Here is a 144,179-nt window from a genome sequence, read left to right on the forward strand (position 1 = left end):
TCAACCAAGTTTTATAATAGCCGTTATAACAGGTTTTAATATTTGTACATCAATAAATAAACTGTGTCTGAATTTTAGAAAATTTCTGACCAACATTCTGCATTACACTTCCCTCTACTCGTGCAATTTTGACCGGTCTGTTAGGGGTTGAAGGAAGTTTTTCTATATTGGTTGTCCATAGATGAAATTTTGTACAACATTATGGGTATGTTTTCAAGTGAGTTTATTCACGAGAAATGTGAATTTTCAAATTCTGAACAAATATGGGGCTTAAATTAAAACCTTGAAAAGTGGGGCTGACGGGTATTGTGGGCCGCGACGTAGAATCACCTACAAAAGCAAAGACCCACAGGAGATACGATCAGGTCGAACATGATGTGTGCCGGGTTGACAATCTTCAAAAAGGTTATGGATGGAAAAAAAAACTATTAGGAAATACTTGGTTCTCAGGCAAAAAGTGTACATCTTGTTGGTCATTTCAAGCCCGAGAAGTGCCGTTTCCGGTGATCTGGGGGGTTTCAAAACAAGAAATTTTCTTGTACGCTGCGCGCCAACCGATGGTGGCGCTCCACTTAGATGGTAATTCGCGCCCCCCGGGTTAGAAAATCCTGGATACGCGCCTGGTAAGAAGATGCTGAAACATGATTTTGTTTTATATTACCTTGCCCAGAGCAGTTAACAGTAACCGGTGCTGTGGCCGAGTGGATAATGGCAGTGGCATTAGAATCAATGAGACTTAGCAATCGGGAGATTCCGGGTTCGATACCCGGCCGGGTCATAGTAAGGTTGGTTTTTCATCCAAGAGCAATCTACGGTTTTCCCATCTGAAATGACTGTCTAAAAATTGAAACGATTCCAAATTTGAGTTAAAATGTTCAATTGGAAGCCACCAAACGTGTAATTTGTAATCCATAGGCCCTTGCGGGTTTCTCCCAGCAGATCAGAGAACTGACAAATTGGAGTAGTTTCCAGATTTTATGTGCCTTAAGCAACATAAAATTTTCAGGGTATTAGAGATTTTCTTAGCTATCCACTTTGGCATAATTATTGGTTATCACATTCTAATCCAACCCATAATTCTCAACGTTGACAATCAATGAGTCCTCTACAGGGCAGTTAAACAAGTTTTAAACGAGTGGAAAGTTGACACTTTATTCTTACAAGCCATAGCATTGGCTGGCAAAGGTTGTCTCTGGCTGATCTGATTGGATACTAATAGAGTGCTACTGTTGTACTCAAGTTACCCAAGGGAGACAAAAATTCTACCTCTAGAATGCCCCCCCTGACTGTATGGACGCTCCGCCATTGCCTCTCCTTCCATTGTCAATAGGATGTTTGCACTCTTAACTCAAGTTGCCTGTGTCTCTTTTTGGGGTATAATATTTAGCAGGAAGCAGACAAACAATACTACAAACACAAAAACATTACAAAGACAATTAAAGTGTATTTAAACCGGTCTGTATTTTTATGCACAAGATATGTATGCAAGACACATATACACAATTACTGCTACTGTCAATAATAGCACTGACTGTTATTTACAAATCTTCATTTTTATATTTCAATCACAGAGGGTAATCAGAGAATAGATTTAGATCATGTACCCTAACAACCACGACAAATTCAAATGGTGCATTACGTGCACATCTTTAATTTCATTTTGCCATAAGAGTCTTGTGTTCAAATGTGAAATGGGTTACAGATACTATCTTCCAGCCACACTGTCATCTAATAGAAAACAAACTAACAAAATGGGGATGATCCTGCAACTAAGCAGTGCAATAACGAAAAGAAAAAGAAGGAACAAAGTATTCAATGTCATGCATATATTAGGCATTACTTAAAACTTTCTTTTCTTAGAATCAAAAGTATGCAGTCCCAAAAACAAAACAAAAAACAAAAAAAAATGGTCATATAATGGAAAAGTTATAAATTTCTTCCTGACTTGTTAACTTAAACCTCAGAAAAAATAGAAATAAAAGAACTTAACTTTTTTTTTGGTCCACAGGTAAATTGTTTGATAACAGACCACAATTAATATAAAGAGTAGGATTCCTGCTTAGCAATGCCTAGCTTGGTATGCCTGCCCACATCCATTTATGCAGGCCAAAACTTTTGGGCTATTTACTGGCTCAATGCCAGTGGAATTTGCAGAGGGACAAAAAAGAAAGAAAGAAAGGAACAAAAAAAGGGCACTTGTCTTTTTCTGCCAGAAGACATTAAGAACCTAAACATATTAATTTATGGGTTAAAAATCAGCGTAACTTCCGCACCCATCACACGCACTGTAATACTATTGATGATCAGCAAATATTATTGGGCTGTTCCCACAAGCCTTGACAGTAACTGATGTATGCTGTCATTCAGGAAAATGCAGGTGGCAACTACAGTTTTTTTTAGCCAGTGGTGAAAATTGTGGAATTCCAGTAATGTAAACCTTTCAAAACACGAGTGAACATAACCTATATAAAGGTTGAGGTGAGGGAAGGACTGAGAGAGTGATAGCGGGTAGCACTCTGAATACAAAATACCAGGAAACAAAACAGGCCCAACATCGTAAGTTACATCAACAGATGTTCCGTAAGTTGGATCATCTGATATTTCCACTCACGAGCCTCAGACAGTTTCCTCGCAGGTAGCCACTGTCATCAAAGTCTCCATGGGGGTCACGATGCAATCTGCGACAACCATGTCATTGTCCTGGGTTTCTTCCTTGATCTTTTGTGGTTGATGATATAACCGCATGTGACGGTTGTAATATGATGTCCTGCCAAACCCTCTCTTGCAATACGTACAGAAATGAGGCTTCTCGCCCGTGTGGATCCGCTCATGTACCTTCAAGTCTCCCTTCAATTTGAAACCCCTCCCGCAGTGCGAACAGAGAAACCTATATGCGTCCTTCCCGTGGTTGTGAGAACACAGCTCGTGTCTAGAAAGGTCCGATTTGCGGAAGAAAGTCTTTTCGCAAAATTTGCAAGAGAACGGCTTGTAGCCCTCGTGATTGAGTTCGTGCATTCTGTACGTGTACTTCTTGACGAAACCTTTCTTGCAGTACTTGCAGAAGAACCTGAAATCGTTCTTGTGCTTTCGTTCGTGTATCGTCAGACTCTCCTTCATGACGTACTCCTTCCCGCAGACCTTGCACGAGAATGGCTTCTCGCCGGTGTGGGAACGTTCGTGAATCTTACACTTATTGATGGCGAGGAAACCTTTACCGCAGTACCTACACTTGTACGGCTTGTCCTCTTCGTGACTGCGTTTGTGCGCGCGGTAGCTTTGCTTCGCTTGATACTCCCTCCCACAGGTGCACTTATAGTGGGCCTGGTCCTTGAACTGGATTTCGTGCGCCGATAGCTTCCTCTTCGTCGGAAACTGTTCGTCGCAACCGTCGCACTTATACACAGTCACGCCGCAGACGTCTTTCACATGTTTATGGAAGTACCGGTAATGTTTGAACTCCTTGCCACATTGGCCACATATCCATAGCTGTTCACCTTGTTCAGTGGTTATCATATTCGATAGGTCCATGCCTTCCACTATATCACTGCTGGAGTTAATTATCGTTTCACCCAAGGCCTGCTTTGTGGAATCAACAATGCCCTGGTTGTTGCCTGCAGACTGAAGCTCTGGAGTGTCTATTGCTTTCAGGTCTTTCCCTCTGTGTCTCTTCTTACATTTGGCAGTGTGTTTAATCCACCTTTTCTTTGTCGCAAACTTCTTAAAACAGAGCTTGCATCTAAAGACTGATCCGTTGGCATGCGTGCAAGCTTCGTGCATGTCCCGCTCGTGTTTTAACTTGAACACTCCGCTGCAATAACTGCAGTTAAAGGCACCAATGTCCGCGTGGGCCTGGCCCTCATGAGTCCTCAAGTCATCCTGCATATCAAATTCTCTGTGGCAGATGTTGCATTGATATTTCTCTGGAACTGTCCTGACCCTTTCCGTTTCCCTAACCGTTCTCTGACCGCAAACGTGGCACTGGTAAACATTATCCTGCACGTTGAAGCCTGTTGCATCAGGCACGGGGACCCCGTCGATGATGGACTTACCGCAGGCAGAACATTGAGAAGGACTGGCAATAACGGTAACTTCATGAACAACAAATTCTGTGTTGTCATTTATAACCAAGCTCTTCCCAGCATCTTCCAGATTTACGGGAGTTGGATAGATTCCTCCGGGCACAATGGCATCAGTCTTTGCAATGTCACTCGCCATGGGCTCAGAAATTGTTTGCTGGGGCGAAGCGTTACGGAAGACCGATGAAGCTTCGCTGAGAATGTCGGATGAAAAAGTTGATGGTCCATGTGGGTAAGATTGAGTGTTTGTAGGTACTACTACCTTACTGTTGTTGGAAGAGGCTACATGTTCTACTTTCACATTTTGGTCGAGAGGATTCTGTATCTGGGGTATGTTGCCAGCGACGGGCTGTGATATTTGTACAGAGCCGACCTGTAGAGGTTGAGATGTGGCTTGTACTCCATCACCTGCGAGTCCAGTGGCGGCCAGAGTGTCATGAATGAGATTCAGCTGTTGGAGGTGGACGTCTGAATGCGGTCCAACTATTCTACCAGAGAGTGGGTTCACTCGTTCAGTTGCAGCCGGTTGGTCCACGTGTAGTATTTGTGGCGGTTTGTCTTTTACTACTCCAACCATCGCTGAAAAATGACAAGAATAGAATGAAAAAAAAATTGTTACTTCCTGTGAGCAATGCTGAAATTAAACAACAGAGCATAATGTACTACTGTAGTACAGTCAAACCTGGATTTTCCTGATTTCTTTTATGCAGATTCTGTGTCATCCTGATCTGAGTCTTTCATAAATGTTGAATTACTACACATGAATTGTGGCTTTGGTCCACTTCTTCATATTCCATTTATAAATAACTGCCGGATTATGATTATTATTAAATACATTGTTTTTCATCCGAAATAGCCACAGACACTTTTGTGCAGTGTTTTCTATACGAAGCTGTGATGGTTTGCAACTTAATGTACATATGGTATTTCACACCATAAAACACATTATGTTATAAATGGACCAATACAGAGCAAGCTATACCAAGGTAATGGAAACTTTATCATCTACATTTTTCCATATCTGGACAACTTCTGTAACGTCCAAAGTTCCAAACATGTCCTCATGAGACAGATATCATTACTGAGGTATTTAATACTGTAATAACTTACAAAGGTGTAACTGTAAGTACTAGTATGTACTACTATGTAGTAAAACACTTACAGTTGGTATTAATGTAAGCTGAGATGTGGGTTCACAAATTGGAAGTTGGGACTTTCAACAGGATTTAAGTCACACAATAATGACAAAGTGATATGGAAAGAGCATGCTTGCCCCTAGAAAGGAATAAAGCAAGGAAAACTTGCTGGAGAATATTCCTGAAGTTGGAGTTGGATAATCATCTTTAACCAAATGTTCCAAAGGGTCATGGATATATGTCCTGATAAGCAAATTCTTGAGGATATGAAAATTTGGGTCTTCTTATACTGTGAAGACGGTTGTTCCTTCATATGAGAGATTGGAAACCTGAGTAAGTCCAGCAATATCATGTCAGAGTTGCCAAGCATTGAACTCTTCAAATTTTCTTGTATTTTGTACTTCTTTTGCTACTAATAATGTTTAACTGACATATTGCATTATCAGCAATCTTTAGTTTAACTGTAAAAAATATGAACAGCTAAAATAACATAATATGACTTCAACAAAATAAGGAATAGTTTCACCTCCTGGTTTAATATTTTCTAGATACCAAATAATCTACGAGATCATGAGATTACTTCTTGCCTCCAAAAGTGCATGGCCTTCATTAATTCTTCAAAGAATGAAAATAAGTGACTCCAATAACCTCAATTTATTGTTATTTTTGAGACAGAAAGGACTTCAGTTAACCCCCCAAAGCAGTGTTAAAGACCAACTATGGAGACTTTTCGATGAACATAAAATCCCACCATTTTGCATGTATGTAATCCTTTACTCACTCCAATTACATTGCTGTAATTAACTTTACCAATTTCGGACGTTAAATACGTGAAAAATGGGAAGAAAAGTCAGCTTTTTAGGAAACCTATTTCATACATTCCTGAAACATTCCTAAGACATCAGGTGACCATGTGACGTCACCATTGGTATACCTCACTCACAACAATACTTTTAGTGTGTAAAGTTGTATACTTGAGCTGCCAAATACATCAACGATATTACTCCTTTTTTCCCGAAATGCCATAATTCTGTGTTGTTGGAGGTTGCAGTTATACCTCAGCCAACAAAAGCATCAGCTTTTGTAGTTTTCCGAGTTGAAGAACTGACGTAAAACGCCGTAGACTTTGGACCAATTTTGTGAGATCCACACGTAAAGATTTTTCAGCACCCGGAGTATCTCATGCCCATGAGTCCACATTCATGACTCTGCCTCTGTGTACAGTAAGTGTGTATGCTGCAAATTTCTCATTCTGCGAAACTTATATACTTTCGACAGCTGTGGCGGACATAGCTAATGTGAAATTGACCCTTTCAAGTCTCCTCGTAAACACGCCCTGGACGTCCTTACATGTAACATGATATCACGCAATTGACTGTAGGCCCAAGAGATGACCGTGTATATAGACCGTGCCTAGGGTAGCATTGTAAGTACATGTAGTGAGTTACAACTCCGCCGGGTTTGGCTCACAGCATGTGTAAATAGTCATGTTAGGATTTCATCGCATTAATCTATTTCATTTGTTGTATTCCAGTATCGTGAGTTTGTGATACATGTGTTATATTGTCCGTTATGTTTATTCCGGCATCTGCATGGTCCAAGGAGTTGAATAAAAACGGTACTATGTAGCTTTCGGACGTTTTATTTCGTTAGTGACTGTCTTGTGATTGTGGGATGTTTACTTACTGTTTGGGCCTGTTTCAGCTAGACCTAACTCTATGGAATTACAAGGAGTCACGGTAGTATTTCGCCCAGGATTGAACGAGAAACCTGGATTTTGATATTCACTGCTAAATTTGGTTTATTGAAAGGATACTTTTTCTGTGTTTGTACTTTTGGATATTAAAACGAGTAAGTACGATTTTCAGCTGAAGCTTAGTCATGTATATGCTACCCTGGTCGATTGGGTCAGCGTCTTCTCGTAGTTGATCGATTATGTTTAGTGTCATTTTGGTAATTCGTTGACAGTAACGTAAGCCATTTTCCCATCCCATATCACGCATGAGGCATCTTTTAGGTCTATTCTTTTGTCCAGTTTGAGGTATCTTGCGATCAAATTGTATTACGGAATTGGCAAGCTGCTTGCATGTTCTACAGTATATTGTACCGTACGTACCTATTGACGCTCCGCTATGTAAACGATGCCTCCATTTATGTGTTCTTGTTTTAAGCTAACAGCTTTTCAAACGCTCGAAATTGGAAGTCAAATACAGTACAATTGTTCGCTATTTGTGTATAAACAGTGCCTATTTCAGCGTTTGATTTTCGCGGTATACCAATACTGACGTCACACGGTGACCAGAGGCTCCTTTGGGTCAATCTCTGTTTTCAGACATTCCAGAGGTACATGTCACGTGACTACCCAAAATGTCCATTTTCGTGGTCGTTTTTTGATGGGTTATAGTAGGTTTTGGAAGATAATTGTTTACACATGTAGATTATGGGTATGTAAACTCCCAAATTAATGGAAAATCCAAAAAAAAAATTTGTCTCCATATTTGGTCTTTAAACCAATGGTAAAAGTGATTAATACTTACACACATTACTCAGAGCAGGGATAGGTACAGTTGATGCGCCAGGACCAACTGGGCCAGCGGTCAAGTTTGTAAGGTCTTCTCTGGTCCAGTTGATCTGAATTATCGAATCCTGGGGGTGCTGAGGATCCATTTTGTCATAGCTATAACAACTGATAGAAAACAAGAAATGAAAATAAGAAAGTGACACATCATAATAAGTTGTATTATTATTGTGTAATTACTACATATGGTATTATTAGAACACCTACTTTCAATGCCTTGTGAATGGGTCAAAGACAACAGGATTTTTTTTGGTGAGATTATGGACTCACATTATCACATTTTTCATGCTCCTCAAACAAAAATTTGGAACATACAGTAGGCTAGTTGCTCAAAATATTTTCTACGTTGTGTTCCATAAGTGCTTGAGAGGCAACAAACTTTCACTAAAACGGATCATGACATTGCAAAACCTTTTCGATAAGAGCAAGTTTATGAAAGATTTGTTTAATGGGTTGATTCACCCAAGGTACAACTATAGAATAAACTGTCGATTTTAGACCTCCTCGCACCCGGAGGAATACCTGCAGTCATAAAAAAAAATTGTACCACTACCACAACTATGACTGCACATCTACACAAGGAAAGAGGCTCAGTGGACTTGCACATTTTCATGTAATATACTCCATATATGAAGCCAATATTACATTATCAATATCGGTTTGATCGCCCACTGGGACTGAACCTCCACCCCCAATGGAGGCTTAGTTGATGATGTCACTTAAACTTCCACATAACGTCATTCTAAAAAATAATCTTTCCTCCCCCACTGCGACTGAGCTGCCATAAAACAAGGCAGGCTCAGTGGATGTAAATATATTCAAGAAATAATATCCATTTTATAAGCTCTATCTTTATGAACAGAATTCTGGAGTGGGGGCATTTGAAGTTCAATTTTCATTTTTATGAAAGTTCCCACATAATGCTGAGTTGTTCTCAAAATGAAAGCAAGAACTAATCGTTTCACTTTGACTGCACCACTGGCATTAAACTTCCGCCATCCATACAAAATTGGTAGTTTCCGCTGTAGAAAAAAGTGCTTTCTGGCAAGGCAAACCCCTTGTTTAGCTCCTCCCAAGGAGCCTTCAGTCATTACTATAACTTAAGTGTATGATAGTGTAGGTACATTCGCGATATTAATTAAGGGCATTTATCTACCTTTTTTTAAGAACAGTCGTTATCAGTAACAACAGTGTACGCGTGATATGTCAGTCTTAACGCTAGGACTAGACTAGGTCCCTTGTTCTACACACTTAAATCGTTAGGCTTTGGCCGTTCAACACAGTTAATCCCAATCTATCAGACCTAACGTTAGACAATGATAACTGACAGAGGTTGAAAAGAAACTAAAACGTACAAAGGTTAACTAGGCTCCTTAAATTTACCTCTAGTAACAGGCTCTGTTGACCAAATGTTTCTCCGTGACTGCATCAGCAAGTTCTAGTGAATAATAGCCTCGTGAACGAAGCGGTACTGAGCTTGAAATAGACATTTCATGATGCCAGATTGTAAATAAGCTTTTCGGTCAACAAACCTTGGGCTAGAAGCACTTCCGAAAACGCCAACAATTATCTGACTCAAGTACGCAGAGATATTTCGCCTTGCTTCTCATATAGGTCAGGTGGATCATAATCAGTCACAAAAATTCCCAACTTTTGAGTATAATAGGCCTATATTTATTTAGCGATTTACGTTCGAGAAAATTTCAAAGCACATTATATATACACAAACGAAAACCAGTCAATGAAAGTGAAAATATAAACCAAATACATAGGCCGAAATGAGAGAGAGAAAGCAAAGAGAAAAGAAAAGTTATAAGGCAGTCTGCTGTATAGACCCCAACTACAGCACGCTATCATTGAAAACTTTCTTGAGAATACATAATCGACTTGCCTTCCTTTGCCGTAAAATTACTCTTCTTACCAACTAGTCCGCAACGCCTGCCACATATTTTTCTTGTATGAGAGTCTTTGTGTGAACGCTGTATGAATAACTACACTGTAGACCTGAACTTATTTCCATACAGTGTTTATACAAAGAGCCTAATGGCATATAAATGGTAGCTATGCAGGCTAATTGTAAAGCATGAGGTCGATTTACGACCGTGGCAGATCGATTACGTAATCACAAAATTTTCCTAGCTATAGCGTGCTGTAATTGGAGCCAATAAAGCAGATCTTTAAAGTAACTTTCAAGCCATTTCTGCTTCTGTCGATTTATGTTCGTTCGATTTTCTTTTCAGTTTCTAAATGTACTTGTTGAATTCTGTTGAATTCTTGATTTCTGTTGTATAATAATATTTTATGATTCCTTATTTGAAAGAAAGTGTCTTTTCTAGAATTGTGAAAGTCATGTACTCTGAAAATGAGAACGGACAATCAAACTATCAGAAACAGTGAAAAATGTTTCACCTTCAGTTGGTTGGTACATTAATTAATAGTCTGCTCTCAAATGTCTAACTCTGTCGCCATGAGATTTCTCTGAAGCACATCCTTCAAGTTTTCTTTTACATTATCTTCGCATCCTCAATTATCAAAGCTTGAGTGAGGACGCAAGATTTTAAGATTTTTTCCTACTATTTCCTAGACACGTTCGAAAACCGTGAAGATACACTGACTTAGTATATACTTGGGCAATTGTAGTAAGTGCTCGCAAGATGAATGGTAAAATTAACACATCTATGCAACTCGCTTTACTGTTTCGTGTGTGTTTCTTACATGGTAAGGCCTAGGCATTTATACACTAAAACGGTATTCATTTAAAAACGGTTACTAACTCAGCAATTTGTTGAAGAGAGGCATATCATGGTATCAGCCGGGTATATTTTCCTCTTTTTTTTATCACGCCGAATGCCGAATATTCACCAGAAGTAGTCTGAACGTGCATCGATTATTGGAATTAATAGTATAATAATAGTTAGGCTCCATTGTAAATATCTACAACACTAACACAGTAACACTAGGCCTAGTAACAGTACCTAACGTAGATTTTGAAGTAAAAATTTCGGTACTAATTTAGAATCCGTACCATTCGACTATTTCTGTTAATCCATATCCCGCTTACTATCTCTCTCCCACATTCATGTAATCACTCCCTATCTCCACCTCCCGTTCTTCTATCTCCTAATCCTAACCGGATTATACAATTGTTATTCTGCCGATTCGAAGTAAGCGTTCCCATTCATATGGTACGGATTCTAAAGTTAGGCCGAATTTTGGTCTAGGCCACTAAGTCAGTCCTATGTTTTTATCTCAACTTTCAAGTGACATATAATTGTAATCATCATAAGTCAACTATCTTAAGGTAACTGTCATGAGTGTTAATGTGCATTATTGATACTATCGAAAAGGAATGGAAGTACAATTCAATTTATTTCTCACATGTACACACCAGTCAATACAGTCTGGTAGGCTATACAAAAATAAATGTGATTAACACTAGAAGAATCAAAGTTGTTTGTCAAGCTAGTAACCACAAGGGAAACATTAAACCCGAAGAAAAACAAGAAAACCAATTTTTCAATAGAAACATCAAACAGTACTGAAGGAGACTGAAGTGTCTATAACCATTGACAAACCCCATGACATGGAATAAAGCAATTGGAAAAGTAGAAAACTTTCCTTTTGTCAGATGAAATGGCAAACCTGATCTTCAATGTAATCACTGTAACAGCAAAATTGTGGAATGAAATTTTTTGTGATAAAGTGAACATAAAGATTACAATCATGTATTTTTAATGTTTCTTTTGCACCTCAAAAAACGTAATATATCAGCAAGAACTCTGTAATTTTCACAGACAGGTGTATGAGGATTAAAAATGGCAGAAGCCTACCCATCTTCCTCCTCTGAACCCACGGCAGAGGAATCTGCCAAGAATCGCATCGTGAAAGCAGAAGAGTACAAACAGGCAGGAAACATCCTATACAAAGAGAAAAGTTACAAAATGGCTATTGGTAAATACCACAGAGCTCTTCTCCAGGTCAGAGATATCGACAATCAACGCCCGAAGCCTCTTCTGAAAGGCCTGATGGGATTGGCTGGTGAAGGAAATAATGTGTTCAAACAAGACAAAAACCTGACCAATGAGATGACCCAACAGGTCAAACAGTTGGAACTATCTTGTTACAATAACCTGGCTGGTAGAGTATATATATTATCTTTCCAAAATTTCTTGTTATTAACCTGTCAAAGAGATAATCTGGTTGCTAAAGTTCATTGGTTAGCAAAGGTTTTTTTAAAAATAATTTTCCTGCATCTATAGATCAATAACCACATCCTTATAGCATTTCTGTATCATTAAGATGCAAACATAGAAAAAGTTTTGTAATTTTATATAGGGATCTAGCAACAGAAAAGTTAACAATATCATCATCATGACAATAAAGCTGAAAACAAAATATTAAGGAAAGGCTTTTGAAGAACCTCTGCCATATGTTGACATTGCCACATACCTACTGTACCATGGTAACCATAGTTTAGATTTAAACAAACCATATCTAGAGTTAGGACCATGATATGGAAATGATTGAGACATTTAGCTGTAACTAACACTGTGTAATATCCGTTGCAGTGTATGACTTACACTGTTACCCGGACATGGTAATTCATAGTGCAGACAGGGCATCCATCATACATTGTATTGAAAGTCCACCTTGTCTGACACCAACACAGCAAACTTACCTAAACATTAGCCCTGAACATTGTATCATGTGGCCCCACCCGAAATCGCAAAAATACTGCAAAAAAAAACAACTGACCACACACTTTTGTAGAAATAGTAGAAATGACAAAACACATTTTCTGTATACATGAAATCATCTCCTATGAGGTATTGCTACATCAACTGTCAAACGTTTTTCTTGTAGTTAACCAATTTTAAAGTTGTACATATATCCTTAACTTCTCATCAATCGAGAAATATGCTACTACTGGGTTATGGATTTTATCAAATTTGTATTGAAATTTTAAATCAATCCATTTACTAGATAATAGATTAGTCAAAACCTGAAAAGTGCGTTTTACTAACGTTAGTCTCTCTTTCTTCACATCTGTTCTGATTCTTTTCTCTTTTTTGCTCAGCTTGCTTACTCCATGACATCGACCCAAATTATGAAAAGATTATACAGTATTGCGATGAAGTACTTAAGCGGGACAGCAAGAATCCCAAGGCTTGGTATCGTCAGGGGGTGGCACTCTACCATACACAAGAGTACAAGGAAGCACAAAACTGCCTAAATAAAGCCAAGAGATCAATGCCGAGGGGTAATTTGAATTTTCTTTGTTTCTGTTTGGGTTTTCGTCTAGTTCTTCTGTGTTTGGTTTAACGTTCATGCAAGGCATGTAAGTTTCTTCATTAGCAGATATCTCGCTGTTACAAGCACGACATTGGAAACTCGTGACTTGTGCAAGGTAAAGTAAGAAAATAATTCTTGGTTTGAAAGTTGAGTTGCGATGACTTTCATAACTTCATTTCAGAATTTGTTCAGGTATGTAAGAATATCTAGTGGAAAAACAATAAAAGCATTCCACTTGAGAAGAATTCTTTATTTCTGTTTTCATTTTATGATAAGCACAGGAATGGAGGGGGAAGTAGGGATGAAGGGGGAGGGGGAAATGGGGGAAGGGCTCCTGCCCTTCCCCAATTTTCGGGAAGGGAGGGAAACTTTATCTTTTAAGTTTAGTTAAAATGCAATGTTTTATTACTAGCTAATTAACTTTCATTCAGTGGGGGAAAATTTTTAAGGATTTCTTACTTTGATCTAGTGTAATTTTGAGTTTAGTTCCAAACTTTTTGCAGTTAATTGTCACAAATTGGGGGATAAATGCCAAAAATTGGGTAACAAATGCCAGAAATTGGTTACCAAATGCATCGCAGCACCTTTAAAAGTTGTGGCACACCATTACATAGCATTCATAATTAGGCATGTTTAAGAAGAGCGCCACCACTTTTCTTCTGGCATCTGAACCAAACTAGAATGCAGAACTTGTTGTCTGGATGTGTCAATGTTCGACCAAACACAGTAAAAATTTGAGTGGAGATTACGATATTTCTTTCAGTGCACGGGAATATATATATATATATATATATATCTTATATATATATATATATATATCTTATATATATATATATATATATATATATATATATAATATATATATATATATAATATATATATATATGTGTATATATATATATATATATAATAAATGAATGTGTATAGTGGTATGACAGATATATAGTAATTCAATAAAGAATAACACACCAGAAAAATTCCACTTCACGACCGGTTTCGTCCTTTTGGGACTCATCAGGCGAAGGTAGGAATCGAACCCCGGATCTTCGTGTCACGAACCTAAGCCCGTACCACTCGACCACAGTGATTCTACTGGTGTGTTACGCTATAACGCTATATATATATATATATATATAATATATATATATACATATATATATATATATATATATATATATATATATATATATATATATATATATATATAATATATATATATGATGTTTCAAATACTCCTTTAGGGACTGTCTGATAAGGAAATCAAGTCCCATTTCTAACCTGACTTTCGTCATGATGTCATGGTTTTTGTTAGAGTCCCATGAATTCCACTGATGAAGTTTGATATCAAAATTTTGATCTTGCCATTTTTCAAATGCATTTCAAACATATTTCATTCCCCCCTTCCCCCCCCCCCCAAACAAAATGCAATGAATATTTTCCAAAATTGTTGATTTCTGTTTTTATATCTGAGGTGCTCCAGCAATGGTCTGTGGCTAATAAAACCAAGTCAGCAAATCACTTTGATTAGTGATTTCTTGTATGTTTACAAATTATATTCTCAAAACTGATAGTGGTATTGAAGTTATTACTTTGACTAAACTGAAGTTATGGAAAATATTCTAGATGTTTCCATCAAATGAATGTTACTCTTTTACTTGAACAACTAAATACAATTCAATCCCTTAGTGGTATGTGCCTTTTATCAGACAAAAGTGGTTTCGTTATGCCAAAGAGTAAGAGTGATTTATATTTTGCACATTGAGCTGAACGAGAAACATCTTCAAGAAAAGTGCCGTCTTGATGACATCATAGGCAGAAATCAGAGCATATTGCTGTGCAAAAGATATGCAACTGTGACAAGTATATTCTTAAACTGTTGAAGGTTCGACCAATTTTTTAGTACAGTTTGACTAATTTTTACCTTTGTAGCTCTGAGCAGCATTTTAAGCAAGAATGTGCTACGTTGTTTTTAATTTAAAAAAAATAAAAAAAGTTTTGTTGCCCCTTTCCCAAAAAAGTCACATGGCCACACAGAATAATTTAGGGACTAGGGTGTTATTGGTGACTGTTAGACAATTTTTGTGTACATAGTTGCAATGCATTTACATACCCAAGAAAAAAATGAGTACTTGTAATGTCATGGCATTCATTCATCTCAGACTCTGAAAATGGATGGTAAAAGGGGTTCAATCTGTCATGCTATTTTGTCAAGCTGTGGAAGTTAGGCGGGAAAAAAGGGGAGGGTAGTAGGAGTAAGGACAGTTGCAAGGTGTCCCTCAATTCTTCGTCGCCCTGAAGCAGTTACATGCGTGATGGAAGTTGGAAGAGGCAGTTTGCTGCATATTTCAGCCCTGATGATGGAGGACAAAAAGAGACCATTTAAGAGAATTGACTGTTGGTGAAGATTATTGCAGGATTTAGTTACTACCTGTTCAACAATCCTTGCCGAATTGTAATTTTCTGTAAACAGTTGCTTCTTACTTTCAAAACTACAAATGCTGAGCTGGTGATAGCTTGCTTGGAATGTATTAAATTAGTGTCTTGAACTATGTACCAATGCACACTGGCCGTTGTGTAGTTGAGTTTCCTAAGCCAATGCCATCATACTAGCAGGTAGTCAAAAACAATTTCTATAACCTTTCCGGTGTCGTCAAGTTTTGCAAAACTGTTGAAACGTTGAGCCAAACTTGCCATATGTTGAAATACTTACAAGCCTTAAATAGGAACAAGTATAAGCATGTCACTCTAAGATAAAAAAAAAAAGTTTATAGCTCAAGTGGCTATCGAAAATGAAATATGAACAGTGTATTTCTTCCTGAAAAGGAAAACCTGCACAATTTTTTTTGCTGGCTGGAACCAGTTTTTCAGTGGCTTCCAGGAATAACATTTATAAGAATGGGTTCATGGTACTAAATTCTGAGCATGTTGACACAGGTCTTCTGAGGGTCTTCTCAAGGAATTGGCATGTACTAATGATAGAACTTCAAATCCAGTATCAGAAATCTTCCTTTGTTCTCTTAAAATTGACATAAAATTGTTTAAATTTTGCCAAAAATGAGAGTATTTGGTGTTAGCCACATAGGGTTATTACACCATTGTATTTCCTGTACCCTCCATGGGTCTATTTCAGATTCCTGTGTATACTTCATGTAAAAAAGCCAGTACAAGTTAAACATATTTTTATTTAGTGAGAAATGATTGGTTTCATTAGACCACAACATAGAAGGTTTTGAGGACACTCCCATGGTACAGTAACATGGGGGGAGGGGTGTGGTGGGAGTGGTAGGGGGGGTGTTCAGATGCTTTCAAAGGATAATCCCTCAAAGAGTGAGTAGTTCTAATGTCAGACCATTCTAATTAAGAATATTGTTAGTACATTTGCTCGCTTGTGATAGAGCCCCCAGTTTTCATTGAAACTTCAAGAGTGATTTCAACGGAAACATCTTTTGATTTCGGTAACTTTAGATTGACTTATAGGTTACGTTGGTTTTGGAAGGTTTACAGATGTGAATCAAATTTTGAGATTTGACAAACATAATTTATATCAGTACTGATTGCTTATCAATGAGATTGTTTTACTTCAGTCATACATTTCTTTTGTCTTTGAGAAATTTTCTTTGAAAAGGAAGACTTCAGACAGAAACTTAAAATTTGATATATATTGTAGACCAATGAAAACACACTGCTATCAGAACAGGTTGGATTTCTATTAACACTATTAATTTTTCAGAAATGTGAACATTTAAACAGATGAAGGTCGTCAACTAAAGTGACTGGACTATTAAGTCTAATACACAGTCCGTAAGATCAGTTTCCAGGGCGCGGCGGTCTCGCATCTGTAAATCTTCAAGTTTGCTTCTGTTTGGTCCCTGAATGGAGATGTCAGTCATAAACATATTTTAATAATATAGTTACATCTGACAAGTGATTAAATCAAAAAAACTTATCTAGTTAACATCACAGGAAACATTCTTAAACTTTTCACACAAGAATAAAATCATCTTGTTATACAGATGTCTACAACCAGCGCACATATGGTATCCCTAAGTACATTTTAAAAGCACTGTTAGGTATCTTGGCAAGTTCACTTTATCACGTAGTTAAGCCAGAAAAGTTTTGCTGAAAATACCTCCCAGATTGCCAGAAATGGCACTTCCCAGGCCGTGTCAGTTGCATCTAAACTTTCTCTATTTTGAGATCTCATGATTTTAGAAATTTACACTTTTTAAAAAAAGTTTGTTTGGTAAAATCACTTTATAGAAAAATTGGACATTATGTTTCTTTTTGAGCTCTGCTTTAATCATTGTTTTACACAGGTAATTGAAGATATAAAGCACGCCAGGGCATGGTGAGGATAGCCGTAGCTTATGTAAGCTGAGGGGATTACAATTGGGGAATTTAGGTGTAAATTAATTATTAGGTTTCTCTAATCTTTATTTGTTGTACATGCCAACGAGGGATCTACTGTGGGGTGGGGGGGGGGGGTGGAGGGAGGTGAGCTGAAGTGGGTAGGCCATGTAGGGGACTGCCTCAATATTCTTGTTACTGATGTAGGGCTAAATATGAAACATAGGGACGGAATGAACATAAGTATGAACCGTAGTTTTTCACATTAGACTGCTACACTGTTCATGCAGGTTAAATCTCAGGAGCTCTTTACATTTACAAACGCAAGGTCATCCCATCTGCAGTTGTGCATATACCTGATGAGCAGCCTTTTGGCTAAGATCATGTGTTCTTTTTAAATGCCATTCCTGCAATACGTGCCTACAATCTTCAGATTGCACTCTTCTACCCAATGAAATCAAATGAAATAATAATATAATGGACACTTTGTATAGCGCCGGTATCCTTCCAAGGGGGTCATGGCGCTTAATGATATGAACATCTATAGCTAACTGAAATAGCGCATACTGTCCAGGGGTTCACATTTTCATAGGCCTACTTCATTTAGGAAGTGGAATAATCAGGGAGCAGCTGCCCCCAGCCCCTGCCCCACAGGCTACGGCCATGTAGTTGGCATCAGTTAACTTAATCACAAATAAGAAAAAATTGTGAACATATTTACATAACTACCCAAATAGAACTTGATGTATAAAGAGTAACATGCCTATAAAAACAACATGACTAGCAGATAGCCTCCGTGGTGTATGGGTGCGGTTCCTTGTTAACTTTTGGTATAAATGAAGTCCGTTATTCTTATTTCAACCCAGTTGGAAAGTTCTAATTTCGTCGAGGGGCTGAGCAGATGAGAATAAGATATTAATAACTACTTATCTATTGTAGCACAATGTTTGAGCACCCTTTATGAGATATACAAGTCATTATGAGCCTGATAGGCCTAGCGCCTACACGAATCAGTCAATAAACCTGGGGGGGGGACATTTGATATTGTGTCCCCATCCTTCAGAAAGTGGGGGACATGTCCCCCCCCCCCCCATGATTGGCATCCCTGAGTAATATTAACATTTATAGAAGTATTAACATAACATTATTATCCAAAAAGTAATGCCAGAGTGCCAGACCTATGTCAAGTTCATTGCAAAAGGCTGTTGTGGAAAATCTCAACCCAACGAATATCACATTCATTACATAAACAGCCCTCCCTCTTTGGCAGCTGTGTTTTTCTGATGCAGGCCGCCAAAAAAAATAAATAAAGCACATTCAGTATTTAATTATTATTATGATAGAAAATGATAGAATTATGAAAGATAGAATAAAAAAAACCCAAAAATATAAAATTGAATTCCGAGAATTTTGGGTTGGATGTCTAGTAGAAACTGACATTGTATTTTTGATATGAAACATTCAAATATATTTATCTCCACCTAGATGCTGCATGAGATCTAGGACTATACTATCACAGATGTCCAAGTTTAAGAGACACTAAATTTGCTTGTGATTATCCCAGGAGTAAATAAATTAGGGAAAAATAAGAATCAATTCTAAAGAGGAATTAGCTTGTAGAAATATCAGACTCTGTGACGGAATTTGCGCAATGGTGTGCAAACAGAGAAGGTATAATTTCATATACTTTTTTTTATAGTGGTTTCCATCGTTATGCAAATAATAAACTTTGGAATAAATTCCAATATATCGATGGCTTGTAACATTCCTACACATACACATATGTGCATGTTTTTTCTTTTAAATTTTTTTGTTTTTGGGGGGGATGTTCACCTGCCAGAGAACGAATTCAAAAGGTTGCACTGTAAGCAAACAAATGCACATGTTTACCTAGAGTTATGGCTTCCACAGGAAGATCATAATGATATAGGAATACGGTAGTTGGCAATCGGCCTAATTGTTTACGTAAAGACGGGGAAATTGAGCTGAGTCATAACGAAAGTGTAATTTCCTCTAGGCATTTGTGGTCGGCTAAATAGAATCGGGTCCAACGGCAGGTTCAGTGGAAACAACAGAGTTTGTCATAACAGGAGGACATGTAATTACGTAATTAACATCTATCAAATTTAATAATAGTCAAAAACCTCATCGCAAGGGTGGGACGATAAGGACATATTTTTTCCTTCTTCTATCCTGCAGAATTTTTTTTTTCTTCCACTTCTTTGCTTCGTTGCTTCACAATAAATATTTTGTGCCTGTCATTTCAAATCTACTACTGTCGTACAATTGTTTTTGTGAGCTGACCTTAGAGAAAGACATGAAATCCAGGTGCGTAGCCAAGGGGGGGGAGGGGGTATGTTTTTATGATATTGCTAGCAATTTCAAAATAGAAAATGCTTAGATGCAACTTACAAGGCCTGGGAAGTGCCATTTCCAGCGATCAGGGAAGCATTTTGGGACAAAATTTTCTTGTACGCTTCGCGCCAACCCATGGTGGCAAGCTTAGATAGTTTGCAGAGCCCCTCCCTTGGCATATTCCTGGCTACGCGCCTGATGAAATCCCAAAACATATGTGAGAAATTGCAAAGCCCAAACGTTAGCCAAATAGTCGGACATGTTTACAAAAAAATTAAAAAAATGAAATTCTGCCCAAACGTTTGTCACTGTTTAACTGATCTCAAAATTTCACCAATGTGTACTTGCATATTCTGGGTGGTGTGTATTTAAATCCATGGAAAACATAAAAGCTGGGAAGCCATCCCATATTTTGGGGCGTATTCACAGAAAATAAACAACCCTGAAATCTGCCCGAAAGTTTGAAATCTTTAATTGGTCCTTGCTAAGTGAATGAAACATAATTACCTTTAAACCAAGACAAAAAGGCTTTGCATACTTAGTGACAGAGAATATCCTGTTAGATCCACCATACCAGTAACCGGCAAGTATTCTGATTGGTTGCTTCAGACTCCTGTAAACAGTTTTAAACTTTTTTGTTCTTTACACTGGAATAGGAATCTCAACACTGGCATTGTTATTCTTGCAGCCCTCCAAACAACAACCTCCAACAAGTTTATAGCAAAAAGGTTAATTTTTATAAAGATGTTTAGTTGGATTGGAAATGGTGTGACTTGTTCACCAATTGTCAAACTTCTACCTCTATTACTGCCACTCAAAGTGCAGCTTTGATTCCCTGGAACATTTATTTGTTTCATCTGAAACCCCTATATTACCTTACAACCTTTTGGAGAGTTTAATACATGTGTTTTATGTATGTTTGTTGTATTTTCTATTGTATGTCAAACATGAGCACTTTAGGGCTATGTTTAACATGCTAACAATTTTTGGCGGTATTACGGATGACCTTAACTGAACTTTAAATTTAACCCAGAAGTAGACTTTGACGGTTTTATCTGTGATAAACAGTTTCTCTTTCAGTTTGATCGTCTGTACTCGATGAGAAAAATTAAAGATTACATGAGATTGATTTCTAACAAACAATGATCTGACAAAGATATAATATTCCAGTTGAGAAGGAAAAATACAAATATTAAAGAATTACCGTATTATGTAGAGATGTTTATAATATGTTTTGCTTCAGTGTCAGCAGTAGGTTCAACAGGATGAGATCATCCTTGGTTGTGTATTTATGTAGATTTGCAGTGAATTATTTATGACCTCATTCACTGCCACAGAATATGCATGACTTTGCTGTCACCACTGTTGACAGAGTTTCTCGGGGGGGAGGGGGGATTGGGGGGATAATCAGTATACAAGGAGGCTTTACACCTGGATAGAGAGCAGCGCATGGTATAGGTATCTTCAGATGGCATTCTGAGTTTGAAAATGATGGTGGCATTGTTTTTCATTATATATCTATGGTAGAATACATTGATGGTAATATTGAATGTATCTTTAATGGGATTTCTTAGTCATTGTGTACATATACTCTCTTTGGTCTGTTTGCTATGAAAAATGTGTGATGTTATCAACTGAACTGAAATTGCTTTTTGTATGTTGGAAATTAAATGGTACATGTCTAGTGACCCAAACTAGTCACTGTATTTATGTGTACCAATTTTTGGGCAACCTCAAATTTGTGCTGTTACTATAGCCTAGCTGTCTGGCATAGTGAACTGTTAGTTTATAGGCATGCATCTTGTGCTGTTACTACAGCCTAGCTAATTAGCTGTCTGGCATAGTGAACTGTTAGTTTATAGGCATGCATCTTGTGCTGTTACTATAGCCTAGCTTAGTAGATGTCTGTGATGGTGCACTGTTAGTATATACCTATTCATATACCACCCTCTTATATTGCCCTGTGTTAAGTTAGGCTGTGTTAAGTTAGGGACTTACAGCACCAGAGGATTACCGAATTTACTTGTTGACGTTTATAAGTCGTTCGTAATTAGCTTCTTCACACTGTTGAAGTTAACACCCATCTAGCTCAATCAGTGCAATACAGTACATGGAAGAATAACAGGAATTTGAATTTTTGTTGTTGTTGAAAATTTTAAGTACTTATATTTCACTTCTGTACTCCTGTAGTCAACTATGTCTTTATTTCTTCACTCAGTGTTGTGTTTTAAATTTTCTGTGGAGTACATGTGGCGTGTTCCATGCACACAATACAGTCTATTGCACATTGACTTTGACTGTCTGTAAAAGTTGACACATAATTTATAGTACCTCCCCCATCCACTTTTTTGCTGGTACATTTTGAAAAGCATGTCAGTCAATTTATCTACTACTTAATCATTTACCCTCCCCCTCACACCCCCATTCCTGGCTACACCCATGAATGTAGGGTAGAATCCCTCATGTATAGATATCACATGAGGGCGATTTGGGGTTTTAGTGGGTGTCAATCAAATTCAGTCTGTAAACTTGGTTGAAGTTCATCTCTGGTATGACTAGCCATGGTGGTTAGGTTTGGTAAATGGATGGGTCCACTTGACTTTTTCTGTCAATGGATTGTATTTGTGCTCAAGTGCAGTCGGCAAATAGATTTAGACTTTATACAGGAAGCAGCTTGTTTATTTTAATCTCTCCTATTATATCAAATTTTATGGACTAAACGAATGCTTGGCATGAAGCCATGCTGCGGTCAGCCAGCTAGTGTTGCGATGGTGTGATTGCTTCACACTGATAAAAAATTTCATCAGGGCTTTGATGAGACCAAAGGTTGTATTCCTTCAAGCAAGAAGAAACCGCCAAATAAAACCATAAAACAGCAAGCTTAGTCCCTCTTGTATAAATGAAAATCTGTTTCATAATCACTCGAAGCATATTTTTTTTTGTGTTGCGATTTTCACGCAGTTTGAAATGATTAATATTCATGATGATTTATAACGATGTAGATCAAGTTTGATTTCAAATGGTGTAAAAGTAGCGCATTAAAGTAAAATTAGAAGTGTTATTACAGTTAAAAAGTCTTAAAACAGAAAGTAGCTCAGGAATTTTTGAAAGTCGCTAATTAGGAGTTCCAATCAAATAAATGTAAACCATGTAGCTGATAGATCAAGCTAGGATCAATTATTTGAAAAGTGAATTTGGCTAGGTCAAAGTAAGAAAACAAGTTCTTACTTAGTGCAAATTTTACATTTAATGTGAAGAACATACTGTAGATAAAAAGATAGTAAGTTCTTAACTGGAAGCAATGGCCTTCCATGTATTTCTGCTCCAAGGCATTATCTGTAAGCTTGGAACAAGAAGGTATGGAAATGATACCTGAAACAATAATAATAATATCATCTGACTGTGTTGGTACTTGTGTTGCTCAACATCATCACATAGTGCTTTAAAGGCATTGAAGACTCGCCCCAAACCGCGTGCCGCTCTCTGCAAAAGGTTAACTTTCCGTTGTTTGCAAGTGAAGTTTTTCCTTGTCGCTACAAAATGCAGACAGTAATGAAACATGATACCTTGTTATCTTTCATCTGGACCTGAGATGTCCATCGCTGCTATGTACACTGTGTTGTGGGTATTGACCGTAACTGCATGTATTGACTGTACACTAGTGTCTAATTACCGACGGTAGCAAGCTGTGTTTGTATTTTCTGGGTTCGATAGTGGTGTCTAACACTTCTGTTACACCTCATTTGAAACTAGGTCAGATTACCGCCATCAGATGTTTCTTTGTGCACGAGTGTTCACTCCCTTTAATATAGAAAGGAGACAAACCATGCAAAGGTAGAATTTGCAATCATTTGACACACATAAAGATGTTTGGACTACAGTAGTTAATACTGTTCTACAGTCTGACAGATATTTGCTGCCTCATTGTCACAAATTACATGTGGATTCATTTGTTATATTTCCTATCCTGCAATCTTTCGAACCTGACAAAAATTGGAATTTAGTCAGGGTTGACCCTGTCATACCAAGTTTTCACATTTCATCAGTGCATAATGTGTCAATGATTAAACATGTGGACTCATTGCATTGTCTACTGGGCAATCTTCTGAACCTGTCACTATTGGGAATTAGCTAGGGTTGACCCTGACATGCCAAGTTATCAGATTTCATCTTTGATTGTCAATGATTATACATGTACACTCTTTTGGTATATTGATTATTGTGCAATCTTTGGAAGCAATCTTTATTGGGAATTAGTCAGGGTTGATCCTGCCCTGTTTTCACAATTCACGTTTGATCAGTGTCACATTGTCACTGCACTTTTATGTACATTCACTTCAATGGTGGTTTGTATATTGTGCAATCTTCTGAACCTGTCACTAATAGAAGTCAGTCAGGGTCTGTCTTGCCCTCAGTGTTTCCACGTACATTTGATCAGTGCACATTGGCAATGATTATGTGGGCTTGTTTGGTATGTACAGTATATTGCGCAATCTTTTGAACTATTAGGAATTAGCCGGGTTCACCCTGCCTAGCCATGTTTACACATTGCGTTATATTGTAGATTATCAATGATTACACACATGGACTCTTTGGTGTATTGTCTATTGACTTCATTGTGCAATCTTTTGATTCTGCCACCTCGTGGTTCAAAGTTAGTCAGACTTGACCCTGCCTTGCTGTGTTTTCACATTTCATGTACCCTCTCAATTTCAGGGGGCTTAAAGGGTGTGAAGACTCGGGCAAAAAGAAACGTCTAATGCCGGTAATCTGACCTAGTTTCCAATGAGGTGTAACAGAAGTGTTAGACACCACCATCGATCCCATAAAATACACACACAGCTTGCTACCATTGGTAATTAGACACTAGTGTAGAGTCAGTACATACAGCTGCGGTCAATACCCACAGCACAGTGTACAAACAATACAGCGATGGACATCTCAGGTCAAGCTAAAGAAAACAAGATATCACGTTTCATTACTGTACTGTCTGCATTTTGTAGCGACACGAACAAAACGTCACTTGCGAGCAACGGAAAGTCATTTTTTTCAGATGGCCGCACGCGGTTTGGGGCGAGTCTTCGATGCCTTTAAAGTTAACATTTGGGATTAAAGAACACTTCAGAGGTTTGTCATGAACAAAACGTCACTTGCAAGCAACGGAAAGTCAATTTTTTCAGATGGCCGCACACGGTTTGGGGCGAGTCTTCGATGCCTTTAAAGTTAACATTTGGGATTAAAGAACACTTCAGAGGTTTGTCATGCTAATCATAGATATTGACCCAGAAAATACAAAACATCACTTTGCCAAAGCATATACTCATATGAACTAACGAAAGAGAAAAAGACATTTGAAAATAACCTCTACCCCCCAACACATATAAATGGTACAAACATGGTTGAGACTTCACAGATTCACTTGGCATGGATCATGGACCACATACCCCATAGGACACTCTATAGATCCCTATTTGCCAAATTTATGTATAGGTAGGTGTTGAAGTCAGGCTTCAAGATATTTGCCATTTTAAATTTATTACACTAATTGAAAACTTGCTGTTTAGTTCAATGTTATATTTTTATACATCAATTTCTGTTAAAATTTATAACACTGATTGAAAACTTGCTGTTCAGTTCACAGTTACATTTTTATGCATCAGTTTCCAGTATAAGGCCCTAGTTAAAAACCTTTTTATATTTTAAGTTCATCAGCAAAAAGCATCTCTATCAGCAAGAAATTTGAAAAGAATTTTTTTTAAAAGATCTGATGATTCTGTGACGTCATGTTTAGACTTGTTCTTTTAAGCTGTTGGTCTTGTATCATTCTGCATATGAATGAGGAGAATCGGTCGTACCAACCATGTCGTCACAAGGAGAAATTGTGTCTATCTTTGGGAACCCATTCCTATAAATAGCATCCCTATCAAAACTTGTAGCCATAATTATTGTCTTTTGTTTAGCTACTTTTTTATAACCTTACAGTGCTGTTTTTAGACTTTTACGCCCCCCACCTGATGATGTTGATGATGCAAATGATTTGCCACGTCCGATCTCAAGTTTTCTATTTGAGATAGCATCCTCATCACATCCGATTCGGGCGTGATGAGTAACATTTAACGTCTCCATCATAAACTTTTCTCCCCTCTCTTGTATTCCATTTGTAGAGAATTGTGTAGGCGGCGTTTAAACGTGTCACACATTGTAGGATTGCGTGGCTTTTCATTAAGACTAACATATTCACTCACGGTGGCTTGAAAGGAAAAAATCCAGAGTTAATCAGTAAAATTTTAGACTGATAGGGGAACAGGTAATCTAATTCTGGAGAAATTTGCATTCAGGTCCTACCCACGGTTTCCATGATGGCGATAGTCGCTTAGATTACCTTCTTCCGTAAACAGTCGAAAATAACTTTCAGTTTCAGGATTAGTCTTTTTTTTGGTATCCAGGTAAAATATCACTTCCTTCCGAACTAAATATGAATTGAGTTGAATAAGCTCTGCTGTAATCTTCCTCTTTTTATTACGTGGGTGGAAAGGGGGAGGCTGGCGTGGTAATGGAGATGAAGATGGTAGTGGGGGGGGGGGTAGGGTAGGGATAAGGGAAAACTCTAAAAAGTTCACTCTGGTGTGTCACATAGCTTATTGTTGTAGGTCTTTCAACTGTCTCCTGTTAACATTGCAACAGGAGAAAGGAATAGCTATATAATTTTAGTCACAAGTAATTCCATACACTATGAAACTCATCTTGTAACATTTAAGGTTACACAATGAACTTGCAAGATATTTTCTATGTAAATTCATAATTTTCTTTTTTAACTTAAAAAAAATACTGGTAGCAGGGGAAGCGTAACACCAGATGCTAGGTACATATCGAGCAGTTACCATTTATTAAAAAATTGCTGACTTTCTTTTCAAATTTATAATACAAAGATCAAATTGGTTGGTTCTTTTTGACACAGGAACACCAGTAACTCATCCAGCCCGGTAACTCATGGAACTACTACCTAATACCTATAGACACATATTATCAGCCTTAAGTTTAAATATTGTACAGCCCTTTTGGAGGATTCTTGTCTGTCACTGCTGAGGCATGGATAGATAGACTCTTAAGTTGCTGGTCGGTAGTTTCAGTGTGTCTTGTATGATCAAATTAAAATAAGATTAGTTTCATTGGGTGGGCAGATTTAATATTTTTCCCATTTTTTATTTGTGCCCATCCAGTGGCTTTGTGCTAATCTACTGGTTGGGCAACAGTTGGATTTTCTGATTTTCCATGGGCCGTACCATTATAAACAAGTGATATTTCAACATCATTCAACAATTCACCGCTTATGCTAAACTAATCCTTTCCATTAATCTGTGATACTATCCCTTAGACCAAAATCAATTGGATTATTGTTGAGGATCAAAGTGTGATAGGTTTCTGAATGAGCTTGTTATTGGGGATAAGTCGGGACCTTTTCTTTTCTTAAAAAAAAGCCCGGTGGGGTGACGGGGGGGGGGCAAATAATTCTCTCATACTTCTACTTGAGGTAGGCCTACAATGGTTTGGTCGTTGGTTTTATGCATTTCTCTAAAATGAAGATGAAGATTTGGATGCAAAATAAACTACTCGTTTATAATACGAATAGTTTCCCGAGTGGGCAATGGACAAGCTTAATATACATGGTGGGCAAAAATAATTTTACCGGGTGGGCAAATGAGTGATTTTTTTCTGTCACGGAGTGTGATTCAAACCCACCACATACAGTAGTAAACCCTCCGACTCGTAGGCGGTTACAAGAGTCCGAATGTGAAAGAGCTTCTGAAATACTCTTGAGAGAGATTTTGGGTTTGAGAATAGACCCCATCAATCCATGCCACGGTGAGGTTTGTTTTTGAACATTCCACTAACCAGACAACGGAAATGAGCGGATTTTCATTTGCAAATGGAAGGAAGGTAAACGTCTCATCGGCATGTAGGTACTTCAATCGGGCAGTGAAAAGGTCTGAGAAAATCTTGGCAATTATCGCAGACTCCTTTCTATGCTTCAGTTTCTTGGGGGGTTTTTTTCTTTCCTTTTTTTCTTTTCTTTTTTGGGTGGTAGAGTGTAGGAGTTTAGAAAAGAGCCCTTTTGTAGTTTGTATTCCTTGAGCTAAATTTGGAAAGAGACTGAGGGTTCGAAGAAAGGACACTGTTTGCCAAAGTACTCCTTAAGCAATTCTAATACCCAACTCATGCATCAACGATTGTGTTGGCCATGGCTATTTTTAGCATACACCGTGGGAGTACAGAAAAGCCTGACAGTCAACATATATTTGTACAGACACATATGTGTATATATCAAATCTGAGGGTTGACTCCTTGCGTGGTAACCTGAAATTGCAATAGCCTACCATATAATTGCATTACTTCACTTCATCACGATTGTAGATATGTCTGATTTCGAGCGCCCTTTCCAAAAATACATCCGAAGGATAAAAATAGACTGAAAAGGTGTGGTTAGTCTTGAAAAGGATAGAGGGTGGAAGGTTGTAAAGATCGTCATCAGTTAAATGCCCCCTCACTCTTTTCAACAAGTCAAAATAGTGCCTCTCATATAAGGTTCAAAGGTACAAATGGCAAAAGTTAAAAAATTGTAGAATAGAGAAAATCTGTAAAAAAACAGACTAGTCAGTCCAGTTACTTTGGACATTAAACTTTTTTACAGTTTAGAAAATATCTGTAACTGCAATGAAAGAAACAACCTTTAAATCTGTAAAGTTGTTGAGGAATAACCTATCAAATTTCTTTAACTTACTTTCTTTTCTTTTTTCCTTTTATGCACTTTGGGCCTTGTTGACAAAACTGGTAGTCAATATTTAATACCTATTAGTGGATTTAATCATAAGAGACTATCAGTACAGAACATGGCATACAGCAGTTAATTTTTTCTCATATAAATTTTAACTTTAATATGGAATTTTTGAATTTGATCAGGGACATTTGCTTCGGCATAAAAAAAAGTCTATAAATATTCGACCACAATTAGATACCAGCATGTATGGCATGAGATCTGTATCCTGATCCTCATTATGTTTTGCATGTAACTTGTGACTCTGTTAAAGGAGAGAGTTTAGACGTATACAGGCTTGTGTGTTTCTGTAAATATTAATCTGAACAATCCCGTAAAGTCAGGGCATATGACTTCATTAATGTTCATGTGTTGGTGGGTCAATAACACCAAAGCTCTAACATTCCATACTTAAACATTCCCCACTCCAAGATTAATGTATTTTGTCCAGTTATGGAGTTGTTGACCATTGACAATTCATAATCATGGACGTTAAAGATGAATCTAAGAGACTGACTTTGGTCAGCTTATGGCTTTGATAAGCCAATGAGGCTTCTTCGCGAGTTCCTGCTTGCAGGAGGATTTAAAATACATACATACATTATACACACATACATACTTTTAGATAATTCCAAAAATGAAGGAAATAAAAAATGAAACCCCCCCCCACAAATTTCACCACTAAGGACTCAAAACTTTTTAAGTGACCTAAGAAAGTTTGTGGGGAAAGGAAAAGAACATGGGGAAAATGGGGGTGATTCCACCCAGCAATTGAAGCTGAAAACTAGTGAAGGACAAGCAAAAGCGGGAAAAACAAGGGAAGAAAATACAAACTGCAACTATAAGATCATATCAAGGTTTACATTTAATATACTTTCGTAACCCTGGTGAGATCATTAAATCTGTCTTTATTTTTTATTTTTTTCCCCTTGATAATAGAATTAATTTGGAAAATCCATAATCAGTTATTGGATCAAAGTGTTCCTGCCATACACATTCTGTCCCAAGCATAAAATTATGCAAGTAAAAAAAAGGGGAATTTCTCTCGAAATCCCTTCCTGACTTTCTGAGTTGCATGGAATGAAACTGTGGGTGTAATCTCTGGTTACAGGGTATGAAAGGTTCTGTGGCTTCTGACCGGCATCTTCAGCAAAGAAATGGCTATAGAGAGATCACCAGCAACTAAGGGCTGGATAGCTCAGTAAGTAGAGCACTGGGCTTGTAATCCAGAGGTTGCTGGTTTTGAATCCTATTCTAGCCATATATTCTTTGCTCTTCCATTAAACCTAAAATTATAACTTCTGCATTTTTAGATTTTTATCATTATGTGTTTGAACATGCAGGCTGCAAGTATTTGGGAACATGAACTGTTACAGAGTGCAAGTTTTGTTAGATCTTAAAATATGCTGTTACTATGGAAACTTTCAGGTGCGGTAAAAAAAAAAAAACGTTTAGATCTTTTTCTTCAGTTTTGCTGCAATTATTCATTTTGCTGCAAAATGTTGAACTGACAAGATTTTTAGGAAATGATGACTTTGTGGGCATACTTCATCATTTTGTTTCAAACTGTTGAACTTTGGAAATATATTGAAGCAATCAATTTATCTTTCCAGTGCAAATTGTTTTTTAATGACATTTGCCAGGTATTCACTTTGTCATTTTGTAGCAAAATGGTGAATTTTATGATGATCACTTATATGATATTAAGGGAGTTTTTACATTTTGTTGCTTAACATCTATTAACTCAACAATAAATCATTTTGTTGAAAATTGCTACCAAATTTAGCAAATAGACCTTAACGTTTTGACGGCACCTTTAATAACGTTGCCATACTTTACAGACTGCATGTTACTGTTAGTAGCAAAACAACCAAACAGGAAATTGTGTGTGCTAGTAATATGGTGCAATATCTATTTTTGGTTTTCATGGGAATTTCCCCATGTAAAGTAGTATGTTTAATATGTATGGGGGATTGGCAGGCTTTTCCTTTCTGCTAAATCGATGATGACACTGGCTTTTCCTGTTCTGGCTTAATGTAATTGTTGTTGGATTGTTCTATAGTTAGTAAAACTGCTTTCAAAAATGTATTTCTGCTGTCATAGCAAGAACTAGGCAATAGTTGGAAAACCTGCCAGGTCATTTGCCTTGGCATATTTGCAGTTTGGAGAACTGAGTTTAGAAGTAACAAGAACTGGGGAAATGAAAAAACAAAGACACATGAATCATTAGAATAAATTGTACTCTCAAATCAAACTTTTACAACCCAAGTAAAGGAAATTTGCATTAGAAATTACCTTGCCTCCCCCCGCCCCCATAGACACCCTTAATTGTTATTTAAGGGTGTGAAGACTCGCGCAAAAAGAAATGTCTAATGCCGGTAATCTGACCTAGTTTCCAATGAGGTGTAACAGAAGTGTTAGACACCACCATCGATCCCAGAAAATGCACACACAGCTTGCTACCGTCGGTAATTAGACACTAGTGTACAGTCAGTACATATAGCTACGGTCAATATCCACAGCACAGTTTACAAACGATACAGCGATGGACATCTCGGGTCCAGCTAAAGATAACAAGGTATCACTTTTCATTACTGTCTGCATTTTGTATCGACAAGAGAAAAGCTTCACTTGCAAGCAATGGAAAGTTAACTTTTTAAAGATGGCGGCACGCTGATTGGGGCGAGTCTTCAATGCCTTTAACATTTTATATGACAGTGTCAGATTTCTGTTGCGGTCACTAGTCTGCACCCAAATGCCCTTTGCCTATTTGGTGCATTTTCCTATGATGTTCTCCTGTATGGCATTCTACTGTAGGTGTATTTCCAAATTACTTTACAAATCCTGGTATGTATTTCTGCATCTACAACTGGTGGCCAAATTGTAAACCAGTCAAATTGCCATTAGTTTGTAGGTTAGAGAATTCACTATTCTATGTCTGATTGGAATCGAAGTCTCAATTTCAATGTGACAAATTTGACAACACAGGAAAAGAGTATTTTGTGTCATTGTTAAAGGATGACTTAAATACAAAATTAATTTGTATGTTAAAGACCAATCATAAAACAATGCTATCAGTCAAGGTTTTATTTCTACATCGTTTTCAACTGTTGATAAATGGAATTATGACCCATTAAATGTCTGAGGGTCACAGTTATTAAAAGTGGCTCAGTTGCTGAGTCTGACAAACAGAGACCATTAGGTTAGATACAACGCATAAATCCAATGGGGAAAACATAAGCCATTTATCACCTCAAATGACACAAGTTTACAATGCATTAGAATTTTTTCAGGGACGTATAGTGTTGAATGTCAGCCATAGGTGCTTTGTTGTTAATATGAAGATAATAGAACAAAGATTTGGTTGAGTTATTACAACTTATAGAACGATGACGGATTAACATCAGCATTTATTCCTGCACGGGGGGGGGGGGGGGGAGCAGACGCCATCATCATTTTATCCTTAAAGGAGCATTCATGAGATTTGTAATGTGTTTGATGTGTCCTATTGTTTGCGGTTCCCATCTCATGAATATTAATGAGTGGGCTGGACTTAACATAAAATTCTTAAAATGTCAATATCTCATCAACAGTATTTAGTTCATACTTGGCATGTTGATGTAACAACATAGTAAGCATATGCTCTTAACAACCACAACTTTGACCTCATTAATGTTCATGTGTTGGTGGGACTTACTGGGAAAATAGTCAAAAATAGCTTGTAGACACGATATCTCAATAAACAAAGATTGAATCAATGTCATAGGTGGTAGTTAGATCTAGTCTGGTGAGTGCAAGAACCTATTGAAAATTGGTTGAGGTCAAAGGTCACATGAGGTTGACAGGTGTCAAAGTCTGAAAACCTTTTAAACATGATAACTCCAAAATCAAAGCAATTGCATAATTTTCTTTTGGTGAACATAGTTTTGTGAAAGGGTTCTATAAGTCTTTAAGTGAACATACAGTCATCCAGGAAAGTTCAAGAAAAGTTGAGATGGAGTATTGCTTTAATCTTACTCAAGTGGCCCTTATCCAGTTTCACTCTCTGAGCATCAAGGGGTCAAAAGGTTATCCCAATTGGCCTGCAATTGGCCATTTGTTTTGTGATTTATACCAGATGACTTGAAGCTTGTCAAAATATTTCACAATCTCATATAATCGATCTCAGGTAGAGGCTCTGTCTATGACATATCTTAAAGGGTCTTTATTTGAAATTGGAATAATAATTTAATACTTGTAAAATCCTTACCAGTGAATTAAATGGTTGTTTCTTGGTCAACATGATAACTGATTCCTGATAACTTTCTTTATTTGTTGCCACATTAGTCAATAGATAATCCTCTCCATGTTGGCGTGCACAGGTTCAGAATATTAACATGTATGGCTGACAGTGGCTGAGCGTCCATACAGTCAGGGAGGCGGATGCCCCCCCTGACGGACTCAAATGGATTGCTGGCGCCCTTTTCAGCTCTTTTCCACTTTACTTATTCTAGATTATTGACTTTTATATTGTGCTCTCATCTACCTATTGACATTTGTCACATTTTGTTGGTGTAATTTGGCGATGACACCTATTTATTCTTCGTTTATTTGCAAATTAGCCAGGCCCGGAAAGGGTCATTTCCGGCGGTCTTGGGAGTATCTTTACTCATTTCTGTACACTCCGCGCCAACCTGTGGTGGCGCTCCGCTTAGATAGTGTTGAAAGCGCCCCTACAGACCATTCTCGCCCCTCCTGAGTCCTGACCAATTAAGATCTTGTTATTATGATGTCATGGATCAAGCAACACTGAAAACCATTTGTTGACGAAGCAACAGCCTGTATCATTTTGGTTTTTCTATGCACAGACGGAGAGATACTGCGTTACCTGAGGTTATGTGAGGAGGGTAACGCTAAGCAACTGCGAACAGAGAAACAACGCTGTCAGGGGCTGTTTAAGAAGATGGCTGAGGAAGATTCAGATGGTTAAGTGAACTGGTTGCTTAATATCTACACGACAAAGAGCAGGTACAGTCTTCAAAGATCATTGACTGTTTGTTCAGAAATTTGCTATAAAGTCAACAAAATGGTTCTCCAAATCCAAGATATGGTATCATTTCATAATTAAGACAATATAACACTCATAGCTCAGATTTTGTTACCACTCATTCAGTGACATTGTATTTGCTGCCTCACAGGAGATTACCAAGATTAACCTGCTGTTAACACTGTCCCCTCCCCCCCCCCCCCCCTCTACCATCCTTCCATCCCATTCAGAACCAAGTTTCTTTCTACTTTTTGCATACAATGTAACTTCCTTGAGTCCTGCATGTATACATTATACAGTCTTAATTGATGCTAGAGGTAAAATTACCTTAAAATATTTATGACTTTTTTGTCCCACCCCCCCCCACAAAAATACAATGAATGCATTATGTTAGTTGCCAACAGTGTACTTGGTTTCATTGTTAGTTTGATTTGTTCTCAACAGTGCCGAACTGCTTTTGTGTGATGTATTTCTCTGGATAGAGTTCTCTGGATAGAGGCATTTCTCTGGATAGAGTTTTCTGGATAGAGGTATGAGATAGATGACCAGCTTGGGGCATTTCTTGGAGGATGTGTCAACCTTTCCACTCTTCTTAAAGCAACTTCATGTTTGAGATCGCAGCCTCTCCTCATCATAGCTCCAGGGCATGCCAGTTGCCCGCATCACCAAGATGGAGCCGGTCTGCTTTGTAAACTACAATTGCGATTATTCTTTACTTATCGTTCCATTCCCCGATATTCCGTTACAGTGCAGCGCGTATCAGCTTATACTGCACACAGTAATTTTCAAAGTAATCGTGAAATTTGTTTGGTCTTTTATTTGACTTTGCATAGAATTAACATTAATGTAACAATCTGTCGGGTTGACAGAATTGCAAAATGTGATTTGAATTGTTAATATATTTGTTAATAATCTACTAGGGAAAAAAAAAAGTAGCTAGGAGGGAGGCCTTGTATCATTCACAACCATAGTAAAATCAGTGTTAAGTAACAATTGTCTGAAGAACCGCCTTAAACATTATATTTTCAGAGCATAAATTCATCGAAACAAATTACTGTAATTTGGAATGAGTTTGTACAGCTCAGAATGAGAGTAATAGTATGCATTCACCATTTGAACAATATTAGCTTGCTAGATCATAAGCGAAGGCTGGGTGGGTCACAATTGCTTACCTCTGCTTACCCATAGGGAGGGATAGGGGCACTGCTTACCCATAGGGAGGGATAGGGGCACTGCTTACCCATAGGGAGGGATAGGGGCACTGCTTACCCATAGGGAGGGGTAGGGGCACTGGTGACCCTTAGGGAGTGGTAGGGGCACCAGTGACCTAAGCAAGAGAAACAGCGTGGGTGTTGATTTAGTGTTACAGTAAAAAAATGGAAGCCATTCAAGGAGTAAAATGTCGGAAGTAATGAACTGTTTGAGGGAGGGGATGGGGGTGGTGGGGGGGGGTGGGAGAGAAGGGCGGCCTCATCTCAGAGAAATGGATGTATCAGACACTGCTTATTCACTAATTCATTTATATTCAGTCACCTTGTCAGTGCCTAGTTGGCATTTTTCATCCATTTCTACCTTGCCCCCTCTTCTAACCCCCTCTCGCTCCCCTGTACTAGTGCTGATAAAGTTACTAGTACTAGTAGTTCGCATAGTGCATGGAACGGGCCATACATCGCAGCCGTCGCTACTCAACTGGCGGCGCTGGAGCCTTGAAACAAGCAGCTCATTCGGCTTTGCGGATGGCAAAAAAATAGGACCTTTTGCAACGAAGAGGAAATTAGCACCATTGGGAACCCGAACCTTGGCAAGTGCCTTTATAGGCACCTCTGCAAGTTTATCGTCATCAAGTGATTCACACTGTTATTTTTGGAGCAAGAAAAGTTATTTGTCGACAAGCAGAGCACTGATCAACGAGCCTTTACAATGTGACATGAACAGCAAACATCACAAAGTGAAATGAACTTCACACTCCTGTAGGAGCAGTCGAAGGAGTCGTCCTGGCGGGGGGGATGGTGGGGGATGGGTGGAGATTATACCTTTTTTTTGAGAAAGACTTAAGAATGTTTTGGGTTTTTTTTTCTCACCATTTTCTAGTGCTTGACATACATTTTGCTACAGCAGGTGGGATTTGAAGTACAAGTACAAGCAAACAGACATTCCTTTGTTTACCCATGGCTTTTAGCTGAGTCATAATCAACTGACAGTCAGCAATAACTGGGTAACTCAAAGCTAAATGGCAAAGTCACCATTGTGTCTGTTTGTCTGCTTAGAAATTATTTTGGGAAATAGTACTTCAGTGATTCACTAAAGGAAAGGAATGTAAAATTAAGAGGGAATAAATTGGTAATCTGATATCTTTGACTTTGTAAGCTTTTTTTCTCAATGTAAATGTATTCAGGGGGTGTGTTGTACTTTTCTTATGTATACTTTGCATTGCATGTTCAACCTACTACTCATGACTGGTACTAGGGAGGTTCCTTTTTTCCTTTTCCAGATGTAGTCGGCAGAATCACAACGAGAATAATTGCATAATACAGCTCAAGCCCCATATGACCTCTTTCATTAGCTTAGACATGATGTTCATTAAGTGCAACCATTCCTCCCTTTAACTTTGGAATATGGGAGGTGGGGGGGGGGGGGGAGAATGACCATTGTTGTTTGAACAGCATAATAACTGAGTTAATAAATTGTAGGAGGGCATTAAAAACCTCTAAATCAAACTCTAAATAGCAAAAGAATGATGTAGGGACCCCCCCCCCCCAAAAAAAAGCAAAAGCATTGGCAACTACAACATGACAGCACTGACACCAAAACCCTTGACAAGGATGTGAAATATAATGGGGGAGAAGCAAGGGCGTAGGAACCGGGGGGGCTGGGGGGCGCAAGCCCCCCAGTGATAAAATATGGTGGGGCGAAGTGTCATTCTGCCCCCCCCCCCCCGCTTCGCAAGTCAGAAAACCCCTTTTTAATTTCCAAATGAGAAAAAAATCTCATTTGGAGCACCAAATTGCATCTAAGGCCAGGTGAAATTACAAAATTAAGTTTACAAAATGGAGTGGGTGTTGAAGTGTGCTATATTGCACCAAATTGCATCTGAGGCCACCTGGAAATGCAAAAAAATTCCAAAGGGGAGGGGGCACCCCCTCCCCTTAGACCCCTCCCCCAGGCCGGCCATCAGTCTTCAGCCCCCTCACTCAAAAGTACCTTCCTACACCACTGGGGAGAAGAGAGTATACAGTTGTTTTTTCTTTCTTGAAACTGTGTAGAAGATCAATGACACTTTCTTTATCAAAACATGTCTCAAACCTAGCATTGGATTATTTGTAACAATTGGTGTGTCCTCACTTGCTAGAGAGAGAGATGAAGGGGGGGGGGGGAGTGATTTCATGAGAAATTCACTAAACCCCTACCCTCACCCAACCCCCCTCACCCCCCTTCTTGAACAGTCTCATGAGAGGGTTATCTGCTTTAACAAGAAAAATTAATAATGTACTGGGCTGATTGTTTAGGTAATCTAAAACTGCTTTGTTGTATGGTTGTTTGAAGAAAGAAAAATCTCTTATTCAATAAGACAGAGTTATAAGGGAAGGTGTTTCACTGTATTCATTCATTTTTATTCATTTATTCACTCCAGTATAAATATAAAAATGATAAAGAGGAGTCATAAAATACGTGAACTGATTTTTCCTAGGAACACCTCAAGGGTGGATTTGGTCTTTGATGAGAATTTTATTCATTTCAGATCACCAAACAACCTAGCAAGTTTGCACAGTCATAAAAATAATATCTTTGTTATTGTCATCTTCTCTTTCCCCATCCATTCTTTTATCCCTCCAGACAGACTTTTTCAGTTTTAAATTGATACAGAGGTAAGACCCCTTGTCATGGAGATAATCTGTAAAAGGGAACAAGCAGTAATCCTACCCTTTTCCTCAAAATATCCCCCCCCCCCCCGCCCATCTCTCCTCTAGAAGAAACACATATCCGTCCTCCTGTCTTATGCACTTACGCACAACCACTTACATATATCTGATGATGCTTACAACTCCGTTATCACATTTATTACTTATTTTTAGTTCTAATTCGATTTTGCGCAATTCATTCACGGAAGCAAAATGTACAGACATCGCCCACCTAAATCCTAAGTGACTTAATCTTTTGTAAGTAGGAAACACCCATGTCCGTCCTTCTACCTTCTACACTTACCCCACTTACATATATCTGATGATGCTTTCACTCAGTTATCACATTATTACTTATTTTTAGTTCTAATTCAATTTCGCGTAATTCATTCACGGAAGTAAAATGTACACAGACATCGCCCACCTAAATCTCAAGTGACATGATCTTATGTAAGCAATTTGCAATTGTTTTCTTGCCACAGTCCATCTGAACTCCAGTGTCTCCATTTTGTTTTCCATTTCTATCTTTTATGAAACCATGGAGCTATAAACAGATATAGCTCCATGATGAAACTAAATAATCAAACAGAGACTAAATTTTCGTTTACTAATCTCTTCAAGCTGGTCGCTTGATTTGAAGAAAGATAACGATGTTTACAAAATGAAAAAAGTATATGTGACTACGGGTGATGGAATTATTTTCAGGGGGGATTCCCCCATAATGTCATTACCATACAACGTTCAAATTATTAACAACTTGGGGGCAAGTCGCGACTTTTGATGTTGCGATCAAAATACATTAAGAAATTACTGAACATCAGGATTCTTTTGAGCAGACGTCAAGGCCTCCTCAACGAAATACGATCAACTCTGCGTTCGTAATCTGGCCAAATCACTGACGTATCTGTTTTTCGAACCCCCCAAAAATGGGATCGCGTTCTATTACTCGGACGTTTTTCAATAAGTAAGTAACGTATTGTGACAACATAGTAAGCATCACCATAAACATTTTAACTCTTGCATAAACCAATAAAACCATGACATAAGAATCCACTTCCTCTGTGCCTGTCATACACCAGACAAACTGTGTTTACATGTCAGTGAGAGAAAAATACAAAATCATATAAGTGGAATGGAAAAAATAATAAAAAACTCCCGAAGGTAGAAGTTATCCAAGTGTGTCCCATAAACATGTATTTGATATAAAATCAACGAGATGTTTGAAGACAGGTATGTTCTTCTTGCTATTTGTTGATTTAATGGTTGATTATATGTTCAGGGGGTCGGGAGCCAGGTCGGGAACCGCGGACGGTTATGACACCTTTTGAATTCTTCATGGATTAATGGCACAGTCGTTGGTGTATGCAAATACATTCTTTATCCCATATCTCCCAGCCGGGCCCCTTGTTGGAACGCGAGTGTAGCCTCACCCGACCCCCGGTCCCGGCCTTCTCGTCGGGCCTGTCGTGGGTGGTGTGGCACCTCTGTTATAAGCTTGATAGTGATATTGCTTGTCTTTGAGCATTCTGGATTATGATACTTAATTTAGACAAATATAACAGAGCCGTTTCTGTTTCCCGCATATCTCTCATGCATTTATACTATAAGTGTAGTGTTCTCGATAAGCGTATCCCGAGCCAAAACCGGCCCGCGATTGATTTCAATTCGGCCCGCGAAATAAAGCGGTCCACAATCTTGCACTAATCGGTGATAATGCAGGGCCTTAAGGCCATCGACTTGAGCACCATTACGCCCCATACACCCTGCATACCACCTAGGTTGGCTTATAGTGAGATTTTTGGACTTTGCTCCATTTTCCCATCCTGGCCAGGCTCGTAGAAAATTCATTGAAAACCCCTTCTGTAGTGATTCCTCTGAAGTGTTGCATGTGCGAACATTACAAAATAGAGCTATCAATGTGTTACTTTAACTTAATCACATGGTGACGATCGCCGATTCCTTTATGCAAATGAAGTTCATTCTCTTTAAATGCTGTAAATTTCGATTTCCCGAAAACCATGGCCCATTCAGACAAGTATATCGTAGTTTATATATATATTTTCTTGAGCCTAAAGACAATTATTTTTGTGCCTCTTATACTATAAACAAAACTATAATATTTCGTTTGTGAGCGAGGCTAAGCGTTTCAAGGGAGAAAATTGTTTAATTGCAAATACATCCCCAAACAATGTTTGTTCTGATCTTTTAACTCGTTAGAGACGATGGTGCAAACGAGTACTATATAATACGCCTATGCAGTGAACGTCATTTGAAAATGGGTGTAACTTTAACAGTCGATCAGAGAATTATTGAGTTTGACCTGTTTATTTCGGAGACCGACGACAATATTCTTCTTAACGGATAATTAACGTGCCCTTCTGCATAAGCACATCTTCAACTGAAATCATATTAAGAAAAGGTCTATAAGACTGGTAATAACACATCTAAATTTCAGGATGTCTTTCCTATCTGATATCATTCCCTCGTTCACGAATGTATTTTTTTTTCCAATATTATCTAGCCTTTAAATGCCATACAAATATGACCACTCATACAACACAGTTTTGTTAGTCTAATAAGTAGATAGCAACATTCTGAGCTTCTGATGAATCGTGCAATTACCAAAATGAATAACATCCGACCGAATTTGACAGAATGCCAAGAAGTTGCGAACGATCATTTGCACGGAGCCCTTCGATCACATAAAATCAAAATTAGCTTAATTCTGACGGATAAGCAGCCTTCCTTCGCGACGGAAGTGAACTTCCTGCGCTGCTGTGGAAAAGCTGGATGTGACAAGAGAAGACGCCGCCGTGTGTGCACGATTACCATAGACACCTTGACTATAGTCCACTGTGCATTATTCACTGCAGATATCTTCTCAAGATGAATACTTCCGACTGAATATATGCATATATCTACGGATACCGGTACAGGGCGTATTAGAATATAGAGCTCACTGGGCTGTTGAGAGAAAGACAGAGCGAAAAACAGTAACGTAATGTTCATAGTCGAAGCAGATGACGAATAGCTTTAATTACCAATACTATTATTTTGAAAAAACTAAGGATGTGACATAATTCTTTTTTGTGAATTTTGAATCGATGCCTATAAAAATATTACTATATTAAGAGATAAATACGTCACTCGGAAAATTATATTTTGACTTTTCATTGGAACTGACATAGGGTCAAAGTAAAAGCTAAGCTATACCTGCTACAGCAATATCCACCTTACAGTAGTCACTGTTTTTTTTTTTAATTCCTGTTTTTAGGCGAAAAAGAATGGGATATTAGGAACGTTTATATCTAAACCCTTTCATATCTGAACCTGTCTATATATGCGAGGTGTTTCATAAACATGAGACATGCATAAGAGTCAATAATGTCTTCATTATCATATGATAGGCCTATTTCAAGGAAACAATCATTTAACAATAAACGTGATGAATATATGATATTGCAAGTTTGTGAACGCCGCAATCACAAACACCTGTTTTAATGTTAACGGCTAACCTGCGTGTTGAATGATGTAACGTGATTGCTTGCCAACACAAATTACTAACATCTTCATTACTGTAAGTGCAAGCTAGGTTCGTTGCTATGTTAAATGTCGTTTCTAATACATGCATAGCACATAATGGAACTGTTGTGATGAATTAGTGTGGGCTGAAGTATAGCCAACCCAAAATCATAAGGGTCAGCTGCCAATTGCATGTTTCAACTTAAAATAATTACTTTCCCATAGAACATAATTATATGTTTTGATTATTATCACCATTCATACAATGGAATTATCTTGTCGGATTTTGACAGTTTTATATCATTGGTATAAATAATATTAAAGAATTGTAAGGGATCTCCATTGATTTGTTTATGTCTTGTTTCGTAAAACGTGTTAGCATCGTCTACTTTAGATGATGCATTGAATTGTGGCCTCTGAATGGCGAACTTAATACACACGACAAGTTTATGCTGACATATAACTCACGGCTATAATTTTGCCTGACCAGCAAAAGCCATCTCACAACGGGCAAACATTTTATATCCTCCTCCAGGATGAACAGAATTAAGGAGGAAAAAACCCAGTCAGTCAGGAAACAAGAATATGAGTCTCCGCCTTATCCGGTTTCGTCACTGACTAGTCAGTTGCTGGGCAACGGTTGTGACGTCAAGATCGGAGAATCATTCATAAAATTGTGCGGCTCTATGGCCATGAAACAAGTTTGCGGTTGAGAGACGGTTACGGGTTGTACTTCTAAGAGAACGTCTGCATACTCTTATATATGTATAGCTATGGGTTAAGTTTAGTTTTTAATAACCGGCACCTCACGGAGGCGAATGACAAGTCGTGAGGACACATTCGATTGCTATAGACCTTTGTGTAAAGGGTAAGACCGAGAAGAATGACTGATTTGACATCATAGACAAGTCGTTTCACTGTTTGTCATGTGAACACAATTTTGCGGTCTCTTTTATTGAAAGTTAGCTGGTTTTCTTCGTAACCATACGGTAGTGATTCACTCTAATTGTAAGGATTTCAGCACAAATACATTTACATGCATGGTTGTGCCAGTAACGGTACAGCTAATGATATAGCCTCGAGAAAAGTTGGTTTCTTTCTCTTTACAGGATAGATTAACGTTAGCATGGGTTACATGATATTTTTAGCCTAACGATAAGCCTTCAACACGTTCCCAGCCGATATTACGTTACTGGACCTATGTTAATTACATATTAAGGTACAGAAACGGAGAAATACGGACGGCTACACGTGCATGGAAGTGTCGGAACTTATTCTTTTCACTTTAAACTGGTAAAGATGAGTTATAAATGATCGCCTAACCATGTATATTCATTGATCATCATTAGCTGCGTATAGGATATCATTCCAGCTACGGAGCATTCTGATGGCAACATGGACACTTGGCAGAATGTATAATCTAATCCCGCTAGCCTTTCCGGTATGAGTGTGAGAATGAGTACAAATCCACGAGTACTACAGGCAACCTTACGAGAATACGAGTATATACAACTTTACGGACCCACTTCAAGTTTGGATAATAGTATATGTAGGCCTATGTATACGTTGATGAAACCGACGAGACACAGATCGGATGACAATAAGCCACCGGTACACCCAACACCCCCCCCTCCCACGCCACCCACTCCCCAAAAAATAACGACAATATCCAAGAGTTTATACAGCAATATATATATATATATATATATATATATATATATATATATGCAATATATCTAATTGCAATTAGAGGCACAATTTGGTCAACGATTTAGAGTCAACTCTAAACCTCGGATATGCTGGGCATAAAGTCTAGCTTATGTTGTAAACCCCCCCCCCCCCCCTTCTTCTACCCCTTTTGCTGTAAAGAGACTTTCAATGATTGCGACTTTGAAATGGCAAATTAAAACTCAATAAAAACATCCTACATGCAGTTTTACATGTAGTTATATACATGGCAGGACCTAACAGTGTTAGTATCGTCATTTACAATTTGTTACCAGAATGTGTGTACATATTTGTACAAGTAGGCTATATGAGGGTGTAAATGGGTAACAATGTATTGTTCCACACTGCTTGTAAAAGGTGTTTTATTTCAAATGTCAACGGAAGCGACTCTATAAAAAGACGGCGGAAAGATTCTTCACCTCAAATAATGACTGGTAAACTGAATACATTATAAATAACTTCCCCGTATAAAGCAATACACGGTCCCCTAACAATCCAAGACGTTATTTGCGAAAGCATGTCATGCGTGGAAGGATTGTAATCATACTTCCTTTTCTTTTGAAAGAGTTCATGGAATATACTGTAAAGTGCACACCTTTTGCGGTTACATGCTTTTCTAGCTTTTGAAATTGCAATTATCGCCTCAGGTAAAACCCTTTTTATGCAGAGTCGGACGTCCGCTGGGTGGGAAGTGAGGATGAGGTGGGGGTTGATTGGGAGTGGGAGAAACTGTGCTTTACAATTTACTGCAACCGAACTGATGGGTTAAGTTTACTCTTCTTCACTGAGTCCTCTCCCCTTGTTCCCCTACCGGTAAAGGGATGGTAGTGGAAATCTGGGACAGGGGATGTTGGACTACGTGCACGGTAATGGAAATATATATCTAAGATTGGAAAATGGTAATTTGATGGATACCCTGCATGGACACACGAATGCTTCCCGTATCCTTCAGCAGATATTCTCCATAGGCTACTGCTAAGTTTGAACTTAAATTCATCCAAGAAAGAAACTGGAGCATACATAAACACAATACTCCAAACTGCACTATACCGTGTAACATTGATTGCCAGATACTTCTTACATTGTTATATGATTGGGACAGTGACCATGAAATTAGGATTATGGTATTTACAGTTCAGTATCAGGAACCTTTTGTTATATAAAGAAAAGACACCCCAAGATATATCCTGAGTTCTAAAACGAAACAATTCAATCTACCTCTCTACACCAGTCCCTTTAGCCTGTCAGTGGTTCCCAACTTTTCTTGAACAGATAGCCCAAACGATCTCTCCTCTTTGGACCATTACCCGCATATGTATAGAAAAACGGGCGTTAGAAAACCATTCCTTTCCTTGTGCATGTAGAAGTGCATTCGATGCTAGTTATACAAAGTCGCACAGTATTCATTATATCACAAACAAATTGACTACCAATTAACCATTACTACGTAACCCCCTTCCCTGGGTTAATTTACCCGCAGGTTGGGCACCAGTGCATTAGATAGTGACTGTAACTATGATCTTAACGGTGTTACGTCAAGTGAAAGTGCCCCCGTATCCCCTTCGTTGGAGAGGTGATTGTACACATATGGCTACAAGGCCGAGGGTGAGCAATGCTTACGTCGATCGCTGTGCTGTCAGCCTAGAGGTGTAGGGCTGTACACTAAAGAGTCTCAATACGCTAATTATTGGCTTTCGGTAGACAGTTTCATTCATGATACTTGAATAGATGACCTAGTTTAATACCTTTATAAGAGGTTATTGATCTACAATTATGTTACCACAAAGAACATGTATCGATTTTATACTGGACGATTTCCGTCAGTCCGTACAGCTTTTCCAATCCGCTTTTACGTTGTTAAACCAGAAAGCTCCTTCACGCTTTCTTTTTTGTGTTTATAACCTACCAACCGTCTCTGGCACAAAATAAAATGTTGACACCAATCCTATAGAATCGAAGCCTATAACAGTTCACCGTTACATTAAAGAAATATAAACTAACCATTGAACTTTAGGCATATAACATTAGTGTACGTATTACTGCACCTTGGCAATCTAAACTTTTTGCTTTGGTTTTACCATTGTATGCGCGTTTCATATTTTCATATCAATGTAATGATGCATTAAAGCAATGATGGATTGCGCTTACTTTCTAGAGTGACAGTAGTTTTCATTAATAGGTGAGGGGTCGGGTTGTGGTGGTGGTTGAAAGCGTTTTACGAAATTTAGAATGAAATATAACGTATAGCAGTCATTGGCATCAGGCAGTTGAAAAAACTTGAGAGCATTTTGAACAAATACATGCTTCTTACCTAACCCTTATGAGACATATGTGCGTATATGTGGAATCGTAGTATACCGACAGATCTGATCAAAACTGTACTGTACAGGGATATGGTCAGTATATGAACTAGGGACTCCCCTACCCTCGTCCGCGTCAACTGAATTATTCGGAAACCTTTATCATTATTCGACGTGATATATGCCAGCTGTTAAGCTAGACCATTAATGTAGGGGTGTGGAAAATTGCGAGCACTTCCCCCATATACACAGTAGCTCATTCAAACTGCATATTGTCGAACAAAACCGTATAAACCTAGGGAAGTATGGGAGAGTGCTAGCAGTTACGTATTCAATGTCAGGAACGTGTAGTGTCTTGTCGGTTCATCGATGGGAGTCAATCCATTTGCCCCCACCCCCTTCGACCCCTTTTCTACCCTTAGTGACCCATATGTTTGTTTCCCGGTGAGTTCAAACGATTCACGGATTAGTTCCACGCAATTTTGTAAAACTCTGAAAGTGTAGCTGGCGGTTAGAACTAAAAGGCATACTATATCACACGACGTAGCTATACAATCAAGTTGCAAAGGAAACAGGATTTTCCAGTTTCCCCCTCAACAGAAATTTCAAGTGTTCACAGTTACTTTTAAGTCATCAGCTCAATTGTGTTAGTACATCAAAATGTTATCACCGTGAGTTACATATCTCCGTCTGCCCATTTGAGCCTGTTATGTATTAGTATACGCCTTGTGGCCAAATATTTGTGAATAAAGGATTCGTTTTCCGATGACTAAGTCAAACTAACTGTACACCATCAAAAACAGATATACAAGGAGCATATTAACCACACCCATTGACGTGAATTATTGCCACACAACCTTTAACTTATGTTGACCTTTATAGTGAAGAATTTCAAAGTCTTCAGCTTACGTAAGCATTTCCTCCTACAGCGTCAGGAAACCCATGTATTTTTGTTTTAAGAAGTTCAATTTTTCTCGTAAAATTTGCGGAGCACTTGCGAACGTTATTTGAATGAAAACTTATATTATGCCGTGCCTATTGGTAATTAGTATTATGCAAATATGAATGCGTTTATTGAACATGTGGGCGCATGGCACAGCTGGGAGTGTAGACGAAGAAACAGCAACAGAGAAACTTTTAGATAAGAAAGCGATGCTTAAGTTGAGCAATGATTAGCAATAATTATTGTCCCCTCACCCCTGTTTATTTCTAAACTCTGATCATAAACATGGTGAATACCCTAAATTGACGATGCTCACTACTGATTATTGCGTAATAATTATTGATATTTACAAAAATGAATACGCAATAACTAAACGCATTGTCATTGTGTAGTTCCGGTTAAACGGCTTCGATCTATTCCATTCCACACAGTACTGAACTACTTTCTGTTTTGAAATTGTCTTGTGTTTAAGCCAGTTTGTATGCCCTTCCCTTGGCCATCATGATCATTTTGTCATTTGAAATATGATAAGCAGATACGGTGTAAATACTCAGCGGAATCTTGCAAGTTTGGACATTTTGATTTGCAGAAATGTAATTCGATGAAATGTGCATTATATTCATAAAATGTCATCAGCACGTCTCAATATGCAAGTTCTTTAGCTCATCGGTGTGTAGTATCTGATTATCCTTCTTCGTTTTCAAATTAATCACGTTGAGTTATCACAATAACATTGTTGCATGTTCTTGGTTGATTCTGGAGTCATTGTAGGATTGAACTGTAGCACTTTCACATTGGCATAACTGAATCAGCGGTATACATGGGGAAACTTCCCTCTGACCGGATGAAAACGACTTGAAGCAAGTCTTTCAGTAAGCCGATACCTTGACAAGGCCACAGAGAGGAAGTAAATTTGCATATCAAATGGATTTGGCGACAAACAAGAAACGTACTGTGGAAGAAATTCTTCCGCACTCGTCTAAATGTGGCTATAATATCGTGTTTTACTTTTGTAAACATACTGAATTGCGCCCACATAACATATAAATGATATTTTGTACAATTTCTCGTTTCTAGTTTGCGATATATATGGAAACTGAAAAGGTCTCAATGTTTGTTATTGTCACAGCTTAGAACTACTTTTCTTATGTGAACCTATTTGAGTGCTAAGGTAAATCATTTCCTCTCTGTGATTCATGGGGCTAGCTTGCTCTCAACATGTGTATTCTCGTACAGGTACATACTTAGCAAAGCTTCAGGATATCTCGTCGGAAAAAAGGCAAAAAGGATAATAATGGATTACATATGTTTTCAAAGGAGGTAGCATAAAGAGGAAATCCTCACTGACATGGAGAAAAAAGAGACACCGTTGGATGAGTGAGTATTTTTCAACCAAACACCGGCGATTTTCCTGATTAACTCTAACGTTATGCACTGACTTACCAAACGTTACGGTGCATAATATGTAGTTAGACACTGCTCCTCACGCTGTACTGTACTGTGCGGTGCAACAGTGTACATAACCAATGCATAGATCATTACCTTAGTACATGTGTGTATTAGTATGTAGGTCCCATGCAGACATATACTAATCGTAATGTATGTCAAATTGTAGGTCAGGATTTAATCAGGGGAGCATATTCAGACACAGTAAATAATTATTTTATCAGCTAGAAAAGTTAACGTCAGAGTCATGTAATTATGAGGGATACTAGGCTTAGCCCATTTGAGAAGAGCATACTTTTATTCAATTTTTGAACTGTAGGCCTAAGTTAAGCATGTCAGTTTGTTGTAGTACGGTTATACTATTACTATTATTATGCTTGGGCTTAAACGTTAGTACCTAAGTCTTCTAAGGCTTTTTGGCAGTCTAGATTTTGCATTCCAGTGCTCTTGCTGTTGTCATGTTATGAAAATATGTACTGGTGTTGTACTAGTCTAAATTAATGTATGCCTATCATGCAGGTTGGCCTACATATGTTGGATAGCAAGTTAGAATTAATATTGTGTCTTCATTTTGTAATTTGAATAAAATTGGACAGGAACCTTAGCATGGAATTATTCATAAATCTATTTACCACTTGCTGAGAAACCAATGTTCCTTGGCTCATCTAAGAACAGTGTCAGATATATTAGTAAGGGTAAGAGCCTTAAGTCCATTGTACGTACCAACAAACTTTCACTCATTCTGCCTGCCTACATCATTTCTTTTGGTGAATAGGTAAGGTGCACTGGGGTATTTTATTAGGAACTTTTTCATAGCAAAGTTAACCTCAATCTAAGTCCATAGTATGTAAGGCTTTGATTGCAACTTGGAAGGTATTGAGAACTTCATCTATTTGTAGCAGTGATTCTTAAAGTAAATGGAGTATTATAATCTAAGCTAAAACTTTTCTTGCAATGTTATCAAGAGGTCTTAAAGATTTTATGTATTTTATTATGTCATGTAGAACTTTGTATCATACTGATCTAGCCATGCCATAATCACACATACTTGAGTTTTTCAGAGTACCCCCTCAAATCTATTTGCTCACCTTCCATTATTCCAAGTTATGGCAAATTAATTGCAAACTGATGCTTTTAAATGTCATTTTCCCAATTTTCTGATTGTCAGACAGGTACTAAACATTGCTGGAACATTCTGGTAATTGCTATAGTACAGGTACCTGATCATACTGCGTAAGATTTTGGCTGTTATTGCAAATGTTTGAAATGATTTTGTATTGGTATTCTTGAGCAAAAATGAAGATACACATAATCATTGTGTAGCCTTCTATGAAGTACAGTAGGAACTTCTAACAATGTGGAGGGTGTGCACTGTGACATACTTTACGACTTATGCTTAAATTGTTCAGAAATACATCACTGGTGTAATATTATTATTGTGAAAGTGCTATTTCAAGCAAGGTAGAGATTTTTGTACACTGTGTAATAACATAGTGTTTTAACGATGCTAGGTATGGTACTAGAACGATACTACGTTACAAGTTACAACACCATGTCATATATCTAATTTTGTGACTGCCACTAATAAAAGTGGGCACTTCTGCTAGACTATGTTTTTGATATGCTTTTCTAATCAACTGTGGCATATAATCTGGTTCATTCACGTTGGCCAGGTTTAGGGAATGCTGTCAGTACCTGGACAATTCTGACCAGTAACAACCATTTGTGATGTAAAGAGACAATTTGGTGAAAAATGATTATCTTCATCTTTTGATTCTGTGCTTTTTACATCAAACGAACATCAAAAGATCCTACTGTAGGTCACATCTATCTTAAGGTCGAAATTTTGAAATATGAAAGACACTATAAACCAATTGTTATCCTTGGTTGTAAACCTTTGACTTGCTGCCTGTCAATTAGTGTGCACCCACTATTGGATCAACTTGCCAAACTCCCAGTGTATATGAATATTAATTTTACTTTGACCATTCTCACTATTGCATATCTGACATTGTGTCAGCAGTCGCTATTTATCAACGGTACTGTAGTGTTGTAAAGTATTGTTTGGCTGGATTATGAAGGCTGTTGCTAAATGTTCTACTGTACATTATAGGTATGAAGCTATCCAGTGGTTTTGAGATTAAGTTTAAATTACAAATGTAACATCACAGAGAAAATATTGTGCAGCATATATCCATCTCAAAGGGTTTTAATGTGGAATGTAGACATTCTGACTTGCACATGTTTCAAGATAAGTCCATTTCAATTAACACTAACGGAGGTACAACTTTCTACATGGTTGTAAGTAGATACATACATGTAAATATAATTAATATGACACAAGAGTGACAAGTCCTTGTTGATCTCACAAGTCTGTCATAATTAAAGGTATCCTTTTTTTATCAGTTATGGGAAGTTTTTAATAGAGTGGTTTCGAGTGCATATTAATTTGAAAGAATGCTAGCAGCTTAGTTCTTGTAATATCAGCTTTTGAGCTGGTGTTAGAAATAGCGATGAAGTTCATTAATGTGGTTTTCAAAGTTTTGTTTCAAATATTGAAGAAAACATTAAGTAAAAAAAAAATGATGATTTCTGACTTGCTTTATGCAAGTAATTTTTATGTGAATTTATGTATAAAAGTCTCTGGCTGACAAAATGTTTAAACTTGAATGAATTTGATTAATTTCTCGATATTTAAGTTCAGTTTGATGAAAAGTCGATGCGGGTGTCTGGGCTGGATCAATTGCATTTAGTAATTGTAGAATCTACAGGTTTGGGGAAACTGACAAACAAGACACCGTTTTAAGTTCGAAATTGTGTCTGTGTTTGAACTATTGTGAGAAATCGTGTTGAGGGTCCTCAGTTTGTCTTGAAACCGTTCCCATTGTGATGCAGTGATGGAAGTTATTGATCAAAGATTATCACTGTTGCCTGTTGAGTTTCCTGCTGTTTACCTCTTAGAATACTCTTCTTGTGCACAAAGGTATACGCATTGTCCAGTGTTTGCTCTACACTGGACACTTTTATTGTGTGAGGCCATAGTCAAGTCAACAGTGAATGGAAGCAATAATCACCTCATGATCAAGATAATACAGGTCTGACTATTCAAGTATTCATTCTCCTTTAGCTGCTCAGCTACCAGAGGAGTTTGGATGTCTATTTATAAAAGCCATATCCATTGATAACTGTGGTTACAAAAGACTGAAGGAATGGAGGGATAAGCTGGTAACAGATATCTGTATCAGATATATGTATAGTATAGTATGCTATTGAAGAAAGCTTTGATTATGATTAAAGTGGCTAGCTTATACATTGAATTTGCTGCAGTATGGTTTGTACATGTCAACATTGTATGGGCAGTGTTTTATTTAGAGCTAGAGAATAATCACTTTAAAGAATCTACTGCTTCCACCTGCTCTCTTTCCTGTCACCTATACTCACACTCTGATCTACCGAGACTACAAAATGGTAGCATTCTTACACTGGGCCTCCAATGACCCCCCTCTAAGGTCACATCACTCTTCCTTCTGAATCTATGTCAGAGGATGTCACAACAATAGGAATTTTGACTTTGGATAGTTCAGTTTTACCAACTATCAATTTTTCAGTGATGCCTTGTTTGGGCATTTTTTTACCTTATCACCAAATATTGACTTGCTTTTCTCAGCTTGTGACACTTTTCTCACAGATATTTCTGGTTCTTAAGTATCACAAATAAAACAGACACCACAGAAGGTTTGAATACCCCTACTAACAATGCAGTACATAAAGATGCCTTGCCAAGCATGTGACTCAAAGCCTTTTACTACAGACTTTCTGCTGAAGTCATTTGAATCAATAAAGCAGTTGCAGGTACTGTCACATTGACCAAAGCCCATCTTCCTTCTAGAGATTTCTTCAACAATGATATTCAAAGATGTGGTACTTGGAAGGGAATTTTGTTCCTTTCTGATCATTTTCTTCATGTATATTGAACTCTGGGGATTTGAATAAGACCCCCTTTAATATTGCTAAAATTCCAAATTCTTCCCTGTATTAGAGCCACAAAACAGGAATAACATTGCCCTTGGCACAGTTTAGAGTACCATAACTCTCACTTGCCCTTTGAGGACAATGTTAGCCTTTTGTTAGATCCTTGCTATTACCTCTGTGGTCTTGAGCTGCTCAAGATTTTATTGTGCATTTCATGACAAACATCAAAAGCAGGATTTAGAGAGAGGGATAAATGGAGGTCTACTTCCTATGTGGATAAACAAAATTCTTTTGTGTTTCCAAACTATTTTAAAGAGCATAAATTTCCCAAGAAGCTGAACTTTTAGGTACTCCTGTTTGAAGAGGAAATTTCACAGTTTGGGGTTAGCAAAGTCAATATAAATGTGCCCAAAGATGTTGTGGCTTTCAGCAAAATGACTCAGTTCTAATATGTGGACCAGCTTTTGATGTCTTACAAGGTAATGAACATTTGAAAAGGTTGTCTCACATGCTGGTACTGTACAACTTTAAAGGTCAAACAGATCTACTAAGTGAATGTGACATGTGAAAAACATCTTATTGAAACAAGCTTCTCAGCAAACAATGCCCCCTCATAGGTAATTAACCTACTCTTACCTGTCTCCAATTAACATTTGCACTATCACTATCTACCTTACCTACAAAACTTGGTGAGATTTTTAGTTCTGCATCTTCTCTGACACACTTTTGGTTCAGCAGCACCCACTTCACTTTCTTCTCTAGATCTACCATTCAGAAGTGAACCAACTATAGTTTGGGCTTAGTTTTGCATTCATAAATATCTCTTGGTATTTTTCATTTTGGTGCATTCTTTTGGACCATAGTTAAGGTATGGCAGAGTATTCTTGACCTATATCAAGCACTGAATAAGTCTCCACTATTCTGCAGGTTTTGTTTTGTTATTAATGGAAGTTGGTATGATAGACAATGTAGTTGGCATTGTCTTTCAAGTGTAGTTTATTATATGTAAATGGCCATTGAAGTCCAAATTTTCCCCTTTTAGCCCACTTACAACAATTGGTAAGTATCGCATGTACAAACTGTGCATAAGTCAATGAAAAATATTTTAAATAATGACTCACAAAGATACGGGCTGCCAAGATATTTAGTACATTGAATGATTTTTGAGGTACGTTTGGCTGTACCCTATATGTGCATTGCCAAGCACAGGAGATCAAAAAGTTGTTGGACACAGCTTGTGGTCTTATGGGACAGTCTACAGTGCATTTGTGAACTAGAAGACTGGAGTAAGGTGTTGTACTGTGTGTGAATTAGTCGGCACTTCAAGGCATTATTTATACATTATATTGCTCTAAAGACCTTTGGAACCCTGTATTCTCTTTATAAATTTAACTGTCCTATTCTTGTTGACACAAGTGCTATGTCTTCCTTTATTTAAGTTAAGTGTTATCTGTATGCTTTTGTTTTACTACTTCCTGTGCTAATGATCAAGTGTTTCTCTTAAAGGGACTGTCTAGAATCTGACAAGAATAAAATAAGATATGATCATGCCTATAATATAATATAAGATATGTTGTCCTTAACATGTTCTGTGTTTTGTTTATGCTTTTGTATTTGCAATTCTCATATTTCACCTTCCTTTTCTCAACATGGTTAGTGCTATAACATTATATTAAAGTAGTTAGATACTTAATCTGAATTTCACAGAAAAGCTAATGTGTGTAACTGCTGTAAAAAAGTTAGTGACACAAACTGTGGAAGATTTTAAACACACTGTGAAGATCTCTGGTCACGGCTACTGTGTGCAACTCGTGCAACTCTCCATTTTTATGTATTGAGAGACCATTTTGAGAGGGAAAAAAAAGGTGAAGGCCAATAGGTCGAATGCACTTCTAGTTTAAACTCCTTCATGTGCAGTTGTATTTCCAAATATAGCTAACCATCAATTTTGGGGGTTATGTGTGATATGAAGCTTTTAAAAGCACATTACGATTTGTGGAACAAGACAGAAGGCTTGAGCATTTGGGTGTTATCGTCAAGTTCATTGTCTGACTTTGTTTGGTATTGTACTCTGTTGATGAACCATGTCTTGTACAGAACCACTAAGTGTGCCAGTGTACTCATACAAAAATAAAATAAAGAAACTGGAAAAATATTTGCCTGGTGTGCACTAAGCCAAATGTTATGCTTTGGCACCTCTGAGGAAGTCGTGTGGGTTTATTTAACCCTGGAATCTCCTGATGTTGCAGAGAGACAGAGAAAGGTCCTTTACCCTGCAAATTGTGAAGACAAAGGTGTCTTCGTTTACACTCTCGCAACTCAAATTATTTGCTATGAGGGAGTGTAACCATCATCCCTATATATTGACCGTAACTTTGTTGTTGACGACGACGACATTGCCATACTATGAGAAGGTTTTGCCACTTGAAAGAAATCCTAACGTGGCTTGGTTATTGTAGTTGACATTGGGTGCTTTTCGCACCTTTCTGGTATCTTTTGTCTCCTCTTTTATATGATAGCAAGCACATTGACTTAATGCTTTGTTAAGGGAAGGTGTTGATCAAGGGCTTTCACCTCATTAAGGAATGAAAGCATCCTCTTTAAGGAGTACAACAGTAGTTGCTTGACATTAGCTATAATTAAGTTACTTACAGTTACATGTGATAAAACCTGGTGAAAGTATCCAGACAAGTTTTGTACATACATTATATAGCCACTCTAAACCAATAGGCCTTTATGGCAGTAGATTAAATCTCTGTTACAACAAAGAATGGAAGGATCAGAAGTCTTCCGTCTTTCTCGTACCTTATTTTCTTTGTAATTGAAACCTATGCCATCTTTGGGTCATGTTAGTTTTTTTTCTCAAAATTTTAGATTCAGCATTTGCAAAATCCATCTCCAAAAGAAAAATTGTAGTAAGTAAAGAAAACATTCACTAACACATACACTAAAGGCACATGTGGGCAATAATTTCTTATGTTTGTGTGTGAACTTGTGAAGAAACATTAAATCTGGGATATCTAGTTAATGGAATAAGATTTTCATAAAGCTGTTTGGGGAAGTTTTGACATTGATCTGGATATCACTTGTACCAATTGTGGGTGGCTGGGTAACATGCCTCCTTTGAGATTCAAGGCATTTTGATATTGTCTTAATTGTTGAGTATTTCATCCCAATGTGCAGTGATAAGTTTTTAACATCTTTACAAGTGCATGCCTTTATCTTACAGTACCATGTCAGAGTGCTATGGGATAACCTTTGGCACTGTCGTCCAAGTTCCTCTTAGTTTGGTCAGCTGCCTTGGTTATTCTACTATCCATACATGTCATGTATTGTTGTTGGAAGACTTTAGAGGTTAATTGTCCAGATACAAAAAATCTGGATCAAATTTGTGATACTTTATGCAATCTTTTATACTGTGGAATGTACAATATTTTGGCGCACAAATGGCAGTAAGACGCACAGTACAAGCTAATATCTAATGTCCATCACTAGTAGGTTGTCAAAGGTGTGCAATACAAGCAGTAACCATGGATCCCTATTGATGTATGTTGACTTGTATTCTATTGGCCAGATTACAGTATGTTGTGGAACTAGTACTTCAGTACAGTATATACCTCATAGTATGTCAGATCCAGCTTTCACTGAACTGGCTAGTTTCAAGCGACCAAGAGGGGTTACATTGAGCCTCTGTTGGTTGTCCAATAACTTTATTAGAAATATGATTAACAGTGTGTTGATGATGAGTAACATTTACAATAATCATATGCCACGTTATTTATGACGTCTTTATATTTCCGTTCTAGGGATACATGCCTTATCAGAGTGAAAGCTCAGGTGATGACCAGGGAAGATGGAGGCTGGGTGCCTGTGGAAGAAGGTGGCTACAGTGTGGTAGGCATCTACAAAATGGATGGGGCAAATCTGGGCAACAGGATAGCCTACAAAATTGTTGGTATTTTTGTAGCTACCCAAAAGGTGAGTTATGACCTACTGTAGTAAAAGTAGTCAATGAAATCTACTCTGATTCAGTCTTATTACCATCAACAGCTGTACAAAAAAAAGGGTGAAGTTTTGTACATAAAACTGCTGCATGAATCTGTGCATTTATTTCGGTCCTCTCTTACGTGTCTCCCAGTCAACATATGCACATTCCTAACTACCTAAACTACATGAATGTAACTTTTGATCATTAGGCATCACAATTTGTTGCAAAATACTTGCAAAATTGAGAAAAGCCTTGGCAGAGATGTTCAAAGAGTATGCTGTTTCTTTTTGCTTGGCCGCCAGAAATTGATAGAATTGGCTGACTAGGGTTATTTTGTCAATTTTCACGCAAAGCAAGAAATCAGCATCCTTATGAACACAGGATTCTGCGTCCTTGTTATGAAAGCAGGATTCTGCATTCGGGACTCAATGTTTTATCCAAGAACTCAAAATCTTCAAATTGCTTGTGTCCATCCTGCAGATGCAAACTTTTTTGAAGACAAAATTCCCAAGTAAACACACTCACAACTAGGCCTATGCAAACCATAAAAGAACATGTTGAATGGATATCTTTCTTTCTTTTTAAAATAAAGCATATATCTTTCTTTTTGCCTTTCGAAAAAAAAGAACAAAAGAAACACACAATCTCAAAAGAACAAATTTCTTCCATTCCTACTACAGATGATTGAATTTGTTTGAAAACAAATATCATAACAATCAACTGCAAGGTACAGATCTAACAACATTTCTTTAACACAGATATTCATGCTAAAATTACCGAAGGATGTTTTTCCAAGTTTCCTGTGATTTGATTGGCTCATAGTCCCTTACCCATTTTCTGCAAACATTCTTGGATCTCCATTGCTCGATGAACACAAAGTATGTTGTTAAACTGCAACCATTGTAGTGAAGTATATGCTATACAGTATCATATGTGTGCACTCAATTATCATATCGTTAGGCCTTATTGACACACATTTTAGGTTAAATTCTGCTTATATTTTTGTGCAAGTGCATATATCGTCAAAAGTAGCCATTGAAGCTTGAGTTTTTTTAAATTGAAATTGGGTAAAAAGTTGTGATACTCTAATGGGAAAGGAGTCATAACTGGCGCACTGGCATCTGCCCTATATATTGTGTAGAGCATTCACAAAGTATAGGCAGTGATACGATCACATCTGTAAATATAGGTAGTAAACATAGGTAGTAAACATAGGTCATACAATAAACACAATTGGTGTTCGATCTGTACGGAAGCTTTTTTCAAGGGACCCAAACATTTTTCTCTAGTAACATTACTGGGAATAAAATGGCAGACACCACTGTTGTCTTTTGTTCAATCGATCTTAAAAATATTTGAATTGAATTGATATGGAAAACAATGAAGAAAATCTGCCATGTTATGGGAAATTAGGAATCCAATATTGCATGCAGCTATAATAGATGACCACCTGTAAAGCAGCAACTTTGAAAGTTTTAAGAAATCCATTCTTTTCAATTCGAGAAAAATTCCAGAATTTGAGTGCTCAAATATGACTCAAACAAAGTAGGATTTTGTTGGAACATCCCTTACATGTGGCACATTATTAGTCATGTTTTGCAAGCTCTGAGCCATTTTGTAGATAATTTATGAATTGATAAAAAATTAACTTATTCCAATGGAAATTTGCATGTCAGAGCAATGATAAAAAATCCTTGTTTTTATGTGTTTGGTCAATTCTAAACTTTCACATCAATGGTTTAGTCTTGTTTCAATAAAAGTTATTCAGTAAGTCAATTTTTTTATTTATAAACTTGCAAACCGCCCATTTCTGTGCAGTAGATATGAAATATTTTAATACATGAATCACCGTCAATCAAGAATAAAGAGTTTTGACAACTTAACCCTTACATAACCATGCTACAGTAGTCATTAAAGTATTAGGTTCAGGAGATTTTTTTAATTTTTTTTTTTAGGTAATCTATTTACCTTGTAAAAGTTTCAGTTAATCTAAATATGTACTTTTATAATGGGTTACTGCCAAAAATTGTCCCTTTCCTCCCACTGGCTCCTGCAGCGAGTCTGACGGTGTTTCGCTTGCACCTCCGAAATAGATCTCTACTACTGGATCAACACCAAACAGTTAGGCATTAACTTGTTAGATATTAGCGACAGCCTACCACACCGCAAAAGATGTCAGAATTTGGTGATTTTGCGTGTGTCTGTTCACAAGTTAGGTCAGTGCTAAGATTCTCAGAAACCACCACAAGTAACTAAAGCTTCTATCATAAAACATTCATGAAAACGGGCGTTATTGATCGAGAGGAGCGGAAACGGTAATTTTAATGAGTTGAGTTCGAATGCAGTGTCAAGGAACCGCGTTGTTTGGCTAGTGGCAGTGAAGAGCTACAGTACTGTATTGCTGATTATGAGAGCTCAACAGACTGTTTGCTTTTCAATCCATCACTGTACAGTGTGTTGCCGTGGCGGATGCTCTCGCTGCTGCATCTTCAATTAAAAGCAACAGCGGCTACAGGAAGGCCTGCAATGCTGCTTGCAGTACTACACCGGTGTAGGACTTTTGTACTCAAATTATCGTAGCATTGCTGCCGGTGGTTGTTTGTGTGTCATCTGGAGAGTCCAGAGTCTGCAATAGTCCCACTTGTATAGTTGTTTTATATATGTCCCTTCAGAGCTTCCTGTCTGGGAAAGATGAATGGGGGGGGGAAGATATCCCTTCAGAGTTTCCTGTCTGGGAAAGCTGAATGGCGAGGGGGGGGGGGGAGATATTTTAGTAAACACCTAATATCTAGACTAGATTCAGAATCAAAGGATAGACATTAATACACTTTTTATGCTGTAGTCTGTGTGAAAGCTGGCTATTGTATATCAGAAAGCAGATAATATGTAGATACAATAGGGTAGACACTAAAAGGACTTAGCAGTGCATGTAAATGTGGAAGGAAGAAATAAACGAGGCAATCACCAGAGCAAAGCAACAGACAAAGGAAACTAGGAAAATAGGAAGCAATGATGGTAGAGGACTGTATAAAGCAGAAAGGAGACTTGCTGTTTGTCTTCCTATAATACTTTATGCTGCATGGTCTACTACAGTGTAATACTTTATGCTGCATGGTGTGTTACAGTGTAATACTTCATGCTGCATGGTCTGCTACAGTGTAATACTTCATGCTGCATGGTCTGCTACAGTGTAATACTTCATGCTGCATGGTCTGATACAGTGTAATACTTCATGCTGCATGGTCTGCTACAGTGTAATACTTCATGCTGCATGGTCTGATACAGTGTAGTACTTCATGCTGCATGGTCTGCTACAGTGTAATACTTCATGCTGCATGGTCTGCTACAGTGTAATACTTCATGCTGCATGGTCTGCTACAGTGTAATACTTCATGCTGCATGGTCTCCTACAGTGTAATACTTCATGCTGCATGGTCTGCTACAGTGTAATACTTCATGCTGCATGGTCTGCTACAGTGTAATACTTCATGCTGCATGGTCTCCTACAGTGTAATACTTCATGCTGCATGGTCTGCTACAGTGTAATACTTTATGCTGCATGGTCTGCTACAGTGTAATACTTCATGCTGCATGGTCTGCTACAGTGTAATACTTTATGCTGCATGGTCTGCTACAGTGTAATACTTCATGCTGCATGGTCTGCTACAGTGTAATACTTTATGCTGCATGGTCTGCTACAGTGTAATACTTCATGTTGCATGGTCTGCTACAGTGTAATACTTCATGCTGCATGGTCTGCTACAGTGTAATACTTCATGCTGCATGGTCTGCTACAGTGTAATACTTTATGCTGCATGGTCTGCTACAGTGTAATACTTCATGCTGCATGGTCTGCTACAGTGTAATACTTCATGCTGCATGGCCTGCTACAGTGTAATACTTCATGCTGCATGGCCTGCTACAGTGTAATACTTTATGCTGCATGGTCTGCTACAGTGTGATACTTTATGCTGCATGGTCTGCTACAGTGTAATACTTCATGCTGCATGGTCTGCTACAGTGTAATACTTCATGCTGCATGGTCTGCTACAGTGTATATTATTCAAGCTCAAATTATGGTACTTAGTTTTGAGAGCAGTTGGGACCAAAGGTCTCGTCTATAGAAAACTGCCATACATTTGTACATGTTCAGATATGCAACTTTTCTGTTACATTGTCTAATGATATACTGTACAGGCTCAAGAGCGGTTATTTTAAAATCAGACTGGAACTCATGCGTGCTTACTGCTAGCAAAAAGCAATGACCCAAAATAGGTACTGTTACATGACAACTTACAGTAGCTTTCTCATTGGAAAATTATACTTAATGGTGATCTCAATCTTACATTACTAGTTTTTTCTTGCTTTATCTCTTATGGTCAAACATGAATAAAGTACTTTGGAAACTGTGAGCTTCATGTCTGAATTTGATGTCTAAGGATTTCTAGTTCCCTTTGTTCCTTGCAGAACTATATTCTAATTTAATGCTGCAATGTTGACTGCAACTTCTGAGTCATCACTAACATGTGTACTCCTAACAAATCTGGAATAGCTATTATTCGAAAATTCAAGTCCTATTTATGAATTCCACATCTTATATTTTACAGTGTATACTGTAGTACAATTTTGTCTTTAAATTTGTCTTTAAATAAAGTTTTGTGGTATGCATTACAATAAACAGAGCTTGCTTCAATTTTACATCAGAGGAACTCATTTCTTTGTTCTTATTTTTGTTTAACACAGACCATAGATGTTATTTGTTGTAGAACCTGTTGGTAACCGAAGAACAAAAAGTCTTTTCTGGTTATTGGAATTTTAACTATGCATTATTAATACTATTGTGGTTTCTTATTCAATGGTGCTACACAAATGTTTGCCTTGTTCAAGATCAGAGGTCACTATCTTTCTCATTGGGGTGTTCCTGAGTCAAACTAACCACCATAACTCTATGTGGTACTTGATTTGCGCACTCTTGGTCGGTAACATAGTGCTGCAGTTCAACAGTAATAGATTTGTGTACACTGTAATACACTCATGACACTATTTCACCTGTGAAGCAATGTAGGAGTAGGAACTGCACAGCTGGTCATTTTCACAGAGCTAAAAACATCTTGAAATGTAAGAGGGATTGTTGTGTTTTGTCCTAAACTTTATAGAATTCTTTCTATTTTCAATGGGGTAGAATAGTGTTATAAATCCATTGTGTGCTGGCAGCACTTGAAAGATCTCAGAAAGATACATGATTACTATTTTACTGACAATCAAAGCTAACAGTTTGGTAGGGAATTCCATTGGAAGGAAATGGCCTGACTTTTTGTAAATCACTTTGTCTTAAGTTCATAACTATGTCATTTAACAAACTATTAGCACTATATAAAACAGGCTCTCAATCATTATGAAATCATTTGATAGGCTCACTGACATTAAAATAATCTTATTTCTCAATGCACATTTCACTTAACCTGTCTCCATTTTACCTTTATACACACTTCCAGCTACTTAAACATGTGTAATCGGAAAGTCTTTGAGGCTGTACTTCAAAGACGCTCTTTCGAAAAACTTTGATGGGTTGATAGATTTTAACTTTTTGTGTGAAGAAAAATATATTGATAGACATTTAGCCAAGCAATTTTGAAGGTTCTTGGAAAATCCATTTTTTGTAGAATGTTGATATTATGATACAATAGTAGAAAAGAATTTCTGATTATAGGTGATTTATGTATGTCCCCCAGTAAATCTCCCCCCCCCCCCCCCCTTAGAACTGCATCACTTTCATAATGACTCAATTCATTAAGTGTTGAATAATGGCCTGTCTGATCAGTGAGCAAAAATCCTTTTCCAGGAATTTATTCAAGAGGCAGTGGAAGTAATTCATCTGTTTTGAAGTATGGGTTTTGAACATTCTACTCAGATGATTGAGAAATTGTAGGCTGGGTGGTTATTTTGTATGGATTGGATTTGTCATATTCTAGATTGCATTTTGTTTTGAAAGTTTGGACTTCATATTTTAGACAAGTATCTGCGACTTCTGAGCAAGATGATTATACCGCAGTTTCTTAAGGGTGCATAAAACTATGGATAAAATAACATTTAGACTTATAAGAGTTTAGACTGCTGAATAGATAACTTAAATTCACACTTTTGACTTCATAAATCTGAATAAAACAGCTTATTTTGTAAATGATTTGGGTTACTCATTTTACCCATCTCGATACAAACATTGGATTTCACTACAGTCCATTAATTAGTTGCTCTACTACTGTAGTTACATTTTATGGTTCATGGGTTTTCTGCTTGTACCAGAACCACTTGCTTTCAGTGTAACTACAGTAGGCATCATTTTATAATCATTTCTGATTTACATTCCTTTTCGTAGAGGTCATATCTGTTAACATTGTTGCCTTGTATGTGATTCATGAGGATCAATTGAAGGGAAAATGCAAGTGTTAACCGAGCCATAAGTCGTTTAAATTTGGGAGATGGGTTTTGAGTGTCCCCAGATAATCCCCTCCATCTCTTATTCTCTTTTGTCTAATGTGCTTCCTGATGTTGTTCTAGCATAAAGCTGTTCAAATAGATAATTGGGAATAGATTTCTAGGAACTGTAAAAATTTAGATTTCATGTGAAAGTCTCTGAAACAGACTTATGGGTACTGTCATTATTTCAGTAATCCTATTAAACACTGAAAACGCTATATATACCTTCTGAAAATATACATGGTAGGCTACGGTACAAATGAAGCATACCTGTACAGAGAAACATAAAAACTATAAACAGGGACCAAGTTTGATCGTGAACTTTGTAAGCCACGGCCCAGGAGACCTGTAGACTGTACATTTATACAAAAGGGTGCAAGAATGTTGCAGACAACTGGTAGCAGACATTAATCAAAGAAAACAATTTGACTAATCAGGGAGAAAACCTCTAGTAGAAATGCAGTTGCCTTGTGTAATGTCTGTACTGCAGGCTACTGATGAATATGTGTTCACGGACACCTATCTGTATGATATTTTCTTCTGTATTTTGAAGAAGCTTTTAAAATGCATGTTTCGACAAGCTTTGTAAAATATTGCTTCCTAGAATTGTGGATTGGTCAGGGAAGTTGTGAGAGTTGTTCAGTTCCTGGCAGGCTAGCACCTGCATGGTTCCCCCTCCTTTACTAGTCACAAATTGATTTCATTCTTTCTTACCTTTCTTGACCCTATTATATTGCACCCAAACAGAGTGTTGAGAAATCCCTTTTTTGGTTTCGATGATAATCGTAACCTTTGCATTCATGATGGCCATGTGTGCCTTTGTGACGCCCAGCTTGTACACACAATATCTCATGAAGGGAAGCATGAGCAGAACTCATATTTGGTGTGTAGAAGTACCACATTTTGTGTAAGAAGCATATCGTTTTTGGTGGAGGTCAAAGGTCATTTGAAGTCACCGGGGTCAAATCGTGAAAACTTTGTAAACATGATATCTCATAAAGGGATGCATAGGCAGACCTCATATTTAGTGTGTAGAAGTACCACATTGAGTACAAGAAGCCTATTGTTTTTGGTGGAGGTCAACTCAAAGGTCATTTGGTGTCACCAGGGGTCAGATTGTGAGAACCTTGTAAACACGATATCTCAAGAAGGGAAGCATGGGCAGACCCCATATTTGGTGTGTAGAATTCTTCAGTGTTTGAATATATGCCTCTGACCTATGCTGCTACAGTACACATGGATGTACCTGTAGTTCAGGGAAGTGAACATTTTGAGATGATAATGTGTAAAAGAAAATTTGAAGAGTTTCTGTAAAGTGTATATCTGATTAAAATACTTTGCATACTGTAGGAGTGTATTAAGGGCTTCAGATTAAATTGCCATTTACTTTTATTTACTTAGATCTTGTGCAGTGATGTACTAAGCACTTTCTTTTTCCTTTTTTTCTTCCTCGCAGAGAGTTTTAGAGTGCCCTCTTCGGACACATGATCAATACACAGCTACACCAAACTTCCACCATTGGAGGACACAAGACGAAAAGAAATATGGGCTAACTTTTTCCAATCCAGCGGATGCCAGGGCATTTTCTAGGGGTTTTAGGAGAGCTATAGAGGATATGAAAGAAGGTAAATTATATTTTAAAGTTGACAGTGTTTCCTCTAGTTGTAGTCAGTTAAGACAGCTAACGTGTTCTTGAAATGAAGTGGTGCAAACTTCAGAAAAACAGCCTGCATGATACAGTAGGAGGGAGGGTGAGGGCATGGAGGAGGGATAGTTGAAGGGGGAGGGGGGGAGGCGGGAGGGTGGAGGGGAGGCGGTGGCCCCTGATTTACTTCTAACCCAGGATGAAGAAGATCAAGACCAAGCTGAGGTTACCAGGTTGGTATTTCTACAGTGAAATTGCCCTTCGGTGAAGTATTAACCATCTGTGTACACAGAAATGCATCAGAAGCTGAACCAGCAAACAATAACCTATTGTGTACTATAGTTTGCTAGGATGGTGTTACATTTGCATTCACAACCAATTAACTGCTTTAATGTAAGCTTTCAGGGTTCGTAGGTTCATAAATAAAATGTCTACCTCACCTGCTTGATCACCCAACAATGATACTTCCAGTACCGAACAGAACGAACACATTTCAAAATGATATTCAGTTACCTGAATCTGATCTCTTTCTCTTTGGTATGATCAGTTTCTATTCTAGCAGTAATGGGTCTGGTTTTCCTGTGGGAGGAAACATTAAGTTTGATAAGAACAACCCTTGAAACATAAAAAAAATAGAGTTTAAATCAATGAAGAGGAATCCCAGGAATTGCTTAAAAAGACCTTAATCTATTTACAGGTCATTCTAGGCCTTTCTCTGCCAACTTTCTTTCTACAGTAATCAACTTGGGTTTCAATTTGGCAAATTTGTGTATAAAGGTCGAGGTTCCACAATTGGTTGCAGGCTTCATACTGTAGTAGTTGAGATAGATTTCATTGTTCCTTATAATATCAATAAAGTTAGTTATGGTTTTGAATAATGGCAGTCTTTATTACCTAGTGAGTGATGGAATGATACATTATCATCTCTGAGCTGGTCGACAGTGGAGTATTAAACAGAATTCCAATGAAATATCATTGTTGTAAGTTCTCTCTTGTTCTGAGGAGTTCTATTGTTAAGTCTGTATATGTGAACTCCTCAGTGGGATACTTGTTGTCTGTGTATAATATTTACTTTTTCCTTGCTTACCTGTCTCACCACAACCTTAGCACTCTTCTTCTACTGTGCCTAGAATGAACTGGTAACCTTTTAACACTTGTGCGCCCTCTATGACCGGCTCCTCCGGTCAATGCCCTTCCTTCTCATTCTACCATCCAAAGGGCCAACATCATGCGTTTTGTTGTCCTGATTTCCTACAGCGATTTCGTACGGTATTGGAACCTAGGCTCTTGGTCTTTCCCATAATTTGGATACTTGTTGGCTGAGTATAATACATAGTATTTATTCTAAATTCATACTTTGTAAGATTCACCATATTCCAGAGATGATGGTATTGTTTTCATTTGTTAATTAATCGGTGACTGGCTACTGCCTTCATGCCAGATGTTAGTTGTGATTAGGATGTTGTCAATTACTCACATGCAGGGATCTCTGTTTGAGAGGAGGCCAAAAGTGGTCAAGCTCAGGTATCTAATTTGGCTTTGTGTTGATACAGTAGAGATATTCCTGCTTTGGTATGTTGTTTCTGTAAATGTGCCACAGGGTGTAGGCTACATCATGGACAACCTGTTAGGCAGTGACCTAAGCCTTTTTCTATGTATAATAAAATGGACACCTGTGGAGGAAGATGATTTACTGCTGGTTTGTACCTGGAGCGTTTGACCTTTGGAATGTTTCGTATATTCCTTCAAGCATGCCGCAATAATACTTACAGTAAATTCAACAGTGGTGGCCACAGAAATCATAATGTAGTAACAAGTTGCCAACCACAGCAAATTTTTAGACTCTTTTTCCCCATGGCAAGACCTACTGTATATTGAATTGGTCGTCAGAAATTAGTCTAAAAAAAGTATAAAAGAAAAAACGAACATTTTTGTGTGTGGTTATTACTTCCTTCAATGTAATGCTTCTTTGACATTGGCCAAAGCTTCACACACTATGAATGCATTTTACACATACATGTATACTGAAACAAATGCACTGCAATTCAGTGGTTGCTAATGCTGTGATTATTTCAGGAACCATCACCCTTTCAAAACTGTCTATTGCAACTTTCTTAATCTGAATTAGTTTGACATCGATAAAGAATAGGAGGGACAATGGTCAAACCTTTATGAGACACAAAATAAATTCAGGGGGGGGGGGGGCTACAATGGAAATACAGCTGTGGTTGTCAATCCATGTGTATGTCACGAGTCACATGACAGAAATGATTTGAATATGCATTTACTTAAACGTATGAAACTGCCTGTGGTATTTCTCTCGTTTTTCTTATCTCTTCTAACTAAACGGTCAACATCAAACCTGGGAGATTTGTTTCCGGTTTGCAATCTTTTTTGTCAGTTTAATTTGTAGCGTACACTGCAGTACTTTCAGGTCTCTTTGTAGGCTGAAGCTAATAGCAGGTGGTTGTTTTGCAATTCCACCGAGGCTGTGAGCAACAAGCCGCTCTTTTTATTAACTTTTAGCCAGTTAGATAAGAAACGGATAATGTCTGCTTGCAACTTTTCCAGGAATTTGTTTCAAGCTAATGGACAATTTGAGATTTATCTCCACATTCTTTGAAAGTCGACACCTCAGTACTAAGACTTAAAGTGATGTTGACCAGTGGCAGAAATGAATTGTTCCAATAGATTGAACTCCTGCGAAATTTCTGCATTAATAGGTAAACACCCAGCATTCGATTACTGTACAGTATTATCTTTTATTGTAAAATTCTTATAAGTTTGACCAATTAATGTATTGGCAATATCAGAATGAGAAATCATAAGCTGAACAAGAAAATCCTCACTGTATGTTGAATATATTTATCTATATCATTAACCAGAACAATTGATAGATAACTTTTGGCATTATTTATGGTGCCTTCAAACAATACATTGAGCATCATACAATATGGATTAAGTAATTTAAAAGGGGAAAAAAAATGGAGCCTTTTTGCATATTTGTGACAGTGTGTGTGGATGGTTCATTAATCTCCTGTGAGTAAAAACTGGTAGGACAGTTTGTGATACTTCCCAATTGTACTCAAAATATTGTTATGCTGGTCAAATGTGCTTTATATCTGTTTTTGCTAACATTTAAAATCACTTGACATCCTTATATTTCTTAACCAAGGAAAAGATGTTTGCACTTAAATTGATTACAATTTTCACTATAGGGAAACCCTTAAACCTTTATTTAGATATATATCTCTACACTGTGGAATGTCCCTGAGTTAATTACAGTATATGCAATGTGTAATGACGAGAGGTTAAGGGAAATGTTGTGTGATGCAATATGCCCCACAGAAACTGATTTCATATCCTATTTTGGGTAGGTAATACTGTTAAAGGGGAAGTCCATTGTTTGTTGATATAATTGTTAGTATTGTTGGTATTATTCTCACTATCTGCAATTAGTAGTACCAGTAGTCTTTACATAGTGCGTGATGTAGGTTATAATGAGGGAGGGATGTAGAATTTCCTTCGTTCCTCGCTTACCTGTCTCCTCACAACCTTAGCACCACGTTCTACCGTGCCTAGAATGTCCTGGTAACCTTTTACACTGTGCGCCCTCTATGACCGGCCAATGAGGGAGGGTCGTAGATTCACCATACATATATTACAGTATATATCTTTAAGGCTCTACATGGTAGGTTCACATAAATACTAATAGTGAATCCTTCACAGCTAAGCTGGACCTATAGACAGAAGAACATCAATTGTACCTTACATGGCATGACAAATTTGATCTTGGGAGGCATTGGTTGAATGTCGTATTTGAATAGGTCTTGACTTTATTGCTGGTATTATAAAGTTATACAGTCTACATTGACTTCCATGTTTGAAGGCAGAGAATCATACTTCTCTGTGTTGATAAATGCTGTTCATCTCTATATTATCACATTGTTTCCTCTTCGTATTACTGTTTTTTCTGTTGATTTTACAAGGATACTATTTTCATGGGTTCAGATAAAGACAGTACTCCTGGCAATGTTAAATATACAGGATCAGTACTGTCAGAGAGGCTGGAAATCTGAAATGTTTGGATTATCAAATTCAGCAAGCACTTTCTTATTGGGATTTATCACACTGTGAAAACAAGTTCAAACATGTCCTTGCTGCCATTGGCATTGTAAAGTACGGCTTGGAACTCTCCTATCTCTTAACGGTAAAAAAATTGGACTTTGTGTGGGTGGCAGTGTGATTTACCGAACACTGCTAACAGAACTTCACAGAGCTGCAGCTTGAGAAATCGCTAAGTAATTCACCTAGTTCAATTGAAAAGGTTTTTGTGTTAGCTTTTTGTAATGGGAAGTGTGTGCAACGAGTCTTCCACGTGTAAACCCTAAACTATATATATATAGTAGAGGTATATGTACTGTAGGTGGTGAACACAATCACTGGTCAGTATGATCAGTATGAATAACATGCATTTGTCTATATGCAGCAAATAAAAAGAGCAGTGTTAGTTCTAACTCTCTAATATTTGATTTTTAAGTTAACCACTTTCTGTTTGACTGAATGTGCTTGCTTTGAAAATTGGCTCCTAAGGCCTCACCACAATACACAGTAAGCCGCCATTGATTACGCAATACGCTTGAAATTCCATATTGATGACGTCAGATCCCTGCCATGGTTATTCCTTCAAGCCGTATTATCGAAATAGAACATAACAATTTTGGTGTATGATATATGAAACAATATTTTCACTGTTCAGGAGGTTTATGTGTGATCTAAAGAAATGCTTTTTGAGAATCTCTGTGATATGTTTACAATGATTAACTTTGCTCCTCGCTTACCTGTCTCCCCACAACCTTAGCACTCTCTTTCTACCGTGCCTAGAATGAACTGGTAACCTTTTAACACTGTGCGCCCTCTATGACAGACCTTCTATTCAATACCCTTCTCATTCTACCACCCAAAGTGCCTACACTGTTCATTTCTTATGTGGATCCTTATTGGAATTTTTGTTTGCCCCTTCCTCCTCCCTGTCCAGTGTGTCACCATTCAGGACTAAACCTGTGTGTACATGTATGGTTTGCAACAGTATAACACAGTCCTGCAATTGATGCCCCACTACATCTTTGGTTGTGTATTACAATGGGCACACTACATTTGCAATGAACATTTTCCAAAATGCATGGTACAGTAAAGCACCTAAATGGACTTTGCTGTATAACGATCCTAGATTGGTAATATTGCTCGAATATTACATGCTAAGAAGGAAATGTCAGCTCACTTATGGAAGCATGTGGTCAGAAAAATAATGACGATATGAAGGAATATTCTTGGACAAAGGTGCAATTAATGAATTTTCCTGATGGTGAGAGGAATAGATCGGATGGTTTCATTCGTTTTTGTTCTCACGGGTCCGGTTCCAAAAACTTGCCAGGTTTCAATGCAGAGTTGTTCAGTTGACTATAGTTTATGAAAGTAGTGCTTGAACAAATTTTCAAATCTAAACAGTGTTAGTAAATATAAACTTGCTAACTCTGAAATTCTATCTTTTGTGTTGTCTTTAGCAATGGTGGAACCAGTGATTTAGAGCACAATTGTCAAATACCATAAGCCCTGCAGGATTGTGGACTAATGATATAATTAGACAATGCACAGGCATATATAGCAGTCACTCTTTTCAACAACAACTACTCTTTTGTTATGAATTAAACCTCAAAGAGTTCCAGCAATTGCTTATGTTTTTTAACTTTTAACCAGTTTCCAAGTTCTTTTTTTACCCTTTTTGCTACAAGCCCAACAAAACAGTAAAGACCTTTATTAAAAACTTTACCTTCCGTTCACATTTTCATGTTTAATTTGGTCCCTTTGGTTTCCTCACCCATGGTTGGTTTTGTGGAATGTACTTCATCAATGAAGGATCAAAGCCCTTGTTTGATCTGTGGGTTTGGTGGGTTTCCTGTGGTTAGAGTTAAGGACCATACTCCATCAATGACTGACCCTTAAGTAAACACTTCCTCCTAGTCTTATTTTCCAACAATTGGGGCAATAAATGGCTCCTGTGTTGTTGGACTTTGTTCCAGCAGTTTCTTTTTCAAGTTAGTTTAACGGTGACTGTTCATTAATGGTCAATGTTAATGCCTTGCATTCTTTAACTATTTGGTGCGTTTACTCTGGGTGAGTCACTTCCCACCCCACCCCCAAAATTTGTATTCTTCTTTTTTTTGGTGCTTGTTCTAATGATGCATATATGACAGTAGTACTATGGCTACAAAGTGTAGATATAGAGGTGAGTTATGTGTGGAAGCATTTAGAGCGTTTTGAAATGACTGGTTTGCATTTCATATTCTCCTTCCCATATTCGTACTCACTTAAATTCAGAAGCCTACACCTCATATCTTAAGGATTTAATCATTTAAAGGTTAAAAACTATTCTGAATTAAGTCCATCGGTAACTAAATCGCAGATTAACATTGTCGCAGCAGACAATGAAAAATTCAGAATTACACAATAGTGTCCCATTACTACATTAGAGTGTTGTTTTAAACTATGGTCTTTTACCTGATAATCTTTTGTTCCGGTCAGTACATAGCCTGACTAAAGCCAAAGCAGAACAGTATCGCTCAACGATGCTTATTCAATGCCTATTCCGTTTATATCCATGCTTAAATATCTGCAATTTAGTTATACCTCTGTTTCATCCTTCATAAATTGGTGTCAACATATGTAAAGGTTTGTTACCTAACTGGGAAGGTCAGTGGGTCAATTCCCTCCAATAATGGCCCTCTGTTGGATGAAACAGATCCCGGCTAAATTAAGTTACCTTTCTTGAGGAGTTTGTGGCCCAGTAAGGGTTCAGTGCTACCATCCTTTATGGGTCAGTTTTCCTTATTAGATTGAAAACTCAGCAGAAGTGGAGCGTTGAGTTTTATTAAGCAATTGAAGTTTTGGGTAACAGAGCTAATCTGGTCATGGAATCCGTTGTTCCAAACAATGTTGTAGTTAATAATCGTGGGTTTATTTGCAATTAATGCTGAGCGTTCCATTCCACCTAAAAGCAGGAGCGTTGACATGAAGTCCTTTGTGTTTGCAACCAGCTAAATGTTATTGTGTGCTGTAGGCTCTTTGCTGACACTGGTGAAATTTCCGGTTACTGCATATTATGCATGACAAACAAGGAAAAATGTAGTAATTTCAGCACATTTCTTTAAGGAAGGTACACGTGTACACATTCCCCATATTTAAAAATCAGAAATTCAATCATGATCCGTTTACTATGAACACAGTTTTCAATAGTCAATAAAATTTAGAAACGAAAGGTGGTTGAAATTTTCTTAAATTTCATACATCTAAAAATAACAGAAAAGCAACACCAACATTTTTGTTGCATATATTGGCAATAAATGGAATTGTAATTGTCTCAGACCAGGATGTTGGCTAATAACTTTGCCATTATATAGGGAAAACAATGTTGGCAAAGTTCTCAGGACCTGAGGTAACCCAATGTAATAACACAAGTGGCAAATTGCTACACAATAACACTAAAGTGCACTTTTATTAGCAGTAGTGCCACAATGCATTTCCTCTTTAATACTCACTATCTATGTACAGAGAGACAGAGCTATAAAGGTTACTAAATTGAGTGGGGGTTCCTATCAGGGGAAAGACTCTGGTATTAACCTTGTCGTTCATGTCAAATTTGATTTGTAATTATAATATCTTCATTCTGCCCACTGTTGTTGTTTAACTACTGGCTCTAGTTCATTACAAAGGTTGCAAAACCCTCTTCCATTTGCAGGGAATAAATTAATGTTTAAATTTTGTAAAACAGTTTTGAAGTTTCTAAACTTGTGTCTCATATAAAGTATATACTGCGTTCCTGGTGTACAAAACTGCTATGTATGCATCTTTGCATTGATATAGCAGTTTGCCCATATTGTATCTATAGGATTTAGCGGTGTGATACTTGATAAATTATTCCCCCCTGATTCGCTAGGTGGTATATATATATATATATATATATATAATGCAATGGAGGTAAAGCGACAAAGGCAAATGAATATATATAAATGAAAATCGTAATGAGTTGGAAAATCAAGAACAGTGAAAAAACTTTCAGCCTCCACAGGGATTCGAACCACGGGCCTTCTGCTCTGTACGCGGACATTATATATATATGTATATATATATATATATATATATATATATATATATACTGTACTGTATTCTACTATATACATTGGTGTGTATATTCTATATGTTGCTGCAAAAACACTCTCTTGTCAATTCATCACTTGATATTCAGGCCAAATCCTTGTTACGTTTGATGCTATTTTTATAGTCACTGCATATTCACTGCCTAGAATAGAGCTTAGGAACCAATTCAATATATCAGTCTTGGATTTTCTCTCCATCTGTACTTTGTTGTTGTTCTCTGATGTATGATAGCCTGGTTAGCATGTTACCTTTTGATTTGATGGATAAGTGGTAAATCTTTAATCCATCTCTTCCCTGGATTTGATCTGGGATTCCTATACAACCATAGATAGGAACTTCCTATTTCCAGCAGGACATCCACACGGAAATACTTAATGTAGGAACAGGAAGTGATGTCATACTTGGCTGTCCGCTCGTTCCACGGAATGCTTCCACTGTTTTTCGCACTACCTTGTCACTGCGGATATCCTTTCTATTTAAGCAGACAGTTGTTTTACATTGCCAGGAAGGTTTAGTGATTCTGGGTAATGGAAAGTAGGAAGATCTTGGCAAAAGTCAAGTGGTCTTTGAATTTCATGGCATATCATTCTTTTAAAGATGTGGGTTTGAAAAACTTTCAAACGAGAGGTTAGGACGAAACGGATTTAGATAGCAAATTCTGCTTGTTGTGATGACGCGGAATGCTGTGGAGGTCTGGTGTTGGTGTACGTTTACATAATTCTGAAAAATAGGAAATATTAGTATGGATGATCAGTAAATTGCAATGACCTTGTTGATGTCAACTGTAGCTGCTTTGAGACTATGGTAGATTTACAAGCTTTGTTCTCATGTGTAGGAATACATTGTACATGATTGATATAAAGGATCCAAGTAGCCTTATTGATTGTTGCGCAGAATAATTTGCTGAATTTTACTTCCAAGTCTAAGAATTGAGGGGGTGATAAAGTTAATTTATAACTGTTCATGCATATTGCTCATTGCTGTAGGAAAGAGACAAGCTGAGAAAAGAGGCAAAGTTTCAATTTTTAAAATACCCCGTTTTTTAAATTTTTTTTAAATGCGACTGTGTGTTAACCTGATATGCGTCACTATTTTCATGACCATTTCCACATGTCAATAAATATTCCTTTTTTATTTGTTCTGGAACTTCAATATTCTTTCTGTTTTAATTCAGATAATTATGTTGGACCACTAGTTCCCCCCTCCCCCCCTTCAATGTTTTGTCTGCAAAATTCTAAACTGCACCCGATATGTCTTCACTCATCTAGTCACTGGATGGTTGAACACAGCAAAGTTTGCTACCGATACTTTGAGAAATCCTTTGTCAAGTACATTTGTCAAGTACAGACCTAATCACAAGTAATCAGTAAACACACTCTGCAGAAATGTATTGAAATGTCTCAGCATTTCTCTTGTTTGCCGGGATGGGACGACAAGAAAATTTGAACAGACAGAAAATGCCTTAAGATAAAATCCCGACAGAATTGAGGGAAAACACCAGATTTCCACTGAATAGTACCCTGTTGCAATACTCACTGTAGCCTCTCCATAGGTTGATGTTCTACTATCAGCCCTATAAATCTGTCATGATTTCAACTATTAGTAATGAGGCATAATCCCATGTAAATTGTTCCTAACTAGGAAAGTCACTGGCTAGATTCATTAGCCTCTTTTTACTTCTCCAAGCTTTACAAACTCGATGACAGAAATACTAGCAAAGTGCATTACAGGTTACAGAGCAGTAAATGGTACAGTCAGAGAATGGCAGGATGTACACAAGAGAGAAAGAACAGAAACAGTTATTATTTGAGGTGGTCTTGGGGCATTGAAAGATAATAAAAATAAAATAAAATCTATATTTTCATCTTGTTAAAGTCACCTGCACAATTAGTTATAGGCTACTACTGTTCTACAACTTATAATCTGTATATATTTTGGATAAATTCATATTGTTTGTAAAAAAGTGTTCAATTTCTGGTCAGGGGATGCTTTGGTTTAAAAGTTTTAATATTTATACAGTGAAATTGTAAGGGATACATACCTTCTTGCCAGTGTGACGCAATCCATGGATGTTTCTTCATCAATGTTTTCTTACTTACAGTGACTTAATTAATAGAGTGATTGATTGATTAATTAATTAATTGATATTATTTTGTTGCATTTTCAGGTTGTTCTTCCAGTGATTCTTCAGTAAACCCTGATGACGATGTAGAGGAAACTGAAGTATACCCAGTACGTTTTTACTTTCTCCATTTTGCAAACTCAAACATATTATCAGAGAGAAATTCATGCTTTAAAAGAATTTGCTGTGGATGGATTTAGACAGGCTAGCATTTATTGATGTTTCCATAAAGAACCACAATGACCATACATCATTTTGTTAAATACCAAGGCTGATGAAGTTAAGCAAAGCATAGTGTAATGTAGGGATCTCTTTAAATACAGTATTAAATTTATTTTGTGGTATTGTATATAGACAATGCCAAACACAAGTGAGCTCACATGCCATACTAACCGCATAATGTGTAACAGTTACATACTGGATTGTGTTATCATACAAAACTAGTAGTGGTCACCACAAAATCTACTTTATTCACTGAGTATTTTTCCTATTAAAAGGTGAAAACATGTGAGTTTGTGTAGCATTTTGTGTAGCAGTTGTAGCAGTGTAGCAGTTGTTAAATTTTAGTTGCTATAAATGGCTGAAATGTGGGACGTGCAACTTCCGTAATCTTGTAGATCCGGACGGATGAGTAAGTTGGTAGAGAGTGTGTTTTTGTGGGTGCAGTACCAAAACTTTACCAACTGTGATATTATAGGTAGATAGGGAAAGTGCCAGATGACCGAAGATTGGGTAAGAATTGTTGTTGGTAAATACACAAATCAGTTGGTTTGGGGGACTTCTATGTACAAACAACTATTTCACATCTAGTATGTCATTCCCAGACTCTTATATCTATCATGGTTAAGTGTATTAAATCAGGTCACATTCTTCATACATGTGTAACTCACAGAAATTCTCTTTCCTTATGTTTTTCAGCATGATCCACTCCTGCCTGCCATTCATGACTACAAGAATACTCACCCATGTGTACTCGTTCCATCACCTAAGGATGATACTAAAGTACGGGACTTAATTATTTCAAACACTTTTGGCACACAGAGATACAGTCATCCAAACAACCATCAACATTTACATAAAGTTATCTATCTGCCCGACTTGAAACAGCCGAGAAGTGTAGATAAGAAATCGAAAGATAGGCCCGCTGATGAAAACGTGTGGATCAAAATCCATCAGGACTGGCAGCCGAGGAGAGTCAGCCATCCGGAGCCGACGAATCAAGCCTATGTGAAACTTGTAAAAAAGCCGCAAAGTATTCATGAGTACATTTATCCATTCACGCCGCAGTCGGATATGTACAAAGGGGAAGACGACCTGAAGAAGACCACGCGAGGAGTTCCCAAAGTCATATCCACTCAGCCGCCATCGTCGCCACCGCTAAAGTTGCCATTTAAGCCGGAACCCGTGCGGTGTATACACTGTGGACAAAAGTTTGATCCGGATAACAATATGAGGGGAAGGTGCCAAGATGCCCCCGACGAGTTGCTAGAATTCATTGGCAAAATGACTTGTATTTCGTGTGCGCAAGGCTTGATCTACCATTGTGTAAATGATGTGGATGGGGACTATGTAGATCCATGCAGTTGTAGTTGCACTGGCAATCACTTTTGTAAAAGATGGACATGCTTAGCGATGTTTTCCTTGCTGGTGCCATGTCTTTGGTGCTATATCCCTCTAAGAGGTTGCCATTGGTGTGGGAAGCAGTGTGGTTGTTGTGGAGGCAGACACAAAGCAACCTGAAAAAAATGGTCCTTTTGTCATTGTTTTTGCTCAATATGTGCATCGATGAAATCTTCACTATTTTTTTGCCAACATCTGAGCTTTCTGAAGTTAACGAAATCGCTCCTCTTCATCATCACCAATCACCATGATGATTGTGAACATCATCATCGTGTTCGTCGTCGTCAGTGGTACATGACACACCTGTTCTTGCTTTCATCCTAAGGATAAGGGTGTGCTAAGTTTACTGTCATTGTTACCATTGTAGTTATCTCTAACGATGCACCTGCTGTAGGCTGTTGTAGTCATTCCATTTTTGTCACAGGTTTTACTGTCCAGTCATCCACCGTTTTACAAACTTAGCGATGTGTAAAAGCCGATCTGTGTTTGGATGTTTCGGAGATGAAACCAAATCTGTTATGCATGTTAAGCTATCGCTGATGTTTTGTGTCACTGCTGTTGTAGTAGGTCATCAATGCCATTTTGTGGTATCCAAGGGTAAGGGGTGCGACGGGAGATATTACAGGAACACAACATGTCGAGTACACAAAATGTAGAGACTGTATTTCACTGTTAGTACCAACTTGAAGGATAGCATACAATACAACAACAGATTCAACTTGGTCATATGGGAATTCAACACTGTGACACCATTGACAAAAAGTTCATAACTGCCTATATTCTGTATTAAATTATTATCAAAACCTATAGTAAGCCCTGTTAAAACAGTTACAGTTGTAAAAATATAAATAGTGTTTCTTCCTTGCTCAAATGGTCTTAACAACAATCCACACTTGACCACTTTCCATAGTACTATGTTAGCTAATATGCGATTACGCCACTCTGCTATTATATATATATATCTATATATATATGTATTTAAACATTCTAACACTGTATGCCCTCACCAGCCCACAATTTGACCTATGAATGCCATTTCTATATTTGCTGAAAATTTGTGGTCTTTACATTATTCCTGAACTTATAAGCAAAGACCCCAGGGGCACAGCTTATTAGGATGGTACCATTATGGAGAAATTGTGGGCTTGTGGAGAAGTACAAATGTCCTATCCAGACATTATGGTTTGTTGTGTTGAACAAGCAGATGCAGTTGATACAGTTCCAAGCAGATAAAATGATTGGTTGTTGCTGTCCATGATCTGTAAATTACCAAATTCCAATTGCTAGGCATCTTACAGAGCTGTGTAGTTTGTGTAAGTTTTGCTGGTACAATACATGGAAATTTAGAGGTTACCTGCAAAAAGCATAATTTTTCAGTTTTAGTCCACTTGATATTACTTGAACTGCAAATATGAAGGCAGAAACTTTAAAGTTTCCATACGTTGATGACACAGACATGCTAATGAGTGTATAACCACCACCACGTAGATCCCTCTGTTAAATTGAGGGTATCCTAGTACTGTGTGTGAGTACCACATACAGCTTGGTTAGAATGACAGAAAGTTTACAAGCCTGCATAATAAAAATCAGCATGAACTGCCCTATTGTCACATGGATCAGTTGCTTGTATTGTCAGCTGGTGTTTATAGTTGTATTCTTACTACTTACACTATTACGAGATGTGATCTCCCACTTTGTTTTTGTTTAGGCACCCATCAGCATACAACAATAGTACAGTGTTTGCATTAAGTCCAAAACAGACTGGCTATAATTAGATCAGATGTTATTTGGTTGTAATCCATAAAATCGAAAATGTTTGGATGTGTCGGGAAATGTAATCAATGTTAAGCAACACTGCCTGGTTATGTTTTCATCAGAAATGATTTATCCATTTACAAGTGATGATATTTTGTTTTTATCATTGGTTGTTTAATCAATAACTAAGAAATTAATATTCATGATTGATGATGTATCATGGAATATTGAAGTTTTACAAAGAAAGTTATTGTGAGCTGTTGAGATGTCCAAAACACTACAAAATATTTTTTAACATTCGTCTCTAATTCCCTTCTGAAGTCAGTGTGTGACGTCTGAGGTTGGTGGAAGAAACCATGTTGAATTAGTCATAAAAGTGACATATAGCAAGTCAATGCAAAAACTAGTTGAGTTTAGATACAATCATAAAATTCATCGAAAGGGCTTTTTCACTAAAATAGCCGATATATATATATTCCTATGTTCCTCAAGCCAGTATCTGGCTTTAAAGGACATAAAACTTCATCTGCTAACTCATGTAAGTGACCTCCTCTGCTACAAGCTGGATCAAGATTCTTTCTAATTTTGAGTTTAATATTGGTACTGTAACACACAGCAACGTTTCTTCTTTGTAGTAGAACCAGGATTCCTCAGATTGTGAAGCATAAACCATCTTATAAGCTGCATCTCGTTTTTGACATTCTTTTTCCTTTTTTTTTTTCTTCTCTGTTTATTTCTCGTTCTAAAAGACAATGAAAATCCAAACACAAAGTACTGTTTATACAAAAAAAAAAAAAATTAAAAAAATAATACTTGGAACTTTTTGGTGCGACATTCTCTCATGTTTGTGTGTAACATACATCAGATCTGCATCTTGTGTGTTTTTAAGGATTTGTTGTAGCTAACTTCTCATGATATTATACATTATTATATATACTCTTTGTAAGTGTTTTTTTGACTTTCACAAAGCGTGACGTTAATATTATTATTATTATTTGTCTTTCCTTTCGTTAGGAAGGACAGCTCTCATGAACCAATTTCTTGTTTCTTTTAACATTCCACCACAGTTGTTTTAGGTGCTTGTGGCATGCATGCTATATAGTCAAGAATTAAAAAAACGTTTAAAAGATCAGTGTTCTTATCTCAGGCACATACTTAGTACACAAGGCAGTAGCAGTAAACTGTACAGTCTTAACATTTCCTCAACAACATAGTAGAAACTATATAATTCGTCCTGTCTCTGTGTAGTGGAAACTATGCTTCAAGTTGCTAAGATCGTTAGTGTTCAAGTTCTTACCATCCTTAATGAACAGAAGAACGCTGCCCTCTATCGTAATGCATTGTTCGTTACGGTACTTCATTAATACGTTACGTGTACTTTGGGGCATTTGGGTGAGGTGGGAAGGGATAGTACTTAGTTCATTAAAGAGAAAAGGAAGTTTGTTTTGTTTGTCCCTTAGCCAACTGTTCAGTCCATGCAGATTATCTGAATGCCTGTATTTAGTCATCACTTGGTTTCTACCAGATGAAATGTTCCGATTGGTTAAATATCCTCTTGGTTATATATGGGGGTACTAGGACCACCACCCCACCCCTCCAAATTTTTTGCTCCTAATTTAAGAATCTTAAACCAGTGGGTGACCCTGGTGTGAATTCTTTGACCAATAATTTTTGACCAAACTGGTACATCAGTGGAGGAGTATCTATGTTTCAAACAAATGTTCTTAATGTATTCACTTTTATCAGATACCTCCATCTTACTACTCCATGGCACTCATTGTTACACTTTTTACTTGATCTTTGTGCAATGCCCTATTATTCTAAAAAAGTACCGAGTTTATGGACAGACTTTTATCTACTTGGGTTTGTACACAAATACTGGAGAGAAAACTATGAGTGACATGGGAAGGGGTGTTTGTTATTCAAGGAGTAGAAGTCACTGCCTATGAGCTTTTAAACAAATTTTGAACAAAGAGGAAGAATGTTTGATTGTGATTTTTGAACTTTCAAATGTCATTCTGCCAATGGCTCAAACAGTAAAATAGATTAAAAATAAAATTAATGTTCACATCAGGTTTTTTTTAAATCAAGTTTTAATATTTTTTATTTTAAAATGTATTTGGGCATTGAGAGGATGTCTTGCAAGAGTAAATCAAATCTAAATCATTAAAAGGGAAATTAAAAAAATTGGAATTTGGTTTCCTTTGGCTAGAATTTCACCTTGTTTTTTTCACAACCACTGCCCTTATTCTAGTGAAAAAATGTATTTCTGGATTTGAGTTTGACAATTTAGTATTTGCCTATCTAAGGAAATTTTGATTTTGAAATTTGATCAAGAAACTGGAAGTTACTGTTTACTTTTATGAAAGATGAGAGAATTTTCAGCCAAGCTTAGCTTTTTATGTATTTTTTTGTTGTAAGAGCTGTGCCGTCTCTCTGTGACAGTTTAATCATTTTAATAGAGGGCAGTAGATAATTATATTGCTCCTGTCAAAAGTAACATCCCTATCTTTCTTAAAAGTCAATTTGTTTTTTTTTTAAATTATGTTACTCTGTTATTAAGAATATTGTAAAGAGAAGAGAGACAAACATTGTATGGTTTTATGTTTGGTGTTCCATGGAAACAGTTATGGAACTGCTATTTAATGTTTATCCATTGTACAGTGTAAAGCTACCGAAAGGGGTGACAAGAGTTATTAGAGGAACATGTACAGAGATTTTAAGAAGAAAAAATAATTAAAAAAGACTTGTAATCACCTTAATCAGCCATGAGAAAAAAGTTTCAAAAAAATAAATAAATAAAAAGTGTACAAATATTTGTACCAATGGCAGTATTTAAGAAATATGCATGAAACATGCCAAATATACAATCCTTTGTCTTGCTTGCTTTTTTGTGTTTGACTGCAAAATATATGCACATGATATTTTGACATATATTACAGTAACAATATGCCATTTTCAAGGGTATTGATAGCTATCATCTTTGGAGGTATCTCTAATATGCCTGTGAATGGTCATCTCAGTTGCCCTCAAATAAATATCAAAATGTAGCTTCCCCGACCCCCCCCCCCCTTCCCAGAGCATTCTGCCTTTGCACCAAGACATTTCATCATCTTCATTTCAATGTAGGAATTTGCAGGGTAAGTAGTCTTGAAATTTCAAACTATATATATTATTACCCTTAACATATGTTGGGTAGGCGTTGCTAATGACCTTCAAATGATATCAAACAGTAAACAAACACCCTGACAGGTTTCACTCTGTAAAGAGGGGATTTTGTTTTGGTAATTGTTTTTTTTGTGCGTCAGTCTTCGTCCAAGAAGTCGATCCTCTGTGACGTTCACCGTATACCTCAAATGACGTCAAAAATGGTTAAGGATTCTTTTGAACCTCTTATTTAACGACCACAACTTTTACTAGAAGATTCTACCTCTCAACCAAATGAAAAGCTTACCAGAATAATTAGTATACCCATCTTTGTGACATTTAAAGACATCACAACTGAACAAACTTTATAACCACAAAGACATCAACAAGCTTTGGGATATTTTCTTACTGATGTGTGTGGGTTGATGTTTGCTGAGACTTTAATTGATTTTAAGTAAACATTTCTCATCGACAATCACCTTCTTATTTGAGTAACAAATACCACCGGGGGGGGGGGGGGGGGGATGGTTATTACTTCTTATGAGATAATCATGTTTTAATGGAGGGAAGGGAACTGCTGTTACGATAAACAGAGAGACGAAGGCTTGACATCACACTGATTGAATGCATTGACGTAATAGTAGAGAAGCCGCGGCTAGAGTGAAATGATTCAGTTTCGGAAACTTGCAACTCTGTATTACCGACTTTGTGCTGTTAAAAACTAAAAAAGGTATTTATTGCTTCTGGGAAGGGAAGAGGGTGGGAGATGCATAAATCTGGTAAGGTAATATAACAAACAGGAATTGCTAAAGATTCACAATGTAAATTAAGGACACAAATATGGCGAGCTCACTCTATGCTATCCTTTCTTAAACTGTTCTAATCAAGTGTTGCACACAAAACATATTTTTCATACAATATGGAAAGTTACTGCAGCAGGAGAGGAACTCAAACCACTACACACAATGGAGACATAAATATTACACGATTTATATGAGAGCTGATACAGAAGATAAATGATACAAGACTGGAACAGAAGATGCATAGTCACCACAGAGATACAATATTACCAGATCTGATAATGATGATATAATCAAACAAACTCTAGTTACTACATATGGAATGACATTACTGCTAGCTGGAATATTAGTAATATTGATGATATAATCAAACAACAACGAGGGGAAACACAAACAAATCCACGGTTCACTTCCGTTGTAACTTCTACCCTCCAACCGACAACCTCGGATAAAACAAGTTACACAAACACCAACTGTATAATAATTAAGTACATCCTCCTAACTGGCGTACTTAGTCGGTGGTCAGGTCTGGATCAAGCTCACGCCTCCTCAATCAGCCAATCACTGTGGAGGAGCTGCTCTTCAAATAAGTCGTCATCCTCCAGAAGGGATTTGACTAACTGTGAAGACAAGAAAATGAAATGATACATTAGTTATGAAATTGTTATCGTTGCATCCACTGAATGTGTAAGTTACTAAAACCTTCCAAGTAGAACAACATGATATAACTTAATAATGAACCGCTCCTAAGGGAATACCTTATGATTATGCCACAATCAAGTTTCAGTTTTCCTTCATTAATAACCTCTTTACAAATAATCTTTGCCTCTTTATCCTGTCACAGAGACACTAAAGGAAAGTTGAAATTTCAGAAAGAATGCCTTTCTGAAGAGAATTGTGTAAAGGGGAGACAATAAAAAGTGGGTAAAAAAATCATCTATCCCAAACGACCATGTTGGACAGTCATTAAACTGCTGCTCATAACTGTATTGGAACTAGCCTCAAATTATTCTTCGTCGTAAAGTGGGGGCAGCATACTAGAACAACACTGGGTTTCAATCTGAAGAATCCAGCAGTAAGAAGGTGTCCATGCAACAACACAAACATACATTCTCATTAAGTGACATGGATGCTAGTAACTCCATCAATCATTTCACAGACTAAATGTTTGTCAACCTTTGGTTTTCACCTCAAATCCAAACATAACCATTCAAGCAAGCTTATTGATATTTTTATTTGATATTTTGCAGTTTTTTCAACATAACTGCAAAATTGTTTTTAAAAATCTTTCTTCATACATGATTGACCAATTTCACCTTTTCCAGATTAAGTTTTTGTTGTTGCCACCAGTGAATATCACTCGGGCACTGACTGCAATGAGCTTGCCCAGATTTGTGAATGACAGTTTCTTCAGCATTACGATCACATCTGTACCAAACAATGCTAAACTCATGGATACTTGCTTGCCATGGGTAGACATGTAACCTCTGCACTAAGGTTTGTATTTTTCTGAGGTGGAATGTTCATGTGCGACACCCACAACTAGAAAACATATTACCTCAAAGGTGGCAGATGTTGGCAAACTGGCATACTTGGTATGTGGCTAGCCCAGTTCAAGATCCTTATTATTTAGGTGCAGTTCAAAGGTCAGCAGAGTCAGATTGTCAAAATGTTAATAGCACTGTATCTTAACTGGGATGAAGTTTGTACATACATGAGAGGTTTTCCTTGTGATGTGTTTACAAGCCTACAGTTTTTGGTGGAAGTTAAAGGTCATTTGAGGTCAAAACCTGAAAATCTTTTTTAAACCCAACATTTCAGGAAAAGGAATGTTTATAATTGTCATACCCAGGATGTACTTGCCCATTATAAGTACATGGCCTCTATTATGTTTGGTAGAGGTCAAAAGGTGAACATTGCAACAGCTCTATATGGCAAGAATAGTGACATTGCGGAAGTTTGAACTTGAATAACAGACTGGCAATTACTTTGTGCCAAATATTTACTTTCTGTAGGGAAGTCAAAGATCATTTGAGTTCAAAAGAAGTGAAGACCTGGAAATCTTGATATCTGGTCGGGTTGTTAGTTCATTATTTATAGTCTTTCGGCTTAACTATTTTTTCGAGTGGACAATTGGTAACAGAAAATGCAGTGAAGGAGACAAAAAAAATATTCCAGCTGCAGACGAAGTCAAAGTTCCATAGTGTGACGCAGACATTTTACAGTAAATTTTAAGAGTTGTTCAACTTTTGGTACCAGAAATCAATTAGGTGAAAAGATGAAACTGATTTGATGCTACTGCCAATTTATAACTCCTTTGCAAGTGAACATCAATACACCATACATTCAACCAGCTTGTTTGAGGGAAGTATGTGGCCAAGGAAGGGTGGGGGGAGGGGGGAAAGGGGCATGATAAAAGTGGGAGGGCGGGTGGGTAGCCCATATACATACATCTTCTGTGACTTGCTCTAAACCAGTAGCTTCTTTACGGCCGTCGAGTGGCTGTGCATTTTCGTCAGTTCCTTCGCAATCGAATGGGGGTGATTCTTGGCTATAGGTTTGTTGGAAAGCCTCCAGCAAGTCCACATCGCCTACTTCCTCCAGATACTGTTGAAATTAGTCAAAATTAAGATCACCATGTTGATAAGCTGACTTGGTTCTCATATCGGCATTTACACTAAATCTTGATCTAATCTGATCCTTGTTTAATCTGATTTGATCCCTATGCCCAGATCATACCCTTGAGTTCATGAATAAGATCAAAATCCAACTTCAGAGCCCACCAAAATCATCCCTCCCATGGTGATTTTTGAAACGTAAAATACAGTCATGTCACTTGTGTATTTAAGATGCAAAGCACACAGCGGCGGAGATAATCTGTTGCAGGTTATGGTGTAACCATGACAACAAACACTAATCTCTCCATTGATCTCAGCTTGCATGTGAGACACCTGCAGCCAGCAGTAGTTGTATCAACTTCCGTTTAGAGACATGAGAGGATATGAGTGTGATGTTTGAGTGTAAAGGACCCGGTACCTGAATCAGCCATTTATCATATAATGGACAGAACACAACACACAGCCATTGTCTTGAACCAGTGTAGAAACACTCATACATGATGTAAAACTTGATGCTAAAGGCTCTTAGAAACGGAAATTAATAGTTGCCCAAATTCATATAGATATATATATATATATATATATTGGAAACACTTTTGATTTTTTTTTAACTTTTAGTACAGAGGCGCTCTTTATTGTCATAGCATATACTTCCAATCCAAAGCTGCCTTTTTTCACCTTCTGATCTCTTTTTAGATTTCTTTAGATTCCTTTTTGAGTTTAAACTTAAATGCCCCCCCCCTCTCTCCCCTCACATAACACCCTGCTGTGATTTCTGCTATAGAGGGCCTGCCTCCATAGCACTCCTCTTCTCTTCACACAAATTTCTTTTCCCATCTCAAATCCTGTAGTAGCTGGGCAGTGTTTAATTAGGGAGCTATTCCCGCATAATAATAGCTCCCTGGGTTTCATTCATATGCACAATTTGAAAAGCAGCTGAGAATCTTCATCCATTTCTTGGAATTATAACAAAGCTTATTGCTTCATCCCTAATTTACATACCAACAAATACAACTGTCCATTCGGTTAAACCTATCGCACATGAGTCCAAAACAGTTTTGAACCTTAATTTTGCATCTTTTCACAATAACTGATATTGCCAATAATGACTTCAGCATTTGGCCCCTGTTTGTTTGTTTTGTGCATTTAGATCTCAGAGAGTTTATAATAATACAAGGTTGATTAGACTTACACATTATAAGGATAACCTTCCCTTTGTGTTACATTAACGTCTGTGGGGCGCACTGAAAACATACAGGAGTCAATGACTGGATGATTTTACAATTCCCTAAAGTATAGTACACAACAGTTACACATTAGAGTTCCGTATCCAGAAATTAAGCAAACCAAACAAATGTGATGCCTATAGCAAACATTCCCCCCCACCATATCTTATCCCCCCTCCTCCCCCTACTGTCATAGAATAGAGTTGAGCATAATAGCACACTTATATCCTATTTATGTTTTACCTCGTTGTTACTTCTTGTTGTTCCTTCTTAGCTTTGTATAAGGGCAATATGCCAAGATTTAATATATCCTACATCTTAAATTTAACCAGGGGCTCAATCCAGATGGCATCTCCTTGGTTTACCAAACCCTACAATGAACAAACACATTTGGAATGCCCTTAATACAAAAAAATAATGTAGCCATGTTTAGTGTTTGTGGACTCGGTGTGTTCTTTCACTCTAGTACTACAGTCTGGGAAATGCCCCCCCCCCCCGGGGATCCTGCGGCTAAATAGGAAGGAAAACAGAGAGGGAACAGCCAGATAGCCGACAGTTTCCAAGAAATCGTGGCCAATTAGGGCAGAGAGTCTGTGGAACTGATTACCAGTGTTTATGTAATAACTTCGGGGACAGATGTTAAATGTGTCGAAAGATGAGAAAATGAAAATAGAATCATAGGCAGAATTCTCGCTTCCATCCTCCAGGGAATGACATGATTGATGTATAGAGGGTGGTGGGGGGGGGTGGTGGGGGGCGGGAAAGGAAATGGAATATTCAATAATTTATATTCTACTATAAACAACATGAAAGTAAATCAGAATATTGTCAATTTCTTGGAAACATGTGCTTCACAGAGCTCATTTACATTTCATCAGAAATGTAAAAAAAAAGAGAGCAAAATCAAAAGATTTTCTTATTTCGTTTTTATTTTGGTGTGAATATAATTGTGGGAACATGCAATCAGAGATGTGCTTTTTAGTTTGGGTAAAACCAAAAAAAAAAAGGGTTTTAAACAACAAATGTGAAAATAAGGTCTTTGTTGACAACTTAAGGCAGATTGTTCAATTAAGTTTTGATCAAGACAAAATATACATTGGTACTTGGGATTTCAGTATTTAATATGACAGACTTATAAAGATCAAAATGAAGCCTAGTGAATGGAGAATTCCCCGGCCACTAAATCTGAAAGGTGTTATATAAAGTTGACATTACCTCTTCATCCATACTGGTGGAAGCCAGCTGACTCTCCACTTGGTCCGACGGTGAAATAATATGTGAAATGGAATCATCGCCAGGATCCTAATTGTAGATTGAAAAAAAAAAACATAACAAAAATCAGGTTTTAAGTATGAAATCATGACAAGCCAGGAGGATTCACTTTCAGTTTTAAAAACTTGCAGAATGGAATTAACCTCTGTTGGCAAAGGTAGGGGGGGGGGTGGGGGAGAATTTCATTAACAATTTGGTCTAATGGAAAGCAATTGTTAATCTCAATGATTTTCTCAATGAGTTTGACCAAAAAGCTTCCAGAAATCTTACCTTATAAACAAACGAGGGAATGACGAATGCTGTGAAATATTACAAACCATATCCATTTCGTTTTGGACTTCATGACTTGACAAAATTCCCAACAGTTAACTAATATTAAAAATATTAATCCTATTACAGCCAAAAACTGTTGATGCTCTTATCAATTGTTTATAAATTCTGTTTCTTTTGTCGTTGATTTACGATACCAAATATATCATCAGTCTTGTTTTGAGTCTCCTTCCACCCCCCTGCCCCCTGTCAGTGTTCCCCACCCCCTGTCAGGCTTTCCTTGGTTCCCTTCCAATAATTCCACCTTTCAGACATTCCTCATTTATTTGGCCACATGCTCTCATTTCTTAGGATATGTCTCGATTCTTACATCTGCCACCATTCCATATCGTATTAAAACCTCTTTCCGTTAACATGGTTTAACTATATATATATATATATACCGGTTCAACCTGTCCTTTGCAATATCATTAATATCCATCCTGTGCTGGTTAATATCAAGAAGTTGTAATAAGTGTTGTACAAGAGTAATGGATCCCTGTGGACTCTCCGTCGGTAAAAAATATGACCGGTAAAATTAGGTGAACCGCAGTATGGCTCCCTCTATGGGACAACCACCTGAAATTTGTTTCATCAGACCCAAAGCTAACTGTGCGATCAAAGTGCTAAGTTCAGTAGGCTGCGCGTATACCCATGTGACTAGTAAATTCAGTTTGGGGTGACACAAATTTGCAGGGCAAAGAATTTTCATTCTTTTTTGGATGTTTTGTTGATACCCAAAAGTGATTATGCAGGTCAGATCATGGGTATCTTCACTGACCTAAATATAAACATAGGAATTTAAACTTGATATTTTGAAATGCAATTAAAAATGGCCTTGCTAAGCTTGAATGGATATTGACTTATTGATAACCTTCCTGGTACTTGTGGCAAACTCTTATAGTGTCATTGATTGGTCAATAATATTGACTGGAAGATATATAGCAAGGCTTGATAATCATTTGGTTCTATTTCCTGTCTTTGTTTACGAATCAGCTTTGTTTACATGACGAAATGAACGTTCTTTGATCTCTACGGTTTACAACGATTACCGGCAAAACTAGGAATGCATCTGTGAGGATACTCACATGTAAATGGTTATTTAATATTAAACTGGGTATGCAAGCTGACAAAATTAAATATACAATATAATAATTAATCAAGGTTACATAGCTAAGTCAAAGGACTTGCAATCTAAGGGTTACAGGTTCATCTTCTGGCTAGATCGTTGTGTCCTCCACTGCCTCTTGTCAGCCAGGTATTTAAAGGGTGTGAAGACTCGCGCAAAAGGAAACGTCTAATGCCGGTAATTTGACCTAGTTTCGAATGAGGTGTAACAGAAGTGTTAAACACCACCATCGATCCCAGAAAATACACACACAGCTTGCTACCGTCGGTAATTAGACACTAGTGTACAGTCAGTACATACAGCTGCGGTCAATACCCACAGCACAGTATACAAACGATACAGCGATGGACATCTCAGGTCCAGCTAAAGATAACAATTAAGGTATCACGTTTCATTACTGCCTGCATTTTGTAGCGACACGAACAAAACGTCACTTGCAAGCAACAGAAAGTTGTGACTTTTTCAGTCGGCTGCACACGGTTTGGGGCGAGTCTTCACTGCCTTTAAATGGAGATCTGTGACGGATTTTGTAAATATAGTTACATGCTCCGGTTTGTGACTGCACCCTATAGGAAGGCCCCAACCCCCCCCCCCCGGGGACATATAGATGTGGTGCACTGGATTGGCCCGGGAGGGGTTTGTTTGAACTGTGCACATTTGGGTGTGATGAGTTTCCAATGAGCAGGGTGAAATGTTGTAAAATCCTTCAAGAAATTAAGGCCTTGCCTATAATACAAGACTGTTATACCATTTAACTTTGACTTTACATCCTCTTATCACTAAATATTCGCATCTTATGAAGTTACAGAGTATTATCGTCCATATGTTTGAAAGTTACGTCATCCTAAACTTTGACAGTTATGTAATCCAGAAGTTTTAGGTTACAAATATTCTTGAAGTTTCATCCTAACATCTTCCTGAGGTTTTGTGGTTTCATGTACTTAATGTTATCAAAGTTACATCTTCTGAGAGAGTTTTATTAAGCCACAAAAAAAAAATGGAATAGTCTTGTGACAAACACGCAAGCAGAAAGCACAATATATTGTAAGTCACAAATTGCCTCCTATATAAGACACATAATGCTAACATATGAATCCAAGAGGGTGCCATGTTAACGTGGGCAATAGTCGAACTTGTCGTCATGAACATGAAAGTTGAAAGTGTCTAGCGAACCCTTTGGGGGAACTAAGATAACTAAACTGTATTTGACACTGTACCAAGGGAAATGTAGGCTGTGTGCTCTAATTCACTGCATAAAGGAGGCTTCCTGTAGAATTGCGCCGTCCTGAAATTAAATGGTCAAGTTCGACCAAGTGAGAAATTTGAAGACGGTGATGTTTTTGGGTTTTTGTATACTATTCATAGATGGTCATATGTAACTGAAAAACTGAAAGTCTGAAAATATAAAATCTCGACATAAGTTTAATTTAAGCTGAAATAAACACATACAATGTAAGGTGATAAGCAAAAGTGTGGTCATTTTTTGGCTGAATGATAGAAAAAAATAAAAAAATAAAATAAATTTAAAAAAACCTTCACTGTTTTGATATAGTCACATACTAATAACAATAACCTAGTCATTGCCAAAATTTCTTTAAAATGAACTAGAAAGACAGTTAATATAAACTAAAATTGGATCCTTCTCAGAGTCCTAGGGAAAATTTACTCAGTTAGAATCTATAGAAGTAAGGAAATTAATTCTGGAATTGTACAAGAAGGAATTTTAGAGTGCTACAATTATGAACTTTAAAAGAGAAAAGAAGTTTAATTCCAAGGAGAATCGTTTCTCTGGCATATTTAAAAAAAAAACATGCTATTTCTGTAAAATGAACAAAAATAAATCTGCTAACAGATTTTAATATTTCTCTCTTCCTAGTGATATTTACAGTTAAATTCTACAAAAAAATAGAAAGTACTTTTGGAATTGCAGAGGAAAAAAAGAATTTGTAGGTTGCCAAATTGGAAGTGGGAAGGGGGCATAAATATGAACTTAAAAGGGATAAGGAAGGCTGAGAATTAAACATATTAACAATGTCTTTTTTTTGTTAAAAATTTCAATCATATTTGACCTTGGAAGAAGGTTCAATGAGGCTAGGTGACAGGATGTTATTTTATGTGGTTATTGTGTGCAGGCGACTTCATCACCACTTTAAAGTGATATTTATAATTATAATGATTTTCTTTATAATTTATATAGGGGTCCTTACTGTATCAGTGAGGAATATAATCAAAAACAACAATAATATGAAGTGTTGTCCATGTTTGACATCACAAATTATTCTGCAATGTACTTATCGAAATAAAATTAAATAAATATCAAAAGTTTAAAATATCAGCAACGGAACGAGCTATCAAGATTGGGATTTTGATCAATGTGTTGCTTTTCCTTGCTCTGTGTTATAAACTTGTGAAATTTTAGACTTTGTCATCAGTTCAATTCTAAGACAATATATTTTCTCCTTTTTAACAGAATAAAACATATCTCACAACTGGATTTGACATTAAGCAGAGTCTGATATCAACTAATCTCTGTCATACTGAGTTATTGAGTCACTTCATATAAAAAGTGCAGTGTCTTGAAATTATTTTCCCTATATGGAAAAAATAACAGTCACAATATCAACTAAAGCATTGACTCCATTTGGGAAAGTGACTGGTAATGACTCAAGTCAAGATGGAAAGTGACTGGTAATGACTTGAGTAAATTCAGGAAAGTGACTGGTAATGACTTGAGCCAAGTTGGCCAGAGTGACTGGTAATGACTTGAAGCAATTCGGGAAAGTGACTGGTAATGACTTGAGTCAATTTGGGAAAGTGACTGGTAATGACTTGAGTCACGTCGGGAATGTGACTGGTAATGACTTGAGTCAAGTGGGGAAAGTGACTGGAACTGACTTGAGTCAAGTGGGTGAGTCAATTCAGAGAGTGACTGGTAATGACTTGACTCTCTTCTGGAAAGTTACTGGTACAGTAATGACTTGAGTGATAATTCAAGTGAAGTGACTCAGCAAAACACTACATTAATTGTGACTATAGAACATGAGATTACTTGGATGCCATCAAGGTCACAAAATTGATTAGAAATTGAACAACACTGCAAGAGTAACCCTTGTTAAAGCTGCTTTGTTGTCTGAGGTTACAGTAATAGTTACTTTTCTTTTCTTCAATCTTGACACTTTTACTACATTATACTCTATTATATTCTGTTGACAATGTGTATTAATATTTAAAGAAGAAGGGGTTTTTCTCCATTTTTTAGGAATATTAGTGCTGTAAAATATAAGAGTAATGAAAGCAACTTTGAACTTAAACCATAACCCTTGATAGTGTCATTTTGTGATCAAAATCAATTAATTTGAATAATTGAATAACTTAACCTAATCAAATTACTTCTAAAACTCAGTGTCAGGGGCCAGAGTGACAGCCTCTGTTGTTAATAGTTACAAATTTCATTTTTCACTTTATGCTCTAGACCTTCCAAGTTTTTTGTCGTCATCAAGATATTGTTTTCATACCTGTAAACGGGTTTACTTCCTTTAGTCACCAACCCCCCCCCCCAAAAAAAAATCTTTTGGAAGACATATTAATTACCTGATACACTGATCAGCAGTCGGAACACAGGAGAGCAGTAAATATCATAATTATTATCTTAGCCAACAGCCGATTGCTAATATCCTGTAGAGGTTTGGCCTCTCAGAACAACTTGTTGGATTACTGGCTTCCTTCCTCATACCACTTACCGAGAGGAAAGACTCTCCCTGAGGTGAGTCAGGGTTGATCTTACAAACATCTTAAACGGTAACACTCAAGTAGTACTCATCCTTTTTTTTAAGGTTTTTTTTTTGGTGTGTGTGTGTGCTCTTGTGACTTTCTTGTGACGGGTTATTGGCCCTGGTATGTGTTTCATCAAAGGAATAGAGAGATAAAAAAAAGAGAGAGAAAAAAAAAAAAAAAATGAGGGTAGCACATTGACAACAACTGAAGCTAATTACATGAAGCCCAGGATGTCATGTTACCATATAAGTCAGATGTCTCACAGGTGTATGACTTGGAGGAATGTCTCCAGAACCTCATGTCCAGCTATTAAATTCTACAGCAGTTTTGGAAAGACATTTTTACATGGATATGAAGTATTAGAAGGTTTCTTATATGTTACTTCAAATGTCAAGGATTGTAGTTTAATTTGGATGATTTTATCAGGGCTTAGGAATCTGATGTAAGAAGCTTCCCTTTCTTGATTCAAATTATTCTGTTTACTCAAAATGAAATGACAATTGGACTCCACCAACAACTTGATAAGACTGGTCCACCAAGAAAGTCCTAGGAACTTACATGAAAGAATCTTGTCAGCTTATGTAGCAATACTTTTTCCTCTCCTAGACATGTGTGAGACATCATGACCAACTCTTTGAATGTCTTGTAAGCTTGAGCAACACTTATCCCTTTCTTAGACATGTAAGATGCCTCTTGAATAATGAGAAAGTGACATTATGACTAACCCTGCTTATAAATGTCTTGTCAGCTCAAGAGACAATTGTCAATTTTTGAACACCTCTGATGCCTCTTGAATACTGAGAAAGGGCCATTATGACCAACCCTACTCAAAAATGTCTTGTCAGCTCAAGAGACAATTGTCCTTTTTTGAACACCTTTGATGCCTCTTGAATACTGAGACAGGGCCATTATGACCAACCCTACTAAAAAATGTCTTGTCAGCTCAAGAGACAATTGTTCTTTTTTGAACACCTCTGATGCCTCTTGAATACTGAGAAAGGGCCATTATGACCAACCCTACTCAAATATGTCTTTTCAGCTCAAGAGACAATTGTCCTTTTTTGAACACCTCTGATGCCTCTTGAATATTGAGAAAGGGCCATTATGACTAACCCTGCTCATAAATGTCTTGTCAGCTCAAGAGACAATTGTCCTTTTTTGAACACCTCTGATGCCTCTTGAATACTGAGAATGGACCATTATGAACAACCCTACTCAAATATGTCTTGTCAGCTCAAGAGACAATTGTCCTTTTTTGAACACCTCTGATGCCTCTTGAATACTGAGAAAGGGCCATGATGACTAACCCTGCTCATAAATGTCTTGTCAGCTCAAGAGAAAATTGTCCTTTTTTGAACACCTCTGATGCCTCTTGAATATTGAGAAAGGACCATTATGACTAACCCTGCTCATAAATGTCTTGTGAGCTCAAGAGACAATTGTCCACTTTTGAACACCTCTTATGCCTCTTGAATACTGAGAAAGGACCATTATGAGTAACCGTACTCAAATATGTCTTGTCAGCTCAAGAGACAATTGTCCTTCTTTGAACACCTCTGATGCCTCTTGAATACTGAGAAAGGGCCATTATGACTAACCCTGCTCATAAATGTCTTGTCAGCTCAAGAGACAATTGTCTTTCTTTGGACACCTCTGATGCCTCTTGAATACTGAGAAAGGGTCATTATGACTAACCCTACCCATAAATGTCTTGTCAGCTCAAGAGACAATTGTCCTTTTTTGAACACCTCTGATGCCTCTTGAATAATGAGAAAGTGCCATTATGACTAACCCTACTCAAATATGTCTTGTAAGCTCGAAAGACAATTGTCAATTTTAGGACACCTCTGATGCCTCTTGAATACTGAGAAAGGACCATTATGACTAACCCTACTCAAATATGTCTTGTGAGCTCAAGAGACAATTGTCCTTTTTTGAACACCTCTGATGCCTCTTGAATACTGAGAAAGGGCCATTATGACCAACCCTACTCATAAATGTCTTGTCAGCTCAAGAGACAATTGTCCTTTTTTGAACACCTCTGATGCCTCTTGAATAATGAGAAAGTGCCATTATGACTAACCCTACTCAAATATGTCTTTTCAGCTCAAGAGACAATTGTCCTTCTTTGAACACCTCTGATGCCTCTTGAATACTGAGAAAGGACCATTATGACCAACCCTACTCATAAATGTCTTGTCAGCTCAAGAGACAATTGTCCTTTTTTGAACACCTCTGATGCCTCTTGAATAATGAGAAAGTGCCATTATGACTAACCCTACTCAAATATGTCTTTTCAGCTCAAGAGACAATTGTCCTTCTTTGAACACCTCTGATGCCTCTTGAATACTGAGAAAGGACCATTATGACCAACCCTACTCATAAATGTCTTGTCAGCTCAAGAGACAATTGTCAATTTTTGAACACCTCTGATGCCTCTTGAATACTGAGAAAGGGCCATTATGACCAACCCTACTCAAATATGTCTTGTCAGCTCAAGAGACAATTGTCCTTTTTTGAACACCTCTGATGCCTCTTGAATACTGAGACAGGGCCATTATGACCAACCCTACTCATAAAGTCTTGTCAGCTCAAGAGACAATTGTCCTTCTTTGGACACCTCTGATGCCTCTTGAATACTGAGAAAGGGCCATTATGACCAACCCTACTCATAAATGTCTTGTCAGCTCAAGAGACAATTGTCCTTCTTTGGACACCTCTGATGCCTCTTGAATAATGAGAAAGTGCCATTATGACTAACCCTACTCAAATATGTCTTTTCAGCTCAAGAGACAATTGTCCTTCTTTGGACACCTATGATGCCTCTTGAATACTGAGAAAGGGCCATTATGACTAACCCTGCTCATAAATGTCTTGTCAGCTCAAGAGACAATTGTCCTTCTTTGGACACCTCTGATGCCTCTTGAATACTGAGACAGGGCCATTATGACTAACCCTGCTCATAAATGTCTTGTCAGCTCAAGAGACAATTGTCCTTCTTTGAACACCTCTGATGCCTCTTGAATACTGAGAAAGGGCCATTATGACCAACACTACTCAAAAATGTCTTGTCAGCTCAAGAGACACTTGTCTTTCTTAGACCTGTATGATGCCTCTTGAATACTGAGAAAGGGCCATTATGACTTAACTTTACCCCTAAATGTCTCATCAGCTTTGAACAGTGCGTATCCCTTGCTGAGGCATGTATGAGTCCTCTGAGAGTGAACAGACAGTTATCAGGAAGTCGACTCAAAATGTCTTGTCGAATCTTGTACAGAACTTCCCTTTTTAGACAACTATAACTATGGCCTATTAGATGAAATGAACTATGTGCTGTAACTCCACTCATGTCTTTTAATTTGAACTCCACTTGTCTCTTCTTATAAACAAATGAGGTCTCTTTAAAAGTAACTCTATTCATTTAGACCTTCACTAAGTTTATACTGACCCTGTCAATATCTTTGACAAGTACTAGGCCATATAGTAAAAAATGGATCATTAAGATATTTAAGTATAATACTAACCCACAACCCCAATCCCACCACAGCAACCCGCCCCCCCCCACAGCCCGTCTAATAACTTAATAATAATTTGGATGATCAGAAACTCCCAGCTAGTTTGTTTTATCCTTCTTTTTTTTTTCAAACTTTTTCAGCAAGCTGTAAAAAGGTAGCCAGTTAAAATGACATATGAAGTCACATCCTTTTTGGGTAAAAGTGTAAAATCGCCAAACTTACAAAAGACATGTCAAAATCTTCTCCAGGGTGATAATTTCCCTCTGTTATTTGAGTTAAGCTGTTTGTTAAAAACTCTGCTACTTCCTGGGTACTATTGGCCTGTAATAAAAGATATAATTCCAGGGAAGAAAAAAATGTTGATTTTAGATGTATAATGTGAGTACACTGCAATCTGTTGCAACAGAATGTTCGAGAGCGAGAGGTGGAGAGAGAGAGAGAGAGAGAGAAAGAGAGGAAACAAATCCATCAATACCATGAAGAAGATATATAGATAAATTTACTGGTACTTTCTTTGCTTCTCTTACACCTCCCACCCCTCCCCTCAAAAATGAACAGATGGCACTTTGAGGCAACAAACTTACCCCTGCATAAGCTAGGCAATTTCTCCTAAAGTTCTCGTTGGTGCTGTTGGAGATGATTGTGGTTATAGCGTCAACGACAGTCGGGACAGCTTTCTTCAAAGTGTCCTCCCTCTGTCAATGAGAGGAAATATTGACATGCAGTAATTATTTTTTGAAAAAAAAGTATTGAAAAGACGAAATCAGAGGTAAGTTATGAAAGAGTTAAAGAAAGATTCCTTCTTTAGATGAGCCACTGAAACCATGTTTGTATGATATGTCATGTCGACGATATCAATGTAGAGTAACATAATCTACACAACTCTGGGTACAGATATTTACAGTCAATTCCGGCATTTCCCGCTACTATGCATGTATTTTAGATCCTCCTGCCAGCAGGAACTCGCGAAGAAGCCTCATTGGCTTATCAAAGCGGCAAGCTGACCCAAGTCAGTCTCTTAGATTCATATTTAACGTCCATGATTATGAATTGTCAACAACTCTGTAACTGGACGACATACATTAATCTTGGAGTGACTCGAACTCGGGACCTTATGATTGAAAGGCACCGGTGTTAACCACTGAGCTAACACTCCTAGATTACTGTATGTGAAAATTTCGAGCTCAACAGATTTTCATACCTCTCTAAACTGTTCTCCCCCATATCATGCTTCAAATCACTCATATTGACAGTATGAACAGTTCCTAACCTTTATCTGACAGAAAACATAATGTTCATACTGCTTATACTGTCAGTACAAGTGCTTTGAAGCTGGACATGAAAAGTACAGTATAAGAAAAAATGGGTGAACAAGAAAGGGAAAACAAAATAAAGTGTAACATTATTAGTGTCACTCCTTAATTAGTGTCACTCCTTAATTAGTGTCACTCCTTAATTGATGATCATTTCCTACTTACCTAAGCATAGCTGTTTGTTTTTGCTCAGTATTTTGTTGGTTTGAATGTTATTTGGTTTTAATCTATTAACCTAGAGGAGACCTACTAGGCAAGCCTACACAGGTCGGTTTTTAGATTACTTCCTTACACAACATATACACATCCCAGTGCACACATTATCTGATATATTTCCACATGTGTACATAAAATAATATCAATGAAATTATTGTTTTTTGACAAACGTTTGATTTTCACAGAAAGGTGGATAAAATTCTTAGTCAGTGTAACGAGTTGTGATTCGAGCCACTAAATTAAAAAGTGAAGTACTTTGTTATAAGTTTGCCCTGTTCTTCCTTATAGAGATATTAATGTAGTGACTTAACTAGAGACATGAACATTATTGGTTAAATACCTTGAAGGGTAGCCAGCTCATTTCCATTCAGCTTTAAAGCAGCTCATTGTGTTTAATTGGTCAGCAATCTAGTGACCAATCCCATCGAGCAGTGCTCACAATGATTGAAAGCAATTGATTGAATTATGTTGACAAATTTCTTAGATATTTTCATCAAATGAAAGTTAATGAGCAAGGACTTGATGCTTTCATATGTTTCTCAACACCTTGATTAATACCAAAACTCATTTCCAAGTAAGGAGTATTAAATCACATGTAAAACACAAAGTGGAAAATTTATGTAGTTTTTTATTTTTTTCTTGTAAATTTGTAATAGATATTAGACTAGTTGAGATAAAGTATCTAAATGTTACAGTATTTTAAATATGTACCAAGATAAACTGAGAAAGCTGCTTAATAAACGTACTCCTTCATAGGTAATATCCCTTTCACAGTGTCACACTACAAATTTAACACTGCAACCTAACCCCCTCTCTCTCCATGACTCACTTAAAGGGGGGGGGGGGGGGGGAAATGGCTCTGTCAAATTTCATGTTAAAGGAATTTTTTAAAGTGAAAAATGGGATCCAGTCCTTCCGGTCATATTATTTTTTGTCTTTGTATCGCCCTAAGCCTTGCCCTTTGATGAATCTTAGTTTCTGTCATAGAGTGCTTGAAATGTTGGCCCGTCCTGCCAGAAAATTCCAATCTAACACTGACATAGGTCGAGACGTGACGTCAGTGCTGCACATAGGTCAGAATCGATCAGAACTCACTCTAAGCTTGGCCTTGATACAATACACAGGAATGTGAACAGACTTTGCGTATGATTGTGATTCAAAACATCTCTCAAATAACAAATTTCGGAGCAACATATTATGAAGCAAAACCTAGTTAGGGAATTCTGGAATTTTAAACTCTCCAAAAGATTGCTAACTTGAAACTTCACCGGGAAATTTTCATCTAAATTGCTAGTTTACTTTCAGAAATGTTAAATTTCTTGCTACAGTGTAGCTTGCTAATGATTGCGTCCCTGCAGCCCCCGAAACAAAGTGACGTGATGACGTCACCGTCGCTCTCCAATGTTCAAATCATATTAGATTAAGTTCCTGAATCTCCTGAATCATAGGATGAAAAATCCCCGAACTAGGACTGTGGCGATGAAACAAATATGGAGTTTTTTACATATATACCCAATAGACTGCCACTAAAGAATTCTTTTAATTACCTGTCTTTGCTTTGAACTTTCTGGCCAGTTCATCTCCAGAATTGATATTACCAGCTCTGAAATGTGGTTCCGTAAAAAAGTGGCATTGTCCTGAAGGTAATGAGCAAAACTCTTGGACGTAGCAGGCAAAATATCTGTCAAGTCAATAAAAAGGAAACTTTGATACCAGTTTACAGGAAGTGTAACAGGATATCACTTTAAGTTTATTCATGTTGTGACATGCCAAGCAGTAATAAGGCTTGTACCACTAGGCGAATGTTCTAAAACCTTTTTTGGAAAATTGGTGTCACTTGGAAGGACGAATGTGACCTTATATATAAATTTAAAGTCACCTAATTAACTATACGAACTGCAGTTCTCACAATTGACAACATACATGTGCAGTTACCCAAATATATCACAAACACTTCCATTGTAATGGAATAACCAAATTAGACAGATTTCCAAGACAAACACTTCAAGTTCATAACTAGTTGCAGTCACAATGATATTCCGACCATCTTTACCTATACTACTGGAAGGATCCGTTCAACATTGAACTAGCTGATGCAACCTCAACGGTTTAAGAAAAAACAAGTTTCAGCCCTGATCCTTGTATGCAAAGTAGCCTTGGCTATTGATACATTTGATTCTTTAATACAGCAAGCAATGGACTTAAAAAATAAGTAGCTATGATGCAAAATGCAACCAATTACAGTGAGGTTTTCGAACAGTCCCTTAACCCCCCTCCTACCCCCCGTCACTTTTTGTGTTCTTTCATGGGGGACTACTTGCACAAGCTCTGCTTTTATGAGACCAGCTCCTCCACTTTCTGTTCAGAAACTTAAAGTATTTTGTTTCTCCATCTAGGCCTAATCTAAGCTTCCTCCTGGTTTTGTATCAAGTAAATTGTTCTCTCTGATTCGGCATTCTGTTCAATAAAAGTAGAAATACATCTTGAATCTTGAAGAGGGAGACCAATCCCCTGCCACTATTAACCACTTTTAAACATGAAACGCCAAACCCATGCTACGACCACCCTGAAAGTGACATGTTTATAATCGTCATCACGAGGAAGCAACTTTCAACCAATGAAGATGGATCCAATCCAAATGTCAAATATAAACTAGTGTTGCTATTTTGTAATTGCAAATAAAATACTGTCTGTCTCACAGTTCATAAAGTAAAATCACCAACAAAGGGTGTTTTTGAAGATGAATAATTCCACAATTACATTTATGGAAAGGGCCCGTATTGTCCTGGGTGCTATTTCATAAATGTTACTAAGGAATGTTCATAAATAAATGTTGTCTTTAAAAAACTTAGGAACTATTATTTTTCCTTAGTTTAACATAGGAATATTCCTAACATTTATGAAATAGACCCATGCTGTTCTACAAATCAGGGCAAATTATTAATGGTCATCGGAGGCAACCAAATTTTTGTTCTGACAACCAAAATCAACTTTGGAGGGTCTTCTGTGCAACAGGACACTAATTTACATCAAATTCACATTGCATTGTAACAAAATACTTTCAAACAGGTAAAACAAGGAATTGGTATCACCCCCAAAGCGACTGGTCTATTCAACAATCTACACATCTCTCCTACAATGTACATATTGGTCTTTGCTATTTTGCTGAGGGACAACCAGAAAAAAAATCTTAAAGGGAGTCAGTACAGGCCCCAAATTAACAGCATGCTATAATTGCTAGAAGTTTTCAAAAAGTACCTTCCTGGAAGTCTTTACTCTCCAAATTGTTCTCAGATGTTCTAAATGAACAAACAAGATGTTTGAATGTCCCAGTGAGGAAAATTTCCTTCAGGGTGATAACAAAAATAGTTTCAGAATTTTGGCCAAAGGTGACCATACTTGAAAATCTAGCATATTTAGGGCCAATACAGCATACCTTTAAACATTTGCTCTGCAAATGTAACATGATGTAAGCAGCTAAGTACTGTGAACCCCAAACCTCCCTCCAATTGCTATTCACGTTTGACTCCAGTAACGGTTACGGTTCGATACATTGTCGCAACCGGGGAGTAACCGTTAACAAAGGCTGCAACACTCTATTTCACATCAATAGTAACTTTTGTACTGACATTAACCAAAAATGCAAGGAAAAGATTTCAAATTTAATGCATCTTCCTCACCATTCATGGACAATCTGGAAAGGTTTTCTTGGTGACTCGGAAGACAAACAAAATGGAGGACAAGGATAAATGGAGTTGGTAGTTTCTCCCTCCTGGCCGTGGTTCTTTGTATATTGATGGACGCAGTGAAAGTGATGTCTGGTACAACTGCTCCTATCGATTAAAAAAATTACAAACTGATGAGTATGTATGTATGTTAAATATGAATCTACATATATTGTATGCAGGAACTCGCGAACAAGCTATCATTGGCTTATCAAAGCCGCAAGCTGACCGAAGTCAGTCTCTTAGATTCATATTTAACGTCCATGATTATAAATTGTCAACAACTCTGTAACTGGATGACATACATTAATCTTGGAGTGACTCAAACTCAGGACCTAATGATTGAAAGGCAGCGGCGTTAACCACTGATCTAACACTCCTAAGTATGAGTATGAGTTTGAGAGTCACTTTTGCATTAACCAACATGGGGATACCCCACCATCAATAGCATCAGCGAATGTTATCTGAATTTGACTATGTAAGTCCAAACCGTGCATGTTAGTCCCAAACCGTGAACTCTGAATAGCAATATTTATTTCGGGAGATACGATCAATCGTGTCCAGTGGCGTAGCTAGGATTTTTTGAGTGGGGGGGCCATGGGGGGCTGTTCTCTCTTGTGGGGGGGCCGGAGGTTACTATCTGAGCAGAGCGCCACCTTGGTTGGCGCGGAGCGTACAGAGAAAATTTGAGATTTCAGCACCCCCCAGATCGCAGGAGATGGCACCTGTGAGGCAAAATAGCAACCAAAAAGATGTGCAACTTTGGTGACAGAAATGCAAAAAAAATTTTTCTCCTTCATGCTGACTGGCCTTGTCAACTCAGCCAGACTTTTAACTTGAGTGAAGTTGACATCAAAGGCGTACGGGACCATTTCAGTTTGGGGGGGGGGGTAGAACTTTTTGTGCCCGAAAGTTCCCGTGACACTATCTAAGCGGAGCACCACCATCGGTTGGTGCGTAGCGAACAAGAAAATTTTTGGCACACAATGCCTCTCAGATTGCCGGAAACGGCACTTCTGAGGCCTTGCAAGTTGCATCTAAACATTCTTTATTTTATAATCTCACATTTTAGAAATTTACAGTTCCCCAAAAATTTGGTAAATTAGAAGAAGAAAAAATGGTAACATCACTTTGAAGGGGAAAAATGGGACAGTATATTTTTTAAGCTGCTATATTTAGTTACCTTATTTATTAATTTAACACAGTACTCAGCTACCTCCAGAAAAACATTGTTCAACGACACGTAGGCGGGATAATGTCGCTGTGTCGGGTGAGACTGCAATTTGTCTCACAAAAAAGTATAAAATATAACAAAGAATATGATAAACCTGTACTTCTAGGCTTGTAGACACTCCCCCCCCCCCCACCATCCATGAAAAAGAAAATGTTTCTTTTATACACTCATGTCGGGGATATCCAGGTCAAGGGCGGCGGAAGCACTTTTAATCTGGGGGGCACCGACATCAAAGGGCACTTTGCAGAAATTCGATTGGAATGATGCAGCGTTATATTCAGTACCCTTTATAACTCTTATTGTATTATCTTATTTGTGTTTCTTTTGTTATTCACTCCATCAACGTCCCCCCCCCCCCCCTCAAGGAAAATATGCATACTAGCACTGCAATATCCAATGCGCAAATTGGGAAACAGGGAACAAGTTTTCTTTTGAGACAAAATGAGGTGAAATCATGCTAGTTGCTAATGTAGGAATCTTCCAAATTAGAGTTTTTTTTCTTGTTAATATCTTAACAAATTTTTTCCATTCGAAAATGCTTTGAGTTTGACTCACAGAAATTCGTTAAAAGTCACGGGCTTAGCCAGGATTTGCAAGTTGTATGCACGGCTATCTGAGCGGAGCGCCACCATCGGTTGGCGCGGAGCGTACTTTTAGAAAATTTTTGGTTTTACAAACCCCTCAGATGGCCGGAAACGGCCCTTCCCGAGTGTTCATTCTGGTTCCCTGGCCTCTTTCTAACTTGAGGCACCTCAATTTTTATGTAGAAAAAAGGCAAATTTCTAACCTGAGGAAAAGTGGGGGAGGGGCACGTGCCCCCTTTTTCCCCCCGGTTCCGCCGCCCTTGGTCCAGGTATACAATTGACTAGTTAGAAGAAAAAAAATTGATCATGCAAAAAGCGTGGTAGCCCAGATGAACTGCGCTTACGGTGGTGTTACACGGAGATATTCGGGCATCATGATGCTAAATAAAGAAAATCATGGAATTATATATATATATATATATATATATATATATATGTTGATACTAGATGAGACTAGTGGAACACTAGTCTCATATATATATATATATATAGTACATATATATATATATATATATATATATATATATATATATATATACATATATATATATATTTCCAGAGGACAAGATATATATATATATATATTATATTTTATATATATATATTTTTCTCCTCTTAGGCTGCCTGAATTTTTCAGGACCTTTGCCCGAATTTCTTGTCCTCTGGAAATTTAGGGGGCAGTCTGCCCCCCCTGCACCCCCCGCCTCGTAAGCCTATGGTTGGCATCATTTGTTGTTTCAAGGTGTCAAGGCCTTTCTCCCAACTCAAACCCCTGTGGGCTACCGGTAGGTTTGCAGGAAATGCCCACATGTGGACTTAAATAGCATTAGAGGAAGGGGATGGAAGACTAACACGCATCGATGTTTCGGTAATGGTCCACATTGGTGGCTCGGTGCTAATTAGGCCATTTATTGGGTTTCTTGAGGCAGCTGTCATCAGAATCTGGGTTTTTGTGCCAATCGATGACCGATAACATGTATTGGTAGATATCGATATCGCGCAGCACATGCACAAGGTTCGTGGTGTATGGTCGCAACCGTCGCATCGACCATTGCCATGCCATGCTGTATGACCACTCTCATGATTACTACAGATATTGTATTATTCTTATTCTGCCAGATGCAGACGAGAAAATTGTGTAACTCTATTTCCCAAATGATTGAACAAAAAATATTAGTGAATCCCACTGATGAGTTTTTTTTGGTTTTTTTTTTACATTTTTTTTTTACAATTTTTTTTTACCCCATTCCCAGTGGGGGGCCAGTGGGGGGGCCAGCCGATTTCATGGGGGGCCCCGGCCCCCCCCAGGCCCCCCCGTAGCTACGCCACTGATCGTGTCGATACTGCCACTCCATTGCAACAAGCTATGAGTCTACTTTCAACATACCATAGTTTAGTTAGTTTGCAGCAATCAATTATTACAATTACAGCTACAAATCTGTTGGATTGTGACTCTGTATTAGTCTGACCAAACCATGTAAAAACTTGGGATGATCTAGGTCCTGCATTAGCTAGATTCTGGATTATCTAGATTTGATTATCCAATCATTAATAATTGTGCAATACTGCACAACCATTGATCTGTAAGTAGAATATAATGGGAAGAAATGTCAGAAAATGTACCTGTAGCTCGATGGTGGACGTCTTTTATCTGTAATCCAAAACACTCTACATTTAAAACATGTCTTAATAGTGGGACAACTTCTGACACCAAATTGTCATCAACAGCAGCTAATGGTAGCCCTCCTGGTCCATGCATAAATATGTTTGCCGGCATTAAGGAATTAAACATGAAATCATCAAGTCAACCAATTTGATTATTTATTCATCTATTAATATGATAAATTCACATTCCCATTTCAATCAGGATTCCAATTTCAAATTTTTATGGTAAATAATGTAAAATATGTTAACCACCCCTTTAATAATTTTTTTTAAGAATTTGGAAACATTGCTTTAATGAAAATGCTTCACAGATGGTCTTACCAGTGTTTTCTTAATTATCTAACCAGGATCAAATGATCAAAATTGATTTATTATCTGCAAATTAATTTTCTTCAATGTCTTCTTCACATTAGAACATATTACAAGTCCTTTGTGGGTGACAGAGGGAAAGGGGCAGGGCTCAAGGGTGTGGGTCGATCCCTTCCAAAGATTATATATAATTTAAATCTAAATAAAATCGTACATTTATAGAGATTGTAAGAAAAGAAAAAAAAACTCTTACATGTCTGATAGATCTAACTTCTTTGCGTTACAAAGGTGCATTCAGATGTCAATGAAAATCATATTTCAAATCCACTAAAAGTAGATCATTTAGGCTTAAAATGAACCGAGAAAACTTATGTAACTTTTTTTTTAAATACAATCAAAAACCTGTTTGATCTTACCCATACAGTATAATTGGTGTTTCATATTTTTAGTATATAAATTACCATGTAACTGAATTACACAGTGATTTTTTATTTCAAGAACTATAAATAGTTTTTTTTTTAGTTTTTTTTGTAATTGTTCTTTTTATCTTTTGTGGTCAAGATCCCACCAGAGAATAATTAATACAATTTTTCAGTCCTGTCACTAATTTAAGTGATTTACACTTTTTTCTCAGTATTTTAATATTTTGCTGCACGTAAAAGTAGATCCTGAATAACGAAGATAGATAAATGTTCATCATATGAATGGATTTGATTAATCTCTTCCTTTTGACCTGCACAAACTTTTCATCGGATATTTTGCGACCAAAAGAAGACATATTTCAGAAGTTTAAAGCTTTGAGAGAAAAGATTACAGAAAGGAACCTGACAAGTTAAACTCAGGAAGAGAGAATTACAGAATTGACAGACCATCATTGAAAAATCCGTTTTGACACATATCCTGTCTCAGACTGGCCTAAGCAGACAGAGTTTGCAAGGTTTATACTTTAAGAATCCCTCCTGAAACATTTCAGTTATTTAAAATGAAAACAATTAACATGGTACAGCATTTGAAGTTATTTTGTATTGCATTGTATTGCATTGTATTGTGTTGCATTGTATATTGTGTGGCATTGTATTGTGATGCATTGTATATTGTGTGGCATTGTATTGTGTTGCATTGTATATTGTGTGGCATTGTATTGTTGCATTGTATTATATTACATTAGCATTTCATTACATTATGCTATTGTACACTACTTCATATTAAATTACATAACATTACATAAGATTAAATTACATTACAACAACAAACTAGAAATTTTCAAAATATTTCATTCATTACTAGAAATTAATCTTGACATAGACAAATTCATGAATTGATTGTTAATAAAATTTAGTATTGAAGAAGAGCAATAGGAATTTATCAATCTAAGCAGCTATTAAGGCATTTGCAATATTTTGACTGACGTTTACTAGAAATGACATACTGTCATTGACCTAACTTTAAATTTTCACCTTAATCAATTCTAATTAACAGGTAATTAGTGACTGGTTTCGGCTTCCACAAATTAATCAGCTGACACTTCTGTGCTATTTATGAATTTGGACAGGATTTCAACAAAGACAGGTTTTTATATAGAAATTGACCAATGTAAAAATTTACAACGTCCAAAAATTGGGTAGGCATCTTGCAATACTTTGACCGATAGTGTTTATGAGAAATATTATACTGCTTTTGACCTAATCTAAAATTCTCAGCTGAAGCCACTTCTAAATAGTGGGTAATTAATGACTGGTTTTGGCTTACACAAATTAACTGGCTGACACTTCCGTGCTATTTAAGAGTTCATACAATAATTAACAAAGAAATCTGAGGGGTATTTTTGTTTCATGTTTGCAATGGAAGGCTTACATTTTTAACTCTGACAAATGTGCATTCAACATAACCCTCATGATCACATTCTTATTTCCAACTATAAAAGTGACTCTGTGAAGTGAAATGTTTCAAAATTTTCCTGATATTTTGAAAGTGGTCACTTAGTCATACTAGGTATGGAAACAATTACATTTTAGTTTTCAAGGGGAGGGGAGGAAGTTAAAATGCAGATCATGTTGAAAATCTAGCAACATGTACGTTTTTTGAAGAACATCTGGCAACCGCAGAGGAAAAATAATACTTCTTCAAAAAGAGTTGCATTTCGATGATATTCTAACTTAATAATCAGCAGTTCTTTTTACGATGCTTAAAGCGACCACAAACATGGGAGAAACCTGCATGGGCTCAGGGATAACAACTTACATGTCAGGTGGCTTCCAATTCAACATTTTAATTCAAATTTGGAATCTTTGCAATTTAGAAAGTCATTTCAGATGGGAAAACCATAGATTGCTCTTGGATAAAAAACCCACCTTACTATGACCCGGATGGGAATCGAACCCCCGAACCTCCGGATTGCTAAGCCTCATTACTTTAAATGCCACCGCCTTTATCCACTCCTTAGGCCACATCATAGGTAACTTCAGACAATACTGCAAGCTAAAGCAGACAATCCAACTGTATCTTGTTTGCAAGGATAAATCAACAAGCCAATTATAAGATCCAATTGTGGTCTAACTAATTCCTGGAGTAACAGTTTAACCAGCAGTCAAAATATGTTACATTCAATTGAATATATCTCAATTTCGGGACCAGATATTTTCTTATCTTTACTGTAAGTTTCACAGTATATGTCGCAGGAATATCTCTCTAAGCTGGAAAGAATTCAGGGACAATTTGTTTGTGCTCCATGCGCATTAGCCAAAGTAAGAAATGTGGGAAACTACAGGAAAACATGACTCAATAAACGACTCTTAAGGCATCTAACCTTGCCCCCTCCCACACACATATTGTTCCTCTTAAGATGAGGGTAGGGTGGGAGGGAGAAACAAATGCCTTTAATTTGGAACACTTACCTATTTTGGATTTGGATTGGACTTTCAATTTTCTGAGCTATTAGTACTATGTACACTGAACTACCGCTGGTGATTCATGTTTAACCCCCCCTCGTTCTATCATCTTTGCCGTCGTCGACTGAAACCTCACCCTTCCCCTCATCAAGCAGCAATCTATAGCCATCACACACTTATGATCTAATCCCTCATTTCATTCCAAACCCTTCTCCTCACCGAACACAGAAAGAAAAAAAAAAAAGACAACAACAAAAACACAAAATTGGAACAAAACATTTCACTACTTGAAAGACAAAAAAGAAAAGTGCAATGCTCTGAATCGACTGCCGGATGAGACAGTACAAATCTAAGAAGGCATTGACACTTGACCTTAATTGAGGTCTACGGGGTAATAGTAACGTTGACCTTCTAACCAGGAATCTCCTACAACAGCCACCTGGTTTCAGGAAGTAGAGCAAAAACAGTTTAACCATTAAGATTAATATCCATAGGAGGATAACCTAATTTCTTAATTTGTCCTGTAAGAGGAAGCCATGTTGTTTTTCGACTGTTTAGTATCATAGAGGGAGTTAAAATAGACAGGTCACTTAACCTGATTTGTTTTTTAAGTGCAAACTGAATTGCTGATATAAATCTGCCCCGTGCTAACAACTCGAACAGGTGAACCCTGTGAATGAAGCAACACAATACAGAGTTTAATATATCCTTTAAAGGGTAGTTCCAGAGGTGATAAATTTTACATCCGAGCTATAAACGGTACTGTTGTCAAAACAAGAAAGATGAAAAGGGAGAATGGATGATAAACGTATGACTAACGGTTACAATGAGCCACGGTGACCTGTAAATAATGGAAATGCTAAAACGACCAGAATTATTCATCATCGTTGGTAATGCAACTGCACAGGATTTATGCAGTAGTTAAGCAATCTGTTAACAGGTGTTTCTCTCTTTGACTATGTTTTTTCCGTTGTTTTTTTTTGGGGGGGGGGGGTGGGAAGGGGGAACAGCCTGTTGTTATATATCGATGTGCATATCAGTATTGGCCACAAATTTTAGCATGCAACGAATTGCTAGTTTTCAACTGTGCTTCCTTAGCCGTTCTGCATTTCCAAATTAAGTCTAGACGAAATAGATTAAATCAATTAATTAAATAATTAGATCAATTAAACTGTTAAATGATTCAGAAAGGGCAAATAGTTTGAGAGGGTGGTAGTAAACTGCTTGTCAAAGATTAGATCCTGAGTGACCATTATTTGATTTTTAGCATATTTGGGGCCAAAATACTGATGATGTTTAAAAATGTATAACTTAGAGGGCCTGATGTTTCCATCCTAGCAGGAAATGAAAACAGATGAAGGATGCATTTTAAACTGGACAGATGACTGAATGAATATAAGTAAAAATGGCTGAACAACGGAGATGAAAGAAACAGCTTTGATATGAAAGGGCTGTGGAGACTTGCAGAAGGGGGGTAACAATGTGGGTTAATTAGATGAATGGGGAGAATGAAAAGGGGAATTAGGAAGGAAATAACAAGTGAGTGATGTGTGGCTAGACAGGATGTGCGATTGATTAGGAGGAAAAGGGGAGAGGAATGGCCAAAAAGGAAGGGGTCGGTGTGGGGTGGGGGGGATGCTCTTTAAAGTCATCAGTATTGGCCTGCTACTAAAGTTCGCAAAACGAAAATTACTGTACTGAGGGTTCTGAGCCTCCCAAGATACTCACAGACCTTGAAGGTGTGTTCAATTACAAAATGTCTCATTTTAGAAAAAGGCTTCACAGGTAGCAATGATATCCTTGCTGCAGGATTCTCCTTGATTTATTATTATGTTGACTCTCTGTCATATTTTGTGTTAGTACTGATAACCCTTGTTACATGTTGACTTTTTCCATCAATAGAACGATAATGCATCCTGCCCTCAACGAATTGTTTACCAGTTCAACACTGTTCCAAGAATAATACTTGTAAGAGGTTTTTATACTGATGAACTGTCTGTAGGCCTCTGAGGAGGACAGAGCATATATGATGTACGTGTGATGTGAAATTTAAAAGAAAACTTTTTATTTCCTTTGCTGTTTCACAGCACGGACTGTCAGACTGCCCACGACCACAAAAATCAATTCTAGATAATTTTTGTTATGTACATTCAAAGTTCCAATACACCCTGTACACATAGAGGCAATGGTATTGTGAGGCAAACGGCTGCCTAACCTCCATTGACCAGCCGTTTTTATAGAATACTCAACCTTGGGTAAAGTCGGTGCTTCATAGTCGACTGCAAAAGTTGCCACAGTGTGAAATCTCCACAAATAATGCTTGCAACATTTCAGGAATACAAATTGGTTCAGTCAAGTCTTTCCTATGACATTGAGGCCAAAAAACCCAACTTATTATTCTTACAAATCTTGTGAAATTTGTATATTAACATTCGAAAGGATATTTGAATGATGCTGTTTTGTGCAGGGCCACTTGCGAGATTGTGACTGCAGTCAAACAGCAAACAACTGACTCGTATGCAAGTAGCAATTGCAGCATCCCTTGTTTTGGTCACATTGAGCAACCCTCCGCCTTGGAAACCAACAACCTTTGAGCGAGGTAGATCTTCTCTGGGTCTGTGTAATCAATTTCATGGGAAAGGAAAACATCTGTGAATAATTATATTTATATAATTTTGTATGCTACCCAAAAAGATATATGTTTCAGTTTTTGATTTTTTTTACGCCTAATTGAATTCATTCCCGGTGCAAGTTTTGGTAGATCTAACTTAATATAGTGTTGTTGTTCTCAATTTTCTACTTTTTCCAATTAGCAGATGAAACAATTGTCACAAGGTGATGATGATGCAGACTGTCACGAACGGTTGTGTTAATTTGATGAAATAAATTACTAGGCTTCAAAGCAAGTAGACTCTGGCAATCATTTAGCTTTCTCTTTTTTGTTCTCATCAACTTTTGATTCTCATTTAAATATCATTTAAATATACTTTAAATATCATTTAAATATCAACAAATCTTCCTCCAATCATCACTTTGCATGAAATTAGAAGTTTCAATCAAGATCACCATGCATGAAAGGGCACAGAAAACAGCAGTCGAGAGCAGGTTAACAAGTACTTAATCAATTTGAACTTACAGGAAATTTTCAGGTTCACTCAAAATGATTAGGTCTCCAACAGCTGCTGCATTACTCCTGGGCAAGTGGCTGAGATGAAATTAATAAAGATTTTAAATGTTCATGGTAAATAAACACAAGATGCCATTAAGAGATGCAAAAATTCTCAGGCTTATCGCCTTTCTCAGCTTCATATACATAGATTTTTATGACAAATCAACATTTATTACCTCTGAAAATCCCCCATTCTCTCCCCCCCCCCCCAAAAAAAAAAATCTGTCAAGCTTTGTCAACTGTTACTAAGCAGGTAAGTCTACCTTTTGCACCCAAAGGAGCTTAAAATCACATTGAGTAAATAATATTGAAAAACAAACAAAAAAATATGAATTTGCTAATACCACGATTGCAGGTGTAGGTAATACCCAAAACTTTACAAAGTTGAGAGATGTAAGTCCCCTCACATTTGCGGTAAAAATGGAAGACACTATAAATGTTGTTTATTCTGTTAATATTACTCACTGAAATGCTTCTTGAAAACAGTCATATCTATTAATATTCTGACTCAAACCCAAACCCTGATGAGTTAGGTCTCATTTGTCATTAGTTAAACAGAAAGGAAAATATGGGTGTATGTAATGTCTCTACATCCCTTCCAAATTTTAAAGACACTAAAAGTTTTAAGACCTATTCAAAAAATATCCCTTAAAAAACATGGAGTGGGTACAAAATGGATCTTGCTGGCCACAGTGCGATGTGGATATTACCTTATGTGATTATAAGATTAGACAGCCCCCTCAATTCAGTGTGATGTCCAACATGCAGTATATGAAATTTCTTATTATAAGTTTGCCGCAGGCTCCTGTACAAATTCTCCAAAGGACAGATATATCATGTTTTTGTTTTTGCCATTAAGGTCAGGGAATAATTTATCCAGTGCCACAAAATGCTATGTAAAATGGTCAAATGGTTATACAAGTGTGGAAAGGTATATAGCAGTTGAGAACCATTGTATTTTACAACAGACAAATTCCAAAGCCTTCAAAACTACTACACAAACTTGGAACACAAAATTATTGCACTGAAGGGTCAGCAGGCCACATTAATAGGGTTTTGAAACTTTGCCTAAGGGAGGCAGGCAGCCTGCAGTCTGCCTTTCCACCTTAATTCGTTTTTGAATAAACAAATAAAGTTGTTTTAGTCTAAAGTACCTGTGATGAGAGGGGTAAGGGTCGGGGATGGGGGGTGATGGTCAATACAATACTTATCATGTTTTTCAAGGCATTTTATGGTTTCAAGAAGTAAGTTTCAACAAGACACCAAACACGATAAATAAATAAAGTAAAGAAAGACAACAAAAGTTTCCCACAATAAAAAAATTAAAAATTAAACTTACTGAAAAGTTTTGTTTGTTACAACATCTCCAATATGAAACTGAAGAGATAATGACACCTGTTGGGCAAGAAATTAATAAAATTATACAAGCAAATTGAAAAAAATTATATTATAATCTGATAGCAATTATAGGCCAAGGCCTTTGTAATTGAAAATATAAAGCAAGTGGGATATACAAAACTAACAGGATTTTTGCCTAAAGGAAATTGACAACTTTATGTCGTCACCCCCCCCCCCCTCCCAACTCCCCCTGCAAACAATGAAACACAAGCACAGAGAAAGCCAGAGGATGACATCAGTTAATGCAATATCTTATCAGTGACAGGATGAAAATGTTTTACATTTCCTTTCATGGTGAAAGTAACTTGATCTGTTCATGAATTGGAAGAAATGCATGTAGGACTCTCGAATATGACAAAATTTAATGTTTCAGTAAATGATATGGCCTCAAAACTAGTAAAAAGTACAGAATTTGAACAAATAACTGAAAGAATTCGGTATTTCTCTACAAATTGCGATGAAATGTCATGAACATAGGACAAAATTTTGTCCATGGCTAACGTTAGAGGAAACTATTAGTCACTATATATGGCTGAGGACTGGCTTGAAAGCATATTTTTGTTTTCATAACAGGTTATAAATAGAATGCCTTCTTTACTTCTGACCTTTGGATGGGTTAACTTGTATCTAAGTAATTCCTGCTCGAAGCATTTCTGAAAGTTGCATACATTCATTGTAGTTTCACCCCTGGGAACCTAAAAGATGCAATTAGAATATATTTGTTTGTAAAAAAAAAGGAAATATTAATTCTTTTTAATGTACACAAAAAGAGCAAAATTAACCCCTCCCCCCCCTCAAAAATGAGGATAACCTACCTAGACAACAGCCTCATATTTTCATTCATTCTAAAAAATTTAGCTTTAAAGAAGCTTTTTAAATAAAATTTCACAATTCGTTTCACAGTATTATGAACTAAGCTACTGCTTTGGACAAAATATGGACAATTAACAATGCTCCAGTAAGAGTAAAGGAGCCTAAGGAGAATGTTCTCCTCCTCCTTTGATCACGGTTTGCCGGGGTATCCACAACAAATTTACATTACATTCAAAGATACTTATTATTATTGGGTCCATTTTATAATTCAACAAAGTGAGAAAAAACAACATTTCCAAAAAAAGTCACCTAGCCCATGTTGGTACCTTTCCTCCAAACCCATCCCCCTCCCCACCCCTCCCTCAACATTTTCCCTTCAAATATTATAAATGCTGGTTTTACTACTACAGATCACTCAGAGAGGAAATGTAGCTAAGGAGACCTAAGGCAAAAATGTTCACAACTTGGATGTGAGACAAGCAGTGACAGGAAAAACTTATTCAAATAGAGGGCAGTATGTCAAAATTCAAAAGGACTTTGTCTCAAAGGTCTGTTCTCTGCTCACATCTCTAGCATATGAATTAATTATTTTCTTTTTGCATTGAAGGGTATTCTCCACTATGACTACCGACTTATTTGGAGGGGGGGGGGGGGAAGAGATGGCAGAACAATTCCTGCATTAATTTCTGAAGCCAAAAACGATGTGTTCTATGCTATAAATAGATTTTTCATATTTCTGAAATTTGAAGGTAACACCAAAAATAATTATAACAGATTATTTTAATCCATGACACATACCTTTAGATAAAATTCAAAAGCCCTTTCAGTTACGTTGGTCCCTTCTTGCAGCAAACGATGTGAATAGTGGAGTCCCTCACTACCAGAAAATATAGAATAACAACTGGAACCAACCTGCAGCCAGCATTCTGATCTTTCTGCAGTCATCTCCAGGAGGCTGTACAGTTTTTTACAAATTCCTATGAATCAAAATCAAATTTTACACAATGACTTTCTTTAAAAATAGACTGCTATTGTGTATTATTGTTGCTTGCAACTAAATGGTTCTTTCAGCAACCAAACATCACAATATCAGGTTTTTATTTAGATTGCCCTTGTGCAGTGGAAGGAAAGGAACCAGCTTGGGCTCTTTTTCATAAAAGTTACTTAGGAATGTTCCTAAATCAATGCTCCTAAATAACTTCAGAATTCAGAAGAAATGGTTCCTATCTTAAGAAGAAAGAATCTTCCTAATATAGGACAAATTTATGAGGAATTTATTGAAAGTTCCTATCTTTAATGTCAGTGGACAAGCCTGATGCCACCTTTGACCCTGCTGCAAAAGTCTATATTTCAAAACTTTTTTCTTAACTCAAGTTCCTACAGAAATGGCGGTAGTTGCTCCTGCAGCAAATCCATAATGCTCAGCCTGCTGAATGGATACTTTGCATACATTTGCTGGTCAGTCCAATAATCCATTAGTTCCGTCTCTAAACATTCTCTCCCAACGTAGAACACATCAATGATCCCTTTCAAGCAGCCCAAAAGCCATATACATAGCCACCTATTTAATACAAGCTAATTCACACTACTGAAACATGTTAAACTAGCAGTGTTTTCTTAACTTGAAATTTCCCGCCAAAAATTCACATGTGGCACTAACTAAGAAGTTTCTTAGGTCTACTGAAGATGATTCCTTAAATTAGGAACAATTTCAGTACAAAGATAGTAATGAATTCTTTGTAAATTGCTTTATGAAATATGGAAGATAGGAATGTTCCTAAAGAAAAAACAGTTATCGTCTTAGGGACAATTATTCTTCCTATGTTCAAAGATTATTCCTAACTTTTATGAAATAGAGCCCAGATCTGGTTTTTTTAAAACCATGTAACAAAAAAGTTTATACAACACCTAATTGTATTCTGGTCATTTGATTGGTCAATTACTTGTTGATTGCATGCAAAATCCGCTCTATTCCACTCTATGAAATAGAACCATGGGTTATACTTTTTTGGTAGCACTTTTTTCAATGGTAAGAGAGCAGAGAAACCTGTCTGTTCAAAACAATCTGTTGCATGAGTGCATTTTACCCATCTTAATATAATATGTTGTATAAAACAAATAATGAATGGTTTCCATTCGTGCAATAGTGCAAATATTTCATTCATTGAAAGATGTAATTTGTTCCATTCAACTTGGCTGCGCTTCGTTGAATGGAACATTCCATCTTTCAACTCATGAAATATTTGCTCTATTGCACTCATAACCATTCATTATTTGTATAATAATGAATATACATGATATGAAGGAGGATGGCAAAAGGTGAGTGAAGCGGCGAGTTGTGTCTCTTCCTTACAGTAAATTAACCTTTGTCTTGAATATTCTTATCAGGAAGTGACCTTCACCAGAATGACGTTAAATTTCTTTTTCTCAGAATTCACACGAATCAATTTCCTCGTCAGGGCATGATAAGAGTAATTCACCAGCTATAATGCACCTATCACACAGTTAATATCAAATGCACCATACTTCATGTGGAAACTATCATATAGGAGAAAAGGAACAAATATAAAGTGAATTGAAAACAACCAACACAGTGACATCACTGGAAAATTCATCAATTTGAAAGAGTGATGGGGACCCTACCTAGAAAGTCTTCCATGCTGAAAGGTGTCGTAAATTCATCTGATGCAGAAGCTGTTTAATGAGGAATAAAATACACGTAGAGCTTTATTCAAGAAGAATTTAGAAAGGAAACAAAATCATTAAAAAAACAAGTTTCAATTCAGAGGACACTAATTTCCAGATCAAATGTAGGTCTTCAAATTTGTTTGAACATTTTTGTGCAAGAGAAACAGTAATTTATATTTTTCGGTACAAATGCTGTGAATAGCAAATTTATCTTTTTTAAAAAAAAAAAATGAAGTACAAGATAACATAGTTTTGTGGTGACTTTATATGTAACAGTCAACTAGTCAGAAGTACACCACACAACATCATTAGATTAAATCTGAATTTCAAAAGATAATGGCTTGAGACTTTGATTTATACAGATTGCCAAACTTTTTGAACCAAATTTGTAAATAAACATCAAAGTAGGAAAATTTAGAGAAAGACAAAGACGAGAAGATGAGCCTCTTGTTTAAGCACAATTTAAGGTTTTATCTCAAATTTTGGTGATATTACAGTTTCTCCTGCATTTTTACAAGATATTCTGCAAATAAACAACATTGTTGATTGTCACTTACCTTCATTAACCTCAAAGTCATATTTGGAAACAATGGGGATTTTTTTTTTGATGTCTATCAGGCCTACCTAGGCAACAAGATATTCAAAAGACTTTATGACCTAATACCACTATTTGTGCAAAACTTGTGTATACGCTTCAAAACAGGAGTTTTTCTTGGATTCTGCCAATGTTGTGTACATGTGTATGTTCTATCACATTCTTGAAGCTGAATGGACCTATGAAATCCCAAACCCCTGGTTTATGCTTCCACACCGATAATCAATAAAACCAAGAACATGATCCGATTACCCCGGTACTGAGAGTACTGCAGTAGTTACCAATTAAACAGCGAATCTTTTTCAAAATTGTATGCTTTGTTTTAATGGCAAGTTGCCGACCTACTTGAGTGAACTGTTGACATGGCATTGTGGTGGGTGCAATCTTGGCACCAACAATTGAGTAAATCTTAGTTTTATGGTGATAGGGTGATTCATATTTGTGCACCATGGGTATGGAATGCCCAGCCGCCAGGACTGCGTCATTTACCCACCTTTGATTGTTTTTAGTCCCAACTTAAAACTCATCTTTTTATCATGTACTTTAGTGGCTAATCTTGTTTTTGTCTTAACCTTGTTTGCATCAGTTTCATTAATTTATTGATTAATTTATTGCTTTTATTGAAAGTTTTTATTCATTTATTTCTGATTTTGCTTTGACTACTTATTTTTCTTTTTTTACTCTGTACATATCTTATATCGGTACTAAAAGATTTTACTCTAGTCCCATGTAAAGTGCTTTGAGATATTCTGTTATGTAAAGCATTGTATAAATATATTATTATTATGATATATATCTTATGCAGTACATTACACACTAACATTAATATTCAAAGTAGTAAAAATATCAGAATTTCTCCTTTCAAGAGGAATATTGAACATGTCTTTCCATACCTTCAAGTGTGTATATTTCTGTTGATTCATTCCCAAGCTCTTCTGTAACAGATACTGAAATATATCTGTGCTCATTCTCCCTGGCCATGTTTGACCTCTGACCCAAAGTTAAATGCCACAGAACCTGTTGTGAAGGAAAAACAGAAAGTTCTACCATAAAGAAATACAAATGCGAGCAGGGAACAAAAATCCCAGAAAGTGACAATTGTGCTCTACACCACTGCAAGTTTGGAACATGAAAATTGCATTGAGATACTTATAAGTTCATTTACTTCTTCTAAATTGCACATACTAACCGCATTCTTCTCATCTCTTTCTTCCAGCTTACAAGATTCAAAATTAATTTGTAAAAATAAAGGTGTCTAAATTTTACCTCACTTATGACTTGAGCTCTCGTAAAGATGCACTCTGTTGGCTGTGGATTCATCTTGTGTCCAAGTTTCTTGCCACTAGGACTAGAGGAAAGAAAAGTTACTTTGTGAAATGACCAAGCAGCATCAAAACTGCTGTTAGTTTTCCATTTCTAAGCAGTTTCCAAACTATTTGTCATCTTTTCTACCTCACTGATTTGCCACAGGTCCTTCATTGAGTCTGACCCTTTGACTTGTTATAGCATCAAAGGCACTAGATTATGACTCCTATACTTTATATACACAAAATGGTAAAATCTAAGGCTATCTATTAGGCCTAACATTTTGGTTGATATTTTCTGTCTCACATCATTTTAAAATATTGAAGCTATCTTACTCTGATGTAAATAATGCCGACACAAACTGAAATTCCTCACAGATATCTACAATGCATGAATATAAAACAACAGTTGTCTCCTGTGGTAATATAAATTTGACACTGGACAGCTGTTCTATCCATTTGCCTTTGCAATTTCTGTCACGGTACCTCAAAGATGGAGCAGACATGATGTCATGCTGTAAACAATTTGGGTACAATTACAAGTTGCCTAGGACCCTGCAATGCCTTACTTGTTTGTCAGAAGCTGATATTAATATCCCTTGTTTACTTCTTTCACTAGTTTGCTCTTGGACATCTTAAAAGACTAACACTCATTTAAGGGGGTGTGATTGACATTTAGAATATAAATCTAGATACACTTCAGATGTTTGCTTCATGTTATTGAACATGTGTTTGTTGGAATGGTAGCAAAGGCCATTCTCTCCCTGAAATAGTTTGCTTATTTAAAAACATGATGTTTCAAACACCCAAGATAGTTTTAATGATACATCATACTCTGAGCCTCCTATTTAATTACGGTGCGAAGGTTTCAGTTACAACTACAAGATCTTGACAGATGCCTAGCTAGTTCATGAGTCATTGTAGCCTAGCCTATGTCCTGATTCTGACGCGTACAGATAGACCTAAGGTAGCAAAGACTGAAGATAGCAATTAGCATGTCTTTGATACTACAAGTAGTAGTAGGTTTATACTAAAGTGCACATTAGGCTAGCTTGCAATGTTATTCAACGGATTACTTACGGTCATTAGCGTAACATAGGGCAGTGTTTAGACCTATTCTGAATATATTACACATTCCACAGCCACTCTACTAAAAATCGCAGCCTAAGTATCAGAAAAAAAACTTCCAAATCATTCACTGCATGTATCAGGTTTTAACACATATCATATGTTAAGTTGAGGATTCGTCAGAAATCATCCAGCAGATCGTTTACAAACCCCGCATGCGTATTATGAACAAACAGCTCTCGTAGCTTGTACGTACGTGTACACGTGTTGATCTCCGGATTCCCGGCAAAGCATCTGATTGGATGATATATACAGCTGAATTCAGATTATTTGGTGGAAGTTTCATGCTAAATATCCTGCGTGTAAGCAGTACACCTGTTTTCACAATACGTATGGGTTGTTGCTGGATAATAATGGAACGATAATCAAATGTTATCACGCTAACAATGCCTAGACTTCAGTCAAACAAGCGATATACTTAGTCTTCAATTGTTTGTACTGCATGAAAACAGTGGCGGCGGAACCGGGGGGGGCTTGGGGGGGGGGGGGGGGCTCAGCCCCCCCAATGAAAAAGTTGAGGGGGCAAATGCATGATAAGCCCCCCCAATATTTACCAAGGCTCCGAAACGTGCATCTGCCCATTTTTCAATGCATACTTGTCGATCTGTCCGATGCACACGTATACTATATAGGTGTAATAATTTTAGTAATTGCCGGGGGACCCTCGGCCCGTCCCCTGGCTTTAGACCTTATTGTCACCCCAACCGCGTCTTCACGCCCCGTGAAAAGTGGAAGCAGTGAATGTGAGTACCGGTAAGCGTAACACAACTTCGTCTTAGGCCAATGACTTGCCTCATTTCAGCCAGTTCTCCAACATCCCCTTACTTAGTGACGGAGCGTCCATATATACAGTCAGGGGGCGGATGCCCCCCCCCCCGACGGACTCAAATGGACTGTTGGCGCCCTTTTCAGCACTACTTTTTACTTATTCGCGATTATTGACTATTTTATTGCGCTCTCAAATATCTATTGACATTTGTCATATTCTGTTGGTGTAATCTTCCGACAAAATGGAAACGACACCTATTTATTCACTGTTTATCTGCAAATTAGCAAGGCCCGGAAAGGGTCATTTCCTGCAATCTAGGGAGTGTCTTTACTCAAAAAATTTCTGTACGCTCCGCGCCAACCTGTGGTGGCGCTCCTCTTAGATAGTGTCGAAAGCGCCCCTACAGACCATTCTTGCCCCCCCCCGACCAATACCCCTAGCTCCGCCACTGCCCTTACTACACTCAAAAACGTCTTTGCGAGTACACTACGAGTAATAGCTACTCTCTTAAAACATTATCGAATATACAAATTACAATGTTTTTACAGACTTTTACGTGCAATCTGAGAAATTGCAGGCTTGAGACCCATATTTTAGGGCTAGGTATTCGCAGCATAAAACACTCGGGAAGTGCCGTTTCCGGCAATCTGGGGGTTTGAAAAACCCAAAATTTTCTTGTACGCTCCGCGCCAACCGATGGTGGCGCTCCGCTTAGATGGTCTCCACACATTAGCCCCCCAATAATTCTTCCGTTCCGCCGCGCCTGCATGAAAATGTCTCCCGTTACTGACCTTTCCAGCCATGGATGATCTACTACAAACGAATAAGTGCTCATGAACATGCCCAACCCCCATCCCGGAAAAAAAGAAGAAAAAAGAGAAGGAAGATTGACGAATGCCATGGTTGGCTAATATGGTGACAAGTCACAAGGGAAGCTTAGAACTACTTCCATTATACTCTAGACTGCGCACTGAATATTTCAGGCAGTACGTGACCATGGTGCGCAGTGGATTTCAAAGGTAAGGGGAGCGAGGAGAGGCAAATTCTAAATGAAAACGTCAAAGGTGGATCCAGAATTTTATGAAGTAGGGGTGTGGCTCCTGGTGGTTGAAGCCTACTCTCATATAGGGATCTAGAGCCCCTTCCTCCCCGGCGAAAAAATGAGAGTTTTAACGTCAAGAGAGAGAAATCATAGAGTCTTAGAAGAAACATTGTATTTAAGCGCCCTCACTATAACCCTCACTATGATTCGATCCGGTGAAAAGCTGTCGAGTGTAATATAGTTAAACGGAAGAGCGCCCCTTTTATACAATTTCTTCATTTTCTTTTTTACAGATAAGCTTACGTTTGCTCCATTGACTTACACACTAATGATAACTGTGATAGGTGGCATACTCCTATTAGAATATATATCAATCCGCCCGAGTGTTCTCCTTCAGGAAAAGTGACAAAAAGCAGCACGAGGAAAAATCTTGTTTGATATGTTATCAATAAGGATCTGGTTAGTTCTGAAATTCTGAATTTTTAACGGTTTGCAATGGTGGTACTAAATCATGTGATATAGACTGTAATAACGCTCTAATAAATGCTATGCCGCGTAAAGGTAAGTATTTTTCATTCTTTAGGTAACTTACAGCATGCATGCAATGAGAGTAATATGCATCCATCTAAAATGAGAACAGTGAACACTGTGAAAATTCCTTAGGGATACATAAATCAAGTGACATTTTATCTTGTATGTTTTCAGTTATCAATTTTCCTTTTATGCTTGGATATTAATTAGCATCTCGAAATAAACTATGGTGTCGCAATCACGAGGATATCAGATGAGTTAAGGCAATTTTTAGTCAAACAAATTTGATAAGGGTATAGAATGAGCTACGAGAGATGAGGAACCAAGGGTTAAGAAGTACAATGTATGCTAAAGTTTGACCTCTCTTCGAGCACATGTCTAAACTGATACGATGTACATTCTAAACTGATATGATGTACGTAATTAAAAAAACAATTGTATGAGAGTCTAAGCCATCTTTCATTAGCTATAACTTGTTGGGTAGCACAGGCCAGTTAAAACTTCTATTTATGCTAGCGACGGCGGAAAAGTGACGAAGTTAGTGTCACGTACAACTGTGCACGTCCCCTGCACACGCAAATCCCGTTCAATGGAAAACTGTACAGATATGAACTTTGGAGCGCTCGTTTGATGTCGTACATGGACTGATATTTTTTAATACATGACTTTTTAATGTACACCCAAGACGTGTACACTACTGATTAGAGGGAAAAAACAATTGAACAATGACAGTTGCACATAGGGACCTGGATGGATATCCAGGTCATGTTTTTTTCTACAGTGAACAATAGGGTTGAACATTTGACCGCGCGGTGTTTAATCAAAACAGTCTGGATTGACATAATACATGGCTGATGGAGTACTTCATAGTGCAATCTAGCCAATGGTATCATTTTCTTTTGCATTTCTGACACTCCCACATAAGGGACCGAACCCAATAAAAAAAACTTGCAATAAAAACGCCCCTCAAAATGGCTATTCATAGTCATGCGCAATCTTCATGGAGTAGCCTGCGCTCGCCTCGACTTGAATACCCGTTCACGTTGCATGTGCGTTCGTGTACATAGGTGTGCACGCGCTTGATATCAATACCGCGTAAGTACATAGATATATACGTAACCGTACAAGCCCCGCCCATTCAACCAATTGGGATATAGAATGAGGCAATATAGATACATTATTCATTGGGTTGGCTGGACTATTGACAGAAGCAATGTGACTCTTCCACTGAAACAAATTGATATGTGTAAGTTAATCAGTCAATGGCGCCATTAATTGCATTTAGTGGATTCCTTTCTTCTTTTCTTTACCGTCGTCATATCGATATCAGAAGACATATAAATAGAAGAATGCGTATTAAACATATACAGTAATGCCTGGAAATATGCTAGAAAGTCAAATATTGGTCACCATGTGTTGAAACGTCAACTAGCAGTTTACTTCGACACTCAACGAATTTCACCGACTGAGATATATAGCTTTTTAATATCTGTGACTTTTTGGAAAACTTTTATCCAGTTTTGTTATAAATTTGTGCAGGTACATCGTTTTCTAAATTCCATGAATTTACAACGTAATCGAAGACTCCTTGACAGCTTAGCGGTCCGTTATGTACAATACTTCTTCCCTGAGTTGATGGTGTCAAAGATTAAAAAACTTGAGATGCGATTGCGAATTTTCGTGAAAAATCATTCGAATCATGTAATACACCATTTTGCAACACGATATGCGTCACTGTGACGTTAAGTTTTAGATTGAATATTTGATTATACTTTTGACAAGTGTCTTCAGAACACTTGACCAAATTGACGCAATGACGTTACGACTCTTCAGTCTTGTTTTTACTTCATCTATTGTTGTTTCTATTTTGAAGCAAAACCAAATTTCCTTTGTTTGCAATATTTCAGTCATTATTAGCCATTACATTTGCTTTGTTTTGTCACCAATATTATGATCTAAAAGTATATGCTGTAATGATTGCTGAAAACCCCCAACGTATTAATAATGGTTCATACAAAGGTAAAATGCCAAACAGACTGAATCGGTAAATCAGATTATACATGTGTTATATTTGTATTTTTCCATTCCACTGCCAAGTATTGCTAACGAAGGTCGTAGGGGCACCGAGAATTCCAATCTATTTTCTAATACAGTACTCCTTATTTGCCAATTATGAGTCATATCTTATTTCTCTGTGTTTTGTTTTTGTTGTTATATTATTATTATTATTATATATATATATATATATATATATATATATATATATATATATATAGGCCTGTATATATATATATATATATATACATATATATATATAGGCTTGTATATATATATATATATATAGATAGATAGATAGATAGAGCACTATTGGGTGGATATTGAGCACTATTGGGTGGTTTGGAAAGATTGTCGTAAGTGGGTGGTAGCACTCAAGAAATAAGTTTAAATGAAAAATGGGCACCTTAATAACCCTCCCTCGCTCCGTCGCAGGCCTACTTTAGGTGTCAATGTCCTATGATTGGTACCAAGCACTTTTTAACGATATGATGTAACCTTGTCGTACTTTGTCCTCTTTGTACATTCTGCCCTGCACAAAACAGACTTCCAATACCGGTAATTGATACACACTTGACACTTGAATACATCAGGTTTAGCATCTATTGACTAAATAATAATAAGTTAGCACCCGCACACATTGAGAAGAAATTGAACCATCGAAGAGAAACATTTAAATTTAAAAAAGAAAAGAAAAAAGAAGAAGATGATTTGACATAAGTTTGCTTTGTTTGATATTCGTCTTTATTTCTCAGGCAGCATTGGATGACAAACAACGGTCTAATTAATCAACCAATTAATTAATTAATCAATTAATTAATCAACTTGAAAGAGGAAAGTTACAAAAATACTCCATTTTCCTGAAGCTTATTAACTACATACAACAGCTCAACATGAACTTAAAACATTCCCACTAAGTTCCATCTGAAAGATTAAAATATGACAAACTTTCATTCGAAAGTATACCTTTCGCCAAATATTTGATTCTTCAGAGACAAATTTAAGAATGTCCGGCATATTTTATAATGTGTCGTACACAAATTTGTTATCAAAGGGAAAAATATATTTAATTCGCCCTTATTTGTAGTTTCTATTGTTTTTTTTAAATACTCCTATTTTTTTCATAGCGAAATTATGTAAGTGGCATGGTTGTTTTTGCTGAAAGGAGCGCTGATTAGTTATCTTTCAAGAAACAAAAGAATTATGACACTTTATCACATACATTTACAAACATTCCTTTTTTAATAAAGAAAATGGTCAAAGTACTGAAGAAAGAAAGAAAGAAAAGAGAAAAAAAATAGTACAAAATCTAAATTCAGGTCACTCTGTTACACACAGGAACCTTTTTTGGGATCCCCAGATATTCAGAACGGAAATAGCTTTGTTTTCGTTGCTTTGGGCAGAACACAATTTACATTTTAACTAAATATTCCATGATGGTGACTAGATAACTGTTACCTTGAAAATAATGTCTCGAATGGAATTTTTGCCCAGCTGGAATGTATTTCGATATTAAAGAAATGAAAAGAAAAAAGGAAAGAATTTTACCACTTTTGTGCTCTCTCTTACTATTTACTTAAAATACATGGTTTACTTCTTAAAATAACAAAACAATAACATTGCGTGCAGTAGACAAGCATCAAATCTGCCTTTAGTGCTCATGTGCATTATCACCTAATACTTAAGGAAACAAAAAACATGAAATTGCTTGGTTTCTCCAGATATTCAGAACGGAAAAGTGATTATGTTTCGTTGCTATGGGCACTACATAATTTACGCTTGGGTAAGTGTAAATTTGCTATGATGGTAATTAGACTCTATAGAAGCAAATGTGTCCCTCAGTGCGCATGTGCAAGTATCACCCTAGTTACGAACAGGAAGGTCAGGTTAGAAAGGCGATGATACAATATGGATGCGAGTGTAAAGAAGTGAAACAGATTTAAGGAACAAAATTATTAAAGTATGTCTTAAGTCTAGCTCGGATGAACCTTATAAAAGGTTTCCCAATTTGGAGCAAACCTTTATATGTAAATTCTCCCCTTCTCATTTTCTAGCTTTGTATTGTGCCGTGTGCATTCGTAGTGAATTAAATATACCCCGTGCCCCCCCCTGCCCCTCACCCTCCTTAATGAGGAAGAGAGAAGAGACACGGCGTGGGTGGGTGCGTAATTCAGTCAACTACAGGGAAAGTCTAAATGGAATGACACAGAACATATGGTTACGTTTAATTATGCATGCATTGGACTTTATATAAACTTTGCTATTCCCAGAGGCGCCCTCTAATGATACGGATTTGGATTTTTTTTTCGCTCTGGACATTTCATCGGTGAATACGTTTATATCTGAAGTAATCTATTATGACGTCAGATTAAATTAACGTCATTCGACCTCAAACCTAAAAATAGCTAGATTTACCAGAATTTGGTAAATATTTGCCTATTCCTTCTCGTAGTATGTAACGTATTGAACAGTTAGTCGTACGCTGCATACATAACTGTGATCATTCCAAATGAAGACTTTAAGACTCTAATAATAGAAAAACATAACAAAATGATATCTTTCACATTATAACAATCAAAATAACAAAAAGGCAAGTGTCATCATTGTGATGCAGAGAGAATCCGGTTAACCGTACCGCGATGTTAGTCAACAACATAGGAAAAAGCCAACGACCTATAGCTTATTTTGACAAGAAAATCTTTGTAAATTTAGTCGTTTTCAAAAAACGATATCAAATATCTTCTGAGATTTGCCAAATTATATAGCCATGCACCTTGCATGCGCCGTTCAGAATTGTTAAATTAATACTTAAGGTTTCGTATACATATGGACAAAATATGTGGGTTAAAAATTGAAAAAGGTATTCACAACGCAAATAGGTTTCGTTTACAATATTGAACCTTTCTACAGTCATCGTCAATAACAATAACAAAGACGTCTTCATCTTCTTCTTCTTTTTATTTTCTTACTTTTAATGGACTTATCATCTTCCACAAAGTTGCTGGTATGTCTATTATACACACTACCCACAGAAAACAAAACAAAAATATGAAAATCGGTAATCCATACAACTTTATGAGAATATTTGACTGTAGTGAAATGCTTTCGGTGTGGTCTAATACGAAATTGGAAGGTTTCATAATCAAGGTTTGTTAAGTTATCATATATGTACATCTAAAGACGTTATTCTCTTTTTGAAAGCAAGAAATGTGAACATCATCTTTTCTTGTTTTGAAAATCAACCCCACCATGCACCCCATTCACCTTCTACTGTGAGGCACTATTCCTAATCCTATCCCTCACCCCGTCACATAACCCTTACCCCTATACCAACCCACCCACACCAATTTCAATATTACATCATAATTTCCAGGTATCGTTCACGTGGTCGTAAAACATTTAAACAAAAAACCAGGCTTTTTATTTCTTTTACCAATATGCGTCAAAAAATGAAAATGTTAACCAGTCAGAAACCTGCGACAAGTAGACCAAACGTTGTGAGGTGATCTTCCGGTACTACTTAATTGGCAATCTCTCCAGCAAGACATAAATAATACGTTCATCACTTTTGAGCAAGAGGAACATTCCCTTCTGCATATTTCTTGGGTCATCTTGCCTCTCTTTACCATTGGATATGCTAATTCGTTGTCTCCATCTGTGTCTATATTCTCATCACCGACGGCAGGCCCTGCACTCTCTCCCGTCCCCGATTGCAACAGATTACTTATGAAGTTCATGAGGTCTTCTCTGTCATATTCCATCTCTGCAGCAATGGTACCCAGGAGCATTAATCCCAGACATGAAAATATCAGAGTCCTCTGAAAAAATATAAATTAAATTAAATTAACTTAAACACAAAATGTAAGAAACCTGGCAAAAAATACAATTTTGAAAATAAAGATTAAAAAAGACGAAAACATATGGAATTAGTCCAAAACGGCCTTGTTCGAGTAATTTTCGAAATCGTCAGGGGTTGAATTCGAACCAGATCGACGGTTGTCGGGTAAAATTTGGGGTTTGCTAATGCCGTTTGTCGGGAAACTTCGCCAAATCGTCGGGAGCATTATAAAGCTTTGACAGGGCGAAGCTCCATTCAGGCCGTTAGGGTTGATCCATGGTTAACCCGGATTTTTGTTGTGTAAAAATGTCAACATCCCAGTCGTCTGACCTCGTTTATGCTCCTGTATCATCTTCCCAACCCCCCTCCCCAACCACCCCTCCCCAACCACCTCGCCCCTGACCCATCAAAGTTGTCCATTGATTTCTAAGAGCTTCATAAATTATTCTTTCTTACTTCGAAATGTAAATTTAGAAGATAATTAATTTTCAACAGCTAAGAGCTCCCGCCTAGTTTATTGTATGCAAATTATGTTATGTTATGTAATCTTAAGTCGAAGCTATCAAGCTGTTTAGGTTTGATGATGGTGATGAGGTACTGGAGACATTTCGCACGATTTTAATCATTTTGCTTCCTTCAGAATAACGTATCAAACTTGCAATAGATTGTTCTTTTGCTAATGCAACATGACACTTAACAAGAAAATGGCTGTATATGAGGGATTTAATGTGACACATCTTTCTCAGGCTGTTATTTCTACTTGAGTTTATAAAACCTTATTTCGTAAAACTTTGTCAATAAAACTATAAGAATGGTCGCATGAAATCCAATGGTAAGATCATGACTTCTATTGTTTCTCAAATTGAAAGAATTTCTTTTCTCATCGCGGAGGAATACTAATTAGAGTACCTCCATCCATGCATGAACCAATATATATATCTTTATTACTACTCCTGATATAATGTCATCTTCATAAAAATACGATTCCTAGCGGCAAAACTTGAACAATTACGGATCTTGAACTCTTCGAAACAACTTCACTTTCGAAGAAGAGTTGATAGTATAGGACATATTTAGATAGGTCATAGCATATCTCTCAAGAGCTATTGACACAATACCTGAGGCGTTCCTGTCGGTACGATATGTAACACTAACTATCCAACGTTTGGTATTAATTAGCATAACCCGAAGCAAACAGTGTCCTAGTATATTAAGAATTAGAACAGCCATTGTTTGACAAGAAATGAATTCTCCATTAATCAATTTATTTAGTTACGTGCGTGTGTCATATTGCATAAATGTTATCACATTACTTTTAGTTAAGAAAACCAAACTTTGGAAGAAAAGCAGAACGAACAGCTGATGAGTTTTTTTCATGTTGTTATTAAGGACGTGCATTTGATTACGATAGAGCACAGGATATGTTTATTAGTCTTGAAATCCAGTCGTTTTTACTAATTCATCGACTATATGCCTATAGAAAATGTACAATTGCTTCTGTGATAATTTGATGATTGATATGATTGGGGTGGGGGAGGGGGGGGGCTAGAGAGAGGGGTGGGGTGGACGTCATAATCACTTACATCCGGATTCTTAGATATCCGTGGCTCTTATAACACTTGTAAATAATTACCATTTGTGTCGTATTTTTCAAAAAAACAGTTGTTGCTATGGTGATGAATTGACAGATGGTTGATAGCATTATGGAAGATAGCCGAGTTCTGTTTTATGTTAGCTTTTGTGCATCGTATTCATGACCGATGAGAATGTAATGTGTTCACACTGTTGTAGTTGTAGGATGCAGGTTCTACTTAATTATAGCGCCATCATCAGCGATTTTCGCTTTGCATAATCTTTATAGTCCCTTTAAATCTAGATGTTAAATCTAGATGTTAAATCTAGATGGTTCGAGTCACTCCCAGATTAATGTATGTCGTCCAGTAACAGAGTTGTTGACAATTAACAATTCATAATCATGGACGTTAAATATGAATGTTAGAGACTGACTTCGGTCAGCTTGCGGCTTTGATAGGCCAATGATGGCTTCTTCGATAGTTCCTGCTTGCAGGAGGATCTAAAATACATACATACATACATACATACATACATGTTTTGGTGTCGTCGGTTTGGTTGGGTACTTACATAACTATGAAACCTTGTTTCATTTTGACCATCTGTCTTCGGAATGAAACGAGACCTATATCTGTATCAACATTTTGAGTAAACCTTGACCATATATATCTTTGAACTTACCATTTTGATTAAAGGAGATGTGTGTGCAGTCTACGAGACAAGAGTTGAGGGCGATGTACACAGCTGTCGTGTTGAACGTTACCTAAAATGAAACGAGAAGGAGATAAACAAACCATTAATTTCTTATTTTCTTCACATGAATTGGATTAAAATGTAGACATGAGGGGCCGGACTGTTTGAGACCCCCGACGCAACTTGACCGTCGTTTCCTAGTTTCTATTCTCGTGAAGATGCATGGACTTTCCGACCGATCAACGCATTGAACGACCGTGTTAACGATCGGAGCTCGTTTAGGTCATATGCAAATTTATTTACCCATGATTGGGTTTACATTGGTCAACTGGTCATTTTTAGTCGTGTGCAAGTCGAAAAAACTCTACATGTTCAGTTTTCCAAGCTGGAGCCGTATATCGACTTAAAACTGTCAAAATATGACTTAAAGCTGTCGAAATATTGATCCATTGATATTTGTAGTCGTAAGCACTCGAACACTGCCCGACTATCCATTTTCGACGTGACGACGTGCCGAATTGAGACGGCTCGTGATCAGTCGGGCAGTGATCGGCGGGCTTAAGACAAAAAAAACCCCCATTAATTCACAGCTATTATGTAACGTAGTACCTCAAAGAAATAACGAATCTAATTTACTTGTTTATTGCTTTGTCGAAGGCGAATAAAGTCTCAACTTTGATATCATATTTCATTTCCAAATATTTATGCCATGTTGAAAGTTGTTAAGGAAAGCCTGGAGGAAAATTTGCTAACAACTGTTAGCTGATATCCTCTCTGGGGAGGGGGACTTTTTTTGTTTTAGTTTTAGTTTTTTGTTTGGTTTAGAGGGCTTACATGCAATATGGAGCAAAGCGGAGATGGGAATATTATTTGTATTTAATACAATAAAACTTGAAATCATAACTCATTTCATTGAGGACGACATTATATGTAAATTACTGGACTTATTAGCCCCAATTACTTCCTGCCCGGTATTGTAATATACCTTCGAAACGTCACCATTCATGTGAATTGTCATAGATAGGTAATACCAACATTGCATTTTGTGCTGAGTTAGCCACAACCTAGAAGAAGAAGATACCTTTTCAATTAAATCCATCGAAGTTCTTACCAGGAATGTCACAATTCGGAATTTGTTAGAGTTCGCCAATGAAAACTTAAATATTATAAGCCTACATTAAATCTGTGCTACAGAATCATTATGAAATGTCTTTTCTTAAATAAGCCCGTTTATAATTCCGATCAAGATTTAACTGATTGATGGAACCACATATGTATCTCTATATTTGATTTTTATTATATTGAAGGGTATCAGTGGCATACCTGGTGTGGGGCAAAGAAAAAAAATTATCAGAAAAATGTATTTGATAGAAAATAGGTTCTGCCTGCCCCCGTAGCAGTGGGTTTCTTAACATGAAAGAAATCTGCCTACGCCACTGACGTGTATATAACTACAATTTCATGTAAATATCACAAAGTTAATTCAGATTGACGCAACGTTACAACTCAACGCACAAACAACTTTAAGAGAAAGTAGAGTACTAATCAGTGTGTCACACTGTGACGTCAATATATATATATATATATATATATATATATATATATATATATATATATATATATATATATATATATTCCTCTTTAAACAGTAATTGGTGAAAGACTGATAACTGCAGGTAGACTTTCAGAGACATTAATGTCAATTATTAACTAAAAATTTTCTAGGTTGATTGATATGAAATGGAATAAAAATTGTAATCATTTGACAGAAAGTAAAAAATGGTATAAAGACAGTTACATATGTTTTTGCCTTGAGACAAAAGGAAGTTCATCTATAGTTGCTTAACACAGTTTCATTTAATATTCGAATAACGTAAATGTCAACTGATATAGACAGGAAATGTCTTTGTGAAGAAAATAAGTCATTACACGTCAAAAAAAAAAAGATGAAGAAAAGAAGAGAGTATAGCTTACCACAAATCAGCCTTAAATTAAATATCTCCAACGTTTGGAACCATAATACTTGATATATCCAGTACATGAGCAGTGTGGTAACTGGCATTGGTCTATAGACATGAGGTAACCAAATGCAATACTAAGCATATATATATGTTATGTCAACCAATTACGGCTATGATGATGCATGTTCCACTCTACAGAAAGCATAGCTACTTTAATCCGAGAAATATTATCTATAGGCCTACGCAGATTCCGTATCCTTATACACAAAATGTAAGCTTCCTTGTGCTGACACAATAACTAATGTGTAGTAAACCACTTCATCGAAAAGGAAATGAAATAAAAAGTGGGGAAAATATACGGGTTGGTCGGCATTACGAGTCTCCACAATTAAAGGGACACGAAAAAGATTTGGAAATGAATAGATAACAATGTTAAAGTTATACTTAATAATCTTATATAGATCTCGAAAGAGATACTTAAAAACGGGAACGGCAATGAGCTGGAATATCCAGAACAGTGGAAAAACTTCCAGCCTCCACCGGGGTTCGAACCCGAGCCTCCCGCGCGCTCTCTCTCTCTCTATTAATAGTGATTCAAATTTTTGAAAATTGGAAATATTCCCCAGATTAACATCAATATATTACAACATAGCCTGTTGTATAAAGACCTGATGAAATATATAGGCCATTCATATAACATTTGCCACATTATCGAGAGAATGATATCATCTTATTAATCTTTTCCAGCCGATACTATACTTAACCCGATGTAGGCCTTATTAGCACATTCCGAACTATAAATCCAATCATATGCCTTTAAGTTACAGTCTTTATATTTTACCAATCCATAACCGCAAAGACGGCGCAGTTGGATTCATAATTGTAAAAAGAGATTGGTTTATCATATATTCTATGTGCACCCAAAGTGTGTGATATTTTGTTATGATTTTTGTCCGAGGGTTTTGTCTCATATACGCTGGTTGCGATTTTTGTGTTCATCTATATCATTTTTTTGATAAAGCTTAATATTATGAACGATCAGATGATATAAGTGTGCTTGAATGACTTATTTTATGTCCAAAAGACAAAAACAAAAAAACAAAAAAACAACAGCAACACACACGTACCCAAACACATCGAACCATAACGTCACATTTGAGAAACATTGATGGAAGGGCGTGACCCTTAAGAAACATGTATAGAGGTACTCTAAAGCGTTAATGTTCAATGACGCCCCGTCCACACCCACTCTCGTCCCCACCCCTCCCAAGCACACAATCCCGATGATCCCACTTGCTGCTAAGGCTCAATAAAGTGTATTTCAGCCGAGCGATGCATGGCGTCCTTCTGTATACTGTACAATTATCTGACACATACCGGTAAGTTATTTCACAGAGAATTTTCTTATTTTCTCAAATAAAAAAAAAACACACACAAAAAAACATGTAAATTACCACTTGTATGTTTAATGGCATCTGAAAGCTAGGTACTTCATCCTAACATGAAGGACAACCTTCCAAACAAAGATATTCGTGTACTGATCGCTCATGGTATTTATCACCATGGTTTTATTAGTAAGTATCTTAATTGTGTACTTCTCCCAGCTGAAATTAATTGATAACACGTAGTTTAGTACGCCTAAAGTACCACTTACACGAAATAGGACTTACAAGTATCATCTTTAACCACGACGTTTATCTGCTCGAATGACTAAGAACTAATATTCAATTACAAAATGAGTCGCAAGCAAGAAGATCTAGAAGAGGAATTTCAAAATTTCTTGTCCAAATTTGAGTCATTTATTTTAAAAGTCCTTCACAAATGAGAAATTATTAACTAGGTGTTATTTAAAAGACTTATTAGTTGTTTTCTATACCATGCAAGCTAAACCAATACTTGTGGTTTAATTCCACACGTAGTCAGAACCTTTCATACATTTTTCTTCTCCATATTAACAGTTTCACTTCCTTTGAATAGGGGAACCACTGAGGTAATGTATTATTTTAAGTGGTCTGTTCTTGTAAAGGATTTTCTCGTTGTTGTTTATTCTCCAACTGACGAAGGTTTATAACTGATACAGTGTCTTAATTGCGTGAAGCCTACAAAATCCATTATATTCACCAAAAAGGGGAGGGAGAGGACCTGGGAAGGGGGTGGGGGGTTGGGGGTTGGCAGGGGATGAAACGGGAGGGCGAGATTGGCATTGTACTTTCAGTTACAAGTAAAGACTTAAATTGCCGCTATGTCGCCGAGAGTCTTGTTACCCCATATTACCGGATCGAACACGAACGGCTCGACTCTTATAACTTCCGGTTACTTGGTAAACTGGCCATAAGATATTTGTAAATTCTTGCGGCTTAAATATCACCAGTATTGGCACTTCTTGCAAGTCCCACTATAGTGGATAGGTCGAATGAACACATGATATAACTTAACGGTAGGCTAGAAGAAGATCCGGAGTGTAACATATGGTCTATAGTGTAAGCAAGCATTCCGAAGTCTCTACTCAGTGATTCAGTGTTTTCTATTCTTTAGAGAATTACTAAATTGCAGTAGTGCATGCTGTGACTTTCATACACAATAGATAATAAATAATAATGTGTAATATTGATTTATTTATTCTATATTTTCTTGGGACTTGACATCCAGATTGTTTTCCGATAACATGAAATATCTCAGTGAATTTGTACCGATTCAAATCAATTTGATTGACTTTCCAGCATATCTGGAGCTTTTTAAAATCGGGAAAGTTGTTTTGAGACATATTTATACAAATTTTACAAACAAACAAGACATCGACCGTCATTATTAATTAATTTTAATTTACAATTGAAATGAAATCTATTTCTGTACGTACGCTCATCATCTATAATTTGAAGGTGATACTTCCTGTTTTGGAAATGGGTGATTTATTCGTAAGTGACAACTTTATGAGGTATGTTGGCATTTACATGATGTAACCGTAAGACGCAATTGTGATCGAAAATTGTTAGTTGCTATGGTAACCACTAACCTATACCATCATGAGGTCACAACCAAGCTATCACTCAATTACATCAACGCCTGTTGATAATAACAGACTAAATTAATGAAGTCTATTTGGATCTTCGAAATTATCAATCGTGACTGAAATTGACGATATGATATATACAGACTTCAACGAGTGACTGATTTTCTTTTCATAACAATTCTCCGACTAGATAGCAGACAATTGGAATTTGGAGACATTTTGGTGTAATCCGAAATGGTTGCCTCGAGCTAAAGTCTTCAAATCACTCCAAAGGAGGAAAATAAGCGTCTCTAATATTTACCTCGATCTGTTCAAATAACCTACTTTTGTCATCCCACGATGACATTAGCCCACGTGGTACATGAACATTACATGTCTCTTAGGTTTGAACTATATACTCACCCACGCGTAACTCACTCGGGGTTATGGTTGATTGAAAGGAACTTATTTTGGCTGACTAAACCCTCGATTCTTACCTGGGGTGGCTCACAGTATATATAGATGGCTTGTGATAGCATAACGACAATGTTTCTTCAAAAGCCTTACTTTTCTATTACAAACTTCTTGTTGATTTATCTTGAAACCCGATATATTTGGGATGTTTACTTAGCTGCGAATATTTGTTAGTATTTCTTCCACAATTATAGGTATTATTTCCTTTCAAAATATCAGTGGTAGAAATCTGTCCCAATTCATTAGAAAACATATTATTTTTTATATATATTAATTTCGCATTTATATGACTGACAGATCGCAATTGTCAAGAGTATTCAAACAAAATTTGTTAGTTTCTTGACATGCCTTTAAGATACTCTGAAATAAGCTTGTCCCGATCACTTGTTTATTCTGATAGGGTGTTACGGTATTTTATACAGGTTTTTTAGTGTTAATGACACATCATGATAGTACATGATTATTCATGATTGTTCATGATTATTTATGTTTATTCATGAAACTCACGATCATTCGTATTTAACGCACTTTGAGAGAAACACTGAATTGTTCCACAGACTGAGTAACTTTAAATTGTTGTAAACAGCACGTTCTGTTATAGTATTTTGAATAATTTTCAGAAACATATCGAGAATAGTTCAGCATGTAAATGAAATTGAACCACTAAAACACTATAACATGTTCACTTAAAATATTACTCTTATTATGAAGAATAGAGAATACCACTCCTTGCTTTTCCAGGTTTGTTCAATCTTATTATCCATCACAACATGTAGGCCCATTGGACCGTAGTCGGGCATAGGGGGACGTGTCCCACCTCCCTACCCCTATAATCCGTAAAATAATGTGCTCCATATTTGCCCATAATTCTCAAAATATTATGTAGTGTTTCACAATATAATATTTAAAACTTATGATACAGGTGACAGTACTATCGTGCAGATGTATATAGTAAGGTCATACAATCTGCTACACGGTATACATGTGAATTGAACTCGGACAAGATGACCAGTGTCCACTGGGATTCGAAAGGCCCCCCCGCCCTCCCGTAATTATGCGAACACTCTCACCTACTGTGCTATGCATATACTTCATGTCATGGTCAGTGGTTCTAAACCAGTGAAGAACATATAGATAAGTAAGTATTCAAGCAAATTGACCACACGTGTATTTAACGGCGATCTTAACACTTAAACACTACAAGAAGCTTTCATAAACGTATTAACAAGAAACGTCCAACGACTATGAAGTGATCAGAAATTGTGCTTGTCAAGAACAATTTGTGAAGATATCGCAAGGAACGTGATTCATATTTGACTACTTTACAAGAAGATTGTTATCTGTCTTGTTAACCTTTACACTCCGTTCGTCTTCTTCTTGTCATAGTGATTTATATAAGTTTGATAAAGACAAAGCAGCCGTTAGCTCCTACTAATTAGTTCCTGGAAAAAGGTAACTTTTTTATGACTTCAGTTAATGACATTATAAAGATACAAGATCAAAATATAAACCTGTAGCATTCATATTGCAACATCACAATCATATTAATAATGTAGTAGCAATCGTTATGCATGTTTGAAGATCAGCTTCAACTCAAGATCAGTCTGTATTATATACATGCTCCCGAGTCTGTTTATCATTTAATCTTATGTAGTTTAAAATTACACGTTTAATCTTAATACCAAAGTTCAATACTCATTAGATAGCTGTAGGTAATAAAAAATTTCTATTGATTCGCAGACAAATTAGTGAATCACAAAGTTCTGGGCTCAATTTTCTGCCTTTAAAGAAGCTCAGCTTTGTTTGTCAAATGAAAAGAAGTATAAAAAAAGACACATTTGCAATAAAACCGCAATCGTTTCATTTTCATTGGCTTTTTCTTATAATTTGATATTGTGCATGATTATCTGTTACACATCATGGCACGGGGGGGGGGTGGGGGGGCAATACTGGAGATACACGGTAGAGCTGTCTCGTCAGCGAAAGTTTTAGGCAACATTCGGGGTAAATGCTATACATGCATGGCCATTTCTAAATTGGGTCTGATACACAGTTACTTTGATATAAATTGGATAAACTTTTCGAGAAATCGTGGGTTTTAATTTGATTTCATTGTCTTCTGTTATTTTATTTGTTAAATATTAACACGACAGTGATATATTGTGTTAATATATAATTTTTTTACTGTCCCCCAGTCCCCCTTATTTTTACTTAGGGTCTTTCAAGTTGCGATATAAAATACTTGTTCTCAGTGATATAGGTGATTGACCTTTCTTCCGTGTTTGCAGTGGTAATACGGTTGACAGTTTTACTTTTGCAAAATAGGCTTATAACCAAGCAAAATGCAGATAGTATAAATTATCGCAAAAATATAAGGATTTTTTAATAATTGACAGAACATTAATAATGTAGTGACAGCAGTAAAGTGGATGGCCTCATAATGGGGAATTCCCAACATTATTGATAACCAATGATGACATACCATTTCTCTCCCTACCCCCACCCCCTCCCACACCCCTTGTAGACCGTATTGCAAGTATCGAGTTCATCTAATCCTACATATCTGTTTCCCTGTCACCTATATTCACTGCTCTCGTTATTTTAAACTTGAGCGCTGCCATTGATACTGTCGACCACAATAGTCTTCTTTGTCATCTCAGAGATCATTTCGGTAAAAAGGGGAAAAAAGCCCTAGATTGGTGCAGATCATACCTATCATGAAGACCACAGTATGTTTGTATCCGAGAATCAACCTCTAAACCTGTTATTTTAGATGACTCTGTTCCGCAGGGGTCGGTTCTTTGGCCCGCAGTGGTTTACTATCTACACTTGCCCAGTCCGAAATATAATCAGGAAACACAATCTACAGTATATCATGTTTATGCAGATGACTCTCAAACTATATATCTCTGTTTCAAACCCACCCAAGTCTGTTCTGTATTTATCTAACCAAACCCTCGAATTGTGTATCGAGGAAAGTCGTATGTGGATGCAGAGAAATTTCTTGAAGTTGAATGACGACAAACTGAATTTATATTTTTGGCATCTCACCAGAGACTCTCGCAGATCAGTGTTCTTTTCATTAAGATCCGTGATTCCCAGATTTCTCATCTCCGTCCGACAGACAAGAAACTTGGGCATAATTTTCGATTCTTCCATGACATGGAATCCACGCGTATCAAATGTTATACGATCATCTCTCTTGTACATTCGGAATATCGGTAATATTTGCAAATATTTGAATCGTGAAGCCAGTGAGAAAAATATCCACCCCTTTATTATACTTCACGCATTGATAATGGTAACGCGCTTCTCTCTATGCTCTACCACAGAATCAAATCTGCCTTCAAAATACTGCTGCACGGATTGTTACATCATCAAAAATGTCTTGTCACATCAAACCTATATTCTTTAAGAGCTACATAGGCTTACGGTCTCTCACCAAATTACTTACAAAGCTCCTGTTAATTTACCGACAAATCGTTGAATGGCTTGGCTCCCTCTTATATCTCTGACATGCTCCAGTAACATGCATTGACTCCAAGAACATCGGCCTAAACAAACAAGGAGGCGTGAGATGGTTCGAAGTAGCTGCTTCTCGCCTCTGGAATGGATTACTAATAGAACTCAATGAATGGAGTACCACTAGAACTCAAATGTTGTGCTTCCCTCACTTCGTTCAAAATGCTTCTAAAAACTCATGCATCTTATGCGTCAAGCATTCCTCAATGTTAACCAATAATATTTTTGTTCATTCGTTTTTGAGTTTCTTTTCTCTATTCTTTTCCCGCGCCTAGAGCACCCTTCCGGGTGGATATGCGCGCGTTATAAATCACTATTATTATTCCTGCCTTTCTTATATACCATAATTCTGCATTCCACGTTATTTATCACCACAGCTCTTCCTCTCCCGGTATTTATCATCATCATTCCTTGATTCATCACCAACAATTTAAGCAACGTTTTGTATAAACTAAGTGTGAAAACTTTGTGTTTTCGTCCAAAAAGTCACATTCGTAGCCTTGAGTTATGTCGCCAGCAGATAATGACAACAAAACAAATGAAACTAACGCTCCAATTCTCATGCAATGAAAACTCGGTTATTGTTTCTCTTTATAGTCTGCGTAATCATGATGGTTTTGAAAAAGAAAGAAAGAAAACCACTTTCTGAACACCTATAACCATCTGTCGTGACATTAATTCATCATATAAGGAGAGTGTTCTCTGATTCAACAAACCAAAAAACCAATTTCTGGTCAAGCGTGTTTTAAGAAACGGAGAATATATCCCGCACACACGCAGACTACATGCTTCAAGCCATAGACTCTTTGCTCGCTTTGCATTATCAACTACACTAATTGCGCGCTCAAAGCAAGTCCTTCACTCACTAAACATTTGCAGGAATACAGCTGTTGGACGAAGACCAAAACATGACGGAGGCTGTTGACCACCACTTAAAGCAACATAGTGCACGGACACGACTTTAACGCAACCATAATAAACACAAGTTCCAACGCAACATAATGAAAACAAGTTCTAACGCAACATAATGAGCATCAGCTCTAAACCAACATATTGAACACAACTTGAAATATTTTTGACCACTGTATATGCACGATGGACTTTTGCCTGCATTTGAAAGTATGAATATTTTATCCATGTCATAATCGCTTTAGAAATTCAGTTTACGTGCTTAAAAGCAGTTCCACGTGATTGGTCAAATGTTCTTTTCAAACCTATACCGCGAGTGTAACGGTACTCACAATTAGATACTAACCACAGACTACCCTCTTTAGGACTATTTCTTCATCAAATAATGATTGATTATAGTAAATAATTACTAAATTTGATTCGAACCCCCGCGTTTCGTCGCCCACTGTACGTAGACTGGCACTTTTTTGTAGGCCTATATATATATATATATACAGTATATACAATGACTTGAAAAGAACAAATCGGATTTTTTTCATTTTTTTCTTCGACTTAAAACTTGGTTACTCAAGCTAAATAATAAATCTTCATTAATTTTAGAATCGTAAATTTATGAAAACAACCCCCCTCCCAAACACACTCCCCCCCAAAAAAATATCGCCGTTTCATTTGATATCAACAATGAGGACAATTAGTTGGATTTTATAGAAATAGTTGCTATGCGGGCTTGCACCGAATGGGATAAAAAACAACTCGAAATGGAATCATTTAGTTTATCACTTAATTAGCAATGTTTTATGAAACAAAAGCTGTTTGACATATATTTTACTCTTAGTTCAATTAGTTACATATTTTAAGCAAACGTTGGTATGAAATTGACAGAAATTGAGAATGTTAACGACTGCTTTAAACTGGCATTTTCTATAGTATAGCATATTGAATGATACAGAATATGGACATGGTATTTGGAAAAACTGGTTTCTCCAGCTAAGTCGGTCTATGCATAGGTATCTCGAGGAAAGCGAGTAAAATCTATCATTATTCATTACCCTACGGCAGTTAGTTTAATGTAGTACTAGACAACGCCTAACGGAGTATGATTGGGGGGGGGGGGGACCCCTTACCATTCGTGTTACATGCTGTGAGAGGTGAAAACTTTCCACAATTTTCGTCTCCCGTTTTTGCTTTTCTCTTTAGATAAAGCCTAATCGAATCAAAGTAAAAGCGGGTGCCGATTTATTGATTGAAAATGTGCGCAAATGGTAATTTTAAGAAAAGGAAATGTGTAGCCCCCCACAGGTGTTCTTGGAAATTAATGGTTCGTCCATTTTCATGGCTTTTCCCTATAATATCCCTACTCCCCCTTATCATGCAACCACGGTCTGAGACCCGAGGCGTATACAATCAGAGAGCATGCACACAGCATATATATGAGTTGGGAAAATTTGATGGCCTTTGATTGATTAGAGAAAGAGGCAGACTTTTGACGAGGCGACTTGAGCAAAGGACTTTATAGATGTCGATAATCCACATCCACATCTAAGATTCCACTGACAGACCAAAGAAAACTAGAACGATGAGTCTACGACACAGTAAACCCAGTGGAGGAGTATGTATGTCAAGTTAGATTCTTCGCCCTGTAGCTCAAATGTCTTTTCTCGTCCCAACGAATCACCGGTATCGCGATCACGGCCATTTTATGAATTATACTGAACGTTTTTTTGTCGGACTTGGGTAGGGCAGGAAGAGGGGGTGCTGATGATTCAGCATTCCTATTAAAAAAGAAAGCCTACAGTCTAAATAATAAAGCCTACAATAGCCTACAGTCAGGGGCGGATGAAAGGTATTATAAAAAAGAGGGAGTGGCCCTGGGGTCGTTGAAACAGACTCACATATAGAACCCTGATGAGGTCTATACTTATATCTAAACGCAATTGGTTTGTTCTACTGACTGCTTTGAGTTTTTGTGTGTAGAGTGTATATACTACTATACAACTGCCCAAATAACAGTTTTTATTTACCATTACAATATGAATGTAAGAATGTAAGAATATGAATGTAAGTTAAATATGAATGTAAGAGGCTGACTTCGGTCACGCTACGGATCGCTACACGCCTGGGGGGGGGGGGAACCCTCCACCCTCAAAAATATGTGTGTGTTAGTGTGTGTGTGCGTGCGTTTGTCGAAATACATGCGCTTCACAAGTGAAACACAGAAAAAAGCGGAGAGCGCGTTAAGAACCATATAACGAGTTGTAAAATATTACCAACGGTTCGGGTTTAGGGCCTTGCCCTTCATTTCTCTGTTTACTATTTTTAAGAGGAAACCGGTGATGTGGCTGAGTGGATAAAGGCGGTGGCATTTGAAGCAAAGAGGCTTAGCAATCGGGAGGTTCCGGGTTCGATACCCGGCCAGGTCATAGTAAGGTGGGTTTTTCGTCCAAGAGCAAGCTACAGTTTCCCTAACTGAAATGGCTTTCTAAATTGAAAAGATTCCAAATTTGAGTTAAAATGTTGAATTGGAAGCCACCCGACGTGTAGGTTGTAATCTATAAGCTCATGCGGGTTTCTCCGACATTTTTGGTCGCTTAAGCGTCGTAAAAATAACTGCTGCTCATTATGATTATTAAGCGTTCCAATATTTTTCTAGCTTCCTCTTAACACATGACCTGTTTAAAATGCCCTACATAAAATGACTGAAAACTAAATACAAAACTTGAAAAGAAAAATCCATTAAAATGCATCACCATTCCATCGTTACGGAAGAAGTCAAGACCAAAAACAAGAGCAAAACATATCTTGACCTGCAGAAATGGTACCTCTTTTCTGTTTGTCAGATAGGTTAGAATTTATAACCGGAATGAGACCTGCTTACGTCATAGATTTGTTTGTAGCCATTTAGCACCTGCCAGACGAAAACAGATTGTGTCGCGCTTAGACTATATTATTCGGTATACATGGGTGTGGAAAAAAAAAAAGACAACTGCGAATGGATTAGTGCACGAAGTGTATATGACGCACGAGACCACGCATATTCGACTTTACAAATGACATACTTACATAGATAAGTGAGAGTAATGCCAAAAAATATTAACAGGGAATGAGGTTGATCACACCTTATATATTCCGCTTATCTTTTCAAGACCAAAAAAAAAACGGGAGATATAGAACGTGGGTTCACAACTTTGGTTTTGACTCTGTTATATATTTTTCATTAAAAAAATATATAAAAATATGAAAGCCGATATAGAATAGTAGCAAATAAAACTGACAGTGGCTTGCGCAAGAGGTGAGAGGGGTGGGGAAGGGCTTCATATTCAGCCGGGAGTTTTTTGTACGTTCAGTCGGGACAGAATTGGACCACAACTTGCGTATATACCTAATTTGTATTCTGAATTTGCCTCAGAATGCAACCGATTTTAAATATTTTCCAGAGGTGGGGGGGGGGGGGGAACCCCGATACCCTCCTTACACGGAAGTCGGTTTCAACGACCCCATGGCCACAACGATTCCATTATCAACTCCCGGATCTGTCTTTGTCTCTAACATAAAGGGGGTGTGGAGGTGGGGGGGGGGGTGATTTGAGAATTTGGCCCCTGCAGTGAAATCCTATACACACGTCGCTATAAAACACATAGCGCAATGATAAATATGTTCCTCGGTCAGACTATAGTCATGAATAATATACACATGTCAACCGCAATTCACGATTGCCTTCTTATATAAGCAATATATAGCGATACACCATGTGGCCATTGTACGCCTACGCCATGCACATACAGATATATATATATATATATATATAGATATACATACATATATATATATATATATACATATATATATATATATATATATATATATATATATATATATATATATATATACATACATATATACGTGTATTTGTATATACATCTGTGTAGGCAAGCATGATGTTTACTGCGTATAAACCTGTAGTCTTTATGAGTAGGCGGTTCGCGTATTAATCGTATTTCCCAAGTGTGTTAATTAACAATCGTCATAATGAAGTAACTAAACAAAACAAAATACATTATGAAGATCATCGTTGACTTAATGGAAGTGGTGTTTATACCTTCGAAATAATTTTCAACCAGTCATTTATCTACCAGGAAAAACAGTGGTTTATCATAAATTCTAGCTTTTACGATTTTCTTTTTGGCCATCAAAAGGGAAGCTATGGCAGTTTCATTCATTAACTTACAAAATAGTTATTACAATTAGGCTCAACAGATTTCATTAAGTGAGTTTAGTATAACGTATAGCAATGTAATATATATTTTTTTCGTCTCATCAACAAAAGGGACACCCCCCCCCTCTTCACTTCTCTCAACTCTATAAAGGATATGATAACAAACATCCTTTATCAAAGACTTCCTCCTTAGCTATATTATTACTAAAGTTCACTTCCGCCCCAACCAATCTCAGGTCTCTGCCTTTTCTTCTTCTTCTTAGGCAGTTCTCTGTGTAACACTTATCCCCCTTTCCCCTCTTCGACACTCTTCCCCCCCTACCAAATGCCCTGTCTTTTCTCTTTATTCTATAATGGTATACCTCTTATGTTAAAGTTTCAATAAAATAAAGACAACACAACATTGTTATTATCGGCCATCCACCCCCCGGCCCCACCCTTGGAGGATCCCATCCTGTTATCTATATTTGCAATTGCAGGGGAAAAACCGGCTTTGGGTCTTACTAAAGGTACAATATTTACTTCAAGAGTCAGTAGTTACACTAATCCTCTCAATTGAAATATATATATATATATATATATATACATATATATATATATATGTATATATATATATTAGTGTTTACACGGGTCCAAAAATCGGGAACTGGGTACCCGAGGGCCGTTACCCGTCGGGTATCCGGGTACCCGGAAAAAAAATTGTTTACCCTCGTGTATCACGATTTTCAAGAAATTACATATTGGATGCTGTAATAAATGCATTATATTCTGTACTGACAATGTTTTCATGTTCAAATAGGTAGGTGTAAGATAAGGTATAAAACCTCCCTCAATAATTTTTATTTGCTTCTGTTTCTTTCATTCACTTGTTAATAAATTAATTATTTAATTATAATTAGCATAACTACTAACATCGCACTGCCGCCGCTGCTTATGCTAGCTCGTGCACGTCTATTGGATCAAACATATAAATATCCAATTTAGCTCTTAAACATTTTATAGTACTACTACTATTTATTATGCAGGCCCAGGGTTCTCATTAGCCGCGAGATTGCGCGATTCGCGCAATTTGATCGCATTTGGAATAAACGATTAGTAAAAAGCCACTTGCGATTACTATTCTTTAGTTATCCGTCTATAATCCATTAACATCGCGTAAAATTCCTTGTCAGCCTTTCCTTCTTTGAAATAAACGAATGAATAAATAATAATTTCTTCCACATGGTAGCCTAACACCACACTAAGTCAATGAGAAATCTAGCTAAGCCTAACCATCTGTTTATTTGCTGGAGTTGTGACGCAGTTATATGACATGTATCCATGAAATACTTTCGTTATTGCTGTTACGTTCGACCACATGGTTGCCTAACACCACACTAAGTCTATGGGGGTAGTCTAGCCTAGCCATCTGTTTATTAGCTGAAATTGTGACGCAGTTATAAGATATCTATGGAAAGCTTTCGTTAGTGCTGTTATCTTCGAACACATGGTAGCCTAACAACACACTAAGTCAATGGGAAATCAGACTAACCATCGGTT

The 144,179-nt window shown here is 37.2% G+C and overlaps 4 protein-coding genes across 7 annotated transcripts; 2 read left to right on the forward strand and 2 right to left on the reverse strand.

Annotated features, from left to right (window-relative positions):
• Positions 1–1,442: 1,442 nt before the first annotated feature.
• Positions 1,443–9,332, reverse strand: LOC139971809 (uncharacterized). Of its 2 annotated transcripts, none has more exons than XM_071978556.1 (3): positions 9,174–9,332; positions 7,750–7,898; positions 1,443–4,655 (listed from the first exon to the last, which is right to left on the reverse strand). In XM_071978556.1, exons 2-3 carry the CDS (start codon positions 7,877–7,879, stop codon positions 2,617–2,619), a joined length of 2,169 nt encoding a protein of 722 aa, XP_071834657.1. In that variant the 5' UTR covers positions 7,880–7,898; positions 9,174–9,332; the 3' UTR covers positions 1,443–2,616. The 2 variants fall into 2 exon arrangements, with proteins under 2 accessions (XP_071834657.1, XP_071834658.1); XM_071978557.1 differs by having other exon boundaries at positions 9,146–9,285.
• Positions 9,333–10,361: 1,029 nt separating this feature from the next.
• Positions 10,362–35,971, forward strand: LOC139971810 (tetratricopeptide repeat protein 9C-like). Of its 3 annotated transcripts, none has more exons than XM_071978560.1 (5): positions 10,362–10,508; positions 11,585–11,927; positions 12,868–13,050; positions 33,444–33,603; positions 34,067–35,971. In XM_071978560.1, exons 2-4 carry the CDS (start codon positions 11,606–11,608, stop codon positions 33,563–33,565), a joined length of 627 nt encoding a protein of 208 aa, XP_071834661.1. In that variant the 5' UTR covers positions 10,362–10,508; positions 11,585–11,605; the 3' UTR covers positions 33,566–33,603; positions 34,067–35,971. The 3 variants fall into 3 exon arrangements, with proteins under 3 accessions (XP_071834661.1, XP_071834659.1, XP_071834662.1); XM_071978558.1 differs by having other exon boundaries at positions 10,474–10,606; XM_071978561.1 differs by having other exon boundaries at positions 10,478–10,595.
• An 11,079-nt stretch (positions 35,972–47,050) lies between these two features.
• LOC139971874 (sprouty-related, EVH1 domain-containing protein 2-like) lies at positions 47,051–80,123 on the forward strand. Its single transcript, XM_071978664.1, has 5 exons — positions 47,051–47,391; positions 55,239–55,410; positions 63,354–63,522; positions 73,924–73,988; positions 74,797–80,123. The coding sequence occupies exons 1-5, from the start codon at positions 47,363–47,365 to the stop codon at positions 75,616–75,618; spliced, it is 1,257 nt and encodes a 418-aa protein (XP_071834765.1). The 5' UTR covers positions 47,051–47,362; the 3' UTR covers positions 75,619–80,123.
• On the reverse strand, positions 79,771–118,247 carry LOC139971867 (uncharacterized). The gene is made up of 17 exons (XM_071978652.1): positions 118,025–118,247; positions 116,907–116,988; positions 116,534–116,657; positions 115,001–115,051; positions 113,156–113,334; positions 112,150–112,239; positions 111,486–111,541; positions 110,114–110,182; positions 109,418–109,593; positions 103,739–103,876; positions 100,253–100,405; positions 98,120–98,253; positions 95,628–95,738; positions 95,266–95,364; positions 86,260–86,346; positions 83,652–83,807; positions 79,771–81,820 (listed from the first exon to the last, which is right to left on the reverse strand). Exons 2-17 carry the CDS (start codon positions 116,958–116,960, stop codon positions 81,740–81,742), a joined length of 1,758 nt encoding a protein of 585 aa, XP_071834753.1. The 5' UTR covers positions 116,961–116,988; positions 118,025–118,247; the 3' UTR covers positions 79,771–81,739.
• Positions 118,248–144,179: the final 25,932 nt, after the last annotated feature.

Source organism: Apostichopus japonicus, chromosome 8 (assembly GCF_037975245.1).
Source record: "Apostichopus japonicus isolate 1M-3 chromosome 8, ASM3797524v1, whole genome shotgun sequence".
Classification (NCBI taxonomy): Eukaryota; Metazoa; Echinodermata; class Holothuroidea; order Aspidochirotida; family Stichopodidae; genus Apostichopus; species Apostichopus japonicus.

Coding starts and splice junctions, on each gene's coding strand:
- LOC139971809 (XM_071978556.1), bottom strand. CDS start 7,879: ATGGATCCTCAGCACCCCCAGGATTCGATAATTCAGATCAACTGGACC. Junction 4,656..7,749: donor CCCTGCTCTGAGTAATGTGT/GTAAGTATTAAT, acceptor GTCATTTTTCAG/CGATGGTTGGAGTAGTAAAA.
- LOC139971874 (XM_071978664.1), top strand. CDS start 47,363: ATGGAGAAAAAAGAGACACCGTTGGATGA. Junction 55,411..63,353: donor TTTTTGTAGCTACCCAAAAG/GTGAGTTATGAC, acceptor TCTTCCTCGCAG/AGAGTTTTAGAGTGCCCTCT. Junction 63,523..73,923: donor TATAGAGGATATGAAAGAAG/GTAAATTATATT, acceptor TTGCATTTTCAG/GTTGTTCTTCCAGTGATTCT.
- LOC139971867 (XM_071978652.1), bottom strand. CDS start 116,960: ATGAATCCACAGCCAACAGAGTGCATCTTTACGAGAGCTCAAGTCATA. Junction 95,739..98,119: donor AAAGTTCAAAGCAAAGACAG/GTAATTAAAAGA, acceptor TCTCATTGACAG/AGGGAGGACACTTTGAAGAA. Junction 83,808..86,259: donor CCACCAGTATGGATGAAGAG/GTAATGTCAACT, acceptor TAATTTCAACAG/TATCTGGAGGAAGTAGGCGA.
- LOC139971810 (XM_071978560.1), top strand. CDS start 11,606: ATGGCAGAAGCCTACCCATCTTCCTCCTCTGAACCCACGGCAGAGGAA. Junction 11,928..12,867: donor TTGTTACAATAACCTGGCTG/GTAGAGTATATA, acceptor TTTTTTGCTCAG/CTTGCTTACTCCATGACATC. Junction 13,051..33,443: donor CAAGAGATCAATGCCGAGGG/GTAATTTGAATT, acceptor TTCTATGCACAG/ACGGAGAGATACTGCGTTAC.